The sequence below is a fragment of the Chelon labrosus genome (assembly GCF_963514085.1).
Source record: "Chelon labrosus genome assembly, chromosome: 15".
NCBI lineage: Eukaryota > Metazoa > Chordata > Actinopteri > Mugiliformes > Mugilidae > Chelon > Chelon labrosus.
The window spans coordinates 301,914-409,375 of NC_140348.1; the positions used below are offsets into that span (position 1 = coordinate 301,914).

General features: G+C 40.6%; 1 protein-coding gene across 2 annotated transcripts; it reads right to left on the reverse strand.

The window, feature by feature from the left end:
• Positions 1-16,247: 16,247 nt before the first annotated feature.
• Positions 16,248-84,371, reverse strand: LOC311500805 (bifunctional heparan sulfate N-deacetylase/N-sulfotransferase 2-like). 2 transcript variants are annotated; one of them, XM_084562398.1, is made up of 16 exons: positions 84,264-84,371; positions 53,913-53,974; positions 50,564-50,617; positions 48,764-50,376; positions 37,860-37,947; positions 36,721-36,875; positions 36,060-36,245; positions 29,639-29,767; positions 28,689-28,871; positions 28,245-28,341; positions 25,202-25,325; positions 22,731-22,905; positions 22,418-22,588; positions 21,736-21,845; positions 21,476-21,578; positions 16,248-19,969 (listed from the first exon to the last, which is right to left on the reverse strand). In XM_084562398.1, the coding sequence occupies exons 4-16, from the start codon at positions 49,835-49,837 to the stop codon at positions 19,844-19,846; spliced, it is 2,721 nt and encodes a 906-aa protein (XP_084418524.1). In that variant the 5' UTR covers positions 49,838-50,376; positions 50,564-50,617; positions 53,913-53,974; positions 84,264-84,371; the 3' UTR covers positions 16,248-19,843. The 2 variants fall into 2 exon arrangements, with proteins under 2 accessions (XP_084418524.1, XP_084418525.1); XM_084562399.1 differs by lacking the exon at positions 84,264-84,371 and adding an exon at positions 84,110-84,243.
• Positions 84,372-107,462: the final 23,091 nt, after the last annotated feature.

A 107,462-nucleotide genomic window follows, 5' to 3' on the forward strand; every position in this document is an offset into this window, starting at 1 on the left:
TTGACTTATTTTTCAAGTCAAGTTGTCATGTAAGTGGTTATGTGACAGGAGGAAAACAGAAGGCTGTTAATCCAAAAATAAAAAAATATAATCTAATTATTTTTAACCATTATTGTAAAATATAATCTAATTATTTTTTAATCATTTTCATAGTATAATAAAATATAAAATAATATAATAATATTATAACAATTTCGATATATCGAAATGTTATTTGCCATGCTCATCTTTCTGATTCCCTGCCAGTCGAAATATTGTTCATGGCCTCATAATCTGTGTAGACCTGGCGGTTTGTGCCATTTATCAAGCTGCTTTGCCCCTCAAGCTAGCGTGTGGCTAGCCCAAAACGGACAGATTTTTGACAAGAAAGAGACTGAAGGAACAGACCATCAGCCCTGCTGTGGAGGACACTACTGCAAAAAACCTAAGAACTCCTGGCCAACTAAATCAGAAAATATGAGGCAGCACTTATGCTAAACAAATGTAATAGTTATTGAATGGTGATTAAAAGTAAGAAAAAACATTCTAATAGTTGATGTTTCTTTACATATTTTGTAGCATTGTCTGTGGGTTTGCAAAGGGGGTCCTCGGCCAGAAGCTAATGCTGTTTGGGGGGCCTTGGCATGGAAAAGTTTGGGAACCCCTGACATAGAGTACGATAAAGGCTTGGATGAAAGATTAGTTAAGATTAATTAGTTTCAATATGACAAATAGACTAACGCTTCTGTTTATAATGTTCGGTCTCTGTCTTGGACTTGGTCTCGTCCCTCCCCGGTCTTGGTCTTGACTCGGTCTCGCCCCCTCAAAGTCTTGGTCTTGTCTCGGTCTTGGTATGCTCTGGTCTTGGTCTTGACTCGGTCTTGGGTTAGGTGGTCTTGACTACAACACTAATGTAAGGTGCTATATAAATAAAGTACATTTACATTTACATTTGCATAAACAGATTAGAACAACAACATATATGTGAAATAATTAATAAAAAAAAGAACAACGAAGGAAAGGAATGCTTCCTCATCAAAATCAAGGCTGTAGAGGTTTGTTCTAAGTTTATATAAAATATTTCAACACTTCCATGTTCAGGAATATTAACACTGAGTTCTTTGTGTAGGATGAGGAAGGGAAGTCCAGCAGTCAGGACAAAGGAGAACATGGAGAAGATGAGGGAGGGAACACAGTGTTCTTGTCACTCACACTTGTTCCTAATAAAACATAAAGTAATTGCTTAATACCATGGGATGTGATTGCTTGTGTATATATATATTTTGGGTTATAGAGCATTGTGCTATAATATACATTTTGAATGCAATTCAATTGCATGTGCTACCCCTAGATAATCCAGAATAGTTAATATTGGTAAAATGCTTATTTATCACTGATGTGATTAGTCTAGCATAACATGCAGCTGGAATCCAGGGGAAGCAGCTTCCCTGCTTCTGTCCATGTACAAAATGATGCATACCTTCACTTTCAAGGCTCACTTATCAATATGTTGTATTACAGTTATTCAATTCGTAGTTACTCAAACAGAATAGTTGGACATGTTGTTGTATGCTGGAAAAAGAAATCTGTGGAGCATCGTGAACTGTCTGAATTGACTCATTCAAGGAATTCATTAGCAGCTTCTGACAATGCTGAAATGATTGCAGTAGGTTGGCCGATCCCTCTGAACCAAGGCAAACACTTCTACATCACACCCGTTTGCTCTAGAATCTTATAACAATACTCCAATGAACATAAAGTAGATACACATACAAAAATTTCCACAGACATATTGCAGACATACAGACCCACACACATTTACCAGCTTACCTTTTGCGGTGATCTACTCGCTGCTGGTGTGATAGCTTACCTTTGTCTTTTCCTTTTAAGATGTGTCAGAGTTGGGTTCAGTTCCTTAGAAAGCCTTTATCTTCTTCCTTCTCCACACACTGACCTCTTTCTCTCTCTTTGCTCATGAAGTTGTCTGTGATCTCTCTCGACTGTCTCCTACAACCTTCTCTTCTTTCCCTCTTTTGTCTCAGCACTAGCAGCTGTGCACAGAACAGAGGAAACCTTGAGATTATGCTCTTCTACATCGGATTATAAATGTGAGGAAGCAATCTTCAAAATTCCTGTTCTGTAACAGAGAGTTGAGCTGGTTAGTGCTTATCCGGCTGTAGTGCAAGACAGATGGAGGGGGAGGGAGAATGATAATGAGAGGAGATAGTCAGGCAGGCAGCGTCATTGTCTCTCCACCTGGGAGGAGGCGAGCAGAGCTGATGTATGAATGAACATGTACCCTATAGATTAAACAAAAACATGTCTTGTTTGTTATTCTTCATCTCTGTTCTTCACTAATTACTTTTTTTTACTCACATCTACACTCAATTCCACTCTGGCATCAGTGTTTTACATTCTCCGTCATTCTCTCGCCCGATCTCCCTGCCCTTCTGTCACCAACGGCAACACTCTTCATCACTAAACCCGTTACCATGGAAACTGCAGCACTCGTGGGCATGTGACTTGGCTCAATACAGTTTCGCAAATGAAATCACTGCTTTTCATTTGTATATGTTATATTGGCAACAAGGATACCTACAGGCAGAATTCAATTCTCACATATAAAATATTCAATAATGTATATTTACTGGCATTTAAACAGAGAAGGGAAACACTTTTTTTTGTCTAATTACCAAGGTACAGTTCTTTGTAGAAAATTCCTCTGCAGTTTAATAACTCTTTATTGCCTGAACATTTGAATAAGGTTCAAAATTATATTTAGAGCAGTTGCGGTTACTAGCTCAGAAATCACACAAAAACTTACATACATTAAGTTTAGTCTTCTGAACTTCGTTCCCAATTATTTTATACATTTAATTCACACAATACCTTCACAATCAATCACCAAAATCATCAGAATCATTCTATTCCAGTATACAAATACATGTAAGAAAGCCCTGGTTTGTTAAATGGTAAATTACTTTATGATTTATTTAGCTCTCTTCTACCTGTTGGTACACAGCACTTTAAAGTCAAAATGACACATCTACCCATTTGTTTACAGAAGTGCTCACACATTCACATGTCAGTGCCAAGGACTGAGAACAACTTAGTTTTTATGTAGAGCATTTAATGAATGTTGTGTTTTGGCATGGTTTTATTTATTTGATCATGTTTGTTAGGGTAATGCAGCATCAACAGGAAATATACTTCCATCTAGAGGGGTTGCTGGGTAAAATGGAGGGTTTGACTCCAGGTGGGAGATTATTCAAGAGTACCTGTTATTAAATGAAAATGTATTTTAAGATTTAGACATAACAAGCTGGCTGACAGAGGAAATCGGATTAGGAGTTGTTTGGAATACCTCTCAGTGAAGATGTGTTGTTAGGGTTACAAATAGAGCTGACAATGACAGGCACACATAATCTCTTAAAAAATATTATTTAACTTGCTGTGTATACTGTGGTGAACTTAGGCTACAGAGGGTGTTTGGTCCTAATCATTGTGTCTCTAACCTCAGTGAGGTTTTGCTTCACCTGCTGGAGGTTTTTTATAAGGTAGTTTCTTTAAAGGCCTGTAATGCTTTCATTAATTTACAGTGGTTATTCTGGGTGAAATGGCAGTGCAATTGACTTGCCCAAATACTCAAAAGATGGGACATTATCAAGAGACAACTGTATATGCCAAAATGTTGACCAGTTGCAGTGTGTTGTTGCTCCCTGGAACAGGGGTGAAGTTTTCACTGGTTCACAAAGCATACAGACAGATTCAAGAACTGGGGACTGATAAATTGAGTGTTGAGTTTATTGTTAGCCCTGTGATAGACTGCTGAGCTGTCAATTGTGTACCCTGCCTTTCATCCAGTGACAGCTGGGATAGGCTCTGCCTGCGACCATTTAGAGGAAAAGCGGTAATAATGAAAGAATTAATTAATTAACATTGTATATATGAAAATCTGGATTATGCCATATTGAAGTATATCCACAAGGTGATAGTGACGATTGTGTGATTTTGTTTACTTTCCACCAGGCTGTCAGAGTTAAAAAAAAAAAAAAAAGATAATGTTTTTGTAGTAGTCAGTATTCTTTATAGTGTGGGTGAGGGAAAGTCTGCGAGTGTTTTTTGCATTGACTTTGTTCAAGGTCTATCCAGGAATTGTTGTGAATATCATTATGTATCCATTTGACGATGTATTGTAGCTGGTTTGCAAAAAAGAAATTTGGGTGCTTCTTGGCCACCTTGTTATTTTTATTTTTATTATTTTGTAGTGGTGTAGTGTTGATTTGGGGTTTCTTGTTTTTCCAGTAGAAGTCTGAAGTTAATGGGTGAAGTGAATTAAACCAAATCGATTTATGGTAGAGTCTTAATTTTTACTGCAGTCACAGTGCTTTAAGTGGGTCGGTACGCACCGGTACGGAGTACCGGCACTTCTCAATTTTAGCCTCTGGCGCACCGGGACTTTTTACGGCGTACCGGGACTTCTCATGAGCTCATAGTACCCTTTCCTGTTCTATTTCTCGCTTTGCGATTCGTGATACTCATGCTCCTATTACGGCCAATGAATGAGAGTGGGAGGTTGCTCCATCATTTGAGATTGTCTTCTATTTTTTTTTTTTTTTTTTTTTTTAAAGAGAGGGGAGTAGAAGAGCTCTTACACTCTGGAGGAAATTGTAAACCTAGGTATCTGATGTTACCAGTGTGGAGTGGGAGGGAGGGTTTTTGAGATGTGGAATCCCAAGCAGTGTTTAAATAAATATGACTAAAGAGTGTGAGAGTGGGCATCCTTGTCTGGTTCCCAGCTGAACTGTGAAGCTTTGTGACATGACCACATGTGTGTTTATTGTGGCCCTCTGTGAAGTATAAAGGTTCTTATTCAATGGATGTGTAAGGGAGATAAGGGGCAAAGGGCTAATTCGTTCAGGTAATAACAGCATCCAAGATGGTGTGTCGGTCAGGACACAAAAAGAACAGAAGACCGGCATCCCTTCAAGGCAGGGGGCTTTATTTTGACACGTCCGTGTACACAGTTCTGAAAAAAAAAAGAAAAAAAAAAATATATAAATATATATATATAATAAACAATATTATTCCTACCTTGATAATTTCTTGCATGAACAGTAAACATAAAGCTACACAAATATTCTCCTATGTATTAATAATTAAGCAAATACATATTCATATAAACATGAGGAACATAATACAACACTGCCCTCTGCTGCCTATTTATTTAACCGGCTGGTTAAATAGACGTCGAGATTCACACACTTTTTTGGCTTGCGAGTTACTTTTACAATGACCAAGTCAAATAAATCTACGCATATAGAAATGTTCATTTATCCACCGAGTTTCGGCACTCACTTGCGATCTTGCATTTCTTCTTTTCCACCATTTCTGGTGACCTTGAGCAATTTTCCGTTGATCGCTCTGTAGATACGCTGCTTTTTTCAAGACAGTAGCTCTATGGAGCCAGAACGGTGACTTTAAAATTTGGCATCCAAAAAATTGGTATTGAAAACAAAACCAGTACCTACTGAAAAAGGAAACATTGGCATTGAAACAATTTGTACTGAAAACAATTGTGTTGGCATTGAAACAAGTATTGGCACTGAAAAAAGAAACTAATTAAAATAATTAAAATCTGAAAAATCTTAATTTTATTTTTTTGGGATTTTTTTGTATTTTTCAATGACAATCTTCAGATTTTTCTTCATGTCACTTTTTCTTCAGAGACAGATTTTTTTTACAATGTCAGTTTTTTTCAGTGTCACTGATTTTCAGTTTCAACTTTATGTCACTGTTTTGGCGTCGAGAGGGAGGGGTCTGAGGGGAGGGTCAAGTAGAGCGTGGTTTGCATATAATTTGCATATCGGCATACTAGTAGTGTAAAACCCGGATCTTTTGAGGGATTCGGATCGGTCTGAATCACTCACTTGAGCCGGGTTTTGCGAGTCACTTGAGTCACTTGAGTCACTTGACCCAAAATGGCCCGTTTCCAAAAGAAAGTGTTTCCAGTACATTCACGAGACATAATAAAGCATTGTAAACACCTAATAAAATATTATTACAGTCACCTGTTATTGCCATTTATCAGTTGTGATACATAGCCACTGAAAATCATATCAAGTATCTTACATAAGCCTAAACATAAAGCTCAAAATTAAACTGTGCAAAAAAAAAAAAAGAATGAGGACAGGGTCACTACTACGCAATAATGTTTTATTTTCTTATGGTCTAAAATGTGGAGTGGATGCATTGGCTATTAATTCACTCACAACGTTAAGTTTCGTTTCTGTGCCGACCGAGTGAATGGCTGTTGACTCCCTGCTCTGAGTGGCGGAGCCGCAGGATTCATGAGTGGCGAATCCGCAGGATTCATGAGTGGCGGATCGGACTCATGAGTGACGGATCCGCAGGATTCATGAGTGGCGGATCGGACTCATGAGTGACGGATCCGCAGCGGATTCATGAATGGCGGATCGGACTCATGAGTGACGGATCCGCAGCGGATTCATGAGTGGCGGATCGGACTCATGAGTGACGGATCCGCAGCGGACTCATGAGTGGCGGATCGGACTCATGAGTGACGGATCCGCAGCGGACTCATGAGTGGCGGATCGGACTCATGAGTGACGGATCCGTAGGATTCATGAGTGGCGGATCGGACTCATGAGTGACGGATCCGCAGCGGACTCGTGAGTGGCGGATCGGACTCATGAGTGGCGAATCCGCAGCGGATCCCCCACAGATTCGCTACTCATGAATCCCTGCTGGCTGAGTGCAGGTGGCGCTGCTAGTGGTCAGGTCGAGTAGTAGTTTTGTGATCTCACTCGGCAGAGAAGCAAAATGTACGTATGTTTGAATGGTGCCGCTTATTGATTATATATTAATCAAATGTGGTAGGACTCAACTGAGCCGATTCAGTAGACGTCTAGATTCATGATTCATGAGTCTTCTTTGGTGGCCGGTTCAATGAGCCGGATCCCGAATCTTTTTTCCACTACTACGGCATACTGAAGAAGTGTTGATGGCTGGCTGCCCATGCACTCCGGTGAGACAGACAACATGCAGAGTGAAATGCAGTTTTATGATAACGTTTGTATGCCAACTGCCAACGCATTGTCTCAAAAACAAAGACAATTTCTGTCTAGAGTAATGGCCTTGCTTTTATATAAATGGTAAATGGCCTTGCTTTTATATAGTGCTTTTCTACCTATTGGTACTCAAAGCGCTTTACAGTCGTAGACATATCTACCCATTCGCTCACACAAGCACACACACCAGTGTTGCTCAAGGACACTTCGGCATGTGGCACATTCCGGGGATCGAACCGCTAACCCTCTGGTTCGTGGACAACCCGCTCTACCTACTGAGCCACAGCCGCTCCTAGAGTCTAGCCTGAATGTTAACAAGGGCCCTAACGTTTAGCTATGTGGCTAACCGTTAGCGTTAGCGTTAGCTAACGATTAGCGTTAGCCTAAAATGCGGCTTATTCGTTTTGAATAAATGATATAGACGAACCTAAAATAGCGGATGTTTTGTCGAAAGCGTCGCTTTCTTTTTCCACGTTTTTTTTTCCGGCGAGTTAAACATTAGCGCTACTGTCATAGCTTCTGCTAGCTCACTTTTTTTTTTTTCTGCTGGCCTGGCAATTGCAGATATATTGTGCTTCAATCCAAAAATAGCGTTTAAAACGGCAACTGTGGACTTGTAGAGTTTTTTTTTTTTTTTTTTTTTTGAGAAGACTTTTCACAACTCATCGGAGTAGCTTCTTCAGTTCTAGGGGCCTGGTGGGAAGTTTGAGGTTTAGGAACTGATACTGAAACTGTTTGTGTAAAGAACCATAAACCGGGTCAGTTTGAATGTTGTGTTTACAAACCTACAGACTCTATTTTTAAGAATCTTGATTACTGTACATTACGGACTACTCACAGTTTGTAACACTGTAAAGCCTTGTTTTTACAAGAAATGCACTGAAATGTCTTGTACAAAGCAGTAGACGTAGGGGAAACACTTGAGATCTGACACCAGAATATTGTCATCAGGATCAGTTTAAATAGAATTACAGTAGCCATATTACCTAATGATACAAAAAATGTTAATTTACAATCATTTGTGCTTTGTGCGTGTATGTTTCAGCTGCTGTAAGGCATAACTGCCTAACATCTGGGGCCACAGACTAGGAAATCGACTGGACCATCAAAAGATGGTTACATTTCTCTCCAGGTAGAGATGGTGGCAGACTGAAGAGGATGAAGAGAAAGCAGGGAATGGACAGCACCATATCTTAAACTCGTGCTGAGAGTGGGGAGAATCCAGTTTATCCAGTTTATGGACATGTGTAGAATCATAAATTTACAGTTTATTTTTCCTGTTGTTTTTCCTCCGATTTTTAGGGGTCCATGCAACAATGTCGTAGGATCCCTATTGATTTTGTTGCGATTTTTATTCTTCTTCCGATTTGCCTTCTGTTCCTTCTGCTTAGCTAAAAGTGTCTGCCCAGGACAAACTGCAAGGGCGAAAGGCATCATACCTGCCTTTCGCCCTTGCAGTTTAGTAGAAGTCCTGCGATTTCACTTTGCCAAGGTGTCAATACACATGTCTACAGCTAGGTGGCGCTATAATGACTCAATTTAAGTTTTGGCTCATATCTCGAGAACCGTGTGCCCCAGAAACAAAATTATTCTCCCTCTGATTCCTTATATAGCACTGGTTCTAATGGTCTAGGCCACGCCCATTTCCGCCAGCCATTTCTTTCCACCATTTTGAAAAAATTGCACCTCAAAGCAAAATCAACTCCTATTAGCCCGTTCATCCAATTCACACCAAACTTGGCATGGACCATTTATGAACAAAGATGATGAAAAGTTTTCAAAAGAAGTTTAGCAGGGTTATTAATAACGAAGTTAATGGCTAATTATTTTTTACAGCCTGCAACAGTATAACTCAAAAGCTAATATTTTGTGAAGTAGCCTATGTGTATATGTTGTGAAGCAGAGGCATGAGTCACCAGTAGCGCCCCCTTTAGACCGTATTGCACGAAACTGGGTGGACTTGTAAGGAGTCATCCACAGATCATTATTGTCAAATTTCAAGCAGCTGACTGTTTGTGAGATATAAACATGTAGTCATTGTGGCGCCCCCTACTGGCCAAATTTCACGAAACTTCGCATGATTGTACGCTAGTATATTACAATGACGGTCGCTATGTTTCATAAGGATTGGGTGAATACTTGTTGAAAAAAAAAAAAAAGTCATATGAAATGTTTCGGTGTTACCTGCAGCGCCCCCTGTAGACGTAATGTCATGCAACTTGATGGGTGTCTACACAATATTTTACAGATTGTGTATGCCAGATTTCATGGAGTTAGCTATTGCAATTTTTGAGATATTGAAATGTTGCTTGTGTAGCGCCCCCTAGAGACCAAGGGTCACAAAAGTTGGGGTGCTTGTACAGAATCATATTGTTATCAATGATAAGAAGTTTGATCAAGTTTGGGTACTTCACAAAATACTGACTTTGGAGTTATACTGTGGGTGGCACAGTTATACTGTGGCGAGGTGGTTAGCACTGATGCCTCACAGCAAGAAGGTCACACAAATCCATGTGTGTTTCTGTGTGGAGTTTGCATGTTCTCCCTGTGTCTGTGTGGGTTCTCTCCGGGTACTCCGGCTTCCTCCCACCATCCAAAGACATTAGGTTAACTGGTGATCTAAATTAGCCGTAGGTGTGTGTGTGAGTGTGAATGGTAGTCTGTCTGTCTTTCTGTGTTCTGCGATGGGACTGGCGACCTGTCCAGGGTGTACCCCCGCCTCTCGCCCGATGACAGCTGTGATAGGCTCCAGCAGAAAACCACTGTCCTAAACAACCCCCGTCCCTTAAAGGTGCAGTAAGCAGGATTGTGAAGATCCAGGACTTAGCCAAAAAATTTGAACATCGACAACTTCTCAGTCCCTCCCCACTTTCCGCTAAAGCCCAAAAAGGTCTCGCAAGCCCCTCCCCCCACAAGGGAGAGCTGTGCACGATAGAGCGCGTGCATATTGGCCCTGTGCACGACCAGAGAACCGAGAGAGAGCGAGTAAACAAACTAGTATGGAACACACCGACGTAACAACAAAAAAGATTTTATAATACCCTTCGTTATTGCTAAATAATTTTAGGTCAAAATATTTAGCAATAGTCAACTTTAGGACAAAACCAAGGTTAGGATGTTTCTGAAAGTAGCCTACATCGGTGATGTTTGCTATCAGAGCCGTTTCTTGCTATAGGCGAACTAGGCGAATGCCTAGGGCCCCCAAACCACCAGGGGGCCCCAAAGCTGCATGTTCATCCTCATCTGAGGAGAATTAAAATGTACCGCACTGTCGCACAGTGACTGACGTAGCGGCGGGTCGACAGGTGTGATGGACATGATTGACAGCTACCCATCATTTCCGTTAGCGAGAATATTAAACAAAACAGAGGCGGGACTTCGGCTCTCCATAATGTCATCAAAAAAGAAGTTATCTCAGTGGCGCGGAAAACCGGAAGAAAAGAAAACAGAGGAAGAAAAACGGTAAAAAGATAAAGGTGAGGCATTTCAGAGCCCGGCTACGGAGAGCCGTGGCACTTCCCATTAGCCCCATTGTATCGATCTTGATTGCAGTTCCATTAGAATTCCACTGGAGGCGCTCGCGGGCGAGTGCAGACTGAATGGCAGTCTATGGAGCTAGACGGCTAAATGTATGTCTTTCTCCTGCTTGTCGTTCAATCAACGTAGATTTTATTGTTGATTCCGCAAGTTCAATATAGATTATAGTCCAAAAGTCAAATGAATGAGTACTTATTTCTTTTCAGTTTCTTACAGGTTGGGCCGTTGTTGGCCGGAACACGCTAGCATTCTGCTAATGAATGCTGATTGGTTAGTGACGGACTTGCGACTGATTACGACCAGAGACCTCGTTTGATGGCACCTGAAGCTAAAGCAGAATCAGAAACATTTTCTTAAGGAGGACTTTCTGTCGAAGTTAATTTTTGTGTGCTGTATTTATGTTTTCCTGCGGGCACTTTTATTTTCATATCGTTATATATGTGTTGTAAAAAGTACACGGGTGAAATTGCCGTAAAGCAGCACCTCTGGCAGTATGGAAATATGTGACGTCATCACATTTTTTGAACGGATTTTTAGAACAGATAAATTAACTTAAAAATGCAATTTTCAGCTGAGTGTATTATCTTAGCCCCCCCTTTTGAATGCAACTTTCAAATTACTTGATAAAAAATTATATCCTGAGAAAAGTGGATTCTGGGGGTGAAACCCCATAGGCTCCAATTCATTCTGCACTCGCCTGCGAGCGCCCCCGCAAGGACAGAGACGTGTTACTGCAGCCAGTCCAGAAACCGGAAGTAACCAGAGAGTGCCACTTCTCTTCCTATTAGACATTCTCTGGGCATTTGTTAGTGACATGGGCTGGATAGGCGGAGGTGAAACGAAGTTTTTAGCAAGTTTGTTTATTTGTCCTGCTAGCCAGCTAGCTAGCCCTGGATAAAGGTTAGCTAGCTGGCTAGGATTTGTTCGTCACAAACTCAGCTTTAGTGTTTGCTTCATGAAAGTTGTCTAATATAAAATGAATATGTCTCATGTGAATGGACAGTCTGTCCTGACATGGTCATGACTGACTGACTCCAGACCCCTTTATTCATATTATTATTATTTTTATTATTTAGTCTTCTTTGTCAGTGTTCAGTGGAAGTTGTCTCTCAGATATTTGACACTTAACATTATTTTAGCATTACTTAGGATTCATTTACAAAGTTTAGTGTGTGTTTTATAGGCCTCTAATTAGAAGTGTGCTACTGTTTTATAATTTAAATCAATATTTTAAAGGTTTGTTTTTTAAGTGATTTATAAATATGAGGCATCGTGTTTATTATTTTAGACTATTGTGGCAGTGGATCATTTATCTTAGCTTCATTTCTTTAACTAGTCCTATGTGTAAATTAATGCAGAAAAGTCTTAAAAGTGACAACTTTGTTATTGGTAATTGGGTACAAGCTTTAAAGGGACACTGTGCATCACAATATTTAATATAAAAACAGATTCTTTTTAATTTTCTGTATTATAGCAACATCACTGCAGTTATATAACAGGAATAAACGCCATGATCTATTTTGCTTGATAACCTAAGGAACCTTGTCTTTGCAGGAGCAATTCTAAAATATTTATAGCTCTAGACGTTGAGCCAGAGGGATCTCCCTGACCAGGAAGCTCCATGACCATCACCTAAACACATAAAATGTTATTATTACTTTGATTAAGTATATTAGGTGTTATGCTGATAAGTGCCACACTGTGATGTCATATTTTTAGTGTTGTTTTGTTTTCATTGTTGCACTTTAAAATAAATGTTGGTTTGTTGTATTTTCTTATTTAAATTAAACATTTAACTTAAACACTCAAAATCTGTTTTTTTTTTTTATAGACATTTAGAGGATTGTTGTTTTCCTTGTATTATAGTTTTTTTTTATCAGTTTAACTTGCTTGAGTGGCTCAACTTAAGATGTTTAATTTTAACTCCAGCCTGTTTTGCTCATGAAGTGTAATAGATTGTGGCACGGGTTAGGAATCTCTTCATAGTTTGACAAACTAGGGGCCCCCAAACAGCATCTTGCCTAGGGCCCCCACAAAGCTAGAAACGGCCCTGTTTGCTATCAATAACAGTTAGAAGCATTCATTGTGGCGTTTTATTCCACAGTTTAGATTTATCAATTTGCTATGTGGTAGATATATGACCGCTACCTGTTGATGTGGTTAGACGTTTGAGAGTGAAGCTGAGGCACAGGCCTCAGACGAGGATTACGTCCCAGCTCCTTCTACACGCCCGCGGCCAAGTGGTGCGAGGTGGTGGAGGGAGGGGAGGGCGCTATGAAATGCGTGTCCATGAGCAGTGATTGACACTCTGTTAGATACACCCCTGGACTTGATTGGTGCATCTGAATGTGGAGCGGTGGATGTCTTGCAAATCGCGCTACAGGCTCTAGGAGGGGCCAGAGGAGCCGTTTTTTTTTTTAAATGACCTGCTTCATGCAATTATACTTGAACATAGGGTCAGTTTCAGCAAATATGACAGAAAGTTAGTTTTACAAAAGTTGCCTACTGCACCTTTAACAGGAGTAAGAGGGTATAGAAGATGAATGAATGAGTTATACTGTGCCACGCCGTAAAACCAAATTAGTAATCAATAACCATATTATTTTGAGAACTTTACATTATCTTTGTATGTAAATGATACAGGCCAAGTTTGGTGAGAACCGGACGTGTGTATTGACACCTTAGCAAAGTGACATGCAAGATTACAGGCGCGACCAGACACAGCGACCCTGCGGCAACAACTCGCAACAGCCAGCTCCACAATGGCAGAGCGGAACTGGACGTGTTGGTTCCATAGGATAATGAATGGCGTGAAGCCTCCTGTCAGTCATCCAGTCTCTTTGTCTCAGTGGGGGGAGGCAGGGCCGCTAGCATACACAGAGAGTGCAGCAGGTGAGCCTCGTGAGGAGTAGAGAGTAAGGTAACGCGAGCAGAAATTAGTAGGAATAAAAGGGATGATTTCAAAGAAGAATGCCACAGCCGCAGTGTGGGAACATTTTGGATTTAAACCGAATGAAGAAGCCCATTAACACGGACGAGCCAGTACGTCGTATTTGTTTGAAAGTAGTGGCAATGAAAAATCTAATAAAACCAACTTGTACGCGCACTTGAAACAACCATCCAGTCCAGTTTTCCCAGCTGGGAAAAAAAACCTGCAGCTCGAGATTCAGAGGAGCCTTCGCCCCGACAGTCAACACTCACTGAGGCGTTTGGTCGTCGGTGAGTGTTGACTGTTGGGGCGAAGGCTCGACAGTCAACACAGGAAAAGACACAGTAAACGAAACGGCGCAAAATGGTGTGCACTCACAGAGAGTGTAGTTCGCTACATTACGTTTGTTTTTAGTTGTTTAGGACAGTGGTTTTCAAAGTGGGGGCCGCCAGGGGGGCCTCAGACAATTATTTTTAATCATTATTGTAAAATAGAATCTAATTATTTTTAAAATCATTTTCATAGTATAATAAAATATAAAATAATATAATAAGTTCGAAATATCGAAATGTTATTTGCCATGCTCATCTTTCTAAGCTGCCAGTCGAAACTAGCCTGGCTGACGCGACTGCACATCTCAATGAGATGCTGGTCTGGAAACTACGTGTTTATTTTCTCGTATTTGAGGCGTGGTTTTACAAATGCCGAGAGCCGTTTATTGGGCGCTACGAATGTCTATCAAATGCGCCTGGTAATTCCCATGCTGCCTTGCGCGCGATTCATAGCCAAAGCCTGTTGGTAGCAGAGCAAACACATCCTTCTTGGCAATGAAGTCTTTCAACGCCAAACGTTGCTCTTTTTTTAAAACAAACTTGCGTTCTAAGCTACTTAAAACACTGTCTAAGGCTGCATCGAACAGTAACGTTAGGTCCGCTGCCATGTTGGATTAACACACTACAAGCTTCGGTGTCGCGCATAGACGTCGTCATCGCCTTGCTGCCCCCCCCCCGTTCTGTGATTGGTTCCCTATCTCAGGCGCAAATATGGGCGATGGTTTCCAGACTGCTTTTGCAGCGAGAATGAAATCGCGCGCAAAGCAGTATGGGAACACCCAGGCTAGGTCGAAACATTCATGACCTCATAATCTGTGTAGACCTGGCGGTTTGTGCCATTTATCAAGCTGCTTTGCCCCTCAAGCTAGCGTGTGGCTAGCGCAAAATGGACAGGTTTTTGACAAGAAAGAGACTGAAGGAACAGACCATCAACCCTGCTGTGGAGGACACTGCTGCAAAAAAACTTAGGGTCGCGGGGGTCTGCTGGAGCCTATCCCAGCTGTCATCGGGCGAGAGGCGGGGGTACACCCTGGACAGGTCGCCAGTCCATCGCAGGGCTAACACAGAGACAGACAACCATTCACACTCACACACACACCTACGGCCAATTTAGAATCACCAATTAACCTAATGAGCATGTCTTTGGATGGTGGGAGGAAGCCGGAGTACCTGGAGAGAACCCACGCAGACACAGGGAGAACATGCAAACTCCACACAGAAAGGCCCAGTCGGCCCATGGATTCGAGCCGGTGACCTTCTCGCTGTGAGGCATCAGTGCTAACCACCTCGCCACTGTGCCGCCCTCTAATAGTTGGTGTTTCTTGTAATAATTGATATTTTGTAGAATTGTCTGTGGGTTTGCCAGAAGCTAATGCTGTTTGAGGGGCCTTGGCATGGAAAAGTTTGGGAACCCCTGATTTATGATATTTGAAGTTCTTGACATTCCAATTACAATGTTAAATACTCCTGAGAAATAAAAGTTTATTGCTTTTGAAAGGGTGTACTTGTATTATTATGCCATATTATCATTACATTAGTGAAAAAATGGTCTTAAAATAATGTTGACAATAATATCGTTTATCAGCAATAAATTGTGGGACAATATATCCTCCAGCAAAATTTGTTATGATGACAGGCCTAATTACAGACACGAGTCTTGTTGTTCTTTTTACATTAAACGGAAACTGGTGGAGTCTGTTTTATACAGTGGCCCTGAAGGTCAAAACACAACAGCATTTCAGATAACACAACGACATTTCAGATTATGGAAAGGGTAGGCACAACACTTCTTGTTTCTGAATGGTAAACATTATGAAGTATTATGAACATGCCAGTGAACTACTGAAGCCTGGAAGAAGGTGTATGGACTGATGAATCAAAACCGTCCATCTTCGTCAGGTAGGATTTTTGTATACCGTCAAGTAGGCGACAGGATGGTTTTCTCAGTGTTTGACATATACTGTCAAACATGGAGGAGGAAGCGTGATGCAAGTATGATGGTCTAGGGCGGTTTTGCTGAAAGCCAGCAGCTTGGAAACATGGAGTGGCCAGCACAGTCTCCAGACCGTTGAGCTGGTTTGGGATAAACTGCACAAAAGAGTGAAAGCAAAGCACCCTAACAAGTGCCACATATTTATGGGAACTTTTACAACCGTGTTGGGAATTTTGTTCTGTTTTGTAGTTTATATATGAAAAAATTGTGTAATAAAACATATTTTCACAAGCCCCCTTACAAGACCTCTCCTATAAACCATCTTCAGACATTTTTTTTTTTGTTGTTAATGGCACTGGTATAAATAAACTTGAATTGAAAAACTGAAAAAAATAAATAAAATAAATAAGAGAAGTAACTATTAATTCTGTTAGGGGCCTCTCATATGCTATGCTAACAACCATGTCATGTCCACCTCTTATTCAGCAGTTTCAGAATTTACATGAGTTGGGGCAAGTAATACTCCATTTCTGCTCACATCCACATCATCTCTTTTATCGTTCTGGCTTGAGTGTTGTCTTTTTCCCGTTGTAGATGACTATGTTTTTAACATTATGGACACTATGTATACTCTGACTACATAAACCACATACATTGTTCAACTAACTTGTCTGTGATTGCTTATAAAAAAAAAGGTTATTTCAAGTAATTATTAGTATGTTCTTGTAGGAATGACTTGCAAAATGCATGCAATCCTGCACTTGGTAATGTCAAGGTTAGGTTTCTATAAAATATTATGGTTCAATGTTTATACAAGAGGAAAAAAAAAACAAAAAGGCGGTTGAGATCATTCAAAGCTCTCTATGTGTTTATTTGAGATAATACAGTGTTGGCCTTTTTGACATTTACACGAAATAAACACAAAGTAACAAGATGGCACCACCTGACAGGTCTCCATACTGATGTCTGTTTTCTTATCCTGTGACATTCGTGGGTTCAGTTCTTAGCTGGCAACAAACGTGCGAGTGGGGTGTGTTTAGAAATTAGTAATGTATGTTTAGAAATTTGCTATTTTTTCTAGGAAATGCCATGTGAAGGGCTTTTCTGTCTTGTAGCGTTTACATGGACACTAGCATTCCCCAAGCAGGCTAATCAGACAGATATGATCAGGCCACATTTAAAGAAATCTTCAAATGGACTGAGAGGGGCGATAATCCATTCAATGGATTACAGAAGTATTAGCGCCTAACAACATTTAAACGCTTGTTCAGATTGGTTCGCTCTTGTCCAAATCAATGCATTTTTAATCCACATATTTGTCCCATGTGGACGAAACAGGTCTGCGTATAAAAATGTTATGCTATGAAAACACCTTTCCCTCCAGTATGGATGTAAATGCTCTAATTAATGCTGAGAGTCTGCACATTTAAGTCTATATTCACTATATAACTGTATGTTTTGGTAAACTGGTGAAAATAGAAATTGTCAGTGTGATAAGGTATATGGACTTTTCTGGAATATTCTAGAAGATATGTCCATGTAAATGTAGCTACTGTTTAATACTGCCAAAAAAAAGTCGCCACCTGGATTTAACTAAGCAAATAGGTACGAGCCTCCTATTGGATAATTACTGCATGGGTGATTATCTTTCAGCTGGCAACAAGTTATTTAACCCCAACTGATGCAATGAGTAGCTTCTCAATAGTTGTATTTCTTCAACAACCATGTCTAAAGACACATCCCGTGGTCTTGGAAAAAATGTTAGTCTTTTTGAGAAGGGTCAAATCATTGGCATGCATCAATCAGAGAAAACATCTAAGGAGATTGGAGAAACTACTAAAACTGGGTTAAGAACTGTCCAACGCATTATTAAAAACTGGAAGGATAGTGGGGAACCAGCGCATCAGGGTAAGAAGAGAAGTGATAGAGGCAGATGAAGTGATGCACCCATCATGCCTAGTGTCTACTGTACAAGCCTGTGGGGGCAGTGCTATGATCTGGGGTTGCTGCAGTTGCTCAGGTCTAGGTTCAGCAACATTATGTGCCCAAAGAATGAGGTCAGCTGACTACCTGAATATACTGAATGACCAGGTTATTCCATCAATGGATCATATTCCAAGATGACAATGCCAGGATTCATGGGGCTCAGACTGTGAAAGAGTGGTTCAGGGAGCATGAGACATCATCTTCACACATGGATTGGCCACCACAGAGTCCAGACCTTAACCTCACTGAGAATCTTTGGGATGTGCTGGTGAAGGCTTTGCACAGTGGTCAGACTCTCCCATCATCAATACAAGATCTTGGTGAAAAATTAATGCAACAGTGGGATGGAAATAAATCTTGCTCAAAGCTCATCGAAACAATGCCACAGGCAATGCAAGCTGTAATCAAAGCTAAAGGCGGTCCAATGAAATATTAGTGTGTGACCTTTTTTGATGGCAACTTTTTTTTTGGCCAGACAGTGTATAACCCACATTTACCCAGGTTTTAAGTAGCTCTGGTCTAGGGCTATTCCACATCAGTTTATTTATCACTACTAAAATAGTGACAACTATGGTGGCACAGAGAGCTCAACGCACTGCAGTTTCAGAAAACACATGCAAACATTCACATGCACTGCAAATACAACATCATCAAAATTCCATCATCACTGATGAGTAGCAAAAAGTCTCCTGGAAACATTTCTGTTGTCATTTGCACTACTTGAGTTGGACTTCTTTATTTGCTGGCTGGTATTTTGAGTATTTGTATTTCTGTTGTATTGTAGCATGTGTTGTCAAATCTATTTTTTTTATTTGCCAGTCATTTCTCCATTGCTTGTGTTTTCATAAAGTTGCAGAGCATAAAGCTCTCTCTGCCACTAAAGAAAATACTTCTTGAGTGATGACAAACCAATAAGCATACGCTAGGCCAAGGTCCTCATCCACTATCCGAGTTGGTTAAGATCATTGGAAATCAGTGTTTTCTCAGCTACGATACTCCAAACAGAAAGCCTGAGTTATGAACTTGGGATACAAGGTTTAAAAGATGTGGCTATTCAACCAGGAATAAGGCTGCTTGTATATAATTTTGACTTTAATCTTGTCCCCTCCGTTTGGTATGTAATAACTTCATGTTTAAGTACCCATGAGCCACAGCAGCTGGTACAAACAAGTGACATTTAGCACAAGCAGTGAAATTTATGTTCTGGCTCAGAAATAGCAAAACCTTGTATCAACTTCAGTCCTGTCGACCAGTTTTAACTCAACAGTATTTTGTGTACGGTGCTATATTTGTATTAACATGCATGACATACTTAAAAAAAAAAAAAAAAAAAAACTATGCTATGCAGGTTAAAAGTAAGAATATCGGAGGGGGAAAAAAAAAATGGAGACCCTAATTACTATGGAGACCAGTCTGTGATCATTTAAATAACAATTTTACCTAGCGAACAAAGTATAATAAAACTTATCACTAACAGTGACATGCCAAATCACATAATATTTAAATTGAGCTGTCATTATAAAGTCTGTTTTGAATGCCTGTCACTACAGTAACAAAAACAATGGGGAACCCAGCACCCCAACAGCTGGCTGGACTTGCAAGTATGTCTATGTGTAACAGTGAAAACTGCACCAGGATATGAGTTATGTGTCTGTACTGTCTGGTTCAAAACCACAATTTGGCCATTGTCTTTTCACTTACTTAAAATGGATTTCTTTACGATCATTCTTGTGGAGATGAGATGTCTGTCTGTGCATGTGTTACCAGGCTGCCCAATGCAATAGGCTGGCAACAGATCAGGAGAAGTGAGTCCACTATGATCTTGCCCAAATAGTAACCAATACTTTTAAATCTCATGTTGTACAGTCATTCAGTTTTCCATGGAGCAGAGGCACCAACACTCTCAGCTAAGACCTCGTAGCTCTTTCAGTGTGTGCTGACGATGATTCCAGATCAGATAGTCCAAGTCTAATCCAGATCCAAATGTTGAATCAATCACAGAATACAGTCCCAACTTTTCTGCAGTGTGTTGTTGTGCGTGTGACAACTTGTTGTCTCAGCTCCAGCTGGTGCCCTGGAGCTCTTGGCGCAGCCAGGAAGGAATAGGTTGGCCCAACCGATTCAGCAAACGCAACAGCTCCATGTTATGCTCATGGTAATACTCTGTTAAAAAGGCACGTGACTGCACAGACGCACAGACACACAGACACACAGACACAATGATTCTTATTTTCAGGTGAATATACACTAATGAAAAAATACATATTACACATCCTCCTAAAACTCCTTAAATCTAACACATTGATCATTTAATTAAGAGACAATATTTCCTTCATCCACCTGTTCAAATATACATATATATATTAGGACTGTCAAAGATTCAAACATTCCTTTTAGCTGGGGTTTTAATTAAAAGAAACATTCTGTGAGTTGACCCTCAGCCCGACCCATAGTTAGAGAGATCAGGGTGCAGGAGATGCAGCAGTGCTGTGGATGGCATCAGAAACAGAACAACATCCCAAGCAAAAACTGAGAGACAAAAGGGTCTTCCATATGGCAAGCTCAGCTCCATAGCCCTACTAGACGGCTATGCCGAAAAGAACAAATGCACCTGCATTCACTGTTAATGAGAACCAAGCTACCATCGGAGTACTCATCTCCTTCGCCAAATGCAGACCTCACTGAGTAGTCCACAGCACAAATGCAGTTTATAACTGTGCATGCGCTACCTTTGAGGTTATTCAGGAGAATACTCTGGAAAATACTTATTGTTTTCACAGTTTCAATATAACATCATACATTTGTGTAAAAATGCAACATTTGTCCAGTCCATAAATGCAAATGTATTGGTAACACTGCACATTCTATTCCAAATCAAAACATGAAGACATATTTATTAAATGTGTTATTACTTGAAGAAACTGAAGAAAAATGAATATTAGCCTGTTCAGAAAAATGGCTGAAAAGTGTCTGCATTTTTCTTTACAAACTCATACATTTACTGTACTAATTGTAAAATGCTTAAAGATTTAGCTTTCCCATGAATCACTGGACTAATATTTAGTTGTGTAACAAGTGTTTCTCAGATCTGTGTAGCATGGGGTCGACCAACTTCTGGCACCTGTGAACAGGTATTCCAGCCCACAACAATTGGACTACATTCCACAATTCCTCTGCATTTCTTGGTTTTAACTGAGAAACAGCATTTTTGCTATAACATTTATCTTGTTGGTCTGGAACCAAGATACTGGACCCTTACTGCTTTGTTTGGGGCCGTTGTCTTGTTCCATTCCAGGGGCATATCCTCTTTGGTATAAGGCAACCTCTTCAAGTATTTTGACAGCCCCAAAAAGAACAATCTTGGTTTCATCATTCCACAAAATATTGTGCCATTTCTTTTTAGGTCAGTCAATGTGTTCTTTGGCAAATTGTAACCTCTTTTTGCAACAATGGGACTTTGCAGGGGCTTTTTGCCGATAGCTTGGTTGCACATAAGTGCAAAAAAATGACCGTGGAGAGGTCCTGTGGTTTAAAAATGTTTGTGTTGAGATTTGGAGTAGAGTGACATACCAGTTTTTATTACTGATAAAAACAATGACTAAAAAAATAGCAGAAGTATCCCTTAAAGACCTTGCACATGTCTGACATTATGTGGATGAGATGATGATATTATAAGGTCTACATGTACCTCAGGACTCATCTCTGGGTACTTCCTGCCCTTGCTCTTCCCCAGACATTTGGCACGGCTCCCTTCTACTCGCTGACACCAGAAACCTTTGCTGTCATCATACCTGTAGACACATAGTATGTTATTTTAAAATAAAATAATTACCTTTCACAAAAGTGGTGAATCTTTTTTGTTACAAACAAAACCTTTAACTGTAAGTATATTTGTTCTAGATGAACAGTGTGTATAGTTGCACGTATGCAAGTGAACGCGTTACAAACATTAGAGCCTGGGTGTAATTGAAGATCGGAGTGATACCGAGGAACCTCTGGATTCCTTCCATCACCAGTGCTGGGTTGGATCTCAGCAGGGCCCCATCCACAATGTGCAGCTGAGGCACACAAAGAGTTAGTGTCCATCAAGGGGCAGATATTTTAAAGAATTAACTATAACTGATTGAATGCAACTTTAAGAACTTAAAGATTATCCTCTTGCATTAATTCTGCATTTAAGGCTATTTTGACCAAACTAGTCCTCCTCCAGCAATACCAAGTCTTCAGGCACACAGTAATATTTTCTGTAGAGCTAAGATTCAAGTATTGTACATGTTAGTGACATCAGAGAATTAACAGTTTCAGTGTACAGTATATATGTTATGATCAACGGCATACTCTTCACTTAGTTAGCCTGAGTTGATTGTGAGTCTGTAAAACATGTTAATAAACAAGTAAGCACACAAATGCACAGGCTGAAACTTTTTTATGGTTAAATTATACAAAACAATTCATTTGTCAAACCAAGTGGCAATATTTAGTTACTAGAGTTACCTTGATAAGAGCAGCTTTTAGCTGGATTATTTCACATAAAAAAACAAACACATTTGACTTCAAGAGAACATAAAATGCTTTGTGAAATGGAACAATACACCTTTTCCATTCATATTTTTAATTTCAAATCTAATACCTGGCTGGGTTGGTAATATTGCAGCCAGTGTTCCAGATGGGTAGCATAGGCCCCAGGATTAAGGCAGCGTCTCTGAAGGGCGAGCAGGTCCCTCAGGGCAGATGGGCCTGCTGTCACCACAGCATGGAAAGTGTTGTTGAGTGCTACAGGGTCTTGATGGGCCCTCTGGTGCTGAGGTCATTAATACACGTAGACAAAACAGCACAGAGGGATCCGAGTGTTATAAACAATATGTGCAGTCTGACGCAGCAGTGGATGAGCGTGTAGTTTCATCAGCAATAAAGATGATGTTGCAGAGTGTCATAATTTTTACCTGGTACCAAGAGTAAGCCCTGTCTATGGGGTTGGTAAGAACTGCCAGGATTTTGGCTCTGGGTAGCAGGGCAGACGCTCTTTTAGGAGCTACCTCTGTGTCAAAGTAGTTGGCACTCTTTTCAAACATAAAGTCTGTGCTGACATTGGAAGGGAATGGGAAGAAATCCATGTACCTGAGGAAAACACAAATATATTAGGTAAAAAAAGGAGTCACAGTCATTGATGATTTCATTTGATGTTTTGTTGTGTGTTGGGTTACCATCTGAATAACAGCGTATTGGTTTAATTAGGAAACAGAAAGACTGATATGAAACACCATGAATGTCAATATGTCCTTACCACCTCAACCCTCTACTCACACTCCTTGGTTCTTTCAACTTTTGGTTAGCTACTGAAAACCTGATGCAATATATAAATATTTTTTATATTTATATTTATTTACTTTTATATAGTTTCTCTTGTCTACCTTATTTTATTTTTTTTGTATCTTTTTGTATCTTGCACTGTTGTTCCCTGCTACTGTAACTCCCTATTTTCCACACGGGGATAAATAAAGTCTTAGCTTAGCTTAGCTTAGGTTACCTTATCTTACCTTATTCTCTGGATGTTTGGCAGATTTAATTTCATTCTGCTCTGATAAGTGTTGAGACTGTTAACTTCCAGAATTAAACTGGTTGTTCTAAGGTCTGATTTTGTGTTTGAGGTTGTTTCTTCAGTTTATCACATTTTACAGTTAGTCTTTTGTTGGTATAATTTGCTTGGCAGTCAAGTATGAACAGCATAATACACCAGGTACTGTTCGCAACAGATCTGCTGCACTACTGCACACCCACTCAAGTAAAGGGAAAGACAAAATGTAATACTAGATGATCGCAAGCGATCATAAAGGGGTTCATGCCGTGGGCATAAGTGGGTCAGACACGGCCTGAAAGGTGGCAAAGTGTCTGCGGAGGAATCCTTTCACTGACAAGTGAATGAGAGTCAGACAGGCCGAATTTCACAAAACTTGGCATGATTGTATGCAAGCATATTATAATGACGGTGCTAAGTTTCATAAGGATTGGGTGAATACTTCAAAAGTTATGGGCCTTAGTCATATGAAATGTTTCCGTGTCACTTGTAGCGCCCCCTGTTGACGTAATGTCACGCAACTTGATGGGTGTCTACACAATATTGTACAGATTGTGTATGCCAAATTTCATGATGTTAGCTATTGCAGTTTTTGGGATTTTGAAATGTTGCTTTTATAGAGCCCCCTAGAGACCAGGGGTCACAAAATTTGCGGTGCTTGTACAGAATCATATCAATGATATTAAGTTTGATTAATTTTGGGTATATACTTCACAAAATTTTAGCTTTGGAGTTATACTGTGCCACGCCGTAAAAATAAATTAGTCATTAACTAAAGTTCTTTTGAGAACTTTTCATTATCTGTCCATAAATGATACATGCCAAGTTTGGTGAGAATTGGATGAACGGGCTAGGAGGAGTTGATATAGCTTTGAGGTGCATTTTTTTTTAAAAATGGTGTTAAAAGAAAAAAAAGGCAGATGGAAATGGGCGTGGCCTAGTTCTTTAGAACCAGGGCTATATAAGGAATCAGACGGAGAAAGAATTTTGTTTCTTGGGCACACGGTTGTCGAGATACGAGCCAAAATATAAATTGGCTTATTGTAGCACCACCGAGCTGTAGGCATGTGTATTGACACCTTGGCAAAGTGATATGCTAGGACTTCTACCAAGTTACCAACTTTGATGCCTTTGGCCTTTGCAGTTTGTCCTGAGCAGACACTTTTAGGGAAAAAGAAAAAAACAACGTCCAACATCGTTACACAACGTCGCAACTAAATCAATAGGGAATCCTGCAACTTTGTTCGCATGGACCCCTAAAAATCGGAAGAAAAACAATAGGGAATCCTGCAACTTTGTTCGCATGGACCCCTAAAAATCGGAAGAAAAACAATAGGGAATCCTGCAACTTTGTTCGCATGGACCCCTAAAAATCGGAAGAAAAACAATAGGGAATCCTGCAACTTTGTTCGCATGGACCCCTAAAAATCGTAAGAAAAACAATAGGGATCCTGCAACTTCGTTTACATGGACCCCTAAAAATCGCAACAAAATCAATAGGGATCCTACAACTCACTGCATGGACCCCTAAAAAAATCGCAACAAAATCAATAGGGATCCTGCAACTCGTTGCATGGACCCCTAAAAAATCGCAACAAAATCAATAGGGATCCTGCGACATTGTTACATGGACTCCTAAAAAACAATAGAGATCCTGCAATGTCATTGCATGGATCCCTAACTAATATGACTAAGTTTTGACTGTGGATCGCATTAGAAAAATTACATGTAGAATATGTGATCTGAGTATAGCATCAAGATCCTCTCATTAACACCACTCATTTGTTTGTATTAAGGAGTTTCTAAAGACAGTATATGGTAGGTAGGTTCTGCTTTTACCAATCAATCCCATTGTCATAGTATACTCCACTGAAGAACTGAATCTCCTCAAAGGTGGTGGAGCTTGGAAAGGAGCTGGTGATTGCTGGGTGGAGACTCAGGAATGAATGAAGTGCTGTAGTTCCTTTGAGTAAAAATGAGATATGAAAAATAATGAACATACGAACATACCTTATGCACACATTTAGTTTATATACAGTTATTACTTTCTTCAAAGTCAGAAGTTTACTAACACAAAGATTACTGTATCTTTAAACAATGAAGGAAATCTCTGATGATGATGTCATGGTTTTGGAAGCTTCTGATAGGTTAACAGACAACATTTGAGTTAATTGGAGGCACACCTGTGGATGTATTTTAAGGCTACACCTCAAACACACTGCTTCCTTGTTTGACATCATGGGAAAATCAAAAGAAATCAGCCAAGATATCAGCAAGAGAACTGTGGTGCTCCACAAGTCTGATTCATCCTTGGGTACAATTTCCAGATGCTTGAAGGTGCCACGTTCATCTGTTCAAACAATTATACGCAAGTATAGACACCACGGAAATGTCCAGCCATCATACCGCTCAGGAAAGAGACGGGTTCTATGTCCCAGAGATGAACGTGTTTTGGTCCAAAACATGCGAATCAACCCCAGAACAAAAGCTAAAGACCATGTCAAGATGCGGGCTGAAGCTGGTAATAGAGTGTCATTCTCCACAGTAAAACGAGTCCTGTACTGACATGGGCTGAAAGGCCACTCAGCGGAGAAGAAGCCATTACTCCAAAAGCAACATAAAAAAGCCAGATTACAGTTATCAAATGCACACAGGGACGAAGACCTTAATTTTTGGAGACATGTCCTGTAACCTGATGAAACTAAAGTGGAACTGTTTGGCCATAATGACCATCGTCACACTTGGAGGAAAAAGGGGGAAGCTTGTAAGCCTGAGAACACCATCCCAACTGTGAAGTATGTGGGGTGGTAGCATCATGTTGTGGGGCTGTTTTGCCGCAGGAGGAACTGGTGCACTTCATAAAATAGATGGCATCATGAGGAAAGAACATTATGTGGAAATATTGAAGCAACATCTCAAGACATCAGCCAGGAAGTTAAAGCTTGGGTGCAAATGGGTCTTCCAAATGACCCTAAGCATACCGCCAAAGTAGTTACAAAGTGGCTTAATGACAACAAAATCAATGTTTTGGAGTGGCCATCACAAAGCCCCAATCTCAATCCCATAGAAAATTTGTGGGCAGATCTGAAAAGGCTGTGCAAGCGAGGCGGCCTACAACCCTGACTGAGTTACACAAGTTCTGTCAGGAGGAATGGACCAGAATTCCAACAGACTATTGCGAGAAGCTTGTGGAAGGATACCCAAAGCGTTTGACCCAAGTCATACAATAATAAGGAAATAATACTAAGGAAATGTATGTAAACTTTCTGACTTTGAAGAAAGTAATGAAAAATTCCCTAACAAATTCTCTCTCTCATTATTGTGGCATTTAGCAAATAGAGATACTTTTGGTAATAATAACTGACCTAAAACAGGAGAGGTTTAGTCTGATTTAACTTCAGTGTACGGTACATATACAGTATGTATATTGTATACATATATACACAGACACACATGCACATATACAGTGCATAAGTATTTGCACCTCTGTGAATTTTTATACTTTTCTGCATTAAAATAACTCAAAGCACCAGTGGAAGTCTGAGCAACATACACTGCCTGGTCAAAAAAAGGTTGCTGGACCCCAGATCATAGCATTGCCCCCACAGGCTTGTACAGTAGGCACTAGGCATGATGGGTGCATCACTTCATCTGCCTCTCTTCTTACCTTGATGCGACCATCACTCTGGAACAGGGTAAATCTGGACTCATGAGAACACATGACCTTCTTCCATTGCTCTAGTGGTTTTAGTGGTTGTCTTAAGGCTACACAGCTGTTCAGTCCCAATCCCTTGCGTTCCCTTCACATTGTACATGTGGAAATGCTCCTACTTTCACTAGTAAACAAAGCCCTGAGTACAACTATTGTTTTTCTTCAATTTGATTTCACCAAACGTCAATCAGGATTTTTTTCCGACCACGTCTACCTCGAAGACGATGGTTCCCCACTATCCTTCCAGTTTTTAATAATGCGTTGGACAGTTCTTAACCCAATTTTAGTTTCTACTGTCCTTACATGTTTTCTCTGCTTGATGCATGCTAATGATTTGACTCTTCTCAAACAGACTAACATCTTTTCCACGATGTGGTTGTTTGAGAAACTCATTGCATCAGTTGGGGTTAAACAACTTGTTGTCAGCTGAAAAACAATCACCCATGCAATAAATATCCAATAGGAGGCTCGTACCCATTTGGTTAGTTAAATTAAGGTGGCGACTTTTTTTTTGGCCAGACAGTGTATAACAAAATGGAAGCCGGGGTCTGATTCAACAGAAGTGACCATAGGTGCAGGTTGTGCAAAGATGGACCTGAGACAGGTATTTCCTCCTTTTTCTACATTTATGCATAAAATTACCCAAAACATCAGCAGAAGTCCTGTCCAACGGGGTTCTTGGCATTTTCATGCAGATGTAACTAACTAAAAGTAGTGTGTGTATGTGAACATTCTCAGAACTAATATGGTGCTCAGTGTTTCAATCTTATAATTTTTGTTAACTATTTTAAATTTTAATCTATGTGTATAGTTCCCATGTAGCTGCTGTTGTGTAGGCGGGTGTTAAATTAGCAAGGCACACCGCCAGCGTACATGCTGCATTGCTAATTTACTTAGACAAAGTAGCATTTGTTTATTCATTTTATTTTCATTTTATTCAAAGAACATTTTTATTTAGAGTGTATCTAGAGATTTTAGAATAGAGTGTCCGTTTACAGTTGTGCCTTTGACATGGAACCGTCAAATCAAGATACATATTGTAAAATGTCTTTCTACCAAAAAATGTTATTTGTTAATATCGCCCAACCATATTATCAGTATATTTTTTTACAGGACCAAAACCTTCTGTTTTAACAGGGGTGTGTATACTTTTTGTATCCAAGTTGTTACCTGTTTTCTGTGGTCCAATGATGAGAAATTTCGGAAGTCTGTCACACGTCTTTTCTTTAGACCAGATATCTTTGTGTCTCTTGTCATGACAAGGGTTCTGAAAAATATTATCATCATCAAGAATTGGGTACATTCATCCATATGCTTTAATTTCAGTGGTTCTGCTACATTTATTGATATCTAATCCTTTTTTTGATCACAAACATAAAGAAAACTTTTTCTAATAAAATAATTCAAGATAAAATTGAATTAAAGGAATTAAAAAAAAAAAATATGTTGTTGTCATGCAGCTGTAACCAAAATAACAATTTATGATTCAATTACTGATTATGAGGTAAGAACAAAAAGGGAATTTTGATGCTACAAACTTTATAGCTATTCCTGTCAAAGATAAATCTTTGGCAAAAATTATCTATATTTCAAGAAGCAAATAAATATAACCACCTGCCAAAGTGGGTCTCTCTCCTCTGGAAAGATCTGGAAGTACTTCTCAGCAAGCTGGACGGGGGGCAAAGTCTGCAGCCTGAGGTTGGTCCAGCACTGGACAAACTTCACTAAAGACTCGAAAGTGTACAAACCCAAACGATCGTTGCCATAGTTTGACAGGTGGGTCATAAAGATGCTGATCTGGATTGACAAGACAAAATTTACACATAAAAGTTGTTAGTAGCAGGTAAACTTTTACCAACTATTAAGTTAACAGAGTTTGTTTTCAGATAAACATGTTTCAAAAACACAAATTTTGCAACATTAATGATCACTGTATAATTCCTGCAAAAATTCCTTTTATGTATTAAATGTCAAAAAGCCAGTTCATATGATAAAATCCGATAACTGCAAGAGTACAAAGGCCAATATCGCGCCAAATACTTTTTTGAAAATTAAAGCAGGACATGTAACCTCCAGAACCATCAATGAATCAAAGCATTTGTATATATCAAAGAGAAAGATTCAAAGGTGCAAATATGCAGTTAACTTACAGTTTACAAGATGTATGCACTGGCAGGTCTAACATCTAGTAAGAAATTCCTAGAGCTATAGGACAGGTGGCATTAAAACTAGATTATATAAAAACATTATAATGTCAATTATTTGAAAGACAAAAAAAGTAGAGTTTTTAAACTAAATACTAGCACAGAAATAAGTGGTAAGTGTGTTCGTTTTAAAAGCTGCAAGGAGAAAAATCGGTAATATTTTGGACAGAAAAACTACCAATTTCGACCCATTCAATTATTCTCGACAATTTCTGAGAAACACAATTTTAACATTATTATGCTACCAAATGAAGTCTCCTCAGCTTTTGCCTTCAATTAAAATAAGTCATAATTCTTACAAAACGAGCATTAGGTTTCAAGTCCCTTCTGTGGTGTGCGCATTGATATTGGTTCTCTTACAGGGTTGAGAAGGAGAGTGAGGAAGAGCTCTCCTCCTCTGATGCTCTTGTCCAGCTCCTTCGAGCCTCCTGGGTATTCATTATAGAAGATTGTATGTGTGAACAGACCACAAGTCTGCCTGGGCAACACCTGGAACACACACAAAAAAGTTCATTGGTTGGTGTATATTTGTACGATCGATGTGCTCTTCAGTGTCTATTTTTGAATCAGTTAACAAAAATTAGGACTTTCCAGCAAAACCCTTTACCATTTCAAAATGTATTATATTATAATCAGAATTACTCCAGTTTATCCAACACCCTATTTTTTTCATAATATTATATTACATACACAGTATCTATCTGTTCAGCAATTCATGTGATAGTTTAGTGAACTGTTAAGGTAAAATTCTTTTACTTTGACAGTCACACTTTCTGCAGCTGAAACCGGATCTGATAATACCTGAACTGACCCAGGGTGATAAAACCACAGCACCTCAATTGTTTTCTCTTATTCCTCTATACCTCTCGTTCACTCTCTGTGGCCCCTTACTTCTTTCCACCGTTCTGCTAACTTTTCCAAGTTAGAATGAGAAAGGAGTGACTGGTTTCCTCTGAACTGCATCTCCACAACACGGCACACAGATCTCTGGCCTGCCACTGCAAGGCCAGCATCTTAGCTGCTCTTAGTCTGCACTTTCCTGGACAGAGATCTCAGGTTTTGTATCTGGAATCTGTTGAAGTCACTCTCCTAGTTTGGGGTTCACTGCCGCAAATGTTCACCATGAGGACTACTGTTTCCTTCACCCTCCACATCTTTTGGAGTTCTTCTTTCAGCCCTTGGTATTTCTCGAGCTTCTCATGTTTCTGCCCAGATGTTCCAGTACACTATTCCAGCAGCTTGGTTATGGTGTTCCATGTCTGTCCTGCCTGCTAGCATCTTACACTTTGCTGTTATGTGCTGGATTTACTCAGGGGCGTCTGTGCACAGCCTGCACCATGGGTCACTCCTGGTGTACGAGACCCCGGCTTCTACTGATCTTGTAGATCCATTGATCTGGTAAACACCCTTGGATTTATACAGCGCTTTTCAATCTATTGGTAACGCTTTACTTCTCATTCAGCTGACTCCTCAGCCTCACTCTCTATACGTACTTGGCCATGGCAGGCTTTTTTTGGCCTCTTCGAGGTTTCCATTTGCTTAAGGAATTCCAAGGTAGTTGTAGTTGTCAACATTTTTCAATATCATTTTCGGTGTTTTGCTGTTCTGACAACCTTCCCTCTTCTTATATCATCCAACCACATTTATCCAATCCGAATCCTGGTGGTGTGGATCAGTGAGTCAATGTCTCACTCACTTTTGACCAGTGTTGGGCACGCTACTTTTAAAAAGTAATTAGTTATAGTTATTAGTTACTCCCAAAAAGTAACTGAGTTAGTAACTGAATTACTCCACTATAAAAGTAACTAATTACCAGGGAAAGTAACTATTGCGTAAAGCATAAAGTACACTTTACGTGTACGTTCCTGCGTTTGATCTCAATGAGGTTAAAGTAGTGCCTATACTTCCACCTTGAAAACGGCAACTTTACCTCTGAATGCTCCCGAACTCACCCTTGATCTCTGATCGCTTGTGTGATACTGCTATGCGCGCGTTTGTGTGTAAACAACACCGCCCAACTGAACACTGCCCTGCCGCTAGGGTTGCAAAGGGGTGGAAAATGTCCGGTAAATTTCCAGAAACTTTCCATGGGAAGTTAAACTGGGGAATTTTGGAAATATTCCAAATTAGAAACTTTCCATGGGAATTATGGGAATTATGGGAATTATTGGGAATTTAGGGATGACAATTGATGTATAAATTCTTGTATGGTTACAGAAAACCGTCTTGCAGGAGTCAGAAGAAACAGCATCAAATTTGAGGTAGCTACCACCATAATTAGCTAGCCTCTTAAATGGTCAATGAAATGAAAAATAGCTTTCATTTAGCACCTAACTTACCAGATAGTTAGCTACTGTATTAATACATTTTTATTTAATATTTGCAAGTTAAACATTAATAACGTTATAGATCAAATATATTTACCCCATGATATTATCAAAACTTACTTGACTTTATATAGTCCGCGGGCTCAAATGTGTGGCTTCAATAGTCTTGTGCTTTGAGCTCAAAAGTGTGGCCTCCAGGTTTCAAGAAATCACCTGTGCATGTGATGGAGGAATGCACAGTGCATGTAGGGGGCGTGGCCTCAATAGCCCTGCAGTAAGCAGTGTGCTGTGTGCATGTGATTGAGGAGTGTACTTGCATTAAATCTGGTTGTTTTAGCCAAGACTATGCTACAATATATTCCCCCCAACTATATTTAAGTTCCCTGTTAAGGGCCAACCTTCAATTTTGTAAATTTCTTATTTATTCCTGTTTATTCCCATATATTCCCGTTAATTCCCATATATTCCCGTTAATTCCCATGGAAAGTTTCCAACTTTGAAAATTCCCGGAATTTTGCAACCCTACCTGCCGCTGATTGGCTTACCATGAAATCTTACCCTACCTTAGCCAATCATCATCACTTATGACTGGGGGGTTTAGGGCTATGCAGAACAGCAGCTGGGACAGAGCATCTGTCTTGCGCAATTAGTTTGAAGTTGGCCTCTAGCACTGTTTTCCGCAGTCCCCATTGTTACTGATGAAAGCTCTTACAGTCCTTGTTGTACAGCTTCAAGCATTCCAGGGTGTGTGAGGCATTGAGTTGCCGGCTTTCTTGTAGTCAGTCCAGGCAGTGCACAGGTTGGTCTGTCTGGTCTTATAGTCTCGGCTGACTACTTTATCTGCCAGTAGTTGGCGCTTTATTCCCCTGGGTTTCCTACCAATTTCTTTCTGGGGTCTGCCCATGTATTTAGCAATGTGTCTGCCATTGTGATGGTAACTGGATCCTGCTCTCAGGTCCACTAGCCACTGTGCATTGGCGTTGTATGATGTTTCTCCCATATATTTTTCCAGTATTGTTCAGTCTCAAGCCTTGATGGGTCTGTTCTCAGACTCTGCCACTGAGAGCAGACTTTAGATGGTTCAGTGGAGAATATCCTGTTTATTTACCTGGATTTTCTTCTCTGCTATACATCTTAGGCGGGTAGCCAGGGCTGTAAGATTTTGATGCCAATTTGGCTCGGGTTAGTGTCACTACTGGTAGCATGCGGCGATACCTGGACCCTACAGAGGTTGAACAGGCAGTCCAACTCCCTCAGGATGGCACATCAATACGTGCCATTGCCAGAGTGTTTGCCATGTCACCCTGCACAGCCTCAAGACATGTACGAGATTCCAGGAGACAGGCAGTCATTCTTAGCCTGGCTCCGCCTGCCTACGTACTTCCGCTTATTTGCATTCCCTACAGTACTCCGTCTGGAATAGCTTGATCCGCTAACGTTTACTCCGGCCAACTGGTTGGCGAACCAATCAGCGAACAGAGGGCGGGTCTGAGAGCGATTACGTTTCAGTTGCGCGCCGAGTTTGAAATGTTTACACGAACGGAGACGGATATACTCGAAGCCATTCGCTCCGTTGTGGATATGCTTCCTGGCATTACAGCACTTTTATTCCAATTTCGCGTCCTTAATTGCAATGGGGGATGGTAGAGTAGCGATTTGTTTACTTGTTGCGTTCTTGAAAGCGGAAGTACGAGGCAGCAGAGCCTGAAGGCTCCGGCGCATAACATACGTCATTACTAAACGTTAGTGATTGGTTAAAGGAACTCCGATGATTTTAAACCTCAAACTGTGCCCTCCCACCAGGAAATAAACGTTTGCCAATGGATCTAGGCCAGACTCTCTGCGAAGTCAGAGAGTCTGGTATCCAGGCTAAGTTATTCTAGGAGAGCTGGACAGGGCTATAGAAGGTCCTCAACCCATCAGCAGGAACATGAGCAATGAAGGAGCCCTACAAAATTACCTCCAGCTGGCCACTAGTGTAAATGTCTCTGACCAAACAATAAGAAACAGAATTCATGACGGTGGCCCGAATGCACAACGCCCTCCAGTGGGCCCTGTGTCAGGCACCATGGAGCCTGATTTGCCATAGAACACAAGAATCAGCAGATCCGCAACTGGACCCCTGTGCTTTTCACAGATGAGAGCAAGTTCACTCTGAGCACATGAGACAGAGGTGAAAGTGTTATAGGTGAAACTTTATGCTGCCTGTAACATCATTCATCATTCCTGCCTATGCTCTAATATAATGGTAGGGGAAGCACTGGAGTACCATTTTAAGTTGCTGGAATGAATTTTCGGCAAAATGGACTAGACTGTCGCATAATTTTTTTCCACTCTGATTTACACAGTGCCGCTTAAAAGTATTTGCACCCCTCAGAATGTTCTACTTTTGTGCATAGAAATAAATCAAAAAAATTGCAGATAGTCCTGACAGTAGACATGGTCATCTACAGTGTCCCGGAAGAATTTTAGCCAATTCCTCAGAAGAGAACCGGTTCAGTTTTGACATTGTGGTGGGTTTCCTCACATGAACTGCTTGCTTCTGGTCATTCCACAACATTTCTATTGGATTAAGGTCAAGAATTTGACTAGGCCATTCCAAAACATTCATTTTTTTTCTCTTTTACCACTCTTTTGCAGAACCACTTATGTGCTTGGGGTTGCTGTCTTGTTGCAGACCCAGTTTCTCTTAAGTTCCAGGTCATGGACATACGTCCTGACATTGTCTATGCTGGCATACATCGGAATTCATTGGGTCATCAATGTTGGCAAGCCATCCTGGCCCAGATGCAGCAAAACAGCCCCAAAAAAGCACATTACCAAGTCAGGGCCATTTATCATGGACCGGATGAGATTCTGATACCGGAATGCATTGTGTTTTCATCTCCAAACAAGACGCCTTTCATTTAAAGCAAATAATAACTGCAGGCCAGTCTTCATGGCAGTTATCCACTCTGACCTGAATGTACCATTCTCCAACATGCCTATGATACCTCTTATGTCCAATCATTATACCAGCTAACTCACCTAAAAGGGAGTTTTTCCATGCCACTGTAATCTAGGTTATTTTCGGTTTATATTGTTGTTTTACTGATGCCCTACATGCATCTCATGCATCGGTAGATGTCGCTATTTACACACGCCACACACACACACACACACACGCACGCACACACACACACACACACAGGTGCAAGTGTGCAGCTGGATCCAGGGTCGGTGACTGGCTCCCTAAACCGAAACGGCACAGCATTCTGCAGCGCCACGAAGTACCCTCCTCCGGTATGCGCCTAGTTGGTCAGGGGTTTATCTTACAGCTAGATAATGACCCAAAACTTTAGTCCAAGCTATGCCAGACTACTTTAACTATCTGAGGAAAAAAGAACAAGATGGCACACTTGAAAACATGGAATGACCAGCACAGTCTCCAGACTTAAAACCCATCAAGCTGGTTAGAGGTAAACTGGACAGAAGAGTGAAAGCAAAGCACCTTACAAGTGACACACATTTATAGAAACTTCTGCAACAGAATTGGGAGGAACTTTCTGAAAAAAAAATGATTTTCATTGCTGAAAGAATGCCACAAGTGTGTTAACATGTTATACCTGCCAAATTGGCTTCTTTGATGAGTTGAAAGTTTAGAATACATTTTGGTTTATACATTAATTACATGATTTTTTTTTTAACTTCAGTTATTTATGTGTTCTATGCTTTAATTTCAGAGTAAAATGAAACATTAAACTGCATAAATTTTAGGGATGCACCGAATATTTGGCCACCAAAAGACTTTTATCACCGAAACAACATGGCTGAAACAGGATGCTGTGATGACACAAGCAACAACCGCAGCCAGCACAGGCATGTCTGACGCGTGGACTTATTTCATTATATAAAGTATTATATAAATATTATATAAAGACCCTATTATATAAAGATCTTAATAAAAATAAAAACAAATATGCTCAGTCTAACCGCACAGTGGATCGATGCTGATTTCCAGCTGCAAAAGCTTCTGCTCCATTATTATTTAATATACACATGCGTGGGGTCAAGTTAAACATTTTATTTAGAATTTTATTTTATTTTATATTGTGCATTGTTGGAATGTGCTAAATAAATATTTTCATAATTCTGTAACTGATTTATTCTTTGAAATATTACTATTAATTTATGAAATTGTAATGCCTTGATTTTAGTGAGGTTAGTACACAGTCATAGCCATGAATGCAATGGTACTAATAATTGTCAAAATTTCTTTCAGTGTTTTGGCTTTCAGCCTTGGGTTCTTCATTTTCGGTTCTCGGTTTCGGACAAGAATTTTCATTTCGGTGCATCCCTAATAAATAAAAAAAAAAAACTGAAATACTGGGGTGGTCTAAAATGTCTGACCGGTAGCATATACTCATAGTAAGAAAAACAGAAATGCACATATTGGTTATGGACTGTAAACTGACCTGTATGCCATTGTGGATGAAGCCACGCCGATATCGTGCTGGCCTCAGATGAGGGTATTCCTCAGTACTGGTCACCTTAATTCCCCATACAGATTTCCAGGCCTCGTAGAGCTGGCTATGAACTGGGTAAACCCCAGAGTGGTGCGGAGCCACTGCATAGCCCATATCCGTTGGAATCCCGTGCTCCTGGAGAGAAGGAGGTGTGGTGAGAAGAAAGGATGGGTAAATGCAATGATTGCAGAATGACAGGCAAAAAGGTGAAGAGAAATTGAAGAGAAATTAAAGAGAAAGGCAAAGAGCAAGGAAGCAAGGAGATGTAGTATTGAAAGTGTTCAGCTCCCTACACTCTACAGACCTTGCAGTTCATGGCTGAGTTTTTGCCTTGACGTGGAGTGTGAATTGTTGAAATTACTATACGCAGTTATGTGCTTTTCTAAAATATATCCATTTGTGCAATACATTTAAAAGGAAAAAATAAGTTTTCACTTCCTTATAATACATACATGAATCTATGTCTGATTGATGATGTAAATATACCGTACAGCTATATTATGCTCCACTGTTAGAAATACTCAGCAAAAATCATCTCTCCTGCCACTTTCATTAATAAAAATGATCACCAAACTGACTTCTCTGACTGACTTGTAACAATCCAGCAAACCTGAGCAAAGATCTTGTTGAGTCTCATTTGCTCAGCTAGAACGCTGACATTATGAAACAGATGAGGCTGCATATGGCTCCACATGTGAGGGAACCACCAAAATTCCATCCTGTGCTCCAGCAGCATGTCATCTCCAAGATCCTCCTCATCAGTACCTGAAAACACATACACATGTAACCACCACACACATATGAGATAATTAACATTAAATATAGCTTTCATGTCAGTGGCAGTGTCAAGCAAGTGCTCCCGTGATTATAAGCAAGGTTTCTTCCTATGAAAAGGGATGTTTTCCTTGCCACCATCACGTTCATGCTTGCTGTGGGGGTTTCAGGCCGGATTCTGTAAAGTAAAATTTGTATCGTTCTTGACAGTTAGTGAGTAAGTGAGTGAGTGAGTGAGTGAGTGAGTGACACACAAAACATGACCACTGACAGGTGTAGTATATAGCATTGACCATCTTGTGGCAATGTTTTGCTGGGAAACTTTTGCGTGTGTGCACATGTACATACATATACATGTGTTGTTTTAACAAAATAGGGCACCAAACAACACCTGAGCTCATTATATCGATTGGAAACAGTTCTCAACAAATGGACTCTAATTTGGCCTTGAAAATTAACCTGTAATCCTAGAGGCACATTTACTTTACATATATGTAATACTGACTCATTTTCCTGAATAAACAAATACACAAATATTACATTTTTATTTCATGGCTTGAATGGGTTCTCTCTGCATACTTTCAGGACATGTGTCAAAATCTACTGGTGTTTTGAATCAATTTTATGCAGAAATGTAGAAAATTCTGAAGGGTGCAATAACCCCCAAGTGTCACTTCATGTGATCTGTGATTGAAAGTTAATTGTCCAAACCCCATATCATTAGCAGGATTAGCCTGGGAAGGTAATAATGACTTATTACCATTGAAGCAACCTTGAGCAAGACTCTCAACCCCCTCTGAACTGCATAGGAATGTTTTAACTGCGTGCTTGAGATAAGGCCTGCCAGAAACAGATAAAATGCATTTCCAGTGTTTTTCTTTTACTTTTCCTCCTAATAGATCCAAAGTTCCAAAGCTGTACTAGAGAATGTTTCATAGAAAGGTGTGTTGAAAGACTAATGCAAAATTTTCATACCTGTGTGGTAGAACTTTCCTGAAAATCCCAAGTTGAAGGTGAAATTAGGAACCAGTGCTCTAAGTTTGTTTTGAGTGTTGAGCAATGCCTGTGAAATGATGACAAAAACAAGTTTACAATTAACAACACAGTTTAGAACAGCTGTGCTTGGAATTTCTAAAATATGCTTGTAGCTTACGATCACAAGTTATTATGTAATTATACTGAAATTATTTTTTTTTGTCTAAACTGGTAATTTATCTTGTTACCATAAGACAACAAAGGCACATAATAATGAGTTAATTTCTTCACCATAAGAGAACAAATTTAATTTCTTCAGTTAGTGGGAAACAGCATAAAGAGCAACAAAGTCCAGAGAGGAAGGTCATTGAGATCGTTGACTGGGTTAAAGGCAGCACTTTGGCCCACGAGACATTTGTGTCTGATGTGAAACATTATTTTTTCAGTTGTTATAGGCCTTAGAGTTAAAGACAAAATTACAATTTGGGTTAAAATAGATTCATTTCCAATGTAACCATGTGCTACAAAACCAGAAAGCCTTTCTAACAGAAACTAATACGTTCAAATCCATGCCCGTCATATGCGAGTTAGTCAGTACTGACTCTCCCCAAAACTCAGGAAAGCAATCCTGAAGACTGACACCAGGTTTGATCAAATAAAGCAGACATTGACCTTCCATAATATTCCTATGTTCATGAGAGAACAAAGGTATCTTTTTTCTCAATTTAAGTTATCTCAAGATCACAAGTATAATTTTCTGAGCCCGACTCTGTGTCCAAGTTTTTATTTCATTTTTATGAAATAAAAAGTGATCAAAACGGAATCGTCCTGTATTTAGAAACAAAAGTACGTGTATTGAGCTGAAACGGGATGCACTTTGTCCCGTATTATCGAGAATCAAAAATGATGTGTAAAATATGAATGGAATTAATGAATAACATGGCGCTTTATATGAAAATTTACGGTAAACTTATTCCCAGGTGCTCTCCTGCTCTGTGGCAATGAGATGACAGCGGAAAGCGGGAAGATACTGGAAGATACTGGAAGACAACAAAGCAACAACTTTCCCTCACACTTTATGTTTGCACTTTTCTTATTGCACTATTACAAGAGGAATGTTCTGCTTTCTATTGTTTTTTATTAATTTATACAGTTTTAATTTAAACTGGTTTCTGTTTAAGAAAGATAGTCATTTAATTCTGTTAATTCTGTTATTTTGTATTAAAAATAAATTGTTGAATAATAATTTGTTTTCCATGTGTTCATATCACTCAAAAATAAAGGTTAAAAACAATTTACCACCCCACTGGGAAGACAATCGGGTCGGCCGGCCCTGCCAATGAGGTGTCCCTTATTTATTTTTCACGGAATTGGCAACCCTATTGATCAGCCACTATTGCCGAATACCAACGGAATCACATGTGTCACATGTCACATCAGGCATACTTTTGATTCCAATATCTTTATGCAGATAACCTTTTTTATTAACATGTTTTAGTCTATTAATCGTTATGGAGAGCAACATGAAGGATCCCTGAAGAAACCCAACATATACAGTAAGAATTAATATTTTGAGTCTCTTTTGACAATGGGAACAAACAATTGCAAAAACAAGTCATTAAATATATCCTTAGAACAACAGACAACATTACCCTCTACATATATACTCATGGGAAAAAAAAAGTCATATCACCATTGTTAAAATGGAAGATTAGTGAAATCAGTAAAATTAAACAAATATAAAGAGAAATGAGACCCTTTGGAATGTACTAATAATTTTGTAACTCTATACGCATTTTATAGATAAGGTAAAGATAAACCTGTCTGATTTTGAAACTTGGCCAATTTAGGCCTTGATGACCCAGGTTTACAACTGGTTATTAAAGTGAATATAAAAAGTTCATAGACATGGTGCCAATATCTCGGAACATCAGAAAAGGGTGAGGATGCCTATGATCCTGGTAAGAGATTTATAAATAAAATCCTCTTCAAATGGCACAGATGAGAGGACTGCCAATTTTTCCAGGATTGCCACTTAATGAAATTTAGAGAAAGTATCTCTAAACCCACATTATTACATTTGAAAAAACTAATAAAGAAAGAGCTAATTAGTTTAAAGTTTTAATCAAAATTACCTGGCCAAATGTTTATGTTTAATGTCTAATTTATTCACCTGTAAAATAACCCAGTAGTTCGCAACAATGTGTGTAGAAAGAAAATATCTTCAATTATCACTAAACTGTGTTCTTGTGCATTCAAGACAGAAGAGTGACGTAAATGTATCTGAAGTTTACTACTTCTGATTATGAGATTGATTGAACTGATTGATTTGATTATGTAACGTCCCCAACAAACCTAAATGGTGCACCAAAAAATGATTGAACAAAATGAATAAACAAAGCATGGTTTATGCTATAAACTTCAGAAGTTCATCACAAGATTTGCAAGGAACCAAAAATCTGACCTGAATGGGAGATGTTTTGCTATTGCATATAGATGGAAAAGGTCATAAATCTGAGTTCAATGGCTCCTTGATATAATGCACTTACAGCAGATACTGCGGAAGCTGGAAAGAAAGGAGCATTCCACTGATTTAGGAGACAAGTGACCCCGATTTACCTGGCAATTACAACTATAACTTCCTTTGCAACTAGCAGCCCATAGTTGATGGATAAAACAACACAATGACACTCTCATTAACTATCAAGTACATAAGCTCTGCAATGCACACTCATCTGAAAAGGCATCTCCTAACGCTAGCAGAGGAATGATCCAAATCCTCTCAATGACACGCCCTTAAACGTCCTGTGGTAACAGAGAGAAGGAGGCTGCACATCAACAATTTGATGGAGAATTTCATTGTCTAAAGTTATTAGAACTTTCGCTGCTATGCACGAAAAGGCTGCATTTTTTTTTTTAATCCCAGCTACATTATATTATCTTACAACACGCTGTGAAGTACTATTTAACACTACTGACGGTGCCAATTTATATAGGCTATCTGCATTGCACAGTATAAGTGCATGTCTATATTCCATTATGTTGTGTTCTATTTGTTAACATTGTTGGGGTTGTTGTAAAGCGTTTTTCTTTTCTGAGCGGGAGCCGCATACTGTCAGACTGACTGTGTTTATGGTGTTGACATGGGGCACCACCGACAGTAGTCCGTGTTAAAACTTCAGTGAACCTGCAGAAAAGCCTCTGTAGCTTCTTTGTCGTGAAACACTATTTCGTTGACCTTGACTAGATTTTCACCACATACTAGTCAACTTTTAAAAAAAAAAAAAAAGTCGACCAACCCCTAGAAACTGTAATATTTGAATAGTTCAAACTTGATTGAATGTAACCAGAATGCATCCAGAAGCAGGTGAATGGAAACTAGGTCCATATCAAATTGATAAAATGTTACATAATGTTTTATATGAAAAGTAACAAAACCTGGACATTTCTAACAATATGTTATGGCAAGCCCCAAAGTCATATATCCATGGCCAAAAATCATTTGCTATTTTGCAAAACTGAGCACCCATTAACCCATACAAAAAAAAAACATCTATTTGTGCTAAATGATCAATATGCATCATCTCCCACTGCTGAAGTACTTTTGAAGATGATATCTATGCACACTGAGTTTTTCTTCTCTGTTCATCAGAGACTACTGAATTAATAAACTGTTAACGTACAAGAAACATTGAGATATAGCTATATAGCTACATATAATACAGCTATACATAAAACAAGAACAGATATTTTTTAATAAAGAAGTCAAACAATGTTATGAGCTATGTGTAGCACAAAAGTTGTTCATTTCCTTAAATTTTTAACAAATCCTCAGAAAATGTTGCGCACACACAGATGAGCACACTCACACCAGCGAACAGAGACGGTAAAATATGTCTTAATTTGCATCATTACCCTCAAAGCTGCAAATCTAGGGGAAACACTGAAATCCACAGATTGTCAGCTTGTGTAAGACAGCGGTGCTATCCCTCTCTTTTTATTGAACTCTCTAAGGCTTTTGACAGGGTTGACCACAACATGCTAATTGGACGTCATATAACTTTTGGCTTTTCTGAAAATGCAATTAAGTGGTTTACTAACTACCTCACAGATGGAACCCAGGCTATTCAGTTAGAGGGTGCTACCTCATAGTTATTGCTAATCCACAAGGGTTTGGTTCTGTTACAGTTAATTACTTTATATTAATTGCTTCGGACAGAATATTTCACTCAACTTTCCATTTATATGCTGACGATACTGCTATTGCTTTGCACCAATCTTCAGTATGCATTTGATAGAGTACAAAGACAGCTTTGTCAACTGCAACAACTTCTACTCAATAATGATTAAAAAAAACAGGTATTTTTTATACACACAAGTGCAGCAAGATCAGCATTTTTTTTTATACTATTTGGACTTTATTACAGATAGGCCTGTTGCGATAATCAATAAATCAATTAATCGCACAATAAATGAAAACGAACTCAATAATTTTGTGGGCCTCGATATATATATATATATAGCGTTTGTTTTCCTCGTCTCTCTCTACCAAACAGGCTGGATGACAAGAGGGTTCACTCTGTGCATCGGTCTTAGCACCTGGACGCGTTGGTTCCATAGGATAATGAATGGAGTGAACCCTCCTGTCAGTCATCCAGTCTCTTTGTCTCAGTGGGGGGAGGCGGGGCCGCTAGCATACATAAGGAGTGCAGCAGGTGAGCCTCCTGAGGAATAGAGAGTAAGATAACGCGAGTCGAAATTTGTAGGAATAAAAGTGATAATTTCAAAGAAGAATGCAACAGCCGCAGTGTGTAATTTTCATAGTATAATAAAATAGAAATTAATATAATAATATAATTTCGATATATCGAAATGTTATTTGCCATGCTCATCTTTCCAATTCCCTGCCAGTCGAAACATTGTTCATGGCCTCATAATCTGTGTAGACCTGGCGGTTTGTGCCATTTATCAAGCTGCTTTGCCCCTCAAGCTAGCGTGTAGCTAGCGCAAAATGGACAGGTTTTTGACAAGAAAGAGACTGAAGGAACAGACCATCAGCCCTGCTGTGGAGGACACTGCTGCAAAAAAACCTAAGAACTCCTGGCCAACTAAAATCAGAAAATATGAGGCAGCACTTATGCTAAACAACTGTAATAGTTATTGAATAGTGAATAAAAGAAAAAACATTCTAATAGTTGATGTTTCTTTACATATTTTGTAGCATTGTCTGTGGGTTTGCAAAGGGGATCCTCGGCCAGAAGCTAATGCTGTTTGGGCGGTCTTGGCATGGAAAAATTTGGGAACCCCTGATTTACGATATTTAAAAGTTCTTAACATTCCAATTACAATGTTAAATACGCCTGAGAAATAAAAGTTTATTGCTTTTAAAAGGGTGTACTTGTATTATTATGCCATATTATCATTACATTAGTGAAAAAATGGTCTTAAAATAATGTTGACAATAATATTGTTTATCAGCAATAAATTGTGGGACAATATATCGTCCAGCAAAATTTGTTATGATGACAGGCCTAATTACAGACACGAGTCTTGTTGTTCTTTTTACATTAAACGGAAACTGGTGGAGTCTGTTTTATACAGTGGCCCTGAAGGTCAAAACACAACAGCATTTCAGATAACACAACGACATTTCAGATTATGGAAAGGGTAGGCACAACACTTCTTGTTTCTGAATGGACAGAACCCGTGCTAAAATATAAGCGGATGTGATTGGTTGTTTCGCTGCCAGTCAAGAAATGATGCTTTGTGAATGGTCAGCTACGCACAAGTGTAGACACTGTGATGTGCTTTGAAGGCAGACATGTACCGTCCACATTGTGGAAAGAAGTATGAATCGTTGCCAAATTTCTGCATGCATCTATTTAAAGAGGCAGAGGGGACTATTTGCTTTAATGTCAGCCACATAGTTCTGCAGCCAAACATTTGTCCAGATCCGTGCAGCTCTAATATTATGGCCCTTCTAACTTAATTTGTTGAGGAGTAGTTGCCCCGTCTCTTCAGTCCCTAACACCTTCAAGTGTGCTTTCAGGGTTCCAAGGGACATGTTAATGTCATGATGGGTTGAAAGCATATCAAGAATGACATTGTATGTAGTCCTCCATTCTTTCCAACATGGTTTAAAACTCATGCACAGACACAGCTGAGTAGAAACAGAAAATGGTGTTACACTGTCGGGTACGGTCCAATCAGAAACAAGAAGTGTTGTCCCCACCCTTTCCGTAATCTGAAATGTTGTTGTGTTTTGTGAAAGGTCGTGTTTTCTATAATGTTGTTGTGTTTTGACCTTCAGGGCCACTGTAGTTTTACTTTATGGTGATGTGTTGAATTCTTCTGTTCACTGTCTTCATATGCTGGATAGCGTGTATCCTGGGGATCTGAGATTCATTACAAACTGTGGTAATCTTACTCACCATTGTGTCTTATATTCAAAAGTGAATTGCTTTAAGTACACGCCACCTAATCGCTTTTATGGTTTAATTTACAAATCCATTCTTGGCATGATTCCTACCTACATACTTATCTTCTTTTAAGCTTGAAACGTGGCAAATATAGTCTCCGTTCTGAGGACATACTGAAATTTGTGGTTCGTAGGGTACAACCTGAATTAGGAAAGACAGCTTTTAGGTTTTCTGCTCCTGCTGCACGGAACAACCTTCAATCTAATCTCAAACTTCAAAATGTAGTATCCCTGTTTGAGTTTGAAATATGGTAAAATCTGTTGTCTAGTTTGTCTGTGTGCAAGTTTAACTGAACTTTTCTTTGTTATGCACCTGTGTAATTTTTGTGTTATGTTATTTCTAGGGCCGGGACTCGATTAAAAGAATTAATCTAATTAATTAGAGGCTTTGTAATTAATTAATCGAAATTAATCACATTTTAATCGCATATAAATATTTGACCTGAGAACAGTGAGAAGTAATTTTTTTCATATGGATTTTTAGTATACCATTGAATAATGACTGAATACATAAGCTTAAGCAACTTGTTCAACCAAGTCCAACAGGCCAGTGCAATTTTGCCATTAAAGGTGCAGTAGGCAGGATTGCGAAGACTTAGGACTTAGCCAAAAAATTTGAACATCGACAACTTCTTAGTCCCTCCCCCCTTTCCGCTAAAGCCCAAAACGGTCTCCCAAGCCCCTCCCCCCACAAGGGAGAGCTATGCACGATAGAGCGCGTGCATATTGGCCCTGGAATACTGTGCACGAGCAGAGAATCGAGAGAGAGCGAGTAAACAAACTAGCATGGAACACACCGACGTAACAACAACAAAATAGTTTTTATAATACCCTTCGTTATTGCTAAATAATTGTAGGTCAAAATATTTAGCAATAGTCAACTTTAGGACAAAACCAAGGTTAGGATGTTTCTGGAAGTAGCCTACATCGGTGATGTTTGCTATCAATAACAGTTAGAAGCATTCATTGTGGCGTTTTATTCCACAGTTTAGATTTATCAATTTGCTATGTGGTAGATATATGACCGCTACCTGTTGATGTGGTTAGACGTTTGAGAGTGAAGCTGAGGCACAGGCCTCAGACGAGGATTACATCCTGGCTCCTTCTATATGGAATTAGAACCCTGCCATAAATCGTGCGCGCGCAATGAGACTCGCGCGAGCGCAAATCAAACATCCGCGCGCGCATTTTTCCCCCCCGAGCGCTTTTCCAAGCACTCGCGAGCTATTTTGTATCCTGTATCTATGCCCCCTGGAGCAATATTGTAGCATGCGAGGAGAAAAACAGCTCGCGCGCGCGCGCACAGTCCGCTCGCAAAACTTTCCCCTGCTCGCTCGCGAAACTCTCCTCTCCTCGCGCGGAAAACTGTCCCCTGCTCGCGCGCGAGTTATTTCTTTTAGTGGGCGTTTTTGTCAGTGAGGGGGACGGGCCTGGGGGCATGCCAATCACCATTGTATCCCCGAATATAATTGGTTGAGCGTATTGGCCAGTTGAACAGCAGGGTACGGCAACACTATTAGGACAAACGGGACAAACCACACAGCCCCGAATGCCTGAATGACATGTATTGTGATTTGGTGTCTTGACTTGAAAGTTTGCAAAATGTCACACAGAGCAATGAACTTCAGTATGTTTGACTGAGTGCTGTCTTTCCTTCCCTCCATCGTCGACATTAATCTGATGAAATGCTGATAATTTTTTGTAACTTGGATCCTGTTGCACAACGACATTTTTTATTTTGGTAAAACTGTTTTGTTCATATTCTCGATCTAGGCTACTTCTTTCTCCCTGAAAATTATAAACGTAATGTTAAAAAATTCTAAAAATAAATAAATAAATAAATAAATAAATAAAAAAGATAGAAGGCCTGTAGTTTATACAGGCGTCAGCAACTCTCAATATGAGAGCAGCATATAGACGTATGGTCCAGATGCAGATGTGTGTCAAAATATAGTAGGCTATTTCTTATTAAAATCTTATTAAGGCAAAGATGCCCATGGACACTCTTTTTAAGAGACACAAGATTGATGTGCAGAATAAGAACGTAAAATGATGATACACACTGTCCTACAGCAGGTGGCGGTATGCACTTGACAATTGTTCGTCTTCCGCCTGTTCCGCCATTAACCATTAACAGCCATAGCTCTTGATGATAATAACGTTAACTAAGAAGTTATCTGATACTACTGTCTTTGACGTTACCTGAATGGCGGTTCGGCAACCAGCTTTTTGGTGCATTACCGCCACCTTCTGTTCTGGAGTGTGAATAAGTGTGGTTTGTCCCGTTTGTCCTAGTAGTGTTGCCGTACCCTGCTGTTCAACTGGCCAATAGGCTCAACCAATTATATTCGGGGATACAATGCCCCCAGGCATGCCCCCAGGCCCGTCCCCCTCACTGACAAAAACGCCCACTAAAAGAAATAACTCGCGCGCGAGCAGGGGACAGTTTTCCGCGCGAGGAGAGGAGAGTTTCGCGAGCGAGCAGGGGAAAGTTTTGCGAGCGGACTCTGCGCGCGCGCGAGCTGTTTTTCTCCTCGCAGGCTACAATATTGCTCCAGGGGGCATAGATACAGGATACAAAATAGCTCGCGAGTGCTTGGAAAAGCGCTCGGGGGGGGGGGGATTGCGCTCGCGGATGTTTGATTTGCGCTCGTGTGAGTCTCATTGCGCGCGCGGATGTTTGGTTTGCGCGCGCGCGAGTCTCGTTGCGCGCGCACGATTTATGGCAGGGTTCTAATTCCATACTTCTACACGCCCACGGACAAGTGGTGCGAGGTGGTGGAGGGAGGGGAGGGCGCTATGAAATGCGTGTCCATGAGCAGTGATTAGGCGCGTTCGACTTCATGCAGATCTGTGAAGATCTGACTTGACGTGATGCATGCTGGGTAGAACAAGTTCATTTTAACCAATCATATTCGAGATCTATGAGCATAACAACCCAGCATGCATCACGTCAAGTCAGATCTGCACAGATCTGCATGAAGTCGAACGCGCCTATAGATACTCTGTTAGATACACCCCTGGATGTGATTGGTGCATCTGAATGTGGAGCGTTGGATGTCTTGCAAATCGTGCTACAGGCTCTAGGTGGGGCCAGAGGAGCCGAATTTTTTTTTTTAAATGACCTGCTTTATGCAATTATACTTGAACATAGGGTCAGTTTCAGCAAATATGACAGAAAGTTAGTTTTATAAAACTTGCCTACTGGACCTTTAAGTGTAGCATAGCATATTTCCCATCACGGGTCTCAAAAAATGTAAGTAAAAAAAGTAAAAAATGTTTAACGCGTTATTTTTGTGTAAGTAATTAATCTTAATTAACGCGTTAAAGTCTTGGCCCTAGTTATTTCCTGCTGAAATTGTGTTGCTGCCACTCTTGGCCAGGTCTCCCTTGTAAAAGAGATCTTTGATCTTAATCGGACAAACCTGGTTAAATAAAGCCTGAATAAATACATAAAAATGTACAATTCACAATAGTCCATCTTCTATACTGGTTTGCACAAAACCTCCCTATATAAACCCTTCAAGGGAACATAGTGGACAGAATTATTAGGACAGAATTTGTTCTGGAGCTGTGAGGCAATATTAGATTATTGGAGAAATATTTTTCTTCCTTTGTCAAAAACAATTGCATAGTTCTGTTTATTTAGACAACACCACCAGATTAAATCTGATTAATCTATGCTGAGTAACAGGCTACATACCACTGGCTTACTAGGTGTCTGTAAAGTTGAAGCCGAGATTTAAAGCACAACGTAATACACATTATTTACGACTGGAACATGTTACTGGGATTTAGGGAAACACATTACTCATCAGATAGATTCCAATTTGTGAAGGTTTACAGTTGGTAAATACACAGCAAGATCTGACCAGGGCCTTAGCTAAACTGTTACAGGTCTAGTATGCGCGGGGGGCTCAAAAGAAGCCATCCATTGAATAGAGATGCATGTATTAATGTATCTGTTCCAATCTCTTCCCCTCCTGTTCTTCCTTCTCACACCACCTCCCACTTTTTCAGGCTCTCTGCCCAGCTGAACACAAACAAATATTGTTTCTTATATATTAAACATGGCCTTCTCATAACCTTTTTAATAATCTGACAATTTTTTGCTGTGTCGTTAGTTTCAAGGACAATAAATATTATAAAACGCTGTCCTTACTAATGAACAGAATAGACAGTTATGTACTTCATGACAAATAAGGTGTTTTTATATAATATAAATCCTATTAAAAACTGTTCTTTGGTACTAGACAAAACCCAACAAACATAAACTGAACTGATCTATTAACACTGTTGTGATACAATAGCTCCCTTGGCATAAATTCTGAACATTTAACATGCTTTAGAGTCTCAGAATCAATCACAATGCAACTAAGATAAGTTAAGTGGTCTTTTGTGTCTATGGCTGAATATGCTCACCCACCTCCACGTCAGACACCTTCATACGGGTTCCCTCCTTGCCAACAAATATATCATCCACGTCCACCAGGATGTGACGGTCCAAGGACAAACACAATCTCCTCCCTGTTAGGTAGGCGATGGCGTCTACAAACACCAGCTTATGAAGCCAGTAGCTGAGATTATTTCCAAAGAAAACTCTTTGAATACCATCAAGGAGGCCCAAATCCTGGACCACTGTGGCATGAAGTGCTCGCATAGGGATGGGTCCAAAATGTGCTAGTGCCTCGGAAGACTGGGTACTAGCCAGAAGCACCGCTTCATAGGTAGAGTGGTTAGACTGGAAAACGGTCCAATCATCTCCTGGTAAAGAACCTTGCTCCACCTGGTTTGGTTTGGTGATGTAAAGTAGAGGAGCATTGGGATTGATACGGTAGTCCCTTAGTCCCAGGTGTGAGTGTAGAAAAAGTGGGAAACCTTTGAGCTGTGCACTGAGAAGAGAGTTTTCATTAGCTCTGAAGAAGCCAATGACGCCTACTCCATATTCTGCACAGTACTTGTCCAGCAAGTCACGATTCCATGCATCCAGATTGACATATTTCAGCACATTTTCATAGATGATCAATGTGTAACGGCCACGGTTACGCTCTGTCAGTGTCGGCATGTCACCTTTACCAGGGGAAATCTCAGTCCGGTAGTGGAAGCGACTTGATTCTAATATGGCTACAATCTCCTGGCCTAGCTGAGAGTAGATACTCTCTACAAACACCAAAACCACAGGTTCTGTTTTTGAATTGTCAATAGGCTTCAGCTGTCGTAGTCGTCCCTGGTGAGGGGGAAGAAAAAGAGGTGCCCTCTGGCCACTTGTGCCTCCCCCAAAAACCCCAGTACTCACTCCTGGTGACATCCCCCCGCCTCCACCACAGTCACTGAAGGGTAAAGGGGGGGCCTCCTTGATTTTAGGACTGTTGGAGACGTAGTAGGCTAGGAATACCATGGACAGTAGGCAGAAAATGATAAGTGCCAGAATGAGGCGGTGAAGCTCCAGCTGGCGGACACCTCGCAATAGCTTCCAAACACCCAAGCCTGCACCCAGCATGGTGTTGTAGGGTAAAGGCAGGACTGGTTAGCGAGCAGTAGTGTTGAGCAGAAAGTAAATTTAGGACGAAGTGAGAGGGGAGTGACTGAACAAATAGAGGAGTAGATACTGGCACTGAGCTGTGACAAACAGCCATTTAGACTAGGTCACCATGGCCAGCATCATCCATTACTTGCTCTCCATTTCTAGTTTGCAAAAAAACACAACGGAAAGGAAGACACACGTGAGAAAAAGAAAAATTATTAATTGACATAAAATGTCAAATACAAGGGGAGTGATGAGAAAGAAATGGAAGTCGGTTCAGCAAAAAAAAATGATCACAACTGATCTCTGAGGGCCAGTTGACTCTTAAATAAGTCAAAATTCAGCCTCAGTTGTCTGCTGCTTGGTCAGTTCTTTTTATCAAACAGCTGCACCGGTGTCTTGACATGAGGATGTATCCATCTGTAGATCTTTGTGTAGTCGTCAGCTGTGGAAATGTCAGTGCTGGGGGCCTGTTCTTTGGGCCAGAGCCCCGTCAGACCGCCTAACCTGGACATCTAGAGGATAAAGGCCAAGAAGGGTAAGACAGCAAGAGAAAGGGCAAAGTGTAAATGGTTACAAAAGACAATGTAAAGTCACGTTCAAATCATGAGAATGTGGCAGTTATGAGTAAACCCCCTCACATTTCTCTTAAAATGAAATTAACTGCTTTTTTAAGCGAGAAGAAAGTCTTTTAAGTCTTACCTCAAAAGTACTGCAGATGTAAAAACCTTCCGATCCAAATCCCAAAACCATGTACTAGAGAGAGGAGAGGGAGAGGATAGGGAGGATTACATAGACAAGACATGGCTTAATAATCAGCATTAAATATTAACTGTGCTAGAAAATAACTGTTGCATTAATAATAACTCAAAAATAAAATTTGGTGAAACAACTTCTATATTCGAGGCGTACTGCAGTAAGAGACTTTGAATACAGTCTTGGGTATAGTCTGAACAGTCTGAATAGTCTAAAAACTACACTAGACTCTTGGTTAGTGGTTCAACTGATTTTTTTGGAACTTTAGAACCTCATCATGGTCATCTCCATTTTCATTTTCATCTGGAGTAACGAGACAGAGAAAATCAAAAGAGGGTGGCCCATTATGAGATCGCCAGGACATGATATCTTGGAATTGCTGTATGCCAATGTTAGGGACAGAAGGCAAGAACTGATTACAAGGATGGAACTGGACTGTGTGAAGGTAGTAGGCCTGTCACAATAATCAATAAATCAATTAATTGCACGATAAATGAAAACGAACTCGATAATTTTGCAAGCCTCGATATATTGCCATGTGCATGCGTGTTTGTTTTCAAGTTGGATGACAAGAGGGGTTCACTCTGTGCATCGGTCTCAGCACCTGGACGCGTTGGTTCCATAGGGGTATAAATGGAGTGAACCCTCCTGTCAGTCATCCAGTCTCTTTGTCTCAGTGGTAGGAGTCGGGGCCGCTAGCATACACACACACAGAGTGCAGCAAGTGAGCCTCATGAGGAGTAAGGTAGCGCAAGTAGAATTTAGTATGAATAAAAGGGATGATTTCAAAGAAGAATGCCACAGCCCCAGTGTGGGAACATTTCAGATTTAAACCGAATGAACAAAGTGAGCCCAATAACACAGACGAGCCAGTACGTCGTATTTGTTTGAAAGTAGTGGCAACGAAATAAGTCAATACAACCAATTTGTACGCGCATCTGAAACACAACCATCCAGTCCAATTTTCCCAGCTGGGAAAAAAACTGTAGCTCGAGATGCGGAGGAACCTTTGCACCGACAGTCAACAGTCACTGAGGCGTTTGCTCGTCAAAGTAAATATAAATGAATACAGAATGAATTTTAATACAGTTGAAAAGACAGCATTTCGAGAAATGCTTTAAACATTTGACAGTTGTTTTTTGTGTTTGTTTTATTTATTTTATTATCACTGCTGTTAAAAGGGAATGCTTTAATAACAGCTTTGTAATAACAGCTTTGTAATAACAGCGGCATCAATCGGACAGCCCGATTTTACTTTTAAATTAAAGTTAAGAACCCTTCGTTTTTCTTTAGTCACAGAGCTTAGGCGGCTTGCTCACATAGGCCTATCTTGAACATTTAGCTGAATTTACCTTTTTGTAGATTTCGAGCTCTTTGTCATTTGACGTGCAGGCTATGCTAAGATATGTTGGCTAATGTTTACGTATTTCGTGTTTTAAGTATTAAAATACAACCTGTAGTTAAGTTGAAAGGGGATATCTCTGAAGTAATGATCCAACCGGCATGCTATAACAACATTAGCACTCGCAAACGTGATATCAGTTAGCTAGCGCTAGCTGCTAGCCTGCTACGAACAGATTTACTGAACGCAACGTCTTTTGTTTACAACTTTGTTAAACTTTAACATGAATGAACGTGAACATGGACGAGCATGCAGTGCTAACTTAAACTCATAGATAGAGAATTAAGATAGCTCTAAAACAAAACACCATCTGGACCCCAATCTGCCCTTTTTATGGCCTGAAGCCATAACCTCCTCCGGTTTTTTGCAAAAGTATGATTCCCCCTAGGAATATTAAACATCTGGCACTCATCACTGGCTCTTTTAGCGCAGCCAACACAACAACTCCTTGGCATTTTGACTGTACTACTACTACTACTACTACTAAACGAAACACGCAAAGATTCAGTCCTCCTCCGTTATCAACACTCTCTGAAAAGACGTCTTTCTGCCCCGTCTGCGCGCGCAAACACTAGTGACATTGCCAAGAAATCCGTCTATACATTAACAGTATTTTTGCCTCATACCCACAACTTGTAGCTAAATATGACATTCCGAAATCTAGCCTTTTTAGATTCTTTCAAATTCGAAATGACTTCAGTAGTATAGGAGTGTAGTAAGGGAGTGAAACACAGTTGCTTACTCTAGCAAGCAAATGTCTTGTTACACAACAACTGTTCACACATTTCCATTCTAAAGTGCAGCTGATTTTTTTTTTCTTTTTGTTGCTTTTTCAATACACATTTCCTGATCAAGTTTTTTTTGTCCCTGATCCAAATGGATCATTTAATATTAAGTATTGGCCAATCCAAGCCCCGATCCGATCTTAAATAAACAAAATTTCCTCCCCTGGAGATTCATAAATGCTTTCTTATTTTACTTTTATTCTCCTAGATCACACATGCACCGTGCACTGTATTAAATACAATAAATCAAGCTTTAAAAGTTAGTGTAGTCTTGATGGGGTAGCTCATATCATAGATCCAGCAGCTACAACAGATGTAGCCTTGTAATTTCTCTTCAAATGCAGCATTTGTTGTTGTTGTTGTTTCAGTGCAGACTTTGTTTGAGTCTACTCGATGCATTACATTTTTTGATTTTGTTTGACTGACTGATTATTCACAGTTAAGTACTTTCAACACAGCAAACATGTTTAGCCACAAAATAATGCTTCTTCTTCTGAGATTTTTGGCAGCTTAGACAGCCAAACTGTAGCTCTTGCCAACTGCCATTAAAATGGTAAATGGTGTTATTTTTATATAACACCTTTATACCTATGTCTGTGTAGCTATAAAGCTACTGACCCACAGCCGCCATTAAAACAGAAGAAGTAGTTGTTTTGATACTACATGAATGTGGATTCAAGATGACCAGTCATTAGGTTACAGACCGCTTTCTACAATTTCTCAATTTGTGATATCTTCAAATAAACTTAAAAAAAATAAACTAAAAAAACAGATATCAGTAGTGGTTAAACAGTGAAAGAGAATTGTAGGGGTTGAAGCTTAGGGGTTCACACCATTCAAAAGAATCCACAAATTATTTAACTTTCAATTCAACACAACTATGTTGTGGTTAACTGTAAGCATGTACGTTCAATAAGATGCTTCATTGCTCGTTCAAATGGTTCACTTGCCCCTTACACCTAGTCATAGAAACGGAAATTTATACAGTTCAGTTATGTTATACAAAATTAAATAACCATATAAACAGTGAATGATTGTCACATTGTGACTCAACCTCCACGTGTAGATGGACTACACACTGTAATGTCAAAGAAAGAAATGAACAGACTTGCTTGGACAGGCTTTTCCATTACAGTCATGATTCCTTCAGCTCAACATTGCTGGACCGATCTGAAAAAAGTAAGAGAGAGAGAAAGAGAAAGAAAAAAATTAGGATATGTTTTAATGGTTTTGACCTTTCCTATAACAATAACCCTCCTCACAGCTCTCCTGCCCCTACTGATGGCCCTGCTCATGACATTGTTATGTCCGCCATCTGCCCTCTCCAAAAGTATAGCAGCAACTCCCCACTAATGACAACTGCAATGACCTGCTTCACAGCTGACCAGGTAAGGAGACGGTTTTAAGATAAGCGTAAATCCAGAGGGTACCTGTGTTGTGAAAGGCATCTTGCCTCAAGCCAATACCAAATACACAGCATCTCACCAACCCTATCACTACAGACCAGGGGCCCTGACCACCCACATCATGAAGACCTTTGAGCAGCTTGTTCTGGTACAGCTGCAAGACATGGTCGACACCATCCAGTTTGCCTACCAGCCACAACTTGGAGTTGAGGATGCCATCATCTTCTTGCTCAACAATGCATATGCTCACCTGGATAAACTGGCAAGCACTGTGAGGGTCACATTCTTTGACTTTTCCAGTACTTTATAATTAACCTAATATAATTTCAGAAGACCAGATGGGATTTATACACTCCTGATCAAAATTTTAAGACCAGTTGAAAAATTGCAAGACTTTACATTTTGCACTGTTGGATCTTAAGAAGGTTCTAAGTAGTGCTTCAAAATGCAAAAAGAAGAAATGGGAGTGAGACAAGAAAACAATTTGAGTAAGCAATTGATTGCAAACAACTGTTCCATCAGCTGATCAAAAGTTTAAGACCACAGCCTTTAAAAGCCCAAATCTTCACAAAAATGTGGATTCAGTGTCATTTTCTGTCAGGTACCCACACTGTCATGACCTCCTGATGGCAAAGGCAAAAAATCTTTGAACGCGGTCGGATTGTTGAGCTGCATCAGCAAGGCCTCTCGCAGCGTGCCATTGCTGCTGAGGTTGGACGCAGTAAGACAGTCATTTTAAACTTCTTAAAAGATCCTGAGGGTTATGGGGGAAAAAAAGTCAAGTGGTAGACCCAAAAAAATTTCACCGGCCCTGAGTCGGAGGATCTAATTGGCTGTCCGTCAAGACACGGGACGATCCTCGGCCCAAATTAAGCTTGTCACTGGTGCCAACTGCAGTCCCATAACCATTAGACGGCATCTGCGAGAGAAGGGTTTTAAGAACAAAAAAACGTCTTCAAAGACCTCGTCTCCTTCAACGGCACAAAATTGCCCGTTTGGAGTTTTCACGAGAGCACCAAACATGGGACAATGAAAGGTGGAAGAAAGTTTTATTCTCTGATGAGAAAAAAATTTAACCTTGACGCTCCTGATGGCTTCCAACGTTACTGGCATGACAAGGAGATCCCACCTGAGATGTTTTCTACACGGCACAGTGGAGGGGGCGCCATCATGATCTGGGGGGCTTTTTCCTTCAATGGAACAATGGAGCTTCAGGTTGTGCAGAGGCGTCAAACGGCAGCTGGCTATGTGGAGATGTTGCAGGGGGCATCCCTCATGACTGAAGGCCATCGTAGGGTTGGTAATGACTGGGTTTTTCAACAGGACAACGCTGCAGTTCACAATGCCCGCCTGACAAAGGACTTCTTCCAGAGAAATAACATCACTCTTTTGAACCATCCTGCATGTTCCCCTGATCTAAATCCAATTGAGAACATTTGGGGTTGGATGGCAAGGGAAGTTTACAAAAATGGACACCAGTTCCAGACAGTGGATGCCCTCCGTGAAGCCATCTTCACCACTTGGGAGCAACATTCCCACTAGCCTCCTGGAAACACTAGCATCAAGCATGCCGAAACGAATTTTTGAGGTGATTAACACGAATGGCGCAGCTACTCATTACTGAGTTTTGAAAATTTTATTTCTGTTTTAGGGGTTTTTGGTTTTTTTTGAGATGTGGTCTTAAACTTTTGATCAACTGATGAACAGCCTATTTCAGTTTAATGGTTGTTTGCAATAAATTGCTTACTTCTTGTCTCACTCCCATTTCTTCTTTTTGCATTTTGAAGCACTACTTACAACCTCCTTAAGATCCAACAGTGCAAAATGTAAAATCTTGCAATTTTTCAACTGGTCTTAAAATTTTGATCAGGAGTGTATAAGGTAGACATTCTTATTTCAACCTGAGACAGTTGTTCAATAGATTTTTTTACAGCATCTGACAACCCTCTTCCAGAAGCAGTAATATAATTTGATGTTGAAAAGGCATATGATAGGGGAGAGTGAGAGTATCTCTATTCCACGCTAACTAAATTTGGATTCTAAATACAGTTCTCCATTAAGCTCTTATATATTAAGAGCTGGGTCTGCCAACTGAGACTCAAATATTTACACGTCATCCGTAGTACCCCCTATAGACCATATTGCACCAAACTTGGTGGGCTTGTAAGGAGTCATCATGTTATATTGACCATTGCTAAGTTTCATGAGGATTGGGTAAATACTTCAAAGGTTATAGGCCTTAAAGTCATATGGAATGTTTCCGTGTAGACTTAATGTCACACAACTTGATGGGCGTCTACACAATATTTTACAGATTGTGTATGCCAAATTTCATGAAGTTAGCTATTGCACTTTTTGAGATATTGAAATGATGCTTTTGTAGCACCCACTAGAGACCAAGGGTCACAAAAGTTGGAGTGTTCGGACATGGCCTGAAAGGAGGCAAAGTGTCTGCAGAGGAATTCTTTGGCTGACAAATGAATGAGAGTCAGGCGGGTCGGAAGCAACGTAATTTGTATTTTTTGTGTTTGTTATTTATGTTTTCACAGACTTCTGTACTAGCGGGTCTATTACAAAAAAAAAACAATTAGCTTATTCCGTTCCATCCGCGACTTGTGTTGTTCCTGTCATTTATAATATTAATATATTATTAGCGGTGGAAAAAAGATTTGGATCCAGCTCATATAACCGGCCATCAAAGACGACTCAAGAATCATGAATCTTGACGTCTAATTTAACCGCCGCAGTTGAGTCCTACCACATTTGATTGATATATAATCAATAAACGGCACCATTCAAACATCTTACATCTCACTCGGCAGAGACACAAAACGTACTTGACCACTAGCAAGAAGCGCAAACTAAGGCACTCAGCCACTTACGCACAATACGCAGAGAAACAAAACATAACCGCTGCTCGTGCATCCCTGCTTAATCAAGAGTCAGCAGCCGCTCACTCGCCGGCAGAGAAAATAAACTTATCCAACTCATAACCGCTACTCGTGTATCCCTGCTTAACCGAGAGCAGGAATAAGTTTCGTTTCTCTGCCGTATGAGTGGGCGAGTGAAGCGCCATTCTCATCTTGGCTCATATCAGTGAGTGACTCAAAATGATCCGAATCCCTCGAAAGATCCGGGTTTTACACTATTAGTTATTAGAGATGCACCGATTACAATTTTCCCGGCTGATTCCGATTTTTCCATTGAGTTTGACCTGCCGATACCGATTTTAGCCGATTCCGATTTCATTTTTTCTAACCACTTTACAACACACACAAAGATTTATTTTCTCTTCTTTAATAGAATATTATCTTTTCATTAATTTACATTTTTTAAACAGATAATCGCTATCACTATAAAAATAGAACTATATAAATTACTCCTGGTGTGGGAAGTTCACACTTCTTATTTGTTTTCTTCCTAATTGTCCTTGAAATAGTGGTCAAGAACCCCCCCCCCTCCCACCCCCAACACAAAAATGGTTTGGCCACTGATCAAAATTTGATGTTGCCGTTTGATTTGAAGTTCAGTACGCTCAAAATGTCCGGTCAGCACAAGTCCGGTGCTCAGAAAAGAAAAGAAAAGAGAAGAAGAGGAGAAAATAGAGGCCTTAAAGATTTTCTTAACAAATATTTAAAAAAAGGTGGTGACGGTGAAGCTGGGACTAGTAAAGTGAACGTAGGTTAGAAACAGCGCAGCCAATGTTTACCAGCTTTGTAACGTAACCTAACAGGCTAGCTCTAATGTTAATGTCCATTAGCTTGTATAAAAGCCCGACACAACACGTTAACTTTGACAGAGAGGAGAGAGATCCAGCAGCAGTCAGGTTACAGAGAGAGTGATGTGGGAGGGGCCCGCTGTCTCGGAGCGGAGGGACAGAGTAAGGCTACAGGTGAGAGAAGAGAGAGAAGGTCACAGTGGAGCGCGGGGGGGGGGGGGGGCATCTAAGATTATCTCGTCCCGGGCCCAGGCAAGACTGTCAGCTGGCCTGCGTGTGATGCTGATGTTGCGCGATGTAAATCATGCGCCGCCCGAGTGCATTTGACCGGCAAAAAATCGGCATATGTCAGACTGACCGGCCGGTCTCCGGTCATGGCCGATCACGTGAAAATCGGCCGATTCCGGTCACCAGCCGATAAATCGGTGCATCTCTATTAGTTATTATTAATAATCGTTTTTGAACATTTCTGAATCGTAATCGATTCATGTGTCGCATCGCGATGAATCTAATAACCAGTGTATCGGCACACTCCTACTAAAGTCACCCCACCTATTTTCAGTTTCACTGTCGAGAACTTGTCTTTCACTGACCCACTAACCTACTACGACAAGAGTTGGGCTAATCTGAAGGTCACATGAAGTTTGTAGCTCTGTAGCAATTGACTGTGCAGAAAGTCGGCGACCTCTTTGCACTATGCGCTTCAGCATCCGCTGACCCCTCTCCGTCACTTTACGTGGCCTACCACTTCGTGGCTGAGTTGCTGTTTTTCCCAAACGCTTCCATTTTGTTATAATAGAGCTGACAGTTGACTGTGGAATATTTAGGAGCGAGGAAATTTCACGACTGGATTTGTTGCACAGGTGGCATCCTATGACAGTTCCACGCTGGAATTCACTGAGCTCCTGAGAGCGGCCCATTCTTTCACAAATGTCTTGTTTCACAGTCTGCATGCCTGAGTGCTTGAATTTATACACCTGGGGCCAGGCCAAGTGATTAGAACACCTGATTCTGATCATTTGAATGGGTGAGCGAATACTTTTGGTAATATAGTGTACATACATACATACACATACATACATATATACATATACATACATACACATATACATATATATACATATATATACACATATACATATATATATATACACGAAATAAACACTACGTTTACATATATAAACGTAGTGTTTATTTCGTCTTACATTGGTAGCAGAGGATGGCTGCTAGCTACAAAGTTCCGCCGAAGTTTGACGAGACCCGACCGTATGAAGGTTTAAGCTCTTGGACGTGGCTTGTCTGGACAGGCAACTTGCACTGACACCGTGCATGGACTTAAAGTTCGGCGACATGAAATCGGCACTTAAGAGGATTTTCGGAGGAAAAACGCCAGGCACATCAAACGGAATACAAGTGAACCAGTAGGATGTGGCGTTCTTTACAGAGCAAAGACAGCAAGGACGAGGAAAACGCAACACAATATTACAGACTGGACATCAGACGCAACCTTTGCCGGGTACCAATGCACTGGATAAATTCGGTAAGAGATCAAGATGCGGCATCTGTCAGAGCACGTTTCATTGCTCTAAAGAGTGTCCTTATAAGAAGAGCAAACAAGTAAAATTAACTGAAGACGAAAATACTGAAGATTGTAACATCACACCGTTTACAAAAGGCCCCATGTCTGACTCAGAAATCCTCCTTGCTGAATCTCTGGGGTCAGCTATTATTGACACTGCTGGTACTCATACTGTATGTGGGGAGAAATGGCTGGAAAACTATTTGAAAGCCCAGACCAAGTGAACCAGGTACTGCAAACAGAAATCTATTACTACTATTTTACTATTACTATTTTGCAACAAATAGTACATGACTGTAACACATGCAAGATGTACAGCAAGATGAAGCCAAAGCCTGCTGCAGGTCTGCCCTTGGCCTCCAAGTAATGTTGGAACCAGGCGTATGGTACCTCCATATCATCGATCATTTCACGCGATTCGGCGTAGGAAACATCGTCAAAACAAAAAAATCCTGTGAAATCGCCAACTCCTTCATTCACACATGGATAAGTGTTCATGGTCCCCCGCAGAGACTATACAGTGACAATGGTGGAGAATTCAATAATGAGGAGATCAGAGACATGGCAGAAAACTTCAATATTGAGACAAGAACAGCAGAAGAACAAAATCCTAACCTCCCCTCTGTATTAGCTGATAAGCTACCAGGCTTCCAGGAAAGCATTCACTGAAGCTGAATGCTCAGAAAGAATTAGGAGGGCACTTCGCAAGCAGCTCAGACATACAGATGACAAATATGTGGCAGGAGACAGAGTATAAACGTGCAAATTGTACTAAGTGGAAGGGACCGGGGTGGTTATTGGTCAGGATGGAGCTGTTGTATTTGTAAGACATGGTGGGATTCTTGTTAGAGTGCATCACTCCAGGCTTTGTAAGGTGAACAAACAAGAGCAGGACAAGCAAACTACAGAAGATGATGCTAACAGAAAAGCAGAAAGTGGGGAAGGTATGACAAACCCTGCAGTAAATAGCTCAGACAGTGACCAGAATACCGACAATGAACAGGAATACATCAGTATCAGGGAGGTGAATTCAGGAGAAGTGTTGCACCTACCACTGACACAAACTAATGTGATACGAACTGAAACAGAACACAGGGCCTGTGGTAACCCCGCCCTTTTGCAGGTGTAAAGTTAGGAACAGGTCAGATTGTAACATTTGTGAGCAGAGATGACAGTGTTCAACATACAGCCAGAGTTTTAGGCAGAGCAGGAAAAGCCACAGGAAAGCACAAAAACTGGTATATACCAAAAATTAAAAGCCGTTTGCAGCGCCTCGCACATGCTGCAACTTAACTGACACGGACACACAGCCTCCTTTAAATGCACCGAGAAGTCCTGACAATAACATCAGTCATCCAACCAAATTAACTTTGCAGGATAACAATACCAGGGTGATAGAGTGGTGTTTGGATACAAGATGTTTTTTTAAAATTGGAAGTGAAATTTTTTGCGGTCGACAGAAGCTTTTCACCAACGCAGAGTGTGCATTTTACTGTTATGTTGTTCTTGTCCTTTTCACTGGCGAATTGAAAATAATGTGCGTACTTCCACGATTCAAAAGCTGTCCTCTCTGAAAACACTCTCTCCCACACACACACACACACACCCACACACACACACACACACACCCACACACACACACACACAGGTAACGTAGGTCAGCAGGGCACAGACGCATCATCACAGCGCTGCGCCTCCGCTGACACAGGTGGCACAGTACTGTCTGACAAAAAGCAGGCTGCAGTCGGAATTTTTCTTTCCTTATCCGGAGAAATTCTTAAAGCAACGGATTACTTTTTAAAAAAAATAACAAAGTTACTGATTACTTAACGCACGAAACTAACGCGTTACGTCACAAGTTACACGAAAAAAGTAATTAGAGTACTCTAACGCATTACTTTGTAACGCGTTACTACTGCAGGAATCAGGGTGCTACGCCACTGAGTGAAATCAGTGACTGAGTTTTTTTGTTTAGCGCCACAACACTTGCACAGAAGGGAAACCACCGGTCGCTCACAGGATGTCACTAACATTGCAAATGCTCAAAGAAAATCATACTGCGACAGGAAACTTCCCAGCACCATCATTGGTCACATATCAACCCCATTCATTCTGGATGTACAACACCAGCCCATCCAGTGCAGCAGCTGCAACAGACCTAGGGAAGTAACTGATACGGCGTGAGCTGGTGAGTTCAGGCCTGCTGAAGTTGACAACAAGCTGGAGAACTACTGGGCCTGGAAGGCATCTTTCATCAGCTCAACTGACAACTTAAAGCTCTCTGCAAGAGAGGAGCTTCATCTTCATTCATTCATCTGCTGAACCCGCTTATTCCTGTTAAGGGTCGCGGGGGTCTGCTGGAGCCTATCCCAGCTGTCATCGGGCGAGAGAGAGTCTATCGCAGAGAGACAGACAACCATTCACACTCACACCGACGGCCAATTTAAAATCACCAATTAACCTAATGAGCATGTCTTTGGATGGTGGGAGGAAGCCAGAGTACCCGGAGAGAACCCACGCAGACACAGGGAGAACATGCAAACTCCACACAGAAACTCGCCAGTCGACCCATGGATTCAAACCCGGGACCTTCTCGCTGTGAGGCATCAGTGCTAACCACCTCGCACTGTGCCGCCCCAAGAGGAGCTAGATCTCCTGTGCAAATGGCTGGGGCCATCATCGTCTGAGCAAGCTAAAAGAATCAGAGCAGTACACATTCACAATGCACCTATGGGCCTCAGGATGCTGTGGCAGAGACTGGAAGAGGTTTACCGCTCATCAGAGGTGATTGAGAACGAGCTCCTGAAAAAGATAACAAATTTTGCTGGACGATATATTGTCCCACAATTTATTGCCGATAAACAATATTATTGTCAACATTATTTTGAGACCATTTTTTCACTAATGTAATGATAATATGGCATAATAATACAAGTACACCCTTTCAAAAGCAATAAACTTTTATTTCTCAGGAGTATTTAACATTGTAATTGGAATGTCAAGAACTTTTAAATATCGTAAATCAGGGGTTCCCAAACTTTTCCATGCCAAGGCCCCCCAAACAGCATTAGCTTCTGGGCAAGGACCCCCTTTGCAAACCCACAGACAATGCTACAAAATATGTAAAGAGTACTTTTTGTAATATGTAAAATGTACTTTTATTCACTATTCAATAACTATTAGCATAAGTGCTGCCTCATATTTTCTGATTTTAGTTGGCCAGGAGTTCTTAGGTTTTTTGCAGCAGTGTCCTCCACAGCAGGGCTGATGGTCTGTTCCTTCAGTCTCTTTCTTGTCAAAAACCTGTCCATTTTGCGCTAGCTACACGCTAGCTTGAGGGGCAAAGCAGCTTGATAAATGGCACAAACCGCCAGGTCTACACAGATTATGAGGTCATGAACAATGTTTCAACTGGCAGGGAATCAGAAAGATGAGCATGGCAAATACGTTGACATATCGAAATTATTATAATATTATTATATTATTTTATATTTTATTATACTATGAAAATGATTTAAAAAAAGAATTCATTTCTATTTTACAATAATGATTAAAAATAATTAGATTCTGTTTTTTTATTTTCGCAATTTTTTTCTTATCTCCCCTCCAATTGTCTGAGCCCCCCTAGCGCCCCCTGGCGGCCCCCACTTTGAAAACCACTGTCCAAAATAACTAAAAACAAACGTAATGAAGGGAACTACACTCTCTGTGAGCGCACACCATTTTGCGCCGTTTCATTCATATTTACTTTGACTTTGACTGTCGGGGCAAAGGTTCCTCTGAATCTCGAGCTGCAGTTTTTTTTTTCCCAGCTGGGAAAACTGGACTGGATGGTTGTGTTTCAGGTGCGCGTACAAGTCAGTTTTATTAGCTTTTTTGTTGCCACTTCTTTCAAACAAATACGACGTACTGGCTCGTCTGTGTTAATGGGCTTCTTCATTCGGTAAAAAAAAAATGGGTGCACTGCACCTTTAGAAAAATAGCGCTGTCCCTTTAAGCAAGACGGTAGTCTTAATTGAAACTGTGCATGGCACACACATGGATGTGTGTCCCTGAACGGGCATGTCTCAATAAAAAGTGAAAAAACAAAACAAAAAGATGAACGTTTGTCTTGCTGTTTGTTTTGGAAGTGCAGCAGATAAATGATTAGACTAGATTAGAGAGAGAGACGAGGGAAACAAACTTGCATGCACATGGCAATATATCAAGGCTGACAAAATGATCTAGTTCGTTTTCATAATTGATTTATCGATTATCGCGACAGGCCGAATCGTCTTTAATAATCGTGATTACAATATTAATCAAAATAATCGTGATTATGATTTTTGCCATAATCAAGCAGACCTACTAACAAATAATATATGTTTGACATAAATAACCATATTTACGCAATTGCCGATATCAGATAAATACGTTGTTTCAGCCCTAAATGTGTTAAATTTTTTCTCGACTGTTAAAACACAAAACCTGGTTCCTGAAGAACAAAACCCCAAACCTTTTCATCATTCCCAAAAGCACACACACATTTCCCATAATCAAAAACACAATTAACCTGTTTCCACACGTCTCAGTATTCAAAACTCTTTCTGCAAAACCTTATACAAAAGTGGCCAAATAAATCATTCATTGCATTGCAATTGCATGTGTTCAATCAGCAACACATGCTCTCAGTATAATTAACTCAAGTTATCATAACCTAAACTCAGAGACCACACCCTTCTCCAGGTGAAAACACTCTTACACCTAAAAATTGTTAACACACCAATCAGAATTGGGGGTCAATACATAGAGCCTGGAGCAGGGGTGGGCAATTATTTTTCCCAAGGGGCCACATGAGAAACCGTAAATATCTTGGAGGGCTGTGCCAATAGGCTGAACTCAATTCTGCACCCGCAGTATTGGTATGTTTTATTTTGTGCTGGTGTTTTCAGTAAAGGGATGATCAAGAAAGCAATTAGTCAGCTTGAAATGCTTTATTGACAATAAACACATTCTCTTATTCTCTTAAAGGTGCAGTAGGCAAGTCTTATAAAACTAACTTTCTGTCATATTTGCTGAAACTGACCCTATGTTCAAGTATAATTGCATGAAGCAGGTCATTTAAAAAAAAAAATTCGGCTCCTCTGGCCCCACCTAGAGCCTGTAGCGCGATTTGCAAGACATCCACCGCTCCACATTCAGATGCACCAATCAAGTCCAGGGGTGTATCTAACAGAGTGTCAATCACTGCTCATGGACACGCATTTCATAGCGCCCTCCACCACCTCGACCTCGCCGTGGGCGTGTAGAAGGAGCCGGGATGTAATCCTCGTCTGAGGCCTGTGCCTCAGCTTCACTCTCAAACGTCTAACCACATCAACAGGTAGCGGTCATATATCTACCACATAGCAAATTGATAAATCTAAACTGTGGAATAAAACGCCACAATGAATGCTTCTAACTGTTACTGATAGCAAACATCACCGATGTAGGCTACTTTCAGAAACATCCTAACCTTGGTTTTGTCCTAAAGTTGACTATTGCTAAATATTTTGACCTAAAATTATTTAGCAATAACGAAGGGTATTATAAAAACTATTTTGTTGTTGTTACGTCGGTGTGTTCCATGCTAGTTTGTTTACTCACTCTCTCTCGGTTCTCTGCTCGTGCACAGTATTTCAGGGCCAATATGCACGCGCTCTATCGTGCACAGCTCTCCCTTGTGGGGGGAGGGGCTTGGGAGACCGTTTTGGGCTTTAGCGGAAAGTGGGGAGGGACTGAGAAGTTGTCGATGTTCAAATTTCTTGGCTAAGTCCTGGATCTTCGCAATCCTGCCTACTGCATCTTTAAGTGCAGTTAATTAAATCTTAAATGCAATCTGTACCAATGAACTTTTAAAATATAAACAAAATTTATTTAGTTATTTAACTGTTAATCTATTAGTATGATTTGTTGTTTTTTTAAATGACCATATATAATATTTATATTGGCTAATACTACTGTATATTAAATAAATGATCATTCATTCGACATCCTAAACCACACACTCAAGGCCCATAACTGTATCCGGCATGCAAGATAATATTTTATAAGTATTTTATAAGAACTGGCCCGCAGGTATTTTGCGTGCGTTAAGCAGAACGTCAATTAGCTCCTCCTCCCAACTTTATTGACAAACTTGTCAGAGTCCCATGGTTGCCTTGGCAACCGCTCAGCGTATCGGTTTCGGCAGCGCGACGCACTGAAGTTCATACAGTGGACCAATAATACTAAAATATGTTAACGGAGATTATGACACAAAGACATAGTAATGATGTACCAGTTAGCAGCATCACTATGTCTTCATAACCAGTTAGCAGAACAGTTAGCAGACAACGGGCTAAATCTGTCAGCTTACTGTTCCATGGTAGCACACAGGGCTAACAGAAAGCTTACTAAAATATAAATAACACAGACCTGCCAACCTTTTAGAAATTTTATGAGTACAACCCCCCACATCGGCTACAACCCCCCACATCGGCCATCGCGTCACTTTATGATGATGAGGCCTCATAAGGATTGTTCAGCGTTTTCCAGTTTTACATGGAGCAGTACCAATTTACGCCACACGGCGGCGCCTCCTTTGTTTTCATTGCATAGTTCAGCGTGTGTCACTCTTTAATCCATCTCTCTTTTTTTTTTTTTTTTTTTTACATCCGCCATCTCCGTAATGTGGACGCAGGTGAAGGCTACAAGCCACGAACGTTTTATTATCTGTTATTATAGTGTTATGTAATACGCCGTGAGACCTGGCTTTATATGGTTCCGTTTAATAAATGTATTGTGCTGAAATCCCTGTGCTGCCTGCTACTTCATGTTGAAGCATACTACTAGCAATCCATCCGGCCCTTCCTGCTGAGAGACAAGCTGACAGATGAGGGTGGACTCACACCTGGTGAGATGGATTACAGACTACCTCACAGAGAGACCACAGTACGTCAGACTGAAGGACTGCACGTCGGACACTGTGGTCAGCAGCACCGGAGCACCACAGGGGACTGTGCTCTCTCCCGTCCTCTTCACCTTGTTCACATCTGACTTCCAGTACAACTCTGAGCTCTGCCACATGCAGAAATACTCAGATGACACCGCGATAGTTGGCTGTATCAAGGATGGACGGGAGGAGGAGTACAGGAGCCTGGTCGCGGACTTCATGAGGTGGTGCAGGTCCAACCATCTGCAGCTAAACACCTCCAAGACCAAGGAGATGGTGGTGGACTTCAGAAGGAAGAAATCACATCTCCAACCTGTGTCCATCAACGGGGTCGATGTAGAGGTGGTCAGGACTTACAAATATCTGGGGCTGCAGCTGGACGACAGGCTGGACTGGACAACAAACATGGACACACTCCACAGGAAAGGACAGAGCCGTCTGTACTTCCTGAGAAGGCTGGGGTCCTTCAACGTCTGCAAAAAACTGCTGCAGATGTTTTACCAGTCTGTGGTGGCCAGCGTCCTCTTCTATGCTGTGGTTTGCTGGGGAGGAAGCAGCAAGAAGAGGGACGCTGCTCGACTGGACAGACTGGTGAGGAGGGCTGGCTCAGTGGTGGGCACAGAGCTGGACTCTCTGGTGACAGTGGCAGAGAGAAGGACCCTGGACAAACTGCTGTCCATACTGGACAACGCCCACCACCCTCTGCACAACACCTTCATCAGGCAGAGGAGTGTGTTCAGTGGCAGGCTGCTGTCTCAATCCTGCTCCACCAACAGACTGAAAAACTCTTTCGTCCCCCTGGCCATCAGGCTGTACAACAGCTCTCAGTGATGGCAGGAGACACAATAGACAATGGACAAACCTTTTGCACCTACTTACTGGACACTCTGTCATTTACCATGTCTGTCTACCTCTGCTACATGTGGTGACTGTGATTTTCATTCATTTTTTCCCATTTGTAGCTCTCATATTTATAAAAAAAAAAAAAAACCTACTTCTACTGGTCACTTTATATTTCTAACAGGTCACTTTATATTTATATTTCTAACAGGTCACTTTATATTTTTAACATAGTTTATAGTTGTATAAACATTTTATTTCTAGTCACTTTCTATTTTTTATGTAGCTTTTGTATTTTATGTTCAATGTTTGTAACTGCTACTGGATGCTTGAATTTCCCTCGGGATTAATAAAGTATCTATCTATCTATCTATCTCAACAAGTCCTCCAACTTATACGACCACAGTGGTCGTTTGTACATGCACTGGAAAACGACCCACTGGGTCGTTTTCCTTTCTTGCACTAGCGCTCCTACCGGTAACAGGAGAGTATTGCGGATTGCGGGGATTAATCCACTTCATCGGTATGTCATAGTTGGACGAATTAAGGTAAGTACAGCAAATGTGTTTAATTAACATTTGAGAACAATATAACATGTTGTCAGCTCGTTTTAATGTTGATTCGCCTTCTAGTATACTATCGAGAATTACTACGGGGGGTAATTAACGTTATAAGAGCTAACGTTACATTAAAACAACTAGCCAAAAGTTTTTTTTTTTTTTTTTTTTTTTTTTTAAAGGTAGCTAGCTAGCTAGCTAGCTATCATGATAACAGTTATGTAAATATGACTTAGAAGACGTCAGGACATGCACAGGTGAATATCATGTTTGTAACCATGTTGCTAAAGCTAAATAAAGTTGTTTAAAAAGTGAAAACCTGGAATGGAAAAGGAGAGACAGATAAGACAGGTGTCCACTGGTGTCTGTAAGCCGATTTTCAAATGCTATTATCATACTTTACATACTTAATTTACCAATCACAGTATCTATTGTTCTGAAGAGAAAGCGTTTGTTGAAGTAGTTAAGTAATATATTAATATATAACTGCCCTATGTCTGAAATCAGGCATGGTCCCTGAGAACCTGAGGCCCTCATGACAGGTCAGAGTGATCACTGGATCATTTAAAGTGTGAAGTAGTACACAATGTACATACTAGATTGTGTACTACATGCATACTGTGTTACATAATGCACCTTTTTATCTAACTTGGCTACACTAATTAATCGCGTCATCTTCAAATACAGGCTGTTGCATACATAGCCAGGTATTATGATTACAAAATATCCGCATACCTGAGGAATGTGTCGTTGTACATTTTCCAATAATCTTAAAGTAATTTAACAGTAATACTTAATGCTGTCTGTCTGTCTGTCTTGCAGTGGGACAAAGTGGAAAAACTCCTGGGAGCCAAAAGACAACATTCAAAGGTAACATCCTGAAATAGCCAATAAATTGTTTGACACTGTTACTGTGTCATAGTGATTTTGTTATTGTTGCTGTGTTGTATGCCAGTTATGGAGACTGACAGTTATTATATATTCTTTGATATAACTGCTTTATGATCTGTTTTGCTTGATCTTTGAGGAGACAGGCTACATGAATTAATTCATTCATTCATCTTCTATACCCGCTTATTCCTGTTAAGGGTCGCAGGGTCTGCTGGAGCCTATCCCAACAGTCATCGGGCGAGAGGCGGGGTACACCCTGGACAGGTCACCAGTCTATCGCAGGGCTAACACAGAGAGATAGACAACCATTCACACTCACGTGCACACCTATGACCAATTAGAATCACCAATGAACCTAACCAGCATGTCTCTGGACGGCGGGAAGAAGCGGGAGTACCCGGAGAGAACCCACACAGACACAGGGAGAACATACAAACTCCACACAGAAAGGCCCAGTAGGCCCATGGATTCGAACCGGTGACCTTCTCGCTGTGAGGCATCAGTGATAACCACCCTGGCTACATGAATGATAAATGTTAATGTCTGGTAATGTTTTAAAATTAAATACCTGCCACCTGTCTCTGTCTGTGTTCATTTCCATTCAATTCAGTTTCACGATTGTTTACAGTTTATAAATTAGCAGCCTGAATAGGTTTGTTTTCACTAAAAAAGTGTGAGGGGTTAACAGACAACTTCATCCAATCACACCCATTACAGTAGCTTAGCCAGCATAAAAGACAAGCCCATGTCATCGAGAAGTACATTCTTACCCATCAGCTGAATTTTTGTGCTTATATTGCTTGTTAATTACTCAGAATTGATTTAGTTTTGATTAACATTTATTGTTAAAGGTATAAGCTGTGAACCAGTAGTTACACTATAGGTGAGGATAGAAGTTACAATATTCTGAAATCAAGGAATGCCCCTGTTGCATATCCACATTAGTGTTTTGTTGAGATGCTGTTTTTTCATTGAAACACACAGATGTCAGAAATGACCTATTGGACATCATAACAACGGTATGTGTAACTGATTTGCTCAAAGTCCCTTGACAAATAGCTGTTGTGATGTTAGTTTACACACAGGTTCAAAATGTCTGGTGGAATTAATTGGCAAAAACAAATGAGCAGATACAATATAAATTACTAATTCAGTTGTAAATCTGTCAGATATGATTACCTTACATGATTTTTTCTCATTGTTAAAAAAAAATACTTATATAATGGGCTGAGCCCTCAAAAGGCTCTCTGAATCTAAGCCTGTGCACAGCTGTGTTCATGAAATGTGAAAATCCATACTTTGTTGTAGGACTATAATAAAGATATTGTTGGAAAGGTCTCAACGTGGGGAATAACATATGTTAGTTTAGGGGTTGTAACCGACTCCTTCTTTGAACTATTGACCTTTGAACCCTGACTTCTGAGAATTTTTGAAGGCTTAAGGCTAAAGTAATTCTGCATCAAAAGGGGCTATAGACATGGGACAAAGTGCTGTAGAAAGCTTATGAACTCTGCCTTTTCTGCCTGTGTGACTATACCTAGTGGATATAGACAGCAAGTGGGGGCGCTGTCCAAAATGTTATCTTTTCACCCACTTGACAATTATATGCTTAAATTCTGGTAAGAAATGTGTTTCCCACACCCTTAAACCCCCGGCTATGTATTCATTTTATTATTTATATCCTCCTATTCAAGGAAATCACTAATCGTGGTAGAAACTACAAATCCCTTGAGCTGCGACATATAGCTTGATACCAAGTCAAGATATTTGTAGTTTTTTTCAGTTTTCAAACATATATGTTAAAATAGGGTTGTAAAAAGATATATATACTGATTACATCGAATATCTAGTATTGCCGAACTAGCGATGACATTGCTTTAAGTCGATATATGTAAAGAAAAAGTAAAGAGAGTTTATTTAGGATGTGTTTAGAACCGCACAATATAGATTTACGCCAAACAGAATTGCAGTTTGGTTCTCCCGCTTCAGTAGGCAGGGTTTGGATTGGTTTATCTGCTGAACACATGAAATATTTACTACAGCCGAACTTGTAATGGCAGTGATTATAGTTGCTTTAAGTTAAGAAATGACACACAACACTGCATTTGAGTCGTTTATTTGAAAATATTATGAAGCTTTGTTGTAGCTTGGTTGAGCGGCAGAAACCGAACGCAGCCAATCCACGGCGAGCAGCTATAGACAGGAATCGAATGAGTCCAACTACGTCACTAGGCTTTCTGCCGACCTCATAAGCCTTCTTTTAATAATACTGTTCAAAATGCACCAGGTTTAACGAATGCATTGAGTAACACGGCATTACTAGCATTCACTTTGAGGATGTGGGTAGTATTTTTCCACTAATCGGCTCGTTTTCTACCCCGGGATGACGACGGAGGTTGATCGGCAGATCAGCTCAGGGGGCCGGCCGTTCGTCTCTGAGATGACCCGCCGCCCCCGGTTCCACAGGTGGCGCTTCACTTCTCCGAAAACATCGGAGCAAACTTCCAACCAGGCGTTATTTGGATAAACTGATCACATATTGGGGATCTGCACCGTTACTTTCTAGCATGAAAAAATATTAAAACTTAATAAAGTGACGTATTAACAGCTATAGAGCGGGAATTAAAACAGCTTTTAGCCTGCCTATTACGATGAGGGCACCAGCGCGGCTCGTCACCCCCAAACGTAACACTGGGTCGTAATTTGGGTGCAGGAAAAACGACAACTGTGGTCGTTCTGTAGAGGAGGACAGTCTGATCTATCTAGCAAACGTGGCTAAGCTTCTCTCCAACTCCACGTTACAAAGCCAGCAATCATTAAATTTATATCTTGCCCATTTCCCAAGTTGACAACGAGGTTCATGTGACAGAAGAAGTCTCGAATCCAAAAGGAAGCAAAAATACATAACGCTAACGAACGTTACAAGACGATAAAATCTCCCCGCTTCGCCTGCGCTGTACGACCGGACCATACCCGGTGCAGCAACACATTACAAACCGGGCTGAACACCGGATTCCACTTCCTGGTCTCATTTGTAGTTTAATTTCGGCATACTGCTAATAGTTATATTTAATAAAGAACTACACAGAACACACGGAACTAACTGTGAATGCCACCGACGCATTGAACGAAATGCGAATGAAGCGGTAAATGCACATCAGGATTTAAGACTTGACGAAATGTAATTTAAGACCTACGATGCAAAATATGCTCGTATTTAAGAGTTTTTTAGGCCTAAATTGGCATTATCAAATTTAAGACTTTTTAAGACTTTTTAAGACTCGCGGGAACCCTGTATATGGCACAATCTGTAGTTTCCCCAAAAGTTAGCTGGTGTAGCTTATGTTCAGGTGCGCCTTATAGTCTGGAAATTACGGTATGTTTCGGGGTGGGTTGGGAAGTGTTTGTGTGTAGTAGGCTACCGAGTTCGTTACCTGTTGCCCGGCGGTTCAGCCGAAGCACCCAAGCCTGCAAGTTATCCGGCCAGCCTGGCTTGCTTTAGGCACTGAATTGAACTGAATGCGCGAAGCATTTGGCTAAGAGGGGCAGGTGGGCGGAGGGTTAAAATGCAGCGCTCTGATTGGCCGAAAGCTTTTCACTCCACTTACACGCTGTGGCTCAGTGGCAAAATCAACGTCATAGATTGCATAGAAAGTTTAGAAACTGAAACCGGCGAAATGCGAGGTGCAACAAAATGCGTACCAAGAGAGCAGCGAACCGTACAAGCGTACTTAAGGGTCAAAATGCGTGCCGAGTATGAAAAATGCGTACATGTTGGCAGGTCTGATAACAACACCACTGCAGCTAAACACCAGTCTGTTAACATACATGCTAACATACAGACACACTGAAAGTGACTGACGGTTAGCTAAATAACAGCAGCATGTTTAACCCGGCATTAGCATGCTAACTTAGGACACCACGCAAAGAAAAAAAAAGTTCTGTCCGGATGATCTGTGGAGAACAAATGACAAGCTTTACGCAGGCCGGTCAGAGTCAGTCAAAGGGCCGTGTCATGCCCAGGTCTGGCCTAGAGGCATGTTCATGTCCTTTGGAACAATGGATCCCAACCATGCAGAGGTTGAGAGACAACAGAGAGGACGGAAGAGGAAGAGGGAGAAGACAAAGACAACAAAGTGAAATCCGTGCCACTGTCGTTCATCATGTGGTGGTACATGGGAGGACAGTGAAAGAAGCTGGCCAGCTAGACCAGCCAAACTTAAGCCGTTTCACAGTTGCATCCATTGTCCGTACTTTCAGGAGGGAAAACAGGTAATTTGCCTCATTGTCACTGTACATGTACATGTATTGCTTCACAGTACGTGCACAGTAATGTTGTAGTACATGCAGACTGAATATCCACTGTATGCTGTGTAGTTTTTACTATACTGTACCACAGTACACCATAGGTCAGTAATGGTCAAATTTCATTTTTTTCCAGAACTGAGAGGCAGCCAGTCTATTGGAGCAGGCGGTGATTGCTCACTGCTGAGCAGGAGACTGCCTTAGTAAATATGGTGATTGCCAATAATGCCATCACTTTGAGGGAGATTCAAACCCGCATTTTTGAATACCAGGGAATATTTCAAGGAACTAACAGCATAAGCCTTTCCACCATTGACCGGGTAACACAGCAGAACCACATAAGGACGAAGCAACTTTACCGCGTGCCTTTTGGGAGGAATTCTGACAGGGTTAAGGAGCAACGATTCCAATATGTGCAGATAATTGCTATACTGTACAGAAATCCTATAGTATGTAAAGACCCCTCTTTCATTCCAATACACACAGTACTGTGTTTGAAGTAAAATGTGGGTTTTTTGACACCTGTAGACAATCGTAAAGATGGATGCAATGGCTGACCCTCATGAATACATCTTTATCGATGAGGCAGGATTCAATCTCACAAAAAGACGCAAAAGGGGCTGCAACATCATTGGACAGCATGCAATCACACAAGTGCCAGAGGGGAGGCAACATCACCATGTGTGCAGCCGTTAGCAATCGTGGCATCATCCACCACCATGCCATACTGGGTCCACACAACACTGCACTACTCCTTCAGTTTCTAGATCAGCTGCACAATAACATTCTCCAACAGTAAGGGGAGCCAGGGCAACCAGAGCAAGCCCAATACGTTGTCACTTGGGTTAACGCGAGCTTCCAGCATACTCCCCTTTTCTAAATCCAACAGAGGAATTTTTCTCAGCATGGTGGTGGAGAGTCTATGACCGCAACCCATACACACAGCACAATCTCCTGGAGGCAATGGTGAATGCCTTCTCTGGAATCTATCCAGGGTTGGATCCAACACACAAGGGGATATTTCCCACGCTGCCTGGCGAGAGAAGACATCATGTGTGAAGTTGATGAAATACTGTGGCCTGACCCTGACCTGAGACAAGATCATGCTGATGATGATGCCGATGCTGATGAACCTGTATATGTAGGGCCCTATGATTTCCGCGATCACGGAATCGCGGACGGAATCGCGGAATTGGCCGATAAAAACGGAATCTACTTTTTAACGCAGAATTTGACGTAATTTTACTGCAATGCTGTTTTCATGTGGAAGAGGAACGTACGTCTAGGGAAAACTGTATTGGGAAGGAAGGGAAGCAAATCTGGGTAGGACCAACAAGCCCCTTCGAAAGACTGAGCCCCTCCCCTTCAAAACATTGTAAGCATGGCGAAGCGGCTGCCTATGGCTCTGTCTTCGTCGGTGAAAAAACTGCGAAACTCGGTCGCTAACCCCCCAGTACAGAGCCGAGCAGTTCCCGAACGACTTATATGTGTCAGGCAGAGGTTGCGCTAGACTTTTTCGTTGTCTGTCATTTTGACTGACAGGGTCATAAAAATCCCGTCATAATCTATTTTTACCAGTCACTTTATTTTTTTTTTTTAATGATAATAATGACATATTCAATAGCATTTAATTTTCATTCACTTTTAATTAATATAGCGGACCTGTCACTCTTGTTGCATCCCTCTCTTTTTTTTTTTTTACTTCCTCCATCTCCGTTATGTGGACGCTGGTGAAGGCTACAATCCACGAACATTTTATTATCTGGTGTTCTGTAATAAGCCGTGAGACCTGGCTTTATATGGTTCTGTTTAATAAATGTATTGTGCTGAAATCCCTCCACTTCCGTCTCCTGCCTGCTACTTCATGTTGAAGCATACTACTAGCAAACGTGGCTAAGCTTCTCTCCAACTTCACGTTACAAAGCCAGCAATCATGAAAACGAGGTTCATGTGACAGAAGAAGTCTCGAATCCAAAAGGCATACATATCGCTAACAAACGCTATGTGACGAAAAAAAATCTCCCCGCTTCGCCTGCGCTGTACAACCTTACCATACCTGGTGCAGCAACACATTACAAACCAGGCTGAACACTGGATTCCACTTCCAGGTCTCATTTGTAGTTTAATTTCAGCATACTGCACCTTTGATGACTTAGGTTGTACTGATTTCTCCGCCTCCGCCATGTTTCAGAACAGCGTTAGGGTCTCTCCGATGGTCTGTCCTCTACGTCCGCTCCGCGCTCAACTCAACTTCTTTTTTTTTTTATACAACAAACATCTCCGTGGCCTAATAATCGTGCGACACAACTATTCGATAATGAAATTCGTTGCCAACTGCCAAATCGAACTTTATCGATTGTTGCACCCCTACTGTATATACGCCTGGCTCTGAATGCTCTGACTTCTTTCTTCAAGAAGGTTGGCTAACAAGGCAAAATATCGCTCTCTGCTTAAAAATAAAATGAGTTCAGTAGTTGTCCATATGAAGAGGGTTGCCAACCGTCCCTTGAAAAACAGAATCTTTCCGTATTTAGAAACAAAAGTACACGTCCCGTATTGAGCTGAAACGGGACACACTTTGTCCCGTATTACCATAAGAATCAAAAATAGTGAGAAAAATGTCAATGGAATGAATGAACAACAGGGCGCTTTATGTGAAAATTTACGGTGAACTTATTCCCAGGCTGTCTCCTTCTCTGTGACTAATGAGCAGACAGCGGGAATCCAGCTGATCTCATTGGTCAATTGAGGTACTGTTGTTTGCGAAGAAGATACTGGAAGACAACAAAGCAACAACTTTTACTCGCACTTTCTGTTTGAACTTTTCTTATTGCACTTTTACAAGAGGAAGCTCTGCTTTCTCTTGTTTTATATTTATACAGTTTTAAGTTAGGCATGACAGCTTTCTGTTAATTTTGTTACTTTGTATTAAAAATAAATTGCTGAATAATAATTTGTTTTGCATGTGTTCATATCACTCAAAAATATGCATCTAATTCAATTCAGGTTCGAGTCAAATAGTTCAAAAATCGTTTCACACACAAAAAACAAAGCTAAAACAAATTCACCATGCCGGGAAGGGTAAAGGCAAATGGGTCGGCTGGCCCTGCCAATGAGGTGTCCCTTATTTATTTTTCAGGGAGATGGCAACCCTTTGTGCATATGTTGTTCTGCATTTACACAATAGGATACACTGACTCCTTCAGTATGTTGTTGTAATTTCTTTATTTGTTACCGTGATTACTTTTATTCTCTGGCCCCTTAAGGTTAGATTATGCTTCCCGTAGTGATCACGCAATGGTCACGCAATGGCCACGCAGTTGCTCGGACGCAGTCGTGAGACCGTGATGGTTCTGCGTGGGGTTTACGTGTCGAAATGCATGCCACACCGGTAGAGGGCGCTATGGTTTTTTGTAGTGATGCACCGATGTAAAAATTCTGGCCGATACCGATAACCGATGTTAATATTGCTGTTATGGCCGATACCAATATTTACCGATGTCGATATATATATATGAAACACATTTTTATGATAATCAAAATCATTAATCATCAATAAATAATTTTTTTCTTTTACTTTTGCATTTTATTTTCAGAAATGACTGATACTGTATTCTGATAACATTGAAAAATATTTAAGGTACAGTAGTAGGCCTAAAAAATGGCCAAAGCCACTTAGCAAAATAAGATGACTGATACTGTTTTCTGTAAACATTGAAAAATCTTTAGTTGAGCAGAGATGTCGTCTGTTTGGTCATTTTTCAAAGTCTTTGAAGAGGATCCTATGCTGTATGTAATGACTCCTCGCTATGCTGTATGTAATGACTGTGAAGGCCGGGTGATGCGAGGGGGAGCTCGTGTCAAATCGTTCAACACAACCAATTTGATCACCCACTTAAAAAACAAGCATCCCGAAGCCTACAAAGAATATGAAAAACTAGCTAATGCTAAGCAGCGGAAGAAAGCTACTGCTATCAGAGCTAGTGAGCGGAGCGCGAGCGAGCGAGGGGCGGAGCGGATGGAATTTTGGTGGAGCGCGGAGCGCTTGTTAATTTAGAGGCCGGAGCGGGCGCTCTGTTCCGCTCCGATACCGCTCACACCACCAGCCTGACGCGTGCCCAAATCCACCCAGAATTCATTTCTTCCTAATAAAACCAAAACCGTTCATTTTCAAAAAAAATTGCCATGGCAAGATGGAGTTCGTGAAATATTTTAGAAAGGAAACTGATAGGGTTATTTCTCCCTCTTTTAAATTGGAGCGAGCGTGGAGCGATTTCGCTGCAGCGGGGGAGGACTTTTAGGTGGAGCGGGGAGCGAAATTGAGCGGAGCGGCCTGACGTGAATTTGAGCGGAGGAGCGGCCGACTGAACAGCCACCTGAGCGAGGAGCAGGACATTCGCACCGCTCAGCTCCGCTCACTAGCTCTGCGCACACATCAAATACACAGGAATAATTATCGGCCTGTTCACATCGGCTCTTTTTGTACACCTGACCGATACCGATGTGTAAAAAAATGACCATATCGGCCGATATTATATCGGCGGCCGATATATCGTGCATCACTAGTTTTTTGTGACCGACCGACCGAGACTCTTGTGACTATCTCGCCTCGTTATTTACCTTCCGGCTTTTGCCGTAGTCACAGTGAACGATGGACACCGAGACAGAGAGACTGGCGTTGGAGCTCCAAATTATTCAAGCAGAGGAAGAAATACTTCTATTGCAAATTAGGACACGACAAAGGAGACAATGATGTTTATGAGTGGAAACCGGAAAAGCGGTCTCCAGCGGATGTAGTTAGCGGACCAATCACAGCCAATGCCGCTGCGTTGCGGCTGCGTTGCTGTTGCGTCGCCTCGACGCGCGTCGAGGATTTTTGGGAGGTGCGCGTCTGGCCCTTGCGTAGGACGCACGGGGGTCCGCAAGGACGTAATAGGTCCGTAATAGGTCCGTACGCACGGACGCGCTGTGTCAACGCGGAAGCATAATTTCGGCTTTAGTTTGCAGTTTCAATACACATGCCTACAGCTAGGTGGCACTATAAGCGGCCAATTTACGTTTTGGCTCATATCTCAAGAACCGTGTGACCTAGAAACAAAATCAGATTCTCCCTCAGATTCCTCATGTAGCCCTTGTTCTAATGGACTAGGCCACGCCCATTTCCGCCAGCCATTTTTTTCACCATTTTGAAAAAATTGCACCTCAAAGCAAAATCAAGTCCTCCTAGACCATTCATTCAATTCTCACCAAACTTGGCATGTATCATTTATGGACCAAGATAATGAAAAGTTCTCAAAAGAACTTTAGCAGGGTTATTAATTACAAAGTTAATGGCTAATTAATTTTTATGGCTTGCAACAGTATAACTCAAAAGCTAATATTTTGTGAAGTATATACACAAATTTAATCAAACTTCATATCATTGATAATAATATGATTCTGTACAAGCACCCCAACTTTTGTGACCTCTAGTGGGCGCTACAAAAGCAACATTTCAATAACTCCAAAACTGCAATAGTTAACTTCATGATATTTGGCATACACAATCTGTAACATATTGTGTAGACGCCTATTAAGTTGCGTGACATTACATCTACAGGGGGCGCTACACGTGACACGCAAACATTTTAACATGACTTTAAGGCCTATAACTTTTGAAGTATTCCCCCAATCCTTACGAAACTTGGCAACCGTCATTATAATATGCTTGTAGGGCTGGGCGATACATCGATATAAAAAAATATATCGATATATTTTTTAATGCGATATGGAATTAGACTGTATTCCGTATATCGATATAGTTCAGATTTGCGCTGTGATCCTTGCTCCAGGCAAGCTGCTGACCCAGACCTCTCTGCACTGCTCCCCGCCCCTCCTCTTTCACGCACAGAGGAGTAGTGCAACAACATCTGCGGAGTGTGCGGAGTAAAAGAAAAAGCAGTGGCTCAGTAATTTGAAGATGGTTTGGATTCAAAGTATGAGATGAGCAACAAAATTACGTTATATGCAGAGGTTGCGCTAGACTTTTTCGTTGTCTGTCATTTTGACTGGCAGGGTCATAAAAATCCCGTCATAATCTATTTTTACCCGTCACTTAAATTTTTTTTTTAAATGATAATAATGCAATTCAATAGCATTTAATTTTCATTAAAATTTCAATAACTTTAAGTACTTTTTAGTATTGACAGTATTGTCTTTAAATGGTAGGGAAAAAAAAAAAAGTTTGGGCTGCCGACACTTGTCCGTACTCGGACCGGGACTGCTAGCACTAACAGCTCTTAGATGGCACCGTAGGGTTGAAGTGCTTCGGTGGTATGCAAACTCTTTTATTTTGCACAATTTGCACAAAAACTCATCAGTCCTAGCAACGTGCTTTCACCTGATTCCTCCATTTTGGTAGCCGTTAGCCGCATAGACAGAGACATATGCAGGCATGCAAACTGGTCAGGGGTCAAAAAGGTGAGAAGAGTGCGCGAAGAGGGAAATGGCCACGAACCCCCCCCCCCCCCCCGTAAACAGAGATTTACAAAGACAACAGACTACAAATTCACTAATTTTTACCAAAAAAAAAACTTTTGAGCCATTGACCCTGAACAGCTCAATGGCTGTTTTTCCTCGGGCCTGAAGGGCATATTTCACTGTCTGAATGGAGTTGAATGTGCCAATTTTCATGTTTCCACTTCTTCCGTCAATAATCTCATTCATGAGACTGAACGAGGATTCAACTCTGGGGCCGTGAAAAACAGAGAGATTTCCGGCGTGTGAACGTCTTCTTTTGCTTCTCCCTTGTCGAAGACTGAATTAATGAATTGCTGTAACGTACTGCGGTATTGATCGGTGACGTGCATAGCGCTTGCAAGTGGCGGGTAAAGTCTGTGCATGTTTAATAAACACATAGGGGCTAAGCATGGGGCTCTGACAACACATTTCAATATGTGTTCGCGTCTGTAAATAAAGTCAGCGGTTATATATACCGTATTTCCTCTAATACAGGCCCGGGCCTTTATTTTACTCAAGCGCATCGCGGTCCAGGCCTTTATTGGAAGGAGGCCAGAATTAGAGGCAGGCCTTAATTTCTATTTGAGCAAAACGAACTACGAGTAGAATTAATAAAAACAAGATTTTGTGTCTATTTGAACCTATAAAATACTAGGTTCATTTATTGAAAACGTACAGTTACCATAACATGGTATGCTTACAGAACATTAACAACAAATGAGCGGCGCGACGCGGTCGGAGCGCACTGAGGACAGTGAGTCCGCTGCCGGTCGGCAGTCGCGCCGGGAGCGAGTGGGCCCCGTCCCTCCCCGCACGGAGAGAGGGCGCAGTGAGCACTGATTCCACGACCCTAGGGAAGCGGTGAGGTGAGATGCGGGGGGTCGCTGTAAAGCTCGCGGCCGGAGCCGACGAGCCACCTTCGCCCCGAGCACTTACAGGCCGCGCACCGCCACGGAGGAAATGCGCCCGGCAGGGGCCGGCCGACGCTGGGGAGAGGTCCCGCTGAGGGGATCCTCCCACACCGTGCCGCCGAAACCCTGACCCGCCGAGATGGTTCTAATAATAGCCCCGGCCGCTATTAGAGACCGGCCTTTATTTACCTCCGCTGACAGCGAGACCGGCCAATGTTGGAGACCCGGCCGCTAATGGAATACAGGCCAATATTAAAGGATTTACGGTATATAGAACATTATATTATTATATTATTAAAATATATTAAAATAAAAGTCAACGAGTAGGCTAGCGCCCCCCCCCCCCCCAAATATTTTCTCCTCGGATTTGCACGAATCACATAAGTCACCCAATTTGGATTGAAAACGGCGAATTTCGCCGAAAGGTGAGGAGTTTGCATGCCTGCATATGTACATATATATTGCATATTATGTCTATGGTTAGCCGAGCTCTGACATGCGCATCAGTACAATCGGTGTACCAGGAAATCGTGCCATGATAAAAGTTCTGCGATGTTTGGAACACAAAGTGCGATTAGAGACAAGAGCCAATTAATAATGTCACTCGCCACCAAGTGATCAGGGGTGTGAATTGCAATCTGTCAAAATGACAGATGGCATTCAGATTTTTCCATCACAGTTTAAAAAAAAAAAAACGGTCCATGACGGAAAATATTCGGTTAACATGACAACGACTCATGGTTATATCTAGATAGTGCCATAAACAAGTTACAGCCAGGCGTGGAAGCACTACCAATCTTTTTCACCACCTAAAACAGTGGCACAAATTGCAGTACGAAGAGTGTGTGAAACTGTGCGGTGCAGAAGCCCCAGTTGCAAGCCATCCACAACCCGAAAAAGCTCCATATCGGGATATATATCGTATATCAATATTCAGCCTGAATATATCGAAATATGACTTTTGGTCCATATCGCCCAGCCCTATGCTTGCTTACAATCATGCCAAGTTTCGTGACATTCGGGCTGTCGGGGGCAACGACTACATGTTTATATCTCACAAACCACCACAGTAAACTGCTTCAAATTTGACAATACTAATCTGTGAATGACTCCTTACACATCCATCAAGTTTGATGCAATACGGTCTACAGGGGGCGCTACTAGTGACTTATGCCTCTGCGTCCCACTTGGGGACAGCTTGGCCTAGGGCTGGGCGATAATTCGAACTCGATACGGGATCGTGATAAAATTTTGATCGATTTCGATAATATGCTTGGGACATATTATTCGATATCACATGAAAAAGCACGCGCAACAACAACAGTATCAGAGTCTGCCGGCTGCCATATGCAGGTAGCACACGCCCACTTCCCAGCGAGCAGCGTGGCTAGGCCTACAGTTGACAGGGAGACAGAGAGAGAAGGAGAGGGAAAGGAGAAAAAATGAGCGAAACTGAAGTCGAGGGCAGCGAAAATAATGGTGAACGTGAAAGCGACATCACTACATCACTCGAGACCGAAGACATTGTTGAAAAAAAAGGTAACACGACGTCAATTGTGTGGACGTGGTTTGGATACGGCAAAAGCGACCAGGAGCAGGCGAAGCCGGTCTGCAAAATATGCCGGCGATTGGTACCAGCCAGGACGGGTAACACAACAAGTCTTGTCCACCGCCTGAGACAGCACCACCCCAGTGATTACACTGAGAGTGTGACCCTGCGGGCTCAAACTGTCACGACACCACACACACAGCCAAGCAAGACCACTACGCCGCCCGTTAGCATCGCTAGCGGGAGCGGCTCTGTTAAACAACAATCCATCCAGTCGTGCTTTGCAGCCATTGCCCCGTATGAAAAATAAAACGGAGCAAAAATATAACGAGCGCTATTATTGCCTCGCTAAAGATATGATGCCTCTGAGCACAGTGGAAAAAGACGGCTTCAGGAAACTGATCAAAGTGTTAGACTCTAGGTACGAGCTCCCTGGTAGAAAATACTTTTCTCAGTTGTTTTTTAAGTTGTTTAAATAAGTTGTCTGCATGAAGACCTTACCAAAAACATTTTGTGCTCATTATTGGAAGGCATATTATTTAATTTTTTATGTTATTAAACTTAAGAATAAAGTTTCAGTGAATCTCTTGTTTCTTCAAGCTTCAGGATGTCCCTCACACTGGCATCTGCAAAAACTATATCGTGATAAGAATCGAGATCGATCAATATGGAAAAACATATCGTGATAACATTTTTTTTCCATATCGCCCAGCCCTAGCTTGGCCACGTTATGGACCTCTTTCACTTGCGATGAAATTTCAGATCATTGATAATAATATGATTCTGTACAAGCACCCCTACTTTTGTGACCCTTGGTCTCTAGGGGGTGCTACAAAGTCAACATCTCAAAATCTCAAAAAGTGCAATAGCTAACTTCATGAAATTTGGCATACACAATCTGTAACATATTGTGTAGACGCCCATCAAGTTGCGTGACATTACGTCAAGAGGTGGCGCGACAGGTGACACATTTCATTCAAATTTAAGGCCTAATAACTTCTGAAGTATTCATCCAGTCCTTATGAAACTTAGCAACCCTCATTATAATATGCTTGCGTACAATCATGCCACGTTTTGTGAAATTCAGTCTGTAGGGGGCGCTACAACCACTACATGTTTATATCTCACAAACCACCACAGTAAACGCATAGAACCCCACCAAATTTCGTTGCTTCTGACCTGCCTGACTGTCATTCACTTGTCAGCCAAAGTATTCCTCCGCAGACAATTTGCCTCCATTCAGGCCGTGTCCGACCCACTTATGCCTCTGCATCCCGCTCGGGGACGACTTCGCCATGGCATGGACCCCTTTATGATTGCTTGCGATCATCTAGTTCTATTTTTTGTATTTTGTGCTGTCTATCTTATATCCGTGCGTTTCATGCAAGCAGTGATATGACTGGATTTTGGTTCAACTTAAAACGAATCCATTTTTCAGACAAAAATGCAGGTTTATGTTGGGTTATCAACGTTACTCTCTCACCCACAGTCTGTGTTTTTTCTTTCTTCGTCTCTGGTCTGTTGATGATTTTTAACCTAAACAACATCAATAATTGGCTTCAATGAGATAATTTACTAAACACGACTGAGGTATAACCGCAGATAGGTGAACTTTGAATTGAAAATTAGAACTGCTACTGCTAGCCGTGTATTACTAGCAGCTCTGTAGCACCCAGCGAGTGATCAAAACTCCAAAGCTAGAACAGGACGGCTCAACGAATCAGTTCCCGTTGTGAGCATCGCCAGATGTCAAAACATTGCATTGAGTTACCATTACACTGACGAAAACTGCGGGTTTAGAATAAACGCAACCATTATACGCATAATCAAAATACATGTTTCTGGGAATCATCATAGTAAAATACGACTGCATGAGGAAACCGAGGACTGTAGCTAATATGCTAAAAGCTAGCTCTGTGTACACTAAAGTCTCACTACACGGTCCGTCGCTACGCTAATGTTAGCATAACTAGCCAGCTTTCAGTGTTTCCTGTAGCCTGCACCAGTGGACACATTTGTGATATTAACAGAGTCTTCCTCATGTCCAACGTCTTCCATTGTGCTATCCATATGTTATCCAGTCGGTAGGAATTACTCACAGTGTAAACTCCAGCCCCGTAAACCCTGGGAACACTGGGTCCAACGTCTAGCTGGTGAGGCTACAAGAGCTACCCAGATGATTTCGCAGACAACGGACATAAACTTTAAAACATTGCCTTAAAATATCAAATCTGTCAGTGACTTTGGACTTACCAGTATAAGTTCTCAACAAACAGCAGTTTGGACACAGCAGTGGAAGATGACAAGCATCAGTATTTAGAGTTATAAAGTGAACTTCAGCACGTCACTACTCAATCGGCCATCTTGGTTTATGTTGAAGCCATGGACGCAACCAAATTTGCAATACCTGGGGAGGGTGTAAAATGACCACCCCTTTTTTTATTAGGGGTCCATGCAACGACATTGCAGGATCTCTATTGATTTTGTTGCGATTTTATTAGGGGTCCATACAAACGAAGTAACAGGATCTCTATTGATTTTGTTGCGATTTTTCTTCTTCTTCTTCTTACTATTATTATTATTATTATTAGGGGTCCATGCAAACGAAGTTGCAGGATCCATATAGATATTGTTGCGATTTTTATTTATTCTTCTTTGCCTTCGCCTTTTTCTTTTTCCCTAAAAGCGTCTGCTGCTCAGAACAAACTGCAAAGGCCAAAGGAATCAAACCTGGTAACTTGGTTGAAGTCCTGGCATTCTACTTTGCCAAGGTGTCAATACACATGCCCAGGGCCGTTTCTAGCTTTGTGGGGGCCCTAGGCAAGATGCTGTTTGGGGGCCCCTAGTTTGTCAAACTATGAAGAGATTCCTAACCCGTGCCACAATCTATTACACTTCATGAGCAAAACAGGCTAGAGTTAAAATTAAACATCTTAAGTTGAGCCACTCAAGCAAGTTAAACTGATAAAAAAAAAACTATAATACAAGAAAAACAACAATCCTCTAAATGTCTATAAAAAACAAACAGATTTTGAGTGTTTAAGTTAAATGTTTAATTTAAATAAGAAAATACAACAAACCAACATTTATTTTAAAGTGCAACAATGAAAACAAAACAACACTAAAAATATGACATCACAGTCTGGCACTTATCAGCATAACACCTAATATACTTAATCAAAGTAATAATAACATTTTATGTGTTTAGGTGATCGTCATGGGGCTTCCTGGTCAGGGAGATCCCTCTGGCTCAACGTCTAGAGCTATAAATATTTTAGAATTGCTCCTGCAAAGACAAGGTTCCTTAGGTTATCAAGCAAAATAGATCATGGCGTTTATTCCTGTTATATAACTGCAGTGATGTTGCTATAATACAGAAAATTAAAAAGAATCTGTTTTTATATTAAATATTGTGATGCACAGTGTCCCTTTAAAGCTAGTACCCAATTACCAATAACAAAGTTGTCACTTTTAAGACTTTTCTGCATTAATTTACACATAGGACTAGTTAAAGAAATGAAGCTAAGATAAATGATCCACTGCCACAATAGTCTAAAATAATAAACACGATGCCTCATATTTATAAATCACTTAAAAAACAAACCTTTAAAATATTGATTTAAATTATAAAACAGTAGCACACTTCTAATTAGAGGCCTATAAAACACACACTAAACTTTGTAAATGAATCCTAAGTAATGCTAAAATAATGTTAAGTGTCAAATATCTGAGAGACAACTTCCACTGAACACTGACAAAGAAGACTAAATAATAAAAATAATAATAATATGAATAAAGGGGTCTGGAGTCAGTCAGTCATGACCATGTCAGGACAGACTGTCCATTCACATGAGACATATTCATTTTATATTAGACAACTTTCATGAAGCAAACACTAAAGCTGAGTTTGTGACGAACAAATCCTAGCCAGCTAGCTAACCTTTATCCAGGGCTAGCTAGCTGGCTAGCAGGACAAATAAACAAACTTGCTAAAAACTTCGTTTCACCTCCGCCTATCCAGCCCATGTCACTAACAAATGCCCAGAGAATGTCTAATAGGAAGAGAAGTGGCACTCTCTGGTTACTTCCGGTTTCTGGACTGGCTGCAGTAACACGTCTCTGTCCTTGCGGGGGCGCTCGCAGGCGAGTGCAGAATGAATTGGAGCCTATGGGGTTTCACCCCCAGAATCCACTTTTCTCAGGATATAATTTTTTATCAAGTAATTTGAAAGTTGCATTCAAAAGGGGGGGCTAAGATAATACACTCAGCTGAAAATTGCATTTTTAAGTTAATTTATCTGTTCTAAAAATCCGTTCAAAAAATGTGATGACGTCACATATTTCCAAACTGCCAGAGGTGCTGCTTTACGGCAATTTCACCCGTGTACTTTTTACAACACATATATAACGATACGAAAATAAAAGTGCCCGCAGGAAAACATAAATACAGCACACAAAAATTAACTTCGACAGAAAGTCCTCCTTAAGAAAATGTTTCTGATTCTGCTTTAGCTTCAGGTGCCATCAAACGAGGTCTCTGGTCGTAATCAGTCGCAAGTCCGTCACTAACCAATCAGCATTCATTAGCAGAATGCTAGCGTGTTCCGGCCAACAACGGCCCAACCTGTAAGAAACTGAAAAGAAATAAGTACTCATTCATTTGACTTTTGGACTATAATCTATATTGAACTTGCAGAATCAACAATAAAATCTACGTTGATTGAACGACAAGCAGGAGAAAGAGATACATTTAGCCGTCTAGCTCCATAGACTGCCATTCAGTCTGCACTCGCCCGCGAGCGCCTCCAGTGGAATTCTAATGGAACTGCAATCAAGATCGATACAATGGGGCTAATGGGAAGTGCCACGGCTCTCCGTAGCCGGGCTCTGAAATGCCTCACCTTTATCTTTTTACCGTTTTTCTTCCTCTGTTTTCTTTTCTTCCGGTTTTCCGCGCCACTGAGATAACTTCTTTTTTGATGACATTATGGAGAGCCGAAGTCCCGCCTCTGTTTTGTTTAATATTCTCGCTAACGGAAATGATGGGTAGCTGTCAATCATGTCCATCACACCTGTCGACCCGCCGCTACGTCAGTCACTGTGCGACAGTGCGGTACATTTTAATTCTCCTCAGATGAGGATGAACATGCAGCTTTGGGGCCCCCTGGTGGTTTGGGGGCCCTAGGCATTCGCCTAGTTCGCCTATAGCAAGAAACGGCTCTGCACATGCCTACAGCTCGGAGGCGCTATAATAAGCCACTTTACGTTTTAGCTCATTTCTCGAGAACCGTGTGCCCTAGAAACAAAATCCCTTCTCCCTCTGATTCCTTGTATAGAGAGCCGAAGTCCCGCCCCTCTACTTCCGGGTTATGGGACCTATCTTTCGAAAAAATATGAACGGCAGTCTATGGCGAGATCATAATTATTTTCTGGTCCCGATCGAATTGTGGCATGAATTTCACATATGATGTGTGTGGATTTAAAAGATAATTTTTCACGTCAAGAGATAAATTATTTGACGTAAATAAGCTGAACAACATTAGGTTTTGTATGAGATCGCTTAGTGAACTACATCTCTCGTCTGAGTACTATGGCTGTCTCCTTGTTGAGCTTTACCGTCTTCTTCCAGGACGAAGGCAGAAGCATCAAACGAGGTGAAAATCATTATAAATCGGGTCATGTCGAGAGCTGTAGTTACACGAAGGGAGTTTTGGTCGGTTCTGTACGCGCCAGCATGCGGGACTTGTAGTTCGTTTAATTACGTATTTTCCATAGCGTTTTACTGAACTATCTTGCGACAAACTGTGACATTCTTGACATTTAAAATCATTTTTTATTCTGAAAAACAACATATGTATAATCCAAGGCACAAATCGATTGGGACCAGAAAATAATTTATCTTTCGCCATAGACTGCCGTTCATATTTTTTTTGGCTCTCTAGCCATGGTTCCAATGGACTAAGCCACGCCCACTTCCGCCAGCCATTTTTTCCGCCATTTTGAAAAAATTGCACCTCAAACAAAGAGCTCTTTGCCTCAAAGCAAAATCAACTCCTCCTAGCCCGTTCATTCAGTTCACACCAAACTTGGCATGTATCATTTATGGACAAAGATAATGAAAATTCTTCAAAAGAACTTTAGCAGGGTTATTAATTACAAAGTAAATGGCTAATTATTTTTTATTAATATATATATTAATATAACTCAAAAGCTAATATTTTATGGAGTAGGCTATATGCCCAACCTTAATCAAACTTCATAACATTTATAATAATATCATTCTGTACAAGCACCCCAACTTTTGTGACCCTTGGTCTCTAGGGGGCGCTACAAATGCAACATTTCAATATCTCAAAAACTGCAATAGGCAACTTCATGAAATTTGGCATACACAACCTGTATCATATTGTGTAGGGCGCAACAGGTGACACAGAAACATTTCATATGACTTTAAGGCCTATAACTTTTGAAGTGTTCACCCAATCCTTATTAAACTAAGCAACCCTCTTTATAATATGTTTGCGTACAATCATGCCAAATGTCGTGAAATTCAGTCTGTAGGACGCGCTACAATGACTACATGTTTATATCTCACAAACCACCAAAGTAAACTGCTTGAAAATTGACAACAATAATCTGTGGATGACTCTTTACAAGCCCACCAAGTTTGGTCCAATACGGTCTATAGGGGGCGCTACTGGTGGCTTATACCTCTGCATCCCGCTCAGGGACAACTTAGCCACGGCATGCACCCCTTTATGATCGCTTGCGATCATCTAGTTATTATTCATTTTTTATCTAATATTTGTTTTCATAGACGAAAGTCTTAGTAAATTCAGTCTATTCTCTCATATCTTTTAAAAGTCGAAGCAAGGTCAATAACAGCATTGATAATGAACATTTGTTCATGCAAATTTTCTTACCAGTCCATGGCTTTTCACTCAAGATTACCGTTTTTCTCAATTGCTTAGACACAATTCCTGGAACAAATCACCATTTTCTCAAACAGTACAAACATCTAACTTCTGGGTCCCAATCAGTTTTTACCCTCAGACAATACACACAAGCTGTCAATTCACATACTACATGAGTGTTTGTTACACGCAGGAGGGATTAATTCAACACATTGCCACCAAAATGTCAAGAATAGGGTTCATTCACAGTATTTCCATATTGAGCACATATACAGGTTCATCAGTATCGGCATCATCATCAGCATGATCTTGTCTCAGGTCAGGGTCAGGCCACAGTATTTCATCAACTTCACACATTATGTCTTCTCTTGCCAGGCAGCGTGGGAAATATCCCCTTGTGTGTTGGATCAAACCCTGGATAGATTCCAGAGAAGGCATTCACCATTGCCTCCAGGAGATTGTGCTGTGTGTATGGGTTGCGGTCATAGACTCTCCACCACCATGCTGAGAAAAATTCCTCTATTGGATTCAGAAAAGGGGAGTATGCTGGAAGCTCACGTTAACCCAAGTGACAACGTATTGGGCTTGCTCTGGTTGCCCTGGCTCCCCTTACTGTTGGAGAATGTTATTGTGCAGCTGATCTAGAAACTGAAGGAGTAGTGCAGTGTTGTGTGGACCCAGTATGGCATGGTGGTGAAGGATGCCACGATTGCTAATGGCTGCACACATGGTGATGTTGCCTCCCCTCTGGGGATGTTGTGGCCCCTTTTGCGCCTTTTCGTGAGATTGAACCCTGTCTCATCAATAAAGATGTATTCGTAAGGGTCAGCCATTGCATCCATCTCAAAGATTGTCTACAGGAGTCAAAAAACCCACATTTTACTTCAAACACAGTACTGTGTGTATTGGAATGAAAGAGGGGTCTTTACATACTATAGGATTTCTGTACAGTATAGCAATTATCTGCACATGTTGGAATCGTTGCTCCTTAACCCTGTCAGAATTCCTCTCAAAAGGCACGCGGTAAAGTTGCAGTGTAAAAACTACACAGCATACAGTGGATATTCAGTCTATATGTACAACTACAACATATACTGTGCATGTACTGTGATGCAATACATGTACATGTACAGTGACAATGAGGTAAATTACCTGTTTTCCCTCCTGAAAGTACAGACAATGGATGCAACTTTGAAACGACTTAAGTTTGCCTGGACTAGCTGACCAGCTTTCTTTCATTGTCCTCCCATGTACCACCACATGATGAACGACAGTGGCACAGATTTCATCAGATATCACTTGTCTTTGTTGTCTTCTCCCTCTTCCTCGTCCACTCTGTCTCTCAACCGCTGCATGGTTGGGATCCATTGTTCCAAAGGACATGAACATGCCTCAAGGCTCTATTTATTGACCTCCAATTCTGATTGGTGTGTTAACAATTCTAGGCTGAGTGTTTTCACCTGGAGAAGGGTGTGGTCTCTGAGTTTAGGTTATGATAACTTGAGTTAATTATATTGAGAGCATGTGTTTGCTGAATGAACACATAGTGCAATGAATAATTTATTTGGCCACTTTTGTGTAAGGTTTTGCAGAAAGAGTTTTGAATATTGAGTCATGTGTGAAAACAGGGGAATTGTGATTTGGTTATGGGAATGAAGTGTGTGCTTCTGGGAATGACGAAAAGGTTTGGGTTTTTGTGCTACAGGAACCAGGTTTTGTATTTTAGCAATCGAGAAAAACTGTAAAAGGTAGGCAACACGAAATTCGATGAGTGGCCAATGGTATGTAATTTCAGGTTTAGCGCTATGTACTGTTCCCACAGTGGTATGCTGCTGGGTCATTATACCAAGACATACTGTGTTGGTAGTGTGAGCATTTTCAGTGTCACTGTATGTAGATCTTCAGTGCCTAGGGACATCCAAAAACTCATGAAACTTTGTACACGGGTTATAAGTGGTAAAACATTTCATTTGGCATGGGTCTTTTGCACGGACATGACAAAAAGGACTAAATGGCACTCCCTACAAAATGTTGACAAAGAAGCCACTGGCTTAAGTTTAACCTGCACCAGGGGCGGATGGTGTATAGGGGCGATTTGGGCGACGCCCTACCAGCTGGGAGAAAGAGGATTTTTTTTTTTTTTTACAAATTCTATCACAGCAAAAGTAGTTTTCAGTGGTCTAGACATATTATCTGTCATCAGAATCGTCAGGTTCAAGTCGCGTTTCAAATGGTCCCGCCTCTCTGGGCGAATTCATTAACGTGGAAAATCGCCCCAGCTTCTCCCATTGACTCTCATGTTAAAACTTTTTTTTTCGGAAAATGAGCCTTCAATGCATTTTCAATGAGGATTTGGGGCTCGCCCTAACGCGCTTGAGTCATACGTAACTGAGCAAAGAGATGGCTGCTTGATTGGACAATTCATCAATCAATCACGTCCATCAGGAAGCATTCGCGCAATTTTCGTCGGTCGGCTGAATTGACTGTATATACCAGAGAACGTCTAATATGGTAGACGAATATAATATAATAATATGGTGGACGGGCTCTGGTATATATGTGGAGAAGAAAAGGGTGAAGGAGTTGGGACCCGACTGTCCGGACTTAAACATTTCGCAGCAGGCTACTGATCGTGGGAGGACATACACAAGGTGCTTCACCTCAAACGTGTATGCTAAACGGCTTTTTTTGTTTCCCCTGCGTGCTGTTTCAAAGTCCCGGGACAGAGATGTTATGGACTACAACGGGGATGAAGGACTTAAAACTAGGGCCGGGACTTTAACTTGTTAATTAAGATTAATTAATTACACAAAAATAACGGGTTAATCATTTTTTACGCATTTTAATCACACTTATTTTTGCACCGCGGAACGTTTCTCACTGGATGAGTTCGGCGGACCGATTATACTGGAGCACCAACTAGCGTCATTACTTCAGACTACAAACCACAGTGAACATGAACGAAGAAGCTGATGAAACCGCTTTGGTTGGCCCCTTGGATGGGAAATTTCAGTCATTATTCAATGGTATACTAAAAATCCATATGAAAAAAATAACTGTTCTCAGGTCAAATATTTATATGCGATTAAAATGTTTGATGTATTATCATTTTTAAACTTGCTGGATTTTACAAGGCAAATAAATTAAGTTAAAACTTAGTTCCATGGCCCCATTTGTCTTTGTAAGGAGATGTTCTATTTTGTCTTTATTATTTTGTCAGAATGCACCAGAATGCTTAGTTTGTACGTGAAAATCACAAAAATCTACTGGGGGAGGATGCCTCCAGAGCCCCCTACAGGGGTTTGATTTACAAACTTTGCGCCCCCCCTAATACAAAATTCACCAGCCGCCACTGACCTGCACGTACAAAACCTGGTAGCCATATGTAAACCTCTGAGATGTACAAAAAAGCCTATTGAACCCATACCTTAAACACCAAAGGAATTCTGCCATTTTGAATTAGCTGTCAGTTTTGGCAGCCATTTTGTCCATTTTCAGGTGTCCTACAGAACTGATCCAATCTGCTTTAATTTTGAGCAGTTTTACCTTTACAATCAAAGATAACCAAAAGCTGACCATCGAGCCCACTCAAAGTCTGGTGTTTCGCCATAAATATTACAAACATTAACATGCCTCCTAAAGTACTGATCCCATCTACATTACATTTTATCAGTTCACTGCAAAGACCTAATAAATCCTAAGTTAACAACACCTGAGCTTTGTTTAAATGCCACGACTGTGGCGCCACCTCAGGTTTTGACATTTCATGAACTGGATGTTTGATAAGACTCCCAGCATATGACTAATACCCAGAAGGTGCCACTGGCAAAAGGAAGTCAGCCTGTTGTAACAAACATCATCCAGCATAAACAGAAAGATAACATGTAGGTCACAATATGAAGCTGGTGTATTCACACTGTCCCTGGGACCGCTGGGAAGTAAAAAAAAAAAAATGTACACTACAGGTCAAAAGTTTTAGAACACCACACTTTTTGCAGTTTTTACTGAAAATTATTCAGTTTAGTGTGTCATTGCACTCTGCAATGAAAGCATAGAACAAATAAGCAATTTGAGTTGAAAATGAAATCATGGACTCAATTTATAGACCAAAATGTATTCTAAACTTTTGACTCATCAAAGTAGCCACCTTTGGCAGATATAACTGTAAAATAGCTCATCTTGAACTATATTGAGCTGGGTACCAGGCGAGTCAGCACTACAGTTGTGCGGTCAGGCACAATGAGACACTGTAAGATCTTGTTTAACTGGTTTATTTTTGGCGAGGATGGCAGGCAATTGATGCTGGTTTTATCTAAAGAAAAAATAGGTAACAGTGTAATGAAACTTAATACATAAGGAAACAAATACATTATTCTCTTTTAACTATAATTAGTGATGGGCAAATGATACTGAGGCTTTGGAGCTTGTGTCGCTCTTCCTGAAGCGGAGTGGTTCGAACCTCTGTGTTGGAGCTTGTATCAAAACACCAGTGTCACGTGACCGAAGCACTAAGCGCTTCATTGCTTCGAAATGTTTCGAAGCGTTTCATTGGCTCATAGTGTGTGTCAGTGCGTTTCATTGGCTCGTAGTGTTCATGCGTTGTGAGCCTATGACAGCTTGACAGGTTTGACAGATTTGAGTGGTTTGGCGCCGTACAAGCTGTAAAACATGCATCATTACTCCTCAAGATGGGGTTGTGAGGAGATTTGGAGAGTGAGAGGATATTTGGAGATTTGGAGAGTGACAGTGAGAGGAGATTGTGAGAGTGACTGTGAGAGTGAGAGGAGATTGGAGATTTGGAGAGCGATTGTCATGGCGAGTACAAGCACTAAGCACCATTCAAATGTTTGGGATGCATTTCATGGCCAACATTTTACATAATTGTATTTTCCATTTTTAAATGGGTCTCAATTGTATAATTACTTGTAGGTGCGGTGTTTGCTCTGCACACAAGAGTTGTCTTACAGCAACAATACATCATCAATGCTGAGACACTTGCGTGCCAGGCATGAAGACAATCATGCCCAGCAAAGCCACACTGGGATTCTTGACTGTAAGTTAAATATATATGTATATACTGTAGAGCAGTGTTTTTCAACCACTGTGCCGTGGCACACTAGTGTGCAGTGAGGGATCGTCAGGTGTGCCATGGGAAATTATACTATTTCACCTAATTGATCTAAAAAAAAAATTTTTTGAAAAAAAATGTATTATCTGCAAATACTACGCCATTGTCAAGTGCCTGTGTATATATATATATATATATATATAAGACTTTTTTCTTTGTGTTTATTTGATTCCTATTCAAGACACTTTGACGAGAATGATATTATATTGTTAATATAGGCTACAGAGTTTCATTTTTTCAACATTTTCGGTTGGTGGTGTGCCTTGTGATTTTTTCAATGAAAGAAATGTACCTTGGCTCAAAAAAGGTCAAAAAACACTGCTGTAGAGGTTGTATATCATGTTTATATAGCAACCTTTCTCCCACACAGTGTCCAGAAAGCAGAAGCTGGATGAGGCCCTGGTGGACATGATAGTTAAAGATGGCCAGACTTTTTCTATCGTTGAGGATGAAGGGTTCAGAAATTTTATTAAAATCCTTGACCCATCATATGCCATTCCAAGCCACAAAACTATAAAGGCAATGTTGGAAGCAAGGTACACCACAACCAAGGAGAAGGCCATGGCAGAAATTAAGCAGAGTTCAGCTGTTAGTTTGACTGCTGACATGTGGACATCAGTCAACGTGGATGCCTACCTTGGTGTCAGACAGCCAAGAGCTAGCTACTGTGCTTTTGTATTTTCCTCTGACCCACTCAGCAGCTAATATTGCAGAAGCCACTGCAAATTTGATGGCTAAGTGGGGAATCACTGAAAAGGTCTGTGGGATGGTCACAGATGGGGCTCACAATATCATAGCTAGTGTGAGTCAGTTGAACATTAGACACATTTATTGCTTTGCCCACATGCTGAATCTCGTTGTAAAAAAATTACTCTGTCAGACATTTCATCTGGACAACATGCGCACTAGGGCACGCAAGTCCAGCACAAAAGCAAAAGAGAAATTGCCTACAATTCAAGACAATATGGGCATGGCACAAAAAAAGCTCGTCCAAGAGGTGGCAACGAGATGGAACAGCACTTATGCCATGCTTCATAGGCTTTATGAGCAGAGAGAACCATTAGGGGCAGCCTTGGCAACACTTAGCACTGATATTGTACCTTTCACTGCTGATGAATATGCAGCAATAAACCAATGCCTCACAGTTTAAGGCCATTCTATCAGGCAACTGTGGAGCTGTCTGAGGAAAGGAGGGTGTCAGGGTCAAAGGCGATTCCTATTGCGAAAATGTTGACACGTCATTTCAGCTGAATGTGCCCAAATGGCTCCTTGTGTTGGTGCCACACTTGCCAACCACTTAAAGAATAATTTGTGTGAAAAATTCTGCAGTTTGGAAAAGGTGACCTCCCTATCTGTGGCCACCATCTTGGATCCACGGTTCAAACAGGCTGGCTTTGGTGGTCCAAGCAATGCTCAGGTTGCTATTGAAAGACTAACACGAGAGTGTGCCAGCCTTATTGATGGGTCGACCGAAGTAGTGCCACTTGAGACTGCAACAGCATCTACCAGTGCTAGTGAGGAGAACTACAACTTGTGGGCTTTGCTGGACAACTATGTTGAGTCTCAGCACCGCACCAGCAGTGCATCTGCCAGTGCTACAGTGGAGATCCAGAGGTATGCATGTTGATTACTGCTGAAACATCAGTTATTTTATTCAGTCATTCATTGTCTTTCTGTCTGTGTCATAGATATTTGAAAGAGCAAATTCTGTCAAGAGCAGACGATCCCCTGAAGTACTGGGTGGCGTGTAGGACTGTATACCCTACACTGTGGAAACTTGTATGCAAGTATCTGTGCATCCCAGCATCATCCGTTCCCTGCGAAAGGATTTTCTCCAAAGCCAGGGAGCTCATGAGCCAGAAGAGGAGCAGACTGAAGCCTGCCACAGTGGAAAAAATTCCATTTCTGAATTAAAACCTGTGAAGACCAAAAACCTGTCTGCTTCTGTGCATAAACATTCCTCCTAGACCATACAACTTCTCCTATGACAAACTATTATCTGGACTCTGGTGTAAAACAATCTTTCTGAGTTCACATTCCATGATCAAATAATTAAACCCTTAACCAACATTTAACCCTTCATATCATTTAGATTTATCCGTTGCCTTAATCAGGGATGTTTTACAGTATGGGCGAGTATGAATGAACAAAACACGTAAATGACCAGTCTTTTCTAAAAAGCCTCAGTGCTTCATAAGGCTTCACTTGCCCACCACTAACTATAATCAACGTAAAGTGTTATCATACAAATTCAACTTTAACTAAACAACAGAAAGGTACTAGCAAAGGAACTCATATATTACTCAGACAAACAATTGCTGCAAGGAGAGGCCCCTAGGTTCTGCTGCAGGGTTTCAAAGGGCCACACACCTGCACAGGCTCTCATATATACAGCCTCTAATCAAGCCAGACTCCACCTACTTCCTGCTTGCTTCAGATCCCTCCTCCTCCAGGGCCTTCTCTTCACAACAATAACAGCTGAACACACTTGTGACATTCTTTCTACAATAGAAATCAAACATTCTTCAGAAAGTTATTCTTAAGTCTGTTGCAGAAGTTCCCATAAATGTGTGGCACTTGTAGGTTGCTTGGCTTTCACTCTTCTGTCCAGTTCATCCCAAACCAGCTCGATGGGGTTTAAGTCTGGAGACTGTGCTGGCCACTCCATGTTTTCAAGCTTACCATCTTGTTCTTTTTTCCTGAGGTAGTTCTGGCATAGCTTGGACTTGTGTTTTGGGTCATTATCTTGCTGTAGGATGAACCTCTGACCAACTAGGCGCATACCAGAGGGTATTGCATGGCGCTGCAGAATGCTGTGGTAGCCGTTTTGGTTCAGGGTGCCTCTCACTCTGTACAAGTCACCGACCCTGGATCCAGCAAAATAGCCCCAGACCATCACACTTCCTCCTCCATGTTTGACAGTTGATGTCACACACTGTGGAACCATCCTCTCGCCTACTCGACGGCGTACAAAGATCCTGCGTGATGAACCGAAGATTTTAAATTTTGATTTATCAGTCCATAATACCTTCTTCCAGTCTTCAGTAGTCCAATGGCGGTGTTTCATGGCCCAGGCGAGGCTCTTTGTCTTATTCTGACATCTTAGCAATGGCTTTCTTGCTGCAACTCTTACTGTCAAACCTGCAGCTCGAAGTCTTCTCTTCACAGTTGAAACTGAGACTTGCTTACTATGGCCACTATTAAGCTGTGCTTGAAGCTGTTCTCCTGTGAGCCGCCTATCGCGCAAGCTGTTAACTTGTCCTCTGATTCAGTTGTGGCTTTGGGTCTGCCAGACCCCTCTTCCAAACCTTTTTTTTTTAACCTCTGGCTGTTCAGTACTTACCTTTGTACCATTTCAAGCTATTTATTGGACTTGCATGACTTGAATTGCAATAAATAACTGGAAAAATTAGGGTGTTCTAAAACTTTTGACCGGTAGTGTATATTAGCAACCATTGCTAGCCAGGTCATAATGGACAATGTCTAGAAACCTTAATGTTATATTCATTGTTTTAAGTTTGTGATTCATTAATTCTCCTTTTCAGAGACACACATGCAAACATATAACACGTTTTTGCTCCCCCCTCTCCGAGACTGACCAGGGAGTGAAACACAGATAAGCAGGTCGTAAATAACTTTCTTTCCCCAGAGCCAGACTCTGATCTGCATTTCTCTCTAAAAGGAGCCTAAGTTTGATAATATGACTATCGAAAATGTAATAATATATATTATATATTGTTGTTCAGGAAGTGCTTAGGATCACAATGAGATGATTTTGTTCACCTCTGGGTCTCTCCCAAATTGAACGGGGGGGGGGGGGGGGGGAGTTCACTGTATAAAAGGGCTAAAGTCAGTCACACCTTGACTTTCTTCCATATAACGCACATTTCATTCATAGTATTAGAAATACAGACCTATAAGTTGTGCACGTTTTTGTATTTATGATTTGTGAAATGCCCAAATAAAAATAGCTAATACAAAACGATTATGTGGTCACCAAGGTGAATTGGTTTAGTCTTGACTTCTGGTCGTGAGTGACAGCGCTGGGGGAGATGGAAATCTGTTGATTGTCGGGTGTCAAATAAACGCAGAGATGGACAGAAAAAGGTCAAAGCCATCAGGTGCCCAATTTAGGAAAAAAAGAAAAGATAAACGTATGCTATGTTCTCTCTGTATGATTACAGTATCTAGGCCTATGTCATGAATGAAGGGCTAATGTTACTTATTGGTATACGTTTGTTAGCCTTTTTGCTATGATGCTTGCAATGCTTATACAACAGTAATTCGTCTTAACAAACACCAGATCTAATTTCACCGTAAGATTGTGCTTTGCAACAAAACTGTTACAAGTTCAAATAAGAGGTGGTCACGCCCAGGGCGTAATTCAATGTAGAACCGCCACTGGCTGTGCCGTTTCGTCACCACCTCGTCACACCGACGCTCCGCCATCACCGTGCCGAGAAGACTCTACAAAAGTAGGCTGAATCGTTCCTACCGCTTAAGAGAAAGAGTTGGTGTCACTACTTTGAAACTCCCTACTAACATCTTTTAGAGAAGATTGATTAGATTAGGTATCAAATCCATTCCCTTTAGATTAAACTTTGAAACATCTCCATTTCTCACCATCGCTCCAGAAATTAGTTATTTCATACCTTGTTCATCCTATATTCTATTAGCCCCTCATTTATTCATAGTTGTCACTTCATTAAATAAATATTTGTTCACACTTGTTTGTGATGTTGTTTTACGACAGAGAATGGTATAAATTGTAGAAAAGATTCACTCCTTTAGATATGCAAATGATTTAACTGAGACTGATAAAATGATTTAAACCGTGTTCTTCCTACGATAACAGGAGGTGGTGCCCTAACGAGACATTTTAAAAGTAGAATATCCTACAACACTGACAGTGGCGAAACGTTTTCAAGAACCTGTACAATTCCAATTGCGTTTCTTTAACATTTTTGGATACACAATCACTGTGCTCCCTGGTCCTCACCATTGTGAAATGCAGCTCAGCAGCTGCAGGAACTGTTTACTTTCCAGGTCTGTGTTAATGGAAGATATTAGCTCCTTGCGTTTCTTCTCGGACTCCATTTTCCTGAACGATAGGCTGGAGCACGTTTCTCCCTATGATGAATCTGACAGGGACTGGGAACATTGGCACAGCAAATCTGAATCCATAAATCTCAATGTCCAAAACACAGATGCACTTGTGTATGACTATATATATAGTCATATTAATTGTTGTTACAGTTTTAAAAGCTCTATCCATCTTTGTTTTTATTTTTATCAAGAAAAATTGGTGCCTTTAGAAAAATAGCGCTGTCTCTTTAAGAAAGATGGTAGTCTTGAGTTGTTATTGAAATCGTGGGTGGCTGTGTGCCGCTGAACTGAAGGCATTGCAACTATAAAGTAAAAATAAATAAGATGAATATTTGTCTTGCTGTTTGTTTTGGAGTTGCAATGGATAGATGTTTTAGACTAACATCTAAAAAAAAAAAAATATCTACCCACACTACCTTCGCGATCTACCGGTCGATAGCGAACGACGTAATGAGCACACTGTAACAAATTGACTGTAGAATTTACAGTAAATAACCTACCTTGCAAAAAAATTAAAATAAATAAATAAATAAATAAATCCCAGTAAAGTATTGTAATATTTGTGTCAAATACTGTAAAAAGGATTACAGTATATTACAGGATAACTTGTACAGGTTTTTATATACAAATTACAGCAATTTGTTGTTGTTTTATTCGGAAAAACAACTATTAATTGTAATTTAATTTATATTGTATTCTATTCAAATTACTTGTTAATTACTTATAATAATAAATACTTCACAATACAGTATGTTGTTGTGAATGTTTTTACACTTCATTTTTGTTTTTCACATTAGCAGCTTTGCAAAATATGCATATTGAATGAGACCAGGCTACTCCAAAATTCTTCAACATTGCATTAGATTTTCTTCACCTGTTAAATAAAACCAGAGTCAGAGCTGCAACAAAACAAAACTTTTATTAAAACTCAATAGTTTTACAACATGTAGCCTATCAGAACTCAGCTTTCATATTCATGCTGTTTGTATCGTTAGCATGAAGTAGCGTAATCGCTAGCGCCGATTTTGTGGACGTGCTCATTCGATTAGGTAAAAATGGTATCATGAGCTTTTAGCTTAGCTTCTTCCTGTTACGTGGGTGTGTTGCATTAATATGTTGCTACATGGTTAGCATGCTCTTATAGGGTGTTGATGCAGTATGTGCAGCTGGTTAACCATTACACTGTTTCGCCTGGGATTGCATGACTGAAATGTTCTCTGAAAAGTCTCTCGCTAACTTTCTGTGAGGACATGCAAACCAGGCTGATAACTTACACAGTCAACTTTACTTTATGTTAACTAACAGTTAACAAGTTGAATCTACGGAAGCCGAGAACGGCCATGGATTTATTTATTTTTTTAATGCACCGTTATATCGTGATAACGTCTTATTAATTCGTTATCTCGAGAATCGCGTATGGTGTGTCATATTATATGTTATATGTTATATGTGATGTGTGATTTTTTTTATGAGACTGTGATGTTAACATCAAATGCTGCTGTCTTTCTTTTATGGAATGAATTGATGTGTGAAGAAGAATATCCTTTATAGGACAATAAAGACTCTATCTATCTATCTATCTATCTATCTATCTATATGTAAATTTGGCAAGCTGAACGCATTCTGTACTGTACAAGAGACACCTTACAGAGGAGATAGATTGACAATGGTCTACAGTCCCTTAGCCAATCAGGATGCAGAAAACAATGCGCTGTATTAAAAAAAAAAAAAAAAAAAAAAAAAAAAAAAAGCATGCAAAATTGCACTAAAAAAAGCCGCGAAACTGCGAGGCTGCAAAAGGTGAACCGCGTTATAGCGAGGGACTACTGTATCGAGATAACGAATTAATAAGTCGTTATCACGATATAACAAAGATCGTTATGTTGAGATAACAAATTAATTATTTCGTTATCTCGACATAACAAAGATCGTTATCTCGAGATAACGAATTAATTAATTTGTTATCTCGACATAACAAAGATCGTTATGTCGAGATAACGAATTAATTCATAATGTGTTCGTCTTGACTTCAAACTAATGCGCTGCCACTAACGGCTTCAGTAGCTTCCAGATTAACGATAAAGGTATATTTTATTTAGCAAAAACTTTCTCAGAACCAAGTTAAGCCCCAACTGGATTTACAGTAAATACCTTCACATTAAATCTAGAAGCTACAGCACTTATATGCGCAGTTATTTTTCAAAGTAGTTTATTTAGTATAAAAGGCCTAAGTAATGATTTATGAGTTTTAACGCTAATAAAAACCTACATATGCATTAAAGAAACTAAACTTTCCTCGGTCAAATAAAACTTAACGGATACAATCCTTCTGCACAAACAACAGCCCACTCCTGTCAAGACTACGGAAGCCGTTGCCTACCAGTTACACTTTGTTAGTTGACTGGGTTTGTTTAGGGGCTACCGGTTACTTCAAACTAATGCGCTGCCACGAACGGCTTCCTTTGCTAACCGGTAGCCCCTAAACAAACCCAGTCAACTAACAAAGTGTAACTTACCGGTAGGCTACAGCCATATACAGTCAATGGCTACAGCCAGTGGCGCTACGGAAGCGGTTCGTGGCAGCGCATTAGTTTGAAGTCAAGACGAACACATTATGAATTAATTCGTTATCTCGACATAACGATCTTTGTTATGTCGAGATAACGAATTAATTATTTCGCTATCTTGAGAAAACAAACTTTGTTATATCGTGATAACGACTTATTAATTCGTTATCTCGATATAACAAAGTTTGTTTTCTCGAGATAACGAATTAATAAGTCGTTATCATGATATAACGGTGCATAAAAAAAAAAAATATATAATAATCCATGGCCGTTCTCGGCTTCCGTATGAATCACATTTTAATTCTGTAGGATATTTACGTTCAACTTACGTTTTATGGATGAGTGTTTGAACACTGCGTTGCTCCTCTGCTTCCGACATCACGTGCTCCTCTTTCAAATCCGATATCAACAGTATTTAACTGTAATACGCATCATCTACAGTCAGAATACAACTTGCCTGTCATTTTACAATATGTTACTGTGGGAAAATGCTGTCAGCTACTGTAATTATTTTGGACCCATGATGCATTGCGGTGTACAGTTATACTTTGTAAAATGACAGAACAAGAAGTTACTGTAAAATTTTACTGTAGAAATTACAGCAATTTGTTACAGTGCACCCCTTTAAATACTAAACTATGTAACTATGTAAATATACAGTAATTTACTGAAAAAATATCATCAGTATCATGCTGTAAATTTACAACAATGAACTGTATTTTAGAATTACAGTAATAGGTTCTAAAATATTCTAAAATACAGTGAGATACTGTAAAAAATACAGTAGTTTGCTGGCGAAGCTGCTGCCAGTAAATTACTGAAAATTTACGATGAAAAGTTTAACAGTGTAGGCTTAATGTGACACCTCTCTCTCTTAGGATAATTGTACAAGAGGAGAGAGTCAGAAGGATGCTTAGCTAGCTTCCATCTGCCCCTCTATTTAAGAAACTTAACATGTTGTCAGTTTATGACATTAATACACTCCAATTATGCCTATTTATTTATAAATATATTCATCTTCCACATTTGCTTCCTACATCTTTCAATTGATTTTTCACAGTTAACTCTCAGGTCCATTCCTACAATACAAAACACGCTGATAAACTTCATTGTCCCTTTTGCCACACTACACATAGTCAGTTTTCTTTTACCTACAGAGGTTCCTCACTCTGGAATTCTCATCTTCATGTAGCAACCCTGCATCCCTGTTAAATTTTAAGACCAGACTGAAGGCATCTGATACATCAAGACTCCTTATAGTTTCTTTTTCTAATGGTTTATTTTCCTAGCACAGTTTTGATTAGATCATCTTTTATCTATACATGCTCACTAACTCACACACAATTATTTTTCACTTATACATATTTATAATTATAATTATATATATATATATATATATATATATATATATATATATATATATATAATATGTAATGTTTTCTTTTTTGCTGTTGCATTGTTGTTGAATTGTTTTTGATTCTTTGTTTATCTTTGGGGAGGTGTTTTATATAAGCCCATACAGGTTTCTTTTTTACCTCTCCCGCACTTATTATTCTTGTTTCTTTTGTTTTTGTTCTTTATTACTTTTTTATGGTGCAAATAAATAAATAAGCAAAAAGAATACACCACGGTACAAGTAACACCAGTGGCTTATAAAGTTTTGACAGTATAGAAGTATAGAAACATATCGTTAGTACAACCAATTTTGTGCAATTATAACAAGATGTTTATGTATGACCCTGTTAAATATATTTATCTACTGATAAATCCACACTTATTTACCATGTGAAAAGGTGGAATGTTGTATTGTTATGACATTATGCTTTAAGTTTATACTTACTTTTGACATCAACTTTTACTTGACCCGCATAAGTTATGTTGCATTACACACAGAAACCATCTTTCAGTAAACATTTGCTTCCAACCAGTTTATTTCAAACTGATGTGCATAAGACAAATTACAATTAGAGGGATTTATTCAGCAATATAAATTTAATATTCTTAATATTCAACTCAATATAAAATTAAATCAGAAACACACTAAAAACAGAAGTGTACACAAGCTAAAACTTCATCCCCATGCTTAGCTTACTCAAGTACTCAAGCTTGCCAGCCCACCATTTTATAGGGCAGGCAACCAGACAAAATGTAAGGTGAAATGATAAAATGATATTGTTTTTGTAGTTGTTATAAGACTGGACGCTCTCAAAAGAATGTCGAGAAATTAGCAGTCCTGACTTTGAAAACCCTCTCCGTAAAGGGAAAAGGTGTATAATTCAATCTTGTTTTACCAAAAAATAATTGGACCTATTAAAATCTGAATGCTGTGGAATATACACTGCCTCACCAAAAAAAAAGTTGCCATCAAAAAAATGGTCATTGGACCGCCTTTGATTACAGCACTCATTCGCTGTGGCATTTTTTTATAAGCTTCTGCAATGTCACAAGATTTGTTTCCATCCACTGTTGCATTAATTTTTCACTAATATCACGTACTGATGATGGGAGAGTCTGACCACTGCGCAAAGCTGTCTCCAGCACATTCCAAAGATTCTGAATGGGTTAAGCTAGCCAATCCATGTGTGAAAATGATGTCTCATGCTCCCTGAACCACTCTTTCACAATTTGAGCCCCATGAATCCTGGCATTGTCATCTTGGAATATGGCCGTGCCATCAGGGAAGGAAAAATCTATTGATGGAATAACCTGATCATTCAGTATATTCAGGTAGTCAGCTGACCTCATTCTTTGGGCACATAATGTTGCTGAACCTAGACCTGAGCAACTGCAGCAACCCCAGATCATAGCACTGTCCCCATAAGCTTGTACAGTAGCACTAGGCATGATGGGTGAGTCACTTCATCTGCCTCTCTTCTCACCCTAATGCCCCCATCACTCTGGAACAGGGTAAATCTGGATTCATCGGACCACATGACCTTCTTCCACTGCTGCAGAGTCCATTCTGTATGCTCCCTAGCAAATTGAAGCCTTTTTTTTCCAGTTAGCCTCACTGATTAGTGGTTTTCTTAAGGCTACACAACTGTTCAGTCCAAATCCCTTGAGTTCCCTTCACATTGTACGTGTGGAAATGCTCTTACTTTCACTATTAAACATAGCCCTGAGTTCTACTCTTGTTTTTCTTCAATTTGATTTCACCAAACGTTTAACGTTAAATGTTGATCACAAATCATGGTCAATAAGGATTTTTTTCCAACCACATGATAAATGATAAATGATAACTACTCATGCAGTAAATATCCAATAGGATTCTCGTACCTCTTTGGTTAGTTAAATCCAGGTGGCGACTTTTTTTTGGCTCATTGTTCAGTGGGAACAGTGATGCTTTGGACTCAAGGACGGTTGGCAGGGCAGGAGTAAGTTTGGTGGTTAAGATGTGAAGGACATCACAGACATACAGTAGCTGTCAAATTTTCAATACAAAAGTTAACAGTTTGTGGTGTCTGTGGAATTTGTGCTTTTATCACATGCAATTGACAAGTCTTAACTGCTTTTCTAGTAATGCTAATGTTGTTAAATGCTACCTTTTTTCCAGGCACATTCAGACAATGAGGACCTCAGAACTGGCTATTATGTTTTTTTCCTATTTTTGTAGCATGGATAAAAACAGTTATAGAGCTTACAGACTAAATGCCATTTGCTTAACTTTGTGCTCTCATTGGGCACCAGTGTTGTTATGCCACCCCTTGGGTGTGTTCCCTGTTTGTTGCTTTTATACATGAAATCATGGTCAATAACATAATTTGGCTTTTTTAACCCTTTCATGCCATTTTCACAATTAGTGAAATGGGGATAACCTGAGTGAAGTTGGTGATTGCAGTATAAATATATCTGTTTCTGGGAGGTCCAGTATCTGGTTCATCATTATTCATCAGTATAAGTCATCATTAAGAAATGGAAGGAGTATGGCACTTGTTTAAATCTGCCTCGAGCTGGCCATCCTCGCAAACTGAGAAAATCGGTCAAGAAGAAGACTGGTGAGGAAGGCCACCAAGACATCTATGAATACTCTTAATGATTAAAGGTTCAGTGGCTCAGATGGCAGAGAGTGTACATACATCTTGCATTTAGATTAGGCAATGAGGCAGAGTACAAAGCTGCAAAGTACAGACAGAGAAAAAACATCACAGCGGCCAAGAGGCAGTACAGAGAGAAGCTGAACAGCTTCTATTATACTGCTGACTCTGGGCGGATGTGGCAGGGCCCTGAGCACCACCAGCACCATCAGCCTGGCGGATGACCTCAGCACCTTTTACACCTGCTTTGAGACCTCCAGCTCCAGCTCAGAGAGAAGGCACATGCGCACCTGGACCACAGAACCCCCCTCCCCACCACTGACCATCTCATTGCCCAGGTACACATAGCCCTGAGCCACTATCGTCCCCCTCCCCAAGAAAAGCCCACCAACCTGCCTGAATGACTACAGGCCAATAGCAGTCATTCCAATCATCATGAAGTGCTTTGAGAGAGTGGTACTGGCCCACATCCAGAGCAGCATACTGGACACACTGGAACCCCTGCTGTATTCCTATTGTCCCAACAGGTCCACCTCAGACGGCATCACTGCTACCCTCCTGGAAAATAAAGACTCCTCAGGATGTTCTTTTTTGACTACAGCTCCACCTTCAACACAGTCATACCCCACAAATTCACCCACAAGCTGTCTACGCTTGAACTGCACACAACACTCTGTGAATGGCTACTAGACTTTCTGACTTTCAGGTGGGGAGGTGGGGACACAGGTCACCAGTCTAACACAGAGAGACAGACAACCATTCACAATCACACTCACACCTACGGCCAATTTAGAATCACCCACGCAGACACAGGGAAAACATGCAAACTCCACACAGAAAGGCCCAGTCGGCCAGTGGGTTCTCTCCGAGTACTCTGGCTTCCTCCCACCATCCAAAGACATGCGGGTTAGGTTAATTGGTGATTCTAAATTGGCCGTAGGTGTGCGTGTGAGTGTGACTGGCTGTTTAGCTCTCTGTGTTGGCCCTGCGATAGACTGGCAACCTGTCCAGGGTGTAGCCCCGCCTCTTGCCCCACTGACAGCTGGGACAGGCTCCAACAGACCCCCGCGACCCTTAACAGGAATAAGCGTGTATAGAAGATGAATGAATGAATGAATGAATGAATGAATGTAACTTAGACAATCAACCTCCAAATTTTATGAGATTTTGCTCACTTGTGAAGGATGTTTAGACATACCAGAATAGAGGCTGTTATAAGACATTTCTTAAAACAGATGCTTGGAGCTTTTTTCAAATTTCATCAAATTTGCTATGTTCAACTACATATGTATATTGTTCTGAACCAGAATATCAGATTTAATGCAGACTGGCCAAATTCTACAGTTGTTAAGTTTTAAAAACAAATTCCTAAATAATAATATGTACTTTAAATGGCAACAAAATAGTGTCATTATGTAGGAGTTTTTAATGTATGGAGAATATGATCATTTTGGCAAATCTGTATGAACTGCGTAGTATCTTTCACTCCGTTTGTGGTCGACGACAGCCCTTCACCGGTTCAGCTGTATATGAAACGTTTTGTCCTCTGGACTCACTCTTTGACCTGCATGTTATTTCAAGGTGTTAAGTAGTTTTGGCTTCTCATAGAGTTTTTCAACAAACTTGAGAACTTTTTTCCTTTTGTATTTTTACATAGTTTGGGGTGGGAAAAAATCTGAAAAAGCCAGACCAGTTTTGTAAGA

Excerpts from the sequence above, each read along its gene's own strand:
- LOC311500805 (XM_084562398.1), bottom strand. The coding sequence starts at position 49,837 with ATGCTGGGTGCAGGCTTGGGTGTTTGGAAGCTATTGCGAGGTGTCCGC. Across the intron at positions 36,876-37,859 it reads AGGAAAGTTCTACCACACAG|GTACTGATGAGGAGGATCTT; the intron begins GTATGAAAATTT and ends ATGTGTTTTCAG. Across the intron at positions 19,970-21,475 it reads ACCCAGAGATGAGTCCTGAG|TCACGTGCCTTTTTAACAGA; the intron begins GTACATGTAGAC and ends GCGTCTGTGCAG.